A 121925-nucleotide genomic window follows, 5' to 3' on the forward strand; every position below is an offset into this window, starting at 1 on the left:
GAGATGGGAGGAGAAGTGGCTATGGCTGAGCACCCAAGAGAAGGCCTTCTCCTGCCTCCCAGCCAAAGCCATGGCGGGCACACAAGGTCCAATTGCATGTTTCTGGTATACCCGGCTCGGCTCCCATGCCCTGATCTTGCATGCAGCACAGTGGAGGGACCAGGAGCAGGACCACGCTATGTCGCCATGCTGCTAACCTGTAATGCAATGCCCACCGTGACCTATTTATTTATTTTGCACTTTCTTATGTTCCGCTTCATTGCCAAAAAATTGCTCGAAGCAGGCGTATGGAAGAAGAGGAACATGGAGAGCGTGGAGAAAAGGGAGAGAACGGAACCCGTGATGCGAGAGATGGAAGTATAGAAGGGAAAAGGAGAAACAAAAGAGGAACGAGTGAAGATAGTTGGAGACTGAAAGGGGCTGCCAAAAAGGAGGGGGTGAGAGGCTGGAAGACCCGACGGCAGGAATGTACAGCCTGCATACTGTAATAAGAAAGGTGGACCAGATCGAATACAAAGTAGGGATTCACAACTCTTCAAAGCAGCAAGTCCGAAGGCTAGCACCAGAGGACATAGTAAGATAGTAAGTGACGGCAGATAAAAGCAAAAGGAAATGGGAGTTTATGCAAGCAGCAGCAGCAGCCTCTCTCCCTGGGCAGCACTGCTCCTGCTCTGGTTCTGACAGTAAGGCCGGCTGCCAAGTTGGCTCCATTGCTCTGAAGAAAATAAGGAGGGAAGAGCTGAGCTGTCAGCAGAGAGGCGGAGCAGACTGCAGAAATAAAGCTTGACTTTCTCACCCATGCAGGGATGAAGAGCTTTCTGTTATTCACATAAATCTGTGCCACACTTTTTCCTAAAGCCCCGGTAGCATCCAGACCTGGAAACATTTGGAATGTGATTTTTTTGTGTGTGTGTGTGTGGTTTTTCTGCTGCATTTGGACTGCACCCTGGAGATGAAATCTCTGGCACTAGTAATGCTGCTGACAGTGGTGATGCCAGGTTTCCAGTGTTTCCCAATCTTTTCGCACCAAGGCTGGCTGAGGTTACTGAGGGAAGGGGACAGCTGTGGGCCGTGCCGGACAGATCTCTGTCCCAGTTTGTCCCACTGTCCTGCTGGCACAGTGCTGGATGAATGTGGCTGCTGTGCGGAGTGTGGCAATGTGGAAGGGCAGATCTGTGACCTGGATGCCAGCACTCACTTCTATGGAAAGTGCGGTGATGAGTTGGAGTGCCAGGTGCAGGTAGGGGACATCCCTGAGCCCCAGTGTGTATGCCGCTCCCAGCACAGCATCTGCGCCTCGGATGGCCATACGTATGGCAACATCTGCCGCTTACAGGAGACCCAGGCACGGAGGAGAGCCGACCTGAAGCTTAGCCACATGGGACCTTGCAATGCAGGTATGAAATCCTTTCACCTGCCCCTTGGCAGCTCTACTGCTGGTGTGGGAACATAGGGAGCTGGTGTGGGAACATAGGGAGCTTTGTCTTTGTCATTCCCTGCCTACTGACTGGAGACTGAAGCGTGGTATGGTTGCACCAGGAAAGTAGCTACAGCTCTGGAAAATCTAGAAAGCTGGACTCTTACTTCTACCTTTAATTAGACTAACTGAAAGCTCTATTTGAAGACTTATTTTTATTGTATTAACGTACTGAGCAGAAAAAGAGCACAAGTATGTGATTCTGTGAGACCAGAGAGAGATCGTTTTCAGTAGCTGCCCCTGAACTATGGAACTCCTTGCCGGAGGCTGTACTTTTAACATCCTCTTTAAAGTCAGTTATGAAAATGCTGCCGACTTTTTTTTTTTTCAGCTGGCATTCGCAGATACCGTTTGAAATATGGGAGGTGTGACGAGACATTGATAGCTAATTTTGTGTTTGTTGTTTATCTGCCTTCGGTAATGTTTGTTTTGTGTGAATTTTATTATGATTGTTTTAAATAAATAATGGAAATGTCAGTGAACAATATAAAAAATAATTACATGTTTAGTTGCCCAGATAGAAAATGAAAGGAGTTGTCTGAATTGTTGATCTGAAAAGCTCTCAGTTAAAGCCATTTGTTATATTTATGGTGTTTTCCCATCATAGTGGGTTATTCCTGAAGAAGTTGCATTTGACACTGATAGCGAGACTCTTCCTGATTTATTGGGAAAGACAGGCACCCCATGGACCAGATGTCCTGTGAAGCAAACTCCTATGGTCAGAGCCACAGGAGCCACTGCAGTTAAAATAAGGAAGAACGTACTAACAGAGAGGCTTTCCATCCATGTGGCATCGTTTCTAAAAGGAAGGAAATAAATTGCTCATTTCTGGCTGTCCAGGAGGTACTGAATTGCGTTCTTTATAACAGTTTCCACAATTTTTCCCAGCACTGAAGTTAGGCTCACCGGTCTATAGTTTCCTGGATCACCCCTGGATTCCTTTTTAAATATTGGAGTTGGTCATCTTCCAGTCTTCAAGTACATCAGATGATTTTTATGATAGGTTACAAACTTTTACTAATAGGTTTGTAACCAGGCAGGGATCCCTCCCTTTGCGGGTCCTATAGGCCCATTTCACCAATTAATTTGGATCTGAAGATACTGGCTAGAGTATTTAGCATTGCGGCTGAATAGATTCCTACCAGCGCTTGTTCATTCTGACCAGGTGACCAGCGTATGGCTACAGACAATGTACGTAAATTATTGATCTTATGTGGTGGGTTGATTGAGAGCACATCCCCTTTGTTTTGTTATCCATTGATATGGAGAAAGCCTTTGACCTGGTCCATTTGTCCTTCCTATTTAAAACTTTACAGCAAATGAACTTTGGCCCCTTCTTTCTTCAATGAGTAAACTACATGAGCTCCCTAAGGCAAAAATTAAAATAAATTGAGGTTATGGGAATGGTTTTTACATATGCAGAAGGACTAGACAATGATGCCCCCTTTCTCCATTGCTATTTGTGTTGTTTTTGGAGCCCTTTGCCATAAGATTACAAGCATCACCTCATATTAAGGGGATTAGTGTTATGATTAATGGTGTTTGGGATGGATCCTTGGACACTGTGGCAGCTGACCACGCCCACGGGGGCAGTCCCTTGAAGGACTACGGTGTCAGGCTAGACTCCAGACAGACAAACACAGATTTGAATCTTTTATTAGACAGTTTAATTGACCACCAGAGATGGCAGTAGTGAGTAGTGGTTGTAGAGCCCGGATGGGCGCGTCTCTCACAGAACGCTGGAACAGCGGATCCTCTGCAAGGCAGTGCTGTAGTGGAAAGAGGCAGAGTTATGAGCATTATATAAAGCAGTCAGATTTCCAATGTAGAAATAGGAGAAGCTCCGATACAGGGAAAGCAGGCCCTCGAGGAGCGAGTACCTGATCCCTTAGAGCAGAGAGACTCAATAGCATTGTACTCACTTAGCAGTAACAGAGATTCCACTAGACGAGAGGTCTGGCACCGGAGCAGAGAGCAGGCCCTCGAGGAGCAAGGAGCTGTTTCTAGTGAAGCAGTACTGTGGAGAGAGATGGTATCTGTACTCACTGATGGTAACTGTAAGTTAGTTCTTCCAAGTAGAAGGGTAGAGGTTGCAGGCAGCGACACAGGGAACATGGGTCCTCTAGGTGCAAGTACCGGTTTCCTGATAGCACCTGAAAGAAGCAGAGAGGCCCCCAAGGAGTGGGTACCCTGTTAGAGACCCCGAAGGGTAGTAAGAGTTCCAAATAGCGCTGGAGTGGCAGAGTAGCTTAGGAACGGAGAGCGAATCCCATCCGTACAAATCCTGTTGCAAATACTGTAGGCAGGTTTACCCAGAAGGCGTGACGCCAGAACAGGGGGACGCCCCTGAGGTTCGCGCCAACATGGAGTTAAAGATGAGGGCGACATGCGCGTGCGCACCCTAGAGGTACCTTGAAGGAGAATGGTGGGAGGCAGCACCAAAGCCAGTCCGGGGACGCCGGCGAGAATGGCAAGCAGATGCCACGGCGGCCATCAGTCCAAGGTGAGCGGGAGGAGCCGAGAGTAGAAAGAGGTAGGCGGCGCGAAGCCGTAGAAGACCGATGGATGCAACAGTACCTCCCTTCAAAGGGCGGCCTCCAACCCTACTACCAGGTTTTGGTTTGTGTGGATGCATCTGATGAAACTAAAGAAGCATCTTCTTATCCAGGATATTTGCCATCGGCTCCCAAGAATTTTCCTCGGGGCCGTAACCTTCCCAAGACAGAAGGTATTCCCAAGTTTTGCCACGTCTTCTTACATCCAGAATAGCTTCAACCTTATATTCAAAGTCGTCTTCTGTGGTAATAGAAGTTGGTTCTGGAGACTTGGATGAGAACTCACTGAGAATGAGTGGTTTCAAAAGTGAAACGTGGAATGCGTTGTGGATTTTCAATCCAGGAGGTAGCTTCAGACTGGCTTCAGACTTGCTTCCGATTAGCATGGAGCAAATCGAGTAGAAGGTAATTTTAGTCTCAAGTGCTTAGTTGACAACCAGACTTTGTCACCAGGTTGAAATACAGGCACTTTAGAATGATGAGCGTCATTTGATTTCTTTGCTCATTCACCCGCTTTGATTAGCATGTCTTTAGTCTGAGTCCATAATTGATGGATATCATCAGCAGTGGATTGAGCTGCTAGGAATGACACTGAGAGAGTCAGTGGAAGTGGCGGTGAAGGTAGTCGTCCATAAACCACTGCGAATGGTGTTGATCCAGTGGATGACGCTGGATGTGAGTTAATGGCGAATTCTGCCCATGGTAACAGTTCGGCCCAGTTATTCTGATGGTAACTCACATAGGCATGAATGAACTGTTTTAGGGTCCTAGTCATCCTCTCAGTTTGGTCATTAGATTGAAGATGATAGGCAGATGTATAATCCAGAGAGATGTCAAATAGCTTGCACAAAGCCTTCCAGAATTTTGCCGTGAATTGAGATCTTCTATCAGAGACAAAGTGCTTCAGTAGGCCATTTAGGTGAAAGATGTGTACGATGAAGAACTTAGCAAGCTCCAAGGCTAAGCCCGACAGCCCCACGAAATGGGCCATCTTACTGAAACAGTCAACTGTCACCCAGATAGTATTCATTCCTCCAGAAAGAGGCAGATCAACTACAAAGTCTGTAGCTATGTGAGTCCATGGCTCCTCTGGAACTGGCAGTGGTTGCAGCAATCCCCAGGGCTGACCAGAAGTAGGCTTATATTTAGCACAGTTGGAGCATGACGCTACATAGGAGTACATGTCTTCCTTGATTGTAGGCCACCAATAGTACTTCTGTAATTTCAGCAGGGTACGGCGTTGACCAGGATAGCCAGCCAGCTTAAAATCATGAGCCCAGTGTAGTAGTTTCTTTCTGCGGTTCTTCGGTACAATCATTTTACTGGCAGGCACAGAATGGGTAGCCGCCAAGATGACTTTCTTCGGGTCGATGATATGCTGAGGTTCTTCAGGAACATCCTCAGAGAGGAAAGAGCAAGATAGGGCATCAGCTCTGGTATTCTGGGATGGTATTTGAGCACGAAGTCAAAGCGATTAAAACCATCTGGCTTGTCTGTGGTTAAGACGTTGCACATGACGGAGATACTCTAGATTCTTGTGGTCTGAGAATATGGTAATTTGATGTTGTGCGCCTTTGAGCCAAGGCTGCCATTCCTCGAATGCCATCTTAATAGCCAGGAGCTCTTTATCTCTGATCCCATAGTTCTTCTCTGCAGGAGAAATGCGCCGCGAGAAAAAGAAGCAGGGATGTAAGGCTTTAGAATCTCCAGTTTGGCTCAACATGGCCCCTACTCCAACATCTGAAGCGTAAACCTCCTTGAGGAAGGGTGTGTTGGGGTCCGGGTGACACAGACATGGCTCAGTGGAAAAGGCAGTCTTTAATTTCTTGAATGCGGAAATGGCCTCTGCAGACCACTTTGAAGCGTTAGCCCCTTTCCGTGTCATAGCAGTTAAGGGCACTGTCAAAGAAGAATAGTTCTTTATGAAGCTTCTATAGTAGTTTGTAAACCCCAAAAATCGTCTCAGGGCCTTCAGACTGGTAGGTTGAGACCAATTCTTGATACTCTCTAATTTTTGGGGATCCATCTGGAAGCCTTGTTTTGATATGATATAGCCAAGAAAAGGCACAGATTCTTTGTGAAACTCGCACTTCGACAATTTGGCATAGAGACGGTGTTCTCGAAGTCTCAGTAATACTTGTTTGACATCTGCTAGATGAGTAGACATATCTTGTGAAAAGATCACGATGTCATCTAGGTAGACAACGACATATTTGTACAGAAGGTCCCGCAGAATATGTCGTTCATCATGTTCTGAAACACGGCGAGGGCGTTGCACAGGCCAAAGGGCATCACCAAATATTAGAAATGGCCGTCTCGAGTGTTGAAAGCTGTTTTCCACTCGTCGCCTTCGCAAATGCAAACCAAGTTATAGGCTCCCTTCAGGTCAAGTTTTGAGAATATCTTAGCTCCTTGAAGTCGATCAGAAAGCTCTGAGATCAGAGGTAAGGGGGATCGGTCTTTAATCGTGATCTTGTTCAGACCTCGATAGTCAATACAAGGACGCAGTGTGCCGTCCTTCTTCTCCACGAAGAAGAAGCCTGTGCCCGCAGGAGACTTAGATGGTCTAATGAAACCCTTTTGTAAATTTTCCTCAATGTACTCGGACATGGCTTTGTTCTCCACCACCGGCAATGGGTAGACACGTCCCTTAGGAGGTTCAGCATTAGGTTTCAGTCTTATTGCACAGTCATAAGTTCTATGTGGCGGAAGGATGTCAGCAGCTTCTTTGGAGAAAACATCATGGAATGAAGCATACTGAGGCGGCAGTCCTGGCATCACTGGAGTTGTAGGCATACAGAGAATAGGAGTGACCTCCTTTAGGCATTTGCCATGGCATTCTGGGTCCCAACAGGAGAGTTCCAACGTGGCCCAATTAAATTGCGGCATATGCAGCTGCAACCAGGGTAACCCCAGAATGATAGGGTGCATGACCTTCTCCAAAACAAAGAAGGAAATTAATTCAGTATGGAGAGTTCCGGTGCGGAGGGATACTAGTTCGATACAACAGGTAACATTACCCGGTAAAGGCTCCCCGTGTATAGATGATAAGAGTAGTGGAGTCTTCAGAGTGGTGGGGGGAATCCTCAAGTGTTCCAATAGACGTTGAAGAATAAAATTACCTCCTGCCCCTGAGTCCACCAGGGCAAGGGTCTGAAATTCCAGAAGTCCACAGATCAGAGAGACAGGGAAAGAGAGCAGAGGAGAGGGCATAGTGAGGCCTAAGAAGAGTCCTCCTGCAGGACTTAGGCCCGTCCATTTCCCATACATATCGGGCATGTTTGGACTGCATGACCAGCTTGTCCACAGTACATGCACAATCCATTCCTCTTCCGAAGTCTTCTCTCTTTGGATGTCAAGTGACTGCGACCAAGTTGCATCGGTTCTTCCCCACTGGCAACAGGAGTCAAAGGAACCATCCTGAGGGCAGGTTTAGCACGAACTTCCTTCTGAACAGGTCCTATACAAGGCTTGAGTTCTTGCACCTTATCACGAAGCCAGTGATCAATTCTAGTAGCTAAGGCCACAGCTCATCCAGCGAGTCAGGTGTTTCATGAGCAGCCAGCTCGTCCTTCAAGCGGGAATCCAAACCTTTGAAGAAGAGAGTTTTCAGGCATCTAGGGTCCCAATGTAATTCAGTCGCAAGAGTCTTGAACTCTATAGCAAAATCAGCCAGGGGTCGGTTGCCTTGCTTCAGGTCCACCAATGTAGAACCAGCAACAGTATACTGGGCAGGATCATCAAAAACGGATTTAAACAAGTCCATAAATCCGTCAATATCCTGAAGTATGGGGTCTTTGCATTCCTACAGCACGGAAGCCCAATTCAAAGCCCTTCCATCCAGGTAGGATAGAATATCTTGGCGTAGGCTGCGGGGAAATGAGTGTATTGTAATGCAAAATGCATACAACACTGGTTTAAGAAGCCTCTAGTTCTCTGAATCTCCCCAGAGAAATGTACTGGAGTAGCAAGAAGGACAACACTCTTTATAGTTACCTCAGGTAACTGACCTTCATTACTAGATGCAGAACCTTGATTCTTCTGTGCGTGCAGCTGATGAAACGCAGTAGTCAATTTCTCCAATGAGTCTTGTTGTTCAGCAACGTGCAAGGCCAGGCCTGAAATGGCCTGCAAAGCGTTGAGCTGAGCCGGATCCATGGAGTTAGCAATCTGTTATGGTTAATGGTGTTTGGGTGGATCCTTGGACACTGTGGCAGTTGACCACACCCAGGGGGGGGCAGTCCTGAGACTGCCCCCCGTGGGCGTGCCAGGCTAGACTCCGGACAGACAAACACAGATTTGAATCTTTTATTAGACTAAGTGACCACCAGAGGTGGCAGTAGTGAGTAGTGGTTGTAGAGCCCGGCTGGGCGCGTCTCACACAGAATACTGGAACAGTGGATCCTCTGCAAGGCAGTGTTGTAGTGGAAAGAGCGCAAAATAAAATAAATATTCAGAGTCCCAATGTAGAAATAGGAGAAGCTCTAAGGGATCAGAGAGATGGTATCTGTACTCACTGATGGTAACTGTAAGTTAGTTCTTCCAAGTAGAAGGGTAGAGGTTGCAGGCAGCGACACAGGGAACATGGGCCCTCAAGGAGCGAGTACCGGTTTCCTGATAGCACCTGAAAGAAGCAGAGAGGCCCCCGAGGAGTGGGTACCCCATTAGAGACCCCGAAGGGTAGTAAGGGTTCCAGATAGTGCTGGAGTGGCAGAGTAGCTTAGGAATGGAGAGCGAATCCCATCCGTATGAATCCTGTTGCTAACTCAACGAGCTAGCAAATACTGTAGGCAGATATATCCGGAAGATGTGACGTCAGAACAGGGGGACACCCCTGAGGTTCGCGCCAACGTGGAGTTAAAGATGAGGGCGGTACCTTGAAGGAAAATGGCGGGAGGCAGCACCAAAGCCGGTCCAGGGACGCCAGAGAGAACAGCAAGCAGACGCTGCTGTGGCCATCAGTCCAAGGTGAGTGGGAGGAGCCGAGAGTAGAGAGAAGTAGGCGGAGCGAAGCCGTCAAAGACCGACGGATGCAACAATTAGTCTGGGTGAGTCCCAATTTAAGTTATCATTATTTGCAGATGATGTTATGTTTACCCTGACGGACCCATGCTCTTCACTAGAGGGTTTTGAAATCGAAATAGAGTGGTTTAGCAATGTTTCTTGCTTCAAGGTGAACTTTGATAAATCTGAATTGTTAAATATTAACTTACCGGTTATGGAGGTGTCTTCTGTTAAAAAGCACTTCCCATTTTGGTGGGCTAAAACATCCCTTAAGTACTTGGGAGTCTTTTTAGGTGCCAGTACTGCAGATCTATTTAGCCTCAGCTATATTCCTTTATTGAAAGCCATAGATAAAGACCTAGAGAAGTGGCAGAATGGACCTTTCTCTTGGCTCGGTCACATTCCTATAGTCAAACTGAACGTGCTGCCATGGCTATTTGTTTTCTACCCTACCAATTTTTTTGTCTGCTGTACTCCTCTGTCTATGGCAGAAAAAAATCTTTGATTTCATTTGGCAGCGACACCCTCTGAGGGTTGTACATTAGATTCTTTTTCAACTCAAAGTACAGGGTGGCCTTGGAGTCCCTAATTTGTCCTGGTATTTCGCTGCTTCGCAACTTAGAGCACTCATAGACTTAAACAGATCTGGAAAGCAGTGGGAGGCTATAGAGCAGGAGACTCTTGAACCTATGTCTTCAGCTGCTTTCACCATGGCAACCTCGTTCGTCAAGGCGCCCATTGCAATGTATACCTTTTGCCCTCCGCGGTTTGGGCGCAGTGGAAAGCTAAATTGGTAGGTGACTCTATTTCTACCAGTTGTCCCTTTTCCATAATACCCGCTTTCCAGCAGGATTTCAGACTAACTCGTATAATAATGGAAAGCTGCTGGGATCATCACTATTGCTCATTTATTCAGGCAGGGTAGTTTATTAGCCAAGGAATCCCTTGAGGAAACCTGTCATCTCGGGTATGTAGATTTCTTGGCCTTTGCTCAGGTTCAGCATTTTATAGGCTCCCTGCAGTGATCAAACATTTTGAGCGTTAAGTCTATGTTTGAAAATTTCTGTGCTCAAGCTGACACTGTTCAGAGCACTGTGTCCAAAATGTATATGTTACTTAATGGACCGGAGCTGGAATCTTTTCTGCACTCCAGGAAATGGGATATGGATCTTGGGCAACCTTTAGCTCAAGGGATTGGGGAATTGTTTATATCAATGCTAGTAAGTGCTCTATTTTGGCCCAGATGCCAGAGAATTGGTTTAAGCAATTATATCGAAGGTACCTCACCCCAGTTAGGTTACACAGATTATAATCCCAATCAGTCAGAATTGTGCTGGCATAAATGTGGATTAGTGTGGACTTTTTATTTTCACATCTGGTGATAAAAAAGGAACTTTCAGTTACTTCTGGAAGCAAAAGTAACTATTTGGCCAGGTCTGTTTTACTAAATTTGGCAATCCCTGGGTTGAATAAACACAAGCAATGTTTCTGTTTTCAGGTTTTTATTGCAGCATGCAGTTTGGTTGCTATTGGCTGGGAGCAAGAAGGAATGCCTTCCTTTCAAAAGGTTTTGGACAGATTACATGCTCACTGTCGGCTGGCTTCCATTACTGCTGCACGGGACTATCAGATGGTTTCCGTTCTTGCTGTATGGAATCCACATAAGATTAAATCATTGACTTTTTGATGGGACAGACCCTCCCTCTTTAGTTGTAACTCTCTCAAGCTCTGCTCGCCTGTGGCTATGTTATCTAATTCCCCATTATCTTTATTCTCAGTATTTCGATTTTGATCTTGATATTCAGACGCTCTATCTATTGATTCCATGTTCAGAGGCTTCTCTGATCTTGTATATTAACTTGTTACGGACTCCTTCATGAGGGTGGGGAGTTGAGTGGGTTACAGTGATAGTTCCTTTGTATTTTGATCACTATTCCTTTTAAGGAAGTGATCATATCACTGTTCTGGTTTTCCTTGTATTAATCAAAAATTCTTAATTTAAAAAAAAAAAAAAAAATCCTGGAAACTAATAATATGAATTATTAGACATGGATTGCACAGGACCTGTAACCTAATGAGTGACAATTTGCTAGATATCTTTTATTGATACAAAAAGTTTTTGTTACTTTTAGGATGAAAATCCCAGCCTTTAAACTGTATTTAATTTCAATAACTGTATTTTATATTGATTAGCAGTTCTAAAAGCAATTTATTTATTATTATTTATTAAAACAATTAAATTCTGCCTATAGTGAAAATGCATGCTAGGTGGCTTACAGCAAAATTCTCAAAATAACTGGTTACAAAACAGAATCAAAACAATAAATATTAATCAGTACATCCTTAAAATGAAATTAATTTTGCACAGATATGTTTTCAGTTGTTTACAGAACATTAAGATGTCATTGCAATTCCTTAATTCATCAGGAAGAGAGTTCCACAAAACCGAACTGGCTACAAGAAAGGCACATTTCCGGGTTTCCATTAACCTCACTTGCTTAACTGTATGTACCTGTAGTAGTTGCTTGCCTTGAGAACGTAAATTCCGAGCTTGAGTTTTTCGTTTTAAAAGAGCTAATAGGAAGGGCTGTCGACCTTTGGAACTTTAAAAACCAACATCATCAATTTAAATACAATGCACCTAGCTAATTGAAAGCTAATGAATATTTAATAATGAAGAACATGGTCCCAACTATGAGCTACTGAAATCAGACAGGCCACATATTTCTGCAAAAGTTGAAGCAGACAGTGAAAAAAGGAAGGCCAACAAACAAAACTTTGCAATAATCAATAACACTAATCATGAAGGATTGAATTATTGTACAAAAATCATCTGTCTAAAACAAATCTCAAAAGACGAAGTAATCATAATTTATAAAAGCCTGTATGTAGTCCTTGTTGAATTTGAGGCCGAAATGATAATTGTGCATCGAAAAGAAAATTCAAATTTTGTATGACTGGTTTGAAGGACAGATTTTTGTTTAGAATCATATGAGTAAATATTTTGATCTTGTAAAAACTGAGAATTTTTTGAAAAACAGATGAGCTCAGTTTTGTCAACATTCAATTTAAGATGGTTATCTTCTCAACATTATCAGCATTTGGATGTCTATCTGCCACCAGATGTAAGGCAGCATGCAATTAATCAGTAACTGGAAAATACATCTGTATGTCATCGGCATTACATTCTAAACAATAGAGTGCTGATCTAATACTTGACATAATGGGAGCAAATATATATTGTATAAAGCTGCTGACAATACTGATCCCTGGGGACTTCTGTGGACACTGTAAACTATGACAAAGGAAGATCACCAATCACAACATGTTGTTCTCTCAAAGACAAATATGATTCAAACCATTTAAGTCCTTTTCCTCCTACTCCTAATCCCCTCAATCGCTGTAATAAAATGTTATGAGAAATTGTATCAAAGGCAGATGACACATCAAGATATACTCCAATTACTGCCTTGCCTTGGTCAAATTTGAACAACAAATAATTTGTGACCGAAGCCAACACTGGTTTGCCTGGAAGATAATATTTCCCTTCAAAAAGTCAGCAAATTGAAAGTAAATTATTTTTCTAAAATTTTTTCTAAAGACTCAAATTAGATATTGGGCAATAACTGGAGAGGGAGACCATTTCCTGATTTCCCCATTTAGGCACAGACCAGACAATAGCCATTTTTTAATATGGCAGGAACATGACCTTCACATAACGAGCGATTATATGAATTAATCAAAGTGTCTAATACATGGATGCAAAGCACAAGAGAATTTTTAAATTGTGTGGTTTATTTTATTAATTCTCTATTCCCAACTTCTTCAAAAGTGTCCCATAAAATAGGACTTTCCATGGCAATATTTTGATCTATTTCAGTTTGAAAATTCAATGTTAAGGCCTTAGACCTATTGGTCATAAAAGTTGCAAATTCATCAGAGGAATCTTTTATAGAACAATTTGAATCTGCTGGACCATCAACAATTCTCATTATCATATTAAATAATTCCTGTGGCTGATTCAAAGATTTCTGAAGCTGAGAACTAAAATAAGTTTTCTTAGTTAATACAAATAATCGCCTATATTCATTCTTTGCTTGATGGTACTGGGGTTGAATAATCTCCAACCGAGGTCTTCGCCACTTTCTCTCATTTTTCTTTTAGATGACAGTAATATCTTTTATCAAACCATGGAACTCTAGGATGAACACACTGAAGGGCCTTACTAATTAAAAGGGCGACCTTGTTGGTGATGGTACTCAAGCTGCATCAAATGATTCAACAAGACGGTCACTTGTACAATGATCTAGATTATTTTTTGCTAATAACCATTCTGTCTGAAATAAGTTTTCATCCACTGGGGTACGAACTTTCCGAACAGAATTTTCTGGCAAATTTCTGACAGGACCCCCAGGGTAAGAGAATCTAAAAGAAATTTAAAAAATGATCTGACCATATGACCGATTCAATTCTCAAGTCAGTAATCACAATGGGATTTATTAAATCCTCAATGTTAGTACCTAACCTAAAATGGGTGCACCAGGATGCATGGCTGAAGTAATGCACTGTTTCAAATGGAAGGAGGCTCAAAGATCTTCATATTCTTTAAAAATTCTATGAGGTTTAGAATCAGAATGTATATTCAAGTCCCCTATCAGTAAAACTTTGTGGGAGATTAATGGTAAACTCATATAAAAATTAGAAATAAACAAAGGTCCTTGCAAAGAACTTCTGGAGGACAATATAACAATGCACAGCCCCAACTATGGATCAGGATCTTAAAAACAATGTTTTCACAATTGTGTCCAATTGAAATTGGAAGCCTATGAAGTAATAAGGTGGATTTATAGAATAATAACCCCCATCTCCATCCCATTTTTCTTCCCTCTTTTGTTGAAAGAATGAATAGCCTGGCGGGCAAATTAAGTGCAACAACGGTAAATCAATGGGAGAAAGCCAGGTCTCCAACAAAGTAAATCAAATGAACCATCAGATAAATGGGAAGAAATTGCATCACATTTTTGTATCCAGATAATCTGGTTAAAGCTGGGTTTGTCTGAGAGATGCTACCAGAACATTCAAGATGTTTTACATTCCTAACGCTTGGGAAAGACTTAGGATGGGACACACAAAAAAGGGCTGTATATCCCTTTCCCCGTACAAATGGCAGTCGGATTAGCTGCCATTAAAAAAAAGAAGGGCAGGCTGCGCAAACATCAAAAATATTGCAAGTAATGAAAAGAAGGCCAGCGAAGGAATCAGCCAGCAGGCAGTACTCATGGCCGCGGCCCTGCGCCGGCAGCTCGCCAGTGGCAGGCTAGCCTGTAAACCCAAGGCTTTCTCAGGTGTCATGGGCCAGAGAAAACCAAATAGCAAAAATAAAAAATGAAGCTGCCAAACCCCTCGTCTATCCCAGTGTAGTCAGCCCTAAAACGAACTGCTGACTTGCCACACTGTTAAAACAAATAACATTTAAGTTTTATGACAAGTCAAGAAGGAACAGCTAGGCCCGGATACAAATGAAAGAAATAGAATCCTAGTTTACAGCAATGATGATAAAGGCTCCTGTTTTACCACAAGTCCTATTCTCGAGCATCCGGCGCTATCCACGCACGAAGGAGCAGGCAGCACGGGGAGATGAGGAAAACCAGAGAGCAAGACCAACCTGAGAAAGTCCAAGGATACAAAGTGCAGGCAGAGCAGCAGGGAACAATCCTGGGGGCTCACGTCAACAAAAGATCTCTATTTCCTCACAAGTCATTGTTTAAAGTTTCTGAATGATCCTCCTATTTAGCCTTATGAACTTAAGTAAACTGGGGTGCTGCAGTGCTCATCAATACAGCCATTCATGAGTATGACATGGGGCGAGCATGAAGGAGGTACCAAAACTGAAGAATGTGTGCTAGGAAGGAGGTTTTAAAACAGGGTACATGGCTATAGCTATAATAAACAGTGCAAGAATATAAAACCTATAAAATACTAGGATAGAAAGGAAAGGAGAACAAAGAAGAAGCACTAGAGCTCACAATAGTCGAGGATATTTTGAAGAATCTGAGACTAGTAGTGTTATTTTAAAAGAGAATTATCTATAGTTTCTACCTACTCAGTACAACCCTTCACTCCCCAACACACACACTTCAACAGTAAAAGCATAGTTTAGTACTGGAAGTAGTATTAAACATTACGGCACAGAGGGAGCATGCATCAGAAGAGAGTCAGCGCTAGGGGCAATCTGGAAGCCCACTCAGGACAAATATTAATTCCTCATTTTCGTGAGCCCTACTTAGAAATCTCCCATCTCTACTATTTTCCTGGTTTTCCTTTAGCTGAGTTTAATCTTGGCAGGTTAGAATAGCGCTTTTTTTCTACTTTCTGCAATGTAGCCGTTTCCAAAAATGTAAGAAAAACATCTGATTTTGTCCCCATGTTGACTATTGCCTCCTGTGTCTCTCATCAAGAATGTAAGGGAGGGGATTTGAATTTTCATATTCCCAAAAGCTGGCATCTTAAAATATTCATTAGGCTGCTAATGATAAGGCTTTATTCATCTACTTTGCCAAATGCATTTCATGAAGATGATGCTCTTTGTTCCTGCTAGGATATGACCATTGCCTCTAGAGGCAATTTGCAGGAAACAAACACCCTCGGGAAGTAACTTCCTTCAGAAGGCAATAAATTGTCATTCAGTAAAAGACAGTGCAAATCCAGGTGTGCTATAAACATCACATCTGAAAACCCCTTGGCACGCCCTCTACCCTTTCTAGGCTGCATCCTGCTCAGGTTCTCTGGGGGTTACTGCAGTGAAAGTCCAGAAGAGCAGCAAAGGAGCCCCTACTGCCTGTGACATCTGCCTCTAGTGTGGAGGTGTTAAGCCTAGAGGCTCTCACGGGTTCATAGCCCAGTATGATTACTACTGCCTATCACTTCTATACTGCTGTGAGGCTATACCTGAATGCAATCCGCCTTGAACTAGTAATGAAAAGGTCTGAGCTAAATCCAAAGGAGTGAGAGACAGTGCCTGCTTATGGGCAAGACAATTTAGATATTACAGTAAAGATGGTTAACATTAGTAAGTCTGTTATCAGGCAGATACAGGGCTTAATCTCAAAAAGTGGGGTTTTAAATAACTTCCATTTCCAGCCAAACTTTGCAATAGATCAAAACAAAAGTTACAGCAAAAGAAGGTATTTTGTAGCTGATGTAATCTTCCCATAACATGCAGATTGGCTGATGAATGCATTTTGCTACAAACACTGTCTTTTAAAATCAAGTTTATTTGTAATCTGCTTTTCCATAACAAATGTTCTAAGTGAGAGTAACAACATATGTAAAAATCATTTAAAGCATATAAATATATTAATATAGCAAAAGTGCAATTTATATCTAAAGTGTAAATAATAAAACAGAGTTACAAGACAATCATCAATGAGTGAGTCAAGATTCACAGAGAGTAACTCTGGCCACCAAAATTAGTAAGAGCTACTAACAATTGTTAAAATTCTAGCAATAACCTAAGCAGCAGGTAAACCCTGTATCCACAATGAAAAAGAGAGCAGTAAAGGCAGGGTCAATATAAAAACACTCCTAGCTGTACATCTTTAAAAAAGCAACGGTGGCTAATGTACATATTGGAAAGATCTGCTGATAACGCCCTATTTTAATTATTCCCTAAATTCCGACGAGTACTTGCTGTGAAGTGCATGTTAAGGAGCAGAGTTCCAGAGTTGGAGAGGAATTGTTAATAAAGCTCTAACTCTTGGTCTAACTAGCCTGAACTTCCTAAGAGCATCATTTGGTGATCGGAGACACCAGTTTAGGATATAGGGAAAAGGACAATTTGTAATGTATCACGGCTCTAAATCATTTAAAAAACATAGCTATGATTTTGAATTCTCTATGAAATTTAACGAGTAGCCAATGGAGGCTCTTATTCGGTAAGAATGTTTGTGTTAGATATTAATCTAGCTGCTGGGTTCTGGACTAGCTGAATTTACAAATAATCCTTTGAGGGAGACTAATATACACAGAACCATCAATAATGCAGGAGGGAAAGAACACAAGTTCTGTCTGACTGTCATCAATGCTGGTTTCTCCAAAATAGGGTGAAGATGCAGAACTTTGAGTAAACTGATACTGCCTGGACCTGGGTCTCCACAGATACGGGCCAATTCTGTAAAGTGCACTGTTCAAGGGTAGGCGTTGGTTTATAAGCAGCCAAGAAAAGTGTACGGAAAAATAGAAAATACTGCTTTTCTGAACACCCTCCGCCTTAATATCCTAGTGATATTAAGACGGAGGGTGTACAGAATAATATCACTAATATTATAACAAAGTATAACTACGGTTATACTTTGCTTTCTCCCTAGTTATGTTTATCCAAGTTTTTTCCACCTTGTTCCACCTTTTTCCACCTTGTTCAATGTAAGACAAGACTCTGTCACTGTTGTTGTTTGCTGGTTGTAATGTAAACCGAAGTGATAATTAATTCTGTTAATTGAACTTCGGTATATAAAAAGTTCTAAATAAATAAATAATATCCTAGTGATATTAAGACAGAGGAACAAAAAATGTAAAAAAAATATAATTTAAAAAATTTTAAAAAATGTGCCAGCCGGTCCAGTTAGGAGAACGGACGCTCAGTTTTACCGGCGTCCATTTCCCTAACCGATCACTGTCTCGCTTAGAGCGTCGGCTTTCCGAACCCGCTGACAGAGCCATCTCTCCTGGGCCAAGGAGGAGCTAGGAGTGCGTAATCGTCCCTACCGCCTCCTTTTAGCACGACCCCTCATTTAAATATAGGATCGCGTGCCCAGGAGAGCTGGCTGGGCGCGTGTCGGGAGAGCGGGTGCTCAACACGGAGCACCTGTTCTCCCGCGATCTTTACTGAATCGACCTGATAGTTTGGAGTTAGGCGTGGATACTGACAGACAGATTCACCCCGTCAACCAAACACCAGTCAATAGCATTATGATGTCAATGTAGTAAGTGCAGCTTGCAATGCCAATTTTAGTGCAAGTTTTTTCTGTGCTAACCTAACCTCTATATGTAATAGGGGGCTTTAGCACTGAAAAATACTGAATCCTGGGTAAAACCTCTGCTAGAATTAGCAAGTCTTCATGCAAATTGCAGAGATACAAGCTTATTAGCCCTTACTTTTCAATGCAAGGAGGCATGCCCTAGTGGCTCTTTTTTACCATAAGAATTTTAACTCTGGGGTCAGAGCAGAAGTTAAACCCTGTGATAGAAAGAAAGGACCAGCATTCTCCTGCGAATGCCAATAAACATACTGCATATTCAGGAAAGGTTTCTACCTTAATTGGGAGGGTTTTCTCTATGGCAGGGCTTCCCAAACCTGTCGTGAGAACCCCACAGCCAGCTGGGTTTTCAGGATATCCATAATGAATATGCATGAAGCAAATTTGCATATCATGGAGTGTGCACTTGTGAGCACCAGGCCCAGTATGGCTCCTCCCCACATAGGAACCACACCAGTGTAAATGGAAGCGCCATCCTATTTCTCAGGTAGCCCACAGCACTTCTTCCTTCCCCCACATCCCCTGCTTCACTCACTAGGAGATCGGTTTTGTCATTAAAAAATCCCTGCTCCTCCTCCTCCTATTTTTGCCCTTTCTATCTTTCCTCAACAGGATGGCTGAGACTCACCCAAGGCTTGGCGATCACAGGTGCTAACCTTTTTATACATTCCAGTCACATTGGTAGGGAGAATGGTAAAAGCAGGCACACGACACCTTTTTTTCCTTCTTGTAGATTTTTTTTCCCCTTTTGCCTTAATAAGAAGAAGTGTTTACATGATGGAGTTATCCTCACCCCTCGTACTGAGGCTGTTTTCCTTCAGCCTCACCGAGGTGCGAGTCATTTCTGAAGCATCAGCATGGGCACAGAGGAAGGGTGAAGATTAGTTGCTGAGTGAGGAAAAGCTGAAGTTAGTGCTCGCTGTGGTGGAGCAGAGAAGGAAGGTGTCCTTACTAACATCTGGGACACAGTGTGTGTTAGCAGACCCCCCCCCGCCCTTTGTTGGTGAATTAGGGCTGCATTGGTGGTGTTTCACTCTGTGTGCTAAAGTAATAACGTGCTATGGACATGAGAAAATGTCTCCTAGAGAAATAACATGGAATGGGCTCCTCGGTTTCAGTTAGTCAGCGGACTAGGGGCTGAAACATTTCCTGTGAAATGCTGACCCGTCCCCTCTCTAATACAATTTCAGGCAACAATCTTTTGCAGTTCCAACTGATCTGGTTTTATTTACAAAGTCCAAGCTGTGGGGAATTTCATAGTAAATGTACCTTACATTGGTGCTGCGAGAAAACTGTAGAAACATCAACTCATTATTCCTTAGTTTTGGGGAAAAGTTATTGTAGCTTAAAGTCCCAAACCTACAAGTACATCAGGGATATTTACAGCAGTGGACTGAGTCCCTTCTTCCATTAACTGACTGCTATGTTCAAATCCCTTGGGCATCCCAGAAATTCCCTTTCAGTATCCAGTATTTCAAAAAGTGATTATTCATATGCAGCAGAAGTCAGTATCAGAAGTGGCTCTTGATGTGGTTCTGATGATTGTACCACATTAACCTTTTAGGGGCATTAAACAAACCCAACCTAAGAGCTGAGATTTTCCATGCTGGTTGTGAAGCTAGCCTGGTCAGCTGTTCACTCTTCACTTTATTCCCTGGAGGTGCTTGATCGCACTATACAGTTACATTAGAGGCCTCTAAACACAAACAGGTGCTCCTGATCTAGTTTACAGGAGCTATTATGCATGGGCTTATGGCACAGTCCTCTACAATATTACGGCCCACCTGATTCTATTGATAGGGACTCCACATGGTACAAACGAAAGACCTTTGTTGAGTGGTCAGTCCTTAGAAAGGAGTCCAGGAGGTCATGCTGATGCATTGTAGCTCATTGCCTGACTGAAGTTCTCTACTCATTCTGCCCATTTCATCTGTCCCTTCTTCCATAGACGCACACACCACTGCCACCCCCACAGGAACCTGTGGCACCCTGGTGCCTATGGCAGCATGGGTAGCTCTCACAGATATCAGTGGAATGGTTATTGTATCATTTTAGCACTTAGGGGGGTGTAAATAATATTATCCATACTCCCTGATGTACGAGAAGTCTTCATTGTTAACATGTAAGTAGTGAGCCATGCGTGTTGCACAGCTGAAGCCATCGCACTGTGCTGAATCTGCCTCTGCACACTTTGGCAGCCTCAGCTAAACAGTGGCTTACTTTTTAGAGCAGAGCTGGGGTTTCATGATACTTATTACTTTTTTAAAAATGAAAATATGCTTTCTCCAGCTGTGAGTACACATCAATGTCTGAAAGTTTGTTCAAGAGAATTTCCAGTCTAGTAGTAGTTGAATTAGTCTAATAGTAGTTGGATTAGTCCTGGAGAGATGGAGAAGGTACAGAGAAGGGCTACCAAAATGATAAGGGGAATGGAACAACTCCCCTATGAGGAAAGACTAAAGAGGTTAGGACTTTTCAGCTTGGAGAAGAGATGACTGAGGGGGGATATGATAGAGGTGTTTAAAATCATGAGAGGTCTAGAACGGGTAGATGTGAATCGGTTATTTACTCTTTCAGATAGTAGAAAGACTAGGGGGCACTCCATGAAGTTAGCATGGGGCACATTTAAAACTAATCGGAGAAAGTTCTTTTTTACTCAACACTCAATTAAACTCTGGAATTTGTTGCCAGAGGATGTGGTTAGTGCAGTTAGTATAGCTGTGTTTAAAAAAGGATTGGATAGGTTCTTGGAGGAGAAGTCCATTACCTGCTATTAAGTTCACTTACAGAATAGCCACTGCCATTAGCAATGGTTACATGGAATAGACTTAGTTTTTGGGTACTTGCCAGGTTCTTGTGGCCTGGATTGGCCACTGTTGGAAGCAGGATGCTGGGCTTGATGGACCCTTGGTCTGACCCAGTATGGCATTTTCTTATGTTCTTATGTTTTTATTTATTTAGAAGTCACTTTCCAAAGCAAACTAGAATTTGCCCAAAGCGGAATTATCCCCAAATGATGCTACCTGGATTTTCAAAGCAGTCCCTTCTGCTGATGTCTGAGGTAGAGATGTCTTAATTCTGTATTGATAGGTATCAAAGTCAGGAAATACCAGGTGAACAACCCTTTGGTTTGTCACTAGATGGCCCTAGGTTCCTCACCCTCTGGACTAGTAAGAACATGGGATTTCCATTCTCTTTCAGTCTCTCCACTTAGCTAACCGTGATTGGCTATCCCAGGGGCATAAGGCAGAGTTACAGAAGTATAGAGTGAGGTCAGTTTGAATTAAAGGTTAAGGAGTAAGGAACTGTTTTTGTTTTCTCCCCATTCAGTTGGGCCCGCTATCCCAGCTTGGTTTAGAGGAGATCCCTTCTCAGTACCAGGGGTGGATTAGCCTATTGGGGGATCGAGCATCCCCTAGCGGGCCGGTCACACTGGCCACGTGGTCTTTACTTCAGCTCCTACTGAGATGAAGCCACAAAACAAGGTCTTTGGTAGAGCCACGACAGGGCCGCAATGGATACCAACCAGACACAGCCCAAGAGAAGTCTCGGCAGGGCCGCAACGGAGTCCAACCTGATGTGGCCCGAGGGAAGTTTCAGCAGGGCCGTGACAGAGCCCAGTCCAAACGGGCCAAAGGAAGTCTCAGTGGAGCCACGATGGAGCTCAACCCAATTGTTCAGTTTGGAGTTAACAGTCTGCTGGGAAGTAGCAATCAGTTCTGTTATTTAGGAGAGTTGTGAGTGGATCCTTGGACCGGTGGCAGATGACCATGCTCCCGAGGGAAGATCCCGAGAGGGACCACCGGTCAGGCTCAGAGTATGAAGACAGACACACACTAGTTCTTTTATTAGACAGTATACTAAACCACCAGAGGTGGCAGTAGTGAGCTGGAATGCCCGGTTGGGCAGTAGTCCCTCAGATCCTGGAACAGCGATCCCTGGAGGCTGAGCTGAAGAGAAACTGAAATATAGTGAGTAGGCAGGGTATGCAGAGTTCATGTACTGAACCAGATGGTAACACTCACACAATGTCTCATAGAAGCCCAGGAGCAGGAATGTATAGGCCCTTGAGGAGCGAGAACCTGGTTCCAGGGAAAGCTCTGAGAGAGCAATGGTAACTCACAGATGTAGTAGACAGCGATGGTGTTACGCTTGGGCTCCGGTCAGGAGGCGTGAACACCACCCAGCAGGGTGGCTCCAGGTGGAGAGAGACAGGAAGCTAAAAACAGTGTCTGGTTCCAGGCTGGGTCAAGGCAGGCAGCAATAAGCAGTGTCTAGTTCAGGCTGGGTCAGAGCAGGCGGCAAGGAGCAGAGTCTAAGTTCAGGCTGGGTCAGGGCAGGCGGCAATGAGCAGAGTCTAAGTTCAGGCTGGGTCAGGGCAGGCGGCAATGAGCAGAGTCTAAGTTCAGGCTGGGTCAGGGCACAGTAAGCAGGGCAAGGCAGGTCAGAAGGCCCGTAGGCCACACACACACAGAAGGCCCGTAGGCCACACACCATAAGCGGGGCAAGGCAGGTCAGAAGGCCCGTAGGCCACACACACACAGACAGAAGGCCCGTAGGCCAAACACCATAAGCAGAGCAGGGCAGGTCAGAAGGCCCGTAGGCCACACACACACAGAAGGCCCGTAGGCCACACACCATAAGCGGGGCAAGGCAGGTCAGAAGGCCCGTAGGCTCCACACACACAGACAGAAGGCCCGTAGGCCACACACCATCAGCAGAGCAGGGCAGGTCAGAAGGCCCGTAGGCCACACACACACACAGAAGGCCCGTAGGCCACACACCATAAGCAGAGCAGGGCAGGTCAGAAGGCCCGTAGGCCACACACCGTAAGCAGAGCAAGCAGGTCAGAAGGCCCGTAGGCCAGGTGAGAACAACGAGGAAGGAGGCCTGAAGGCCGCGCAGGGCAAGGCAAGGAAAGGCCCGAAGGCCGCGCAAGGCTAGAGCAGGGAGCCCAGGTGAGCTCGATGCCGAAGCCCCGAGGCAACTGTCAGACAGGGTTATAAGGACACACCCAGAGCACAGAGTGGACAGATAAGATGGACTGGGCCTGTCCGGAAAGCCAGCACTAGAGGGACCCCTGGTGGTGAGGCGGTTGCACTGCAGCCAAAACTGTAACAGATGGCTTCCAGGTAGAAGTGAATTCTGAAGAAATCCAGGAACGAAGGCCCTCGAGGAGCGAGTACCGGTTCCAGACTGCAATCTACAAAATAAGAGAGAGCGAGGCCCCCGAGGAGCGGGTATCCCTGGTAAGTCCGAGGAGGCAGAGTAGTGTAGATAGAACAAATCCTTATCCTTGCTAACTTGATGTGTTAGCAAATTCTAAGACCTTATATATCCGTCGTGGGTGACGTCATCTTTAGGGAACGCCCCCGAGGTTCGCAACATCGCCGGTACTTCAGTCAGGGCCGCGCGCGCGCCCCTAGGCCTCCAGAAAACATGGCGGTTTACAGCATTCAGCCGGTCTGGGGATGCTGGAGGACTTCAGCAGAAGAACGCTGCAGCAGCCTCCCTCTTCCGGCGGACGAAGAGGGAGGCGCCAAAGAGGTAAGGAGGGCGAAGAGAGGGTGTCAGGAACCTACGGACACAACACCAATGCAGCCTGAGGGAAGTCTTAGCAGGGCCATGACAGCCCAATCTACCGCAGCCAGAAGAAAGACCTACAGCCCTGAGTTGGCAGAAAGATGCATCTGACAGTATCAGGGCCACCGCTTCCCACTTCCCCTCCTGCACTAAATAAGAGGCATCGTGGGCATGGCCAAGGCACAGAAGAAAGGAGAACACCTGAGAGGGGTATATATGTGTTTGTGTGTGTATGTGTATGTGTTATGAGAGTGTTAAGAGAGTGTGTTATGAGTGTGTTAAGAGAGTGTTATGTTTTTAAGGTTTGGGTGGACTCTTGGACACTGTGGCAGCTGACCAAGCCCAAGGGGGGAAGTCCCTTGAAGGACCACAGGTCAGGCTCAGTTCTAGACACACAAACACAGATTATATCTTTATTTAGACAGTTTGTGAAGCCACTAGAGGCAGCGGTAGTGAGTAGAAGATGGAGCCCGGCTGGACTAGTATTCCCCATGGTGCTGGAACAGCAGTTCCTCCGGTAGCAGTGCTGTAGTGAAAAGAAGTGAGAGAATGAGTTCAATAAGACATTCACAGAGTCCCCAGTATGGAGAAGCCTCGAGATAGGAAGAGCTGGCCTTCGAGGAGCGAGTACCAGATCCCTGGGAGCAGAGACTTGTTGGCAAAGTACTCATGCAGCAGTCCCAAGTAGGAGATGGCACTGGCGCTGGAACGGAGGCAGGCCCTCGAGGAGCACCTGGTTCCAGAGAAACAGCTCTGAGGAGTAGATGGTAGTAGTACTCACAGATGGTGTCTGTAGCAAATTCTTCCAAGTAGAAGAGGAGATAGATGCAGGCAGTGAGTCAGGGAACATGGGCCCTTGAGGGAGCGAGTACCGTTTCCTGATAGCGACCTGAAAGAAGCAGAGAGGCCCCCGAGGAACGGGTACCCCATTAGCAGAAAAGAGTCCAATAGAAGTTGGAGGCAGTGTAGCTGGGTACGGAGAACGAATCCCATCCGTAGGAAATCCCGTCCTAACTCAGTGGCTAGCAATAAACAATAGGCTTAAATATCCGGGCAGCATGACATCATCACAGGGGGACGCCCCTGAGGTTCGCGCCCTAGAGGAAATAAGAATAAGGCCGCGCGGCGCATGCGCCCTAAGGTACCTGAGGAGCATGGAGGGAGTCAGTGCCCAAGCCGGTCCGGGAACGCCAGAGAGGACGGCGGGCAGACACCGCGGCAGCCAGACGTCCACGGGGAGCAGGAGGAGTCGCAGAAAAAGAAAGGTAGGTGGAGTGAAGCCATCGGGCAGCGACGGTTGTGTAATAAATCTGCTGTTAGACTGCGGAGTTAGCCATCTGTTATGAATGAGCTTAATAGACAAGCTAGGAGTAGCAATCTGTTATTATTGGCTCCTAAAGAAGGAGGAGTCAGCAATCTTGTAGTGTCTCAGATATCATCTTGCTAAGGAGTAGAAATCTGTAATGAATCTGATATAGTTGTGGGTGGATCCCTGGGCCGTGGCAGATGACCATGCCCCCTGAGAGGATATCCCGAGAGGGGCCACCGGCTAGGCTTGAGTATGGAGACAGACACACATTAGTTCTTTTATTAAACAGGTTTTTGAAACCACCAGAGGTGGCAGTAGTGAGCTGATATGCCTGGCAGGACTGTAGTCCCTCAGGTACTGGAACAGCGATCCAGGATGGCTGAGCTGTTGAGAAACTGTAGAAAGTGAGTAGGCAGAGTTCATGAGCAGAACTAGATGACAAAAACTCACATAAGGTCTCAAGGAAGCTCAGGAGCTGGAAAGGTTTAGGCCCTCGATGAGCGAGTACCTGGTTCCAGGGAAAGCTCTGAGAGAGCGATGTAATATTTTCAGTGTTGCCTTTTCATAGGTAGGGTTGTTACTGTTTAAGTGCTGGTTGTTAATGCTGTTTTTGTATAGGAGGTTTAGTATATTACAAATCAGTTTACTCAAAGCTTTCTGAAGGCTGAGCCCATACCCAACACCCATTATAATAAGCTGAAATACCATATGGCTGCAGATGGCTTTTTTGCAGAATTTTCTGGTTCATGCCATAGTAGTGTATGTAATGTACATGTTGTTTGTGATATTTTTTTCCTTAGAAGACTGTACTTTGAATGCTCTTTTTCATGTAAAATCTGTTCTTATAAATTACCCTTGCACCAGGCCTGGCTGCACTGGTTCCACAAGAGAAAGCAGGATTCCCACCTGGAGCTGGATTAGTGGCTCTCCCTCTTCTCGGCCAGGGCTTGAGTTTTTCTTTTTATAAGCCCAGGGAAAAGTATGGATCACTTCTGGTCCCCTAACTCCTGGAGTAGGTAGGCAGAGTCAAGCCTGGGGAACCATAAAAGCAGCAGACTGTGTGGCCTGCAGTCAATAGGAATGCACTGGAGTGGTGGGAGGGTGGTGGAGACGTGAAGGCAAGCTACAGGCACAGGAAGGGAGAGAGTGAGCCAGGAGGAAGTACCAGTGGGGTGTTAGGGAGGCTTCTGTCCGAGGTGACTGGACTGAGCTGTGAGAGGAGCAGTTAGCTATGGAACCAGCAAGTCTCAGAGTGGGATTGGAAAAGGAGGAGGCTGCTGCAGAATGAGGAAGGGCTGGCAGCAAGCAAGAACTTTAAACTATGATGCGTTAGTGCTGGGGTGGGGGCACGCACTGTATGAGCACATAAGCAGCAAAACAGTAGCATGTTAGAGAGAGTGTATGTCTGTGTCACACAGAGAGCGACTCATACCTATACATACACCTTGTGTCAGAGGGAGAGTGCGTGTGTGTGGGTGTCTCTCTCTGACACACACATATATACACACACACGCACTAAATGTATGGATAGGTATGAATTGCTCTCTGTGCGACAGAGTAAGTGTGTCAGTGTATATAAAGTCTCTGCAATCTATAAATCTGTTTGTGTCACTGAGCTCAGACGCTGGCTGGCAGTGTGGTTGTCTCATTACTTTCACTAGTTCAAGAGCTGCTTGCTTGACTAGACCAGGATATTCGTGTGTGTATGTTAACCAATTTGAATGGATGGAATGGGGTCTATAGCTTTGTTTACTCACTGCTGGTCTAGAGTATGCGCTATTTCTTAGTTATTTAGGGAAAATGTGAAATTTATTTTGGAGATATTTAGGCTTAATTCTGCCAGGTTCCAGAGTCAACTTGGTATGCTTTAGGGAGCTGTTGACACAGGTGCTGTAGAGAAAGGGCACGAGGGACTCAGATACCCCATAGGACGGTTTTGAAAAAATTCCCCAAGCTGATATTTTCCTGCAATCCGCCCCTGCTCAGTACCCTTCCTGTCTGAGAAGGCCTGCCGCCCTTTTGTAGAGAGTGAAGGTTTTTGCAGTTTTTAATGTTTTTCTTATTCTGGGGAACGCCCTGTGCCTTGGAAAGGAGGAACCCCCCCTCCAAGTCTGAGAGCAGGGGCTGGAGGTCTGTGATCAACCCCTCTAGTCCCTAGAGGAAGCAAGACCAGTGACAGCACTATCCAGTGTGAGACTTTTTGGACAGAGACTTTTGGATTTTTTCCCCTTTTTGTTCATGTGGAGGTTTTTTTTCCCACTCTTCTGCACAACCTGGTGAAGGAGATAGAGAGCTGTGAGCTGAACTGAACATTTGGCCTCGCTCCCCGAGAGGTCCGTCAAGGTTGTACCATCAAGCCTTGGGAGACTCACAATTGGATCTCCACCCCAAAGAGATCAGGTCACAGGCTGTGGGCGTCAGACTGAACTTAGGACTCATGTAGGACCGTTTCATGGTGTGGGGCCCCCACTAGGATTCTCCCTTTACTGGACCGTTGCACAGATGAGTAGGCAGTGGCAGGCTCCCTTCCAGGAGCTGGAGCGATGTCACTAGCATCCCAGCAGAGACCCTGGGTAAATAGTTCAACTGTACAGTTTAATTTGCTAAATGACCTTTTAGAGATGATCCGTAAATATGAACACTCAGTCTGAGTCCAGCCTGCCTGTCCTTGAGGAGGACACCACACCAGGAAGATACGCACACGTCAGGAGGGACACTTTGTCACCTGGGCCACAGAGGATTTCCTCTCTCCCCACAGAAAGAGCCCACTCCCTGGGAAATTCTGGACGGAGGGGCAAGATGGCAAGAGCAGGCCTGACTTATAAATACTTTTATGGCCCGAGGAGAACCAGCACAACCCCAGCAAAGGGTTACACCAGAAAGTCAGCAACATTTCCATCTCAAAAGAAAGTGTCTCTCACTTAAAATGAAACACAGGAGAGGAATCAGAAATCTAATGAAAGAATAAAGCGGTCATTCTCCTTCTGTTTATCTCAGCAAGCTGGAACTTGAAGTCCAGCCATTATTTTTCGAGAAGAGGTAACAGGATTAGCACTGCATTCATTTTCTGCTCCTGCAGTTCTGCAGAAACCAAAATGTGCCAAGACATTAGTCCAGTACAAATATTACTCCAGGACTGAGAATCCCAAATGGAACTGAACCAAAACCTCACCTCCAACAAGGTTGGGGAAATCAGCTCTGTCTGCTGGATGAAAGGCAGGAAAGGACCTCGATGACTCCTCCTCAGAAACTGCGGCTCACTGCAAGGGCTCGGCATCAAAATATGTGAACAAGTGCAAGTCGGTAGAGTGGAAAAACTCCAGAGTGACCACCTTGATAACAAAATTAACCTGACTGTGGACGAGGCATCCTCATGGCAGCCAGGCCAGGACATTACATCTTTTACCTGCCCTTTCACCTACATCATAACCCTCACACCAAAGACAAAATGACTTTGACTTCCCGATTCCTGCTCACCAGAAGCAGACTGCTTTAGCCCCATTGCATCTATGAACCTGTAGTTCTGCTTTGCTTTAAAAAACTGTGCATGCCGAGATGCAATGGGATAAAAGGGGAAGACTGGCTCAGCCTGTCTCTGATGCCCTGGTCTCAGGCCTATGGGACAAGCTGAGCATGTCCCTGTTTTCAAGAAACAGATTTAAAAATTAAACAGCCACATGGTGGCACCATAGCATAAAAAATGAAAGTAAGGCCACTGTGGTTCTATCTGCAATAGAGAAAAAAAAAGCTTTCAAGAAAGTATTTATTATGGAAATAAAAACAAAATCAGTCTTTGCAAGAAGAATGCCAAAGCTTTCTCCTTACAAAATTCTTCTCATTATGAAGACAGATTTTGCAGGACCTTACAATCTGCAGCCTCACAATTTGTAGTAGAAAAATGTTCCCACTTTCCTTATTTCTCTTCCACTCACTTGTTCATCTGTTCCAAAAGATTAGACCGTGTAACTTCTGTCCTTCAAGTACTCCACTGGTCCCCTGTGTATTAGAAAGTCCAGTTTAACACTGTGCAACCCTGTAGCACTCTGGTCTCAATGTACATAAGAACATGCCATACTGGATCAGACCAAGGGTCCATCAAGCCCAGCATCCTGTTTCCAACAGTGGCCAATCCAGGCCATAAGAACCTGGCAAGTACCCAAAAACTAAGTCTATTCCATGTTACCATTGCTAATGGCAGTGGCTATTCTCTAAGGGAACTTAACAGTAGGTAATGGACTTCTCCTCCAAGAATTTATCCAATCCTTTTTTAAACACAGCTATACTAACTGCACTAACCACATCCTCTGGAAACAAATTCCAGAGTTTAATTGTGCGTTGAGTAAAAAAGAACTTTCTCCGATTAGTTTTAAATGTGCCACATGCTAACTTCATGGAGTGCCCCCTAGTCTTTCTATTATCCGAAAGAGTAAATAACCGATTCACATCTACCCGTTCTAGACCTCTCATGATTTTAAACACCTCTATCATATCCCCCCTCAGCCATCTCTTCTCCAAGCTGAAAAGTCCTAACCTCTTTAGTCTTTCCTCATAGGGAAGTTGTTCCATTCCCCTTATCATTTTGGTAGCCCTTCTCTGTACCTTCTCCATCGCAATTATATCTTTTTTGAGATGCAGCGACCAGAATTGTACACAGTATTCAAGGTGCGGTCTCACCATGGAGCGATACAGAGGCATTATGACATTTTCCGTTTTATTCACCATTCCCTTTCTGTTTGCTTTTTTGACTGCCGCAGCACACTGAACCGACAATTTCAATGTGTTATCCACTATGACACCTACAGTGTATTATACATTGCCAGCTCCTCCCCTTGGAGGAGCAACATCGAACAGATTGCTAACTCTGCCCTCCTGGCAGGGTGAGCGATTACAGATTGCTAACTCCTCCCTTCTTGAGGAGTAGATCTCCAACAGACTGCTAACTCCTTAGCAGATTCCTAACACCAATATAACGCCCATTTTTTCAAAAGGATCAAGAGGTGATCCAAGTAATTACAGACCAGTGAGTGACATCTGTGCCAGGCAAAACAACAGTAGAAACTATCATAAAGAACAAAATTGCTGAATATATAGATAAGCATAGTTTAATGGGACAAAGCCAACATGGATTTAGCCAAGGGAAGTCTTGCCTCACAAATCTGCTACTTTTTTTTTAGGGTGTAAATAAACATGCAGATAAGGAGAGCCAGTTGATGTAGTGTATCTGGATTTCCAGAAAGCATTTGACAAAGTCCCTCATGAGAGACTTCTTAGGAAATAAGAAAGTCATGGGATAGGTGGCAGTGTCCTGTTGAGGATTGCCAGCTGGTTAAAAGAAAACAGAGAGAATGGCTAAATGATAAATTTTTCCAATGGAAAAAGGTGAATAGTAAATTTTCCCAATGGAAAAAGGTGAATAGTGGAGTGTCCCAGGGATCTGTTCTAGGGCTGCTACTTTTTAATATATTTATAAATGACCTAGTAATGGGAAAAACAAGTGAGGTGTTCAAACGTGCCGTTGACACAAAATTATTCAAAGTTGTCAAATCATAGGAGGATTGTGATAAATTGCAAGAGGATATTGCAAAATTGGGAGATTGGGCATGCAAATGGCAAATGATATTTAATGTAGACAAGTGCAAAGTGATGCACTTAGGGAAGAGTAACCCTAATTATAGCTACAAAATGAAGGTTCCACATTTGGAGTCACCACTCAGGAAAAGGATCTAGGTGTCATAGTTGAAAATACATTGAAATGTTCTGCTTAGTTTGCAGTAGCAGCCAAGAAAGCAAATAGAATGCTAGGTATTATTAGGAAAGAAATGGAGAATAAAACAGAGACTATCATAATACCTCTGTATTGCCCCATGGTGTGACCTCATCTTGAGTACTGTGTGCAGTTCTGGTCACCACATCTCAAGAAAGATCTAGCAGAATTAGAAAAGGTACAGAGAAGGGCAACCAAGTTGATAAAGGGGCTGGAACAAGTCCCCTATGAAGAAAGGCTAAAGAGGTTAGGACTCTTCAGCTTGGAAAAGAAATGGCTGAGGGAAGATACGATAGAGGTGTTATGGAGAGAGTCAATAGTGGACTCTTGGGCCGGCTGATTAGAGACAAAGTCCAATAGTTGTTAATGAGCTGGGAGGCGGACCCTAGCTGGAGCGGATTGGTGAAGTTTTCACCCTGGAAACCCGAGACCCCCCCCCAGGAGAAGCCCGTAGGGGTCCGAGTCGCTGGGACTTAGGAGAATCGTGAAGAAGTCCGAGGGTCGTGGCTGGCTGAAGACAAGGAGAATCGTGAGGAAGTCCGAAGGTCATGGCTGGCTGAAGACAAGGAGAATCGTGAGGAAGTCCGAAGGTCGTGGCTGGCTGAAGACAAGGAGAACCTGGAACCGGAGCTGGAGTCAAGGCACGGTTGGGACAAGCAGGAACCAGAGCTGGAAGCAAAGCACGGCTGGAACAAGCTGGAACCCGAGCTGGAAGCAAGGCACGGCTGGAACAAGCAGGAACCAGAGCTGGAAGCAAGGCACGGCTGGAACAAGCAGGAACCAGAGCTGGAAGCAAGGCACGGCTGGATCAAGCAGGAAGCAACTAAGCACTCAAAGGAGCGACCTCGTTGCAAAGGCAAAGCAAGGGAGGCAGACACCGGTTTAAATAGCCAGCCGGCGTCTGACGTCAAAAACAGGGCGGTTCAGGACTTCCGGGTGCTGGACCTACAAAGGCAGTCTCTTTGCGCGCGCGCGCGTTCCCCAGCGGGGGGAGGAGTCAGGCACGGGCCTCAGTGGCGTCTCCACGTGGGGAGAGCTGCTGCCACGCGGTCGGGTCGGCCCTGGAAGCAGCGGGACGCGGCGGGCATGGGGGAGCCGGTGAAAAGGTAAGGACCCGGTCGCTAGCCTAGCGACCGGGACCGCAACAGTACCCCCCCTTTTACGCCCCCTCTTCAAGGGACTTGGTCTGTCAGGATGGTCCAGATGGAACTGCTGTAGGAGGGTCTTGTCCAAAATATTGCGGGCAGGCTCCCAGGTATTGTCCTCGTTCCCACAACCCTCCCAGGCCAGCATGTATTCCCAACGCCTGTTGGCAAATCGAGCATCAAGGACCTCTCGTACCTGAAATGTTGGATCCTCATCTGCGGTGGTGGAAGCATCTTCGAGTGGCCTGGGGTGAAATCTGGAAAGAATCACTGGTTTTAAGAGGGAGACGTGGAAGACATCATGGATGCGTAGAGTGGTGGGAAGTCGTAGGCGATAGGAGACCAGACCTACCCTTTCTGCTACGCGGAAAGGACCACAGAACTTGGGTGACAGTTTCTTGGAAGGTTGCCTCAAATGAATGTTTTTTGTACTAAGCCACACTCGATCACCTGGGAGAAAAGAGAATGCAGGTTTCCGGTGTTGATCATAGTAGCGCTTAGCAGTGCGTGCGACTTTCTGAAGCCGGTGTTGAGTGGAGGTCCAAAGTTTACTCAGTTGGTCAGCGGTTAACTGAGCGGCAGGTGAAGAGGTGGGTACAGGCAGGGGTAATGGTGGCTTAAGCTGTTTACCATACACAACTTGGAAGGGCGACTTCCCTGTCGCCGCATGTATTTGATTATTATAGGCAAACTCTGCCCAAGGGAGAAGCTCCACCCAATTATCTTGTCTGTGGTTGATAAATGCTCGTAAGAACAACTTTAACGAACGATTCATGCGTTCAGTTTGCCCGTTACTCTGCGGGTGAAAAGCGGTAGAGAAACTCAACTGGATCTTAAATTTTTTGCATAAGGCCCTCCAATATCTGGCTGTGAATTGGGGACCCCTGTCGGACACAATGTCTTGGGGCAGACCATGGATGCGAAACACATGGTGTGTGAACAGAGAAGCCAATTCAGTCGCGGAGGGTAGTTTGGGCAGGGGCACGAAGTGAGCCATTTTAGAGAACCGGTCCACAGTGACCCAAACCACCGTCTTGCCTTGAGAAGGTGGAAGTTCTACCACAAAATCCGTGGCTATATGTGTCCAGGGTTCCGTAGGCACCGGTAACGGTTGCAGTAAACCTCTCTGAGGACCATTTAGTGGTTTTTGCAGGGCGCAGGTGGGGCAGGAGTTAACGTAGAGCGAAACGTCACGTCGAAGTCCAGGCCACCAATAAAAACGATTTATGAGATCCAATGTTCTTTGTCTACCGGCGTGCCCCCCGGTCAAAGAGTCGTGTCCCCACGACAAAACTTTCCTCCGAAGTCTTTTTGGAACCGGAGTTTTACTCGTAGCATCAATTGAGGTGGTAGTTAGTTGAACATATGCAGGGTCCAGGATGGGTTGCAGAGAGTCCTCCTCTTCCTCCAGCTGGGTGGTACGAGACAGGGCATCGGCTCGAACATTCCTTTCTGCAGGTCGATACTTGAGGACAAAATTGAAGCGACTGAAGAAGAGTGACCATCTCGCTTGCCGTGGGTTCAGTCACTGAGCTTGAGCTAAGTACAATAAATTTTTATGGTCAGTGTATACAGTCACTGGATGGTTAGCCCCCTCCAGCCATTGCCTCCACTCTTCGAAGGCTAACTTGATGGCTAAAAGTTCTTTGTCTCTGATGCCGTAATTACATTCGGCGGGCGAAAATTTCTTTGAAAAGTAGGAACATGGCATTAACTTGCCGGAAGCATCGTGTTGACTGAGGACAGCGCCGACAGCCAGGTTCGAAGCATCGACCTCCAGGATGAAGGGGCATTGTGGATCCGGGTGACGTAAGCAAGACGCTGCTAGGAATGCTTGTTTTAACTCTTCAAAGGCATCGGAGGCGGTGGTAGGCCAATCGTGAGCGTTGACTCCTTTTCGAGTAAGCGCGGTGAGAGGAGCTACCTTCTGGGAATAATGAGGTATAAAATGCCTGTAAAAGTTGGCAAAACCAAGAAAACACTGTAGGGCTTTCAGGCCAGAGGGACGAGGCCAATTGATAATGGCTGCAACTTTTTCTGGGTCCATCTGTAAACCGGATGAGGAAACAATGTATCCTAAGAACGGGAGCGTCTCACATTCAAACTGGCATTTCTCAAACTTGGCGTATAAATGATTGTCTCTAAGGGCTTGTAGCACCCGTTTGACGTGTTGGCGATGAGTAGAGAGATCTTGGGAATAGATCAAGACGTCGTCGAGGTATACTATGACAAAAGAATGAAGCATCTCCCGGAGTACCTCATTCATAAGATTCTGAAAGACAGCAGGCGCATTACATAAGCCGAAAGGCATTACCAAATACTCGTAATGTCCATCACGAGTGTTGAATGCTGTCTTCCACTCGTCTCCCGGATGAATACGAACCAGGTTGTATGCCCCACGCAAATCCAGCTTTGTAAAGACCTTGGCCCCCTGAAGTCTATCGAGCAATTCCGGGATTAGAGGCAAGGGATAGCGATCCTTCTTAGTGATGGAGTTCAGCCCTCGATAGTCTATGCATGGCCTGAGGGAGCCATCTTTTTTGGCTACGAAAAAGAAGCCTGCTCCTGCAGGAGAGTGTGAAGGGCAAATGAAGCCCTTAGCAAGGTTTTCTGTAATGTAGTCCGACATTGCGCAGGTTTCTGGCAGCGAAAGAGGGTAGATCCTACCCCGCGGGGGAGTGGAGCCTGGCAGTAGATCAATGGCACAGTCAAAAGGCCGGTGGCATGGGAGGAGTTCTGCCTTTTGCTTAGAGAACACGTCAGAGAATTCTTGGTAAGGCAGAGGAAGTTCCAGAGCTGAGTGAGAGAGTAGTACTTCGGGCCTTGGAAGGGGGTCCAGACAGTTCCGGAAACAATAAGAACTCCACTGAGCAATTTGGAGTGAGTCCCCAATGGATCACAGGAGCTTGTTGCTGCAACCAGGGGAGTCCCAAGACCACAGGATGTACTGATTTCTCAAGTAGCAAAAAAGAGATTGTCTCAGTGTGGAGCGTGCCAGTTCGTAAGGTGAGAGGCATCGTGGTTTCAGAAATGTAACCAGGTAGGGGGGTTCCCCGGATGGAGGTAAGTCGTAATGGAGGTATCCGGTGCTTTGTAGGTAGTCCCAGTTGGCGTACTAGTTCCTCCAGGATAAAATTCCCACCGGCTCCGGAATCAATAAATGCTAGAGTCTGGAAGGAGCCTCCGGGATACTCTAAGGTTATAGGGACCGTACATTGAGGAGCAGCATTAATACAGCCTAGGGAAATCTCCTCATCTCTCCCTAGACTTGACCATTTCCCGGTCTCTCTGGACATTGACCCAAGAAATGACCCTTGGTACCGCAATACAGGCAGAGCCCCCGGGTGTGTCGTCGTCTCTTCTCTTCCTCGGTCAGAGGCGCCCGCCCAAGTTGCATGGGTTCTTCCGAGGAGTTGCTGGTAGCGGATTGTGTCTTGTGAGGTGCAGTCAGAGATCGGGAGAAGGAGGGTGCCAGCGAAACTAGCCGGCGAAGGACTCGGCCCTCCTTGGCCCGCTGTTGCAGACGTCAGTCAATCTTCCCTGCCAGATCTATTACCCCATTCAGGGTGGGCGGAACATCCCGGGCCATCAATTCGTCTTTGATACACCCTGCGAGTCCTTCCAGGAAAATACCTCGCAAGCAGTCATTCTGCCAGCCGAGTTCCATAGCCAGAGTGCGGAATTCAATGGCGTAATCCGCCAGAGAACGGGACCCTTGTCTTAGCTGCAGGATCTCAGTGGTAGCGGTAGTCATACGAGCTGGTTCATCAAAAGTTTGTTTAAAATGAGTCACAAAATCCTGCAAATTGTGAAGCATGGTGTCTTGATTCTCCCACATGGGTGAGGCCCAAAGCATGGCCTTCCCATCGAGCAGTGACAAAATATATGCCACCTTGACGGCATCAGAAGGGACTACCCCGGTAACAAGGTGAAGCGGATGAAGCATTGATTCAGAAACGCCCTACACGATTTGGCATCCCCGGAGTAACGTGTGGGCGCCGGAAGTTGAGTCTGCATGGGAGTCGGAGGCACAGGCGGAGGTGGGGGTTGTACCACCTCTGGAGGATTAGCGTCCAACCGGCTGGCTAGACGATCCACCGTAGCTGCCAAGACCTCCAGGCATTGCTGTTGTTGCTGGATTCTTTGGGCCATACCGGGAATGGCCTGCATGGGAGAGGAGTCCGCCGAGTCCATGGCATTTGCAAACTGTTATGGAGAGAGTCAATAGTGGACCCTTGGGCCGGCTGATTAGAGACAAAGTCCAATAGTTGTTAATGAGCCGGGAGGCGGACCCTAGCTGGAGCGGATTGGTGAAGTTTTCGCCCTGGAAACCCGAGACCCCCCCAGGAGAAGCCCGTAGGGGCCCGAGTCGCTGGGACTTAGGAGAATCGTGAAGAAGTCCGAGGGTCGTGGTTGGCTGAAGACAAGGAGAATCGTGAGGAAGTCCGAAGGTCGTGGCTGGCTGAAGACAAGGAGAATCGTGAGGAAGTCCGAAAGTCGTGGCTGGCTGAAGACAAGGAGAACCTGGAACCGGAGCTGGAGTCAAGGCACGGTTGGGACAAGCAGGAACCAGAGCTGGAAGCAAAGCACGGCTGGAACAAGCTGGAACCAGAGCTGGAAGCAAAGCACAGCTGGAACAAGCAGGAACCAGAGCTGGAAGCGAGGCACGGCTGGAACAAGCAGGAACAAGAGCTTGGAAGCAAGGCACGGCTGGAACAAGCAGGAACCAGAGCTGGAAGCGAGGCACGGCTGGAACAAGCAGGAACCAGAGCTGGAAGCGAGGCACGGCTGGAACAAGCAGGAACCAGAGCTGGAAGCGAGGCACGGCTGGATCAAGCAGGAAGCAACTAAGCACTCAAAGGAGCGACCTCGTTGCAAAGGCAAAGCAAGGGAGGCAGACACCGGTTTAAATAGCCTGCCGGCGTCTGACGTCAAAAACAGGGCGGTTCAGCACTTCCGGGTGCTGGACCTACAAAGGCAGTCTCTTCGCGCGCACGCGTTCCCCAGCGGGGGGAGGAGTCAGGCACGGGCCTCAGCGGCGTCTCCACGTGGGGAGAGCCGCTGCCACACGGTCGGGTCGGCCCTGGAAGCAGCGGGACGCGGCGGGCATGGGGGAGCCGGCGAAAAGGTAAGGACCCGGTCGCTAGCCTAGCAACTGGGACCGCAACAAGAGGTCTATAAAATAATGAGTGGAATGGAATGAGTAAACAAACATTAATCAGTTGTTTCTCTTTCGAAAAGTAAAAAGATCAGGGGACACACAATGAAGTTACTAGGTAATACATTTGCAACTAATGAGAGAAAATATTTTTTTTCTCAACGCATAATAAAGCTTTGGAATTCATTGACAGGATGTGGTGAAAGCTATTAGTATAGCTGCATTTAAAAAAAGGTTTGACCAAGTTCCTGGAGGAAAAGTCCATTAACCATTATTAAGGTATAGATGCAGAAATCCGCTGCTTATTCTTGGGATAAGCAGCTTAGAATCTCTCTACCCCGTAGGATCCTGCCAGGTACATGTGACCTGGCTTTGCTGCAATTGGAAACAGGATACTGGGCTTGATGGACCCTTAGTCTGACCCAGTATGGCAAGCCTTTTGTTCATGTTCTTATGCTATGCTTCTGATGGGGAGGGCGAGGAAGTGAGAGAGAATGTGGATGTGTGTTTGTGTCTGTGAGAGCCTGTGTATCTATGTACATGTTAGACCATGTCTGTGGTGTGTGATAGAGCAAGTCTATATGCATGTGATAGAGCAAGTCTATTTCTGTATGTCTGTGTCTGTGAGAGAAGTCTATATGCATGTGTCTATATATAAGAGCATTTCAGTGTGTATGTGTCTGTGTGTGCCCATTACATATGATTTTTGCAATACTGGGCTGGATTTTATTCTGTAAGCTAAAGTAAATTCTATTCATTGAACACCATCATCGACTCCTTGCTGTGTTTTGGGTGCCTGCCGTGCCAAGTGAACCCTGCTACAGTGAGTATTTTAATCAATGACTGAGAAGTGTATGAAATTGAGTGACAGTTTTGAAAACACCCACTACCGCACTAAGGGCCCTGGAGGTCTAGACCTCCTCTCCGCCAGTGAACCTTGGCACCCCAGGAGCTACTGGAGTAGAGTGATGGCAGAGAAAATCATAGATAGCATCCTGGAAACTATATGGCCCCTTCGTTCAGTCTATAGAATGCCATTCTGTATGCTGATTTCATCTCTGAATGAGTATTCTATTATGGTATCAGGTACTTCCTCTTTCTTCTTTGGTCAACAATTCAGAACTATAGGGGTAGATTTTTTTAAAAAGCGCGATCGCGTACTTTTGTTTGCCCAGCAGGCGCAAACAAAAGTACGCAGATTTTAAAAGATAAGCGCATAGCCGCGCGTATCTTATAAAATCCTGGATCAGCGCACGCAGGCTGCCCAAAATCGGCAGCCTTGCGCACGTCGAGCCGCGCAGCCTGCCTCCGTTCCCTCTGAGGCCGCTCCGAAATCGGAGCGGCCTCAGAGGGAACTTTCTTTCACCCTCCCCTCACCTTCCCCTCCCTTCCCCTACCTAACCCACCCCCCCCCTTACCTTTGTCCCTAGATTTACGCCTGCGAGAAGCAGACGTAAATCTACGCGTGCCAGCGGACTGCTGGCGCGCCGTCATCTGACCCGGGGGCTGGTCCGGAGGCCTTGACCACGCCCCCGGGCCGGCACCACGCCCCCAGTCCCGCTCCCGAAACGCCGCGTCATTCGGCCCCGCCCCCGACACGTCGTTCGGCCCCGCCCCCGACACGCCCCCCGACACACCCCCTTCAAAACCCCCAGGACATACGCGCGTCCCGGGGCTCTGCGCGCGCCCGTGGCCTATGCAAAATAGGTGCGCCGGCGCGAGGGCCCTGCTCGCGTAAATCCGGGCGGATTTACACGAGCAGGGCTTTTAGAATCCGCCCGACAGACTTTAATGATTGTGAGGCCTCATTTCCTGCAGAGGGCTGTATGATCTGATGCAGTCTCTGATCAGTGACATTCAAATGATCTGCTTGATTGATCTGTGCAATGTCCATCTATGCCTGTTCCACCCAGCAAAGCCTGAGATGTTCAGCCCCTGTATGGGACTGCTGATCCTGTTCTGCCTTAGCTCTGCTAAGTGTATCGCTGGTATGCATCTCAGGGTCTGGCTTATAAACAGCTCTGAAGACATTTGAGAGCACACAATAGGAGCTCCCTGAAGATTGCTATGAAAGGTTTATGGTCAGTTTCTATTATAATTCTATCACGGCCATAGAAATAATGACAAAATGGCTGGCAGGCAAACCCAATATTCAAATATTCCTTATCTGTTTGTGCATAATTCTGCTCAGCTGGGGTAAGCACCCTACAACCAAAGACCACCAGCTGACCCTTTTGTATCAAACATCATCCAAACCCATTTTTATTCACATCACTCTGAATTCCAGTAAGCCTGGTGTCATTGTAGAGCTTCAATACAGGTGCATCTCTATCCAAATGTTTTATTTTCTGCCCTACCTAATCATGCTTTCAAAACTAGTATCAAATAGCATCTTTATCCATAAGTCTTCCCAAGGGTTCCAACACCTCTTACCGACGCGGCATGAATTTTACTAAGAAAGTTACAAACCCAATGAATGACTGTGCAGATTTTACATTCGTAGGTTGTGGCATATTTTGTAAAAATCTAACGTTATCCAGGTCCTTTTTCAGGACAGGAAGTGCCAATAGAAGCAGATTTCCTTCACCCTGAATTGCAATTTCTTCACACTAAGCCTTAGCTTTATCTGCCTGCATCAATCCATTAAGACCAGAAGCCCTGGGAGACAAATCCTTGGTGTGAGAGGACAATGCACCACCTGGAGAGCAGGTCTTTGATACAGGATTATTTCCTGCTGCATCAGGTTGATGCTTTCCAATCGTGAGATCTTTCTCCTCCAGTCTGGTATCCCTGGTGCTGCCTTGGAGTGGGGCTTTTGTTGTGGTCCCGGGCTGTGCCCCGGACCCTCCTCCTACCTCGGGGATGGTCCGGGCTGCCGCGGCATTCCTCCGGCCTGTGCAGGCCTGCACGGCCTCTCTCCACGGCGCTCCCTGCGTGAGGGAGACACCACCGATGCTCCGGAGTTGGCCCCACCCCTTAGACGCGCGCGCTCAGGGGCTCTCTTCTTAAAGGGGCCAGCGCGGGAAAAGCCAGCACATCCCCAGGATGACTCATTCGCCTTCAGGGTATTTAAACCCTGCATCACCATTCAGTCCTTGCCTTGCAATGAGATTCACTCGCTCCTGAGTCTCTAGTTGCAGTTCTGATGCTGGCTTGTTCCTGGCTTCTGACTTCGGCTTGTTCCTGGCTTCTGACTCCAGCTTGATCCTTGGCTTCGTACTCCGGTCCGACCCTCTGTGTCCTGTGCTTCCATCCAGGAGGCCTCACCTAAGTCCAAGTGGTTCGGGTCCTCACGGGCTCCTCCCGTGAGGACCCGAACCACTTGGACTTAGGTTCGGGTCCTCACGGGCTCCTCCCGGAGGGATCTCGGGCTTCCAGTGCTGATGTTCTAGTTGGCCTCCTGGCATCTGCTTCCTCATCTACACTCCAGGACGTCTCTCCAGTTGCTGCCCACAGGAGACCTGTGTAAGTCCAAGCGGCTCGGATCCTCAAGGGCTTTTCCTAGGGGGATCTCGGGCTTCCAGTGGTGAAGATCCTGCTGGTCTCCTGCCTCGGGCCGCCTACCGGTTGCAACCTCCGCTGTGGCCTTCCCACAGTGCGTCACCATCTATTACAGCCGGCTCAAGGGTCCACGAATTCAACAACTTTGCTACTATGTCCATGAAGGTCTCATCTATATTTTATTTATGTATTTATTTAACACTTTTTTATACCGACCTTCATAGTAATAACCATATCGGATCGGTTTACATTTAACAAGGGTATAACTGTAGCGTAACTAAAGAAAATTAAACGAAAGAAATGAATAAGGCAAAGTTACATTCAACAAGGATAAGGAACTTGGAAGCTTATGTAGCTGGAAGGAAGTAAAGGTGGTAATAATTAAGAAATACAATAGAGGATACGGGTTAAAGCTTAAAAATGCTTTAACCTAGAGGTGCCATAGTCCATCGTTCATGAAGATCAAAGGCCATCGTCCAAGTAAGAGAAGGGCAACTAGTGATTGTATATACCTCTCTGTCTGCCTCAGCTTCTCCAGGTCTGCCACTGTAGCCTCTAGAGATTGGACTCGTTCTCTGAGAGACAGCTCTTTGCATCACATGCATATGTACAACTTCTCACTGGCAGGTAAAACAATCATACATGTAACACTCGATGCAAAAGACTGTGAGTCCCCCCTCTTGCTGCTGGACTGCTGCCTTCATCGTAAATTTGTTCAGGTCCTAGTTAAATTTTAGGTTGCTATGGGTGTAGGATGTGTACAGTTAGGGTCCTTTAAATGTATTAGTGTATTTACTATGTATCTGGAAGTAACCTACAAGGGAATGATCAAACTTTGGATAAGGTATAGAGAATTTCTGAGTTTCTTAAAAGGCTGATTTTCTATTTATTTTTATTTTAAGAGTGAAAGTGACACCTGCTTATAAATTAAAGGATGAGATAGGGGTGGAAGGGTTGGGAAATACAAACACACAGGCCAATATCGCCTGTTAACCCGCATTTGGACGCTTGTTTTCAACACGCTAGCTTTACCCGTTATTCAGTAAGGGGTAATAGTGAGTCGAAAATGCGCGTCCAACCCCCCTGAAACTAATAGCGCCCGCAACATGCAAATGCATGTTGATGGCCCTATTAGTTATTCCCACGTGATACAGAAAGTAAAATGTGCAGCCAAGCCTCACATTTTACTTTCAGAAATTAGCTCCTACTCAAAGGTAGGCATTCATTTCTGCCGGTACCGGGAAAGTGCACAGAAAAGCAGTAAAAACTGCTTTTCTGTACACCCTTCGACTTAATATCATGGCGATATTGTCGGAGGTCCCAAAAGTTAAAAATAATCAAAAATTTTAAAAAAAAAATTTAAAATCGGCCTGCGGCTCGCGGGTTTGAAAACTAGACGCTCAATTTTGCTGGCGTCCGGTTTCCGAACCCGTGGCTGTCAGTGGGTTTGAGAACCGACGCCAGCAAAATTGAGCATCAGCTGTCAAACCCGCTGACAGCTGCTGCTCCTGTCCAAAAAGAGGCGCTAGGGACACGCTAGTGTCCCTAGCGCCTCATTTTACCGCGGGCCCTAATTTGAATAAATTGTTTTTCTGAATTGCCCGCTCTCCCGCGATTTTTACTGTATTGGCCTGACACAAACTTCTGTTTGTTGCCTGACTTTCTGATTACCTATTTAAAAAAAAACAACACACAAACACATTAAATAATATACCCCAATAGTTTAGCTCTCCCCAATACTTTTAAGTTTTAAAAAATGTCTCCAAGCAATACCTATTGATTCTTTCCAGCTACCAGCAAGGTAATCCTCTCCTCTCAGTGCTCCCACTGTGGATGTGGTAAAACACATATCCACTGCCCTGAAACCCAAACAAGACCAGCGTCCTCCAGGTTCCCTCTCCACAGGATCTGCTACCCTGAAACACAAATGAAGCCAGTATCCTGCACACTCCCTTTTTGACTGGATCTGCTGCACAAAGCACGTCATGGTACACTTACACCCTGGCAGGATAAGCAGGGTTTTATTACTAATGCTAGGCTGTGCTCTAATGCTAGGCTGTGCTCCAGAAAGCACTGCAGCAAAGGAAATATACACATTAGCAAAGATGATAGTTGTAATGATGTAGCACAAATACTTTTCTTACAATTATTAGGAGGGCAACTGAAGGTTCAGGATACCCATCATCCTCCCATGTCTCTATTAATTACACCCTTTTCGCCTGCACATCTGAAGTATATTTTGAGAGATGCATCACAATGGTTTACAAAAACCGCATTCACATTACAGGTCAACACAACATCAGAACATGCAATATTCACATTATAAGTCAACACAAATTCAAAACATGTTAGCTAGATTGTTAAATAGTAATTCATGATAAATTAGATACTATTAAGTAACCTTCATGAGGTAGTGAGTTGTCTTAATACTCTTTAAGTCTCTTAATAATTGTCATTTGTTCATCAAACTATATCTATGTAATTTTCTACTAGTTGTTATTTTATGTTAGATCATAAGCTTTTTTTGAAGAGCCATGTTTTCAGTTCAAATTTGAAGCTCTTTCTTTCTGTTATCAGACGTAGCGACTCAAGTAGAGATTTCCATAATTTGGGGTCCGCCATAGAGAACATTCAGTATCTTATTTGCAATAGATGAGTGTTCCATGGTGTAGGTATTGTTTAGTCCTTTGTTTTGTGATCTAAGAGTTCTTTGTTATGTGTATGGTTGGAGAATCATGCCTAATAAGCAGGAGTTACTGTCATTGATTATGTTGAAGATGAGTGTTAGTACTTTATAGTGTATTCTTGATTATATTGGCAGCCAGTGTAGATCAATCAGTGAAGGAGTGATGGGGTCAAATTTCCCTTTCCTTATCAGTAGTTTTGCAGAGGCATTTTGTATTAGCTGTAATAGTTTTAATTGTCCTGAGGGAAGGCCTAGTAATAGTGAGTTGCAGTAATTTTGAGAATATTAGAATTTGTAAAACAGTTCGGAAGTCCTGGAATGTTAGTAGAGGCTTTAACCAATGTAAAATTTGCAGCTTAGTTTTAATTTATGTGCTTTTTCATTGTGATGTTCTTATCAATCTGTATTCCTAGATCCCGTACTTGCTCAGAGGGTGTGAAGTGAAAATTTCCCAGGTCTAGGAATGGCGGTTTGATTACAGATTGGTTTCTCCTTAGCCATACGATTTCAGATCTATTTTTGTTTCATGTTAGTTTAAGTTGAGATAGATTTTGCTGTATTGCCTTCATGTATGTTGAGAGTTTTGCTGCTGTATTTTCAATTGATTTGATGATAGGAATGTAGAACTGTATGTCATCAGCATATAGGAAGAAGATTCCTAGATCTGCTAGTAATTTACATAGAGGAAGCATATAGATGTTGAAAAGTGTAGCCAAGAGTGCGGAGCCTTGTGGGACACCTGTATCGATTGGGAATGTGTCATATAGGGGATTGCCCAGTTTGACTTAGAAAGTCTTATTAGTTTAGGAAGGAGGAGAACCATTTGAGTACACTTCCATCTATTCCAATTTTCTTCATCTGATAGCATAGCAGAGTGTGGTTGACTGTATCGAATGCTGCTGTTAAATCTAATAGTACCAAGATATAGGAATCATCATTGTCAAACCCCTGTAGCACAGGGTTGAATAAAGATATGAGTAGAGTTTCTGTTGAGTGATCTTTTCTGAATCCAAATTGCTTGGGTATAGAATATCATTGTCTTCTAAGTGATTTTCCAATTGCAATAACACTGCTTTTTCCAGAATTTTTGTGATAAATGGTAAGTTGGATATTGGTCTATAATTGTCCCAATCATCAATTTTGCCAGTTTTATTTTTCAGGATTGGTTTGATCACAGTTTGTTTCGCTATACATGGAACCAGCCCTTCTGAGAGCGAGTAGTTGATTATGGTTGTGATTGTTGGAGTGATTATTGTATGTACTATTTTCAGGGAGCTTGCCGGGATTGGGTCTAGAGGGTGGATAGCAGGTTTAATTTTGGAAATGATTTGATTTATTTCTAGTTTGGTTGCTATGTTGAAAGTGTTCCATGTTAGTAAGTAAGTGGGGAATTGAGTTTTTAATCCATTTATTTTATCTAACAAGGAGGTGGCATATGCACTGCAGTCCTTTTCTGAGAAGTTGTATATTCTCGAGTTGGAGGAAGATGGGTCCTTGATTAAGTCTTTGACGGATTCGAAGACTAATTTGGAAATAAATATTACTCCATGAATTTGTTTTGTATAGTACCTTTTTTTGCTTTATTAATTTGTTCATGGTATTTTTCTAAGATTACTGCTGATGGGAGTTTCTGCCATTGTTTCTCCGATTTTCTCAGTATCTGTTTAGTTTATCTCAGCTCTTCATTGTACCAAGGCTTCTTTTATTTTGAGGTATTCCATTCATTTTGGAATGTTTTTGTCTGTACTGGGCTTAGGTTATCTGCAATATCATTGATGATAAAAAAAAATCAGCAGAACCAGGGGTCACGATTTGAAGCTCCAGGGAGGAAGATTCAGAACCAATGTCAGGAAGTATTTCTTCACGGAGAGGGTGGTGGATGCCTGGAATGCCCTTCCGGAGGATGTGGTGAAGACCAGAACTGTGAAGGACTTCAAAGGGGCGTGGGATAAACACTGTGGATCCATAAAGTCAAGAGGCCGCCAATGAAGAGTGGGTGACTCGCCAGAATGATGGCTACTGCCTGGAGACAATACCCTTATTAAATAAACATACACATGCTTACTGTGACTCCAACATCGCTCTAAGCTTGAACAGCAAGAGGAAATGTGGAAAAAAGGATTCACACTCACAAAGAGGGGAGTAGCTGGCTTGTTACGGCGGTTACTACCCCAAATCAAATAAGCCTGATACTTCACTTTCAATGCATATACAGCATAGTTCTCTGCTTTAATGGCAGGGGAGAAGAAAAACTGATACTTCACACATCCAGGAGAGCTCTCTGCTTCAACGGCAGGGGAGAAGAAAAGAGGGTTCGCACTCACAAAGCGGGGAGTAGCTGGCTTGTTACGGCGGTTACTACCCCAAACCAAATGTGCCTGATACTTCACTTTCGATGCATATCCAGCATGGCTCTCTGCTTCAACAGCATGGGAGAAGACTGATACTTCACGCATATCCAGCATAGCTCTCTGCTTCAACGGCAGGGGAGAAGAAAAACAACCAATAAGGGCTGTATAACATAGTCTGGGTAAAACAAATAAGCATGGGTGTAGCTTGCTTATTGGCAGGGGAGAAGCTTGCTTATTGGCAGGGGAGAAGAAAAACAACCGATAAGGGCTGTATAACATAGTCTGGGTAAAACAAATCAAGCTAGATATTTCACTTGGATGCAGCTCCATCACTGCTCTCTACATTAAAGGTGGGGGTGGAAGGGAAAGAGAACCAAGAGCTAAGAGAAACAGATAAGTATGAGAGAAAAAATGTGTGAAGCTTGCTGGGCAGACTGGATGGGCCATTTGGTCTTCTTCTGCCGTCATTTCTATGTTTCTATATGATTATATCCCAGGAGTTAAAGGCTGAGGTAGCATTAGTTTGATTGAACTCAACTAGCTTATTTTTTAATGATTCTTCTAGAATGTCCAGCTTTATCTTTTTTATGAAGATGAAGTTTGGTTATTGTTTGAATTTGTTTGCTTAGTGTTGAGGAGTGTTATTTCTGCTTTTATTAGTTGGTGATCAGACCAGGGCCAAGGTATTGTGGGAGGTATTGATTAAACAATTATTGTCATTGGCAAATATTAGATCTAGGTTATGTCCAGCTTTATGAGTGGGGTTGGTTACAAATTGTGACCACCCTATTGCTTCCACTGTATCTAAAATGATTTCTATCTACATGTAGGTTAAAGTCTCCTACTATTATAGTGGAGTCCAGTGATGAAAATGCTTTAGTGAATAGTTTGATTAGGGGTGAGCAATCTTTTTGGAGAGTTCCAGGGGGGCAATATACAAATCCTATTTTTAGTTGTGATTTTAATATTGCCACCTCATAGGGTGGATTAATCTGTACTTTGTAAGGTATGAGTTTGAGATCTTTTTTACTGATTATTAGTAGGTCGCCACGTTTACGTTTAGGTCTGGGGAAGTGAAAGACATCATAGTTAGGATGATCGATTTGATTTAAAGAACATTGTTATTCAGCCAAGTTTCAGAAATGCAGTTGGATAGTTGGATTTATTTCTTCTAACAGATCATTTATCAGTGGGATTTTTTTGCAAGTGACTAAACATTCAATAGTATGAGTGTAAACATTAGGCAGAATGAGACTGTAGGAGAGTTATTACTCATCGTGTAGAAGATTTGTTTTGTATTCCTTTTTTTTTTTCTGTTTTTGTGTTTTGCTTTCTTAGGTCACTGTAGATGCCCTGTTCTAGTAAGGGTTCTATGAAGTTTATGTGCTCCATTGTTAGAAAGGTTTCAGTTAATATTAAAGGTTACAGTGAAAAATGTATAGCAATGTGTGGTATGTAGGCAAGGGAGCAGTCAGTGGTCAGGTGTAGACTGGTTGGTGCAGCCTTCCTTCCCTCACCTGTGGGGGGAGGGAGCACCCTGTCCTGCAGCCCCCCATCAGTGTCTCTCCTAAATTGGGGCTTGTATGGAGGTGAGCTTGCCCCTTTCTCCTTCAGCTCTTGCACTCTTGGTGGGTGGGCAGTGGTAGGGCTCAGTGTCATTGTTGCCAATGCCGCCTTCTAGCCTCCTTGCTTCCGGATGGGGAGGTGAAGGAGCACTTTTCCTATGCTGGTCCAGCTGGTGCCTTTCATCTCCATTAGAGGAGCTGGGGTTGGGTCCTGGTGTGCAGTGCATTTGGCTGTTTTCTCTCTCTGCCACAGCTTCGTGCTTCACTTCAGGTGCGCACAAAGGGGTGCACAAAGGGGCAGGTTCCTTTGTCACACTTCTTTGTGTGCATGCCCTATGGCGCAAATGCTTTCAGCATCACCACAGTGTTTCTGAGGAGTTGGTGGGCGAGCAGTGGGTGGGCTGGTCTCTGCGGCACCAGGGCTTGCGCCTCACCTCCTCATTTCATGGGGAGAGGGGTGGTCTTAGCATGTCCACCCCTTGTTGCCAGTGCTGGTGGAAGGGTGTGCAGCGAGGCCAGGTAGACCTTCCCGTTGCCTTTGGCGCCGTGGTATTTCTGAAGAGTTGGTGGGTGGGCGGGGCTCAGTGGTGCCGGAGCTCGCTCCTCACCTCCTCATTTCACAGGGGGGAGGGGCATCCTCAGTGCGTCCCTCTTTCCATCCCCTGATGCCGGTGCCGGTGGGAGGGTGTGCAGCGAGGCCAGGAAGGCCAATTTCCCAATCATGGTTCAGGGAGAGAAAACAATTGGTTTTATCTTGTGACTAACTCCCTCACCACAGAGCCTGTGCATCTAGGTGGCTAGGATTTGTGAATAGAAGCTCCAGAGGCAGAGGTGCAGTGGGATGTAGGGCAGGAAATAGTGGCCCAAAAAGTAGTGTGAGCATGAGCAGCACCCGTCTAGCTAGCACTACCTTCCCCACCTCAATACACCACAACCATGTTGCCCTCACAGAACCATTTTTCCTGACAATAGCCCATTGCTAGAGCAACTATCAGCAGAGACCCTCACACCAGCCCAGCAAAAGAAACTCCAGCAGAAATTTCTGTGGCACACTATCCAACAGAGCCCTTCCAGGACATGGCCACAGATTATCTAGCATATTGGGCACACAAGTCCACGGACCAGGCCAAAGTGGTTCAGCATTATTTTCCTATCCACCAACTAGCATGCCCAGTGAATGTGTCTTCTCAATGGCAGGGGACATAGTGAGCCCTCTTCATTCAAGGCTGGGAGCAGAGTTGATTGTCTTGAAAATCATTATGCTGTGCTGTTTCCAGAATCTCCATGCAAGTGGCAGGAAGAACTTGGGGGTCATTCTGCCACCCTGCCTTGTTTCCCTGCTTCTAATGCTACACCTTGATGGTGCTTCTGCCAATCTGCCTTGCCGCCCTACTCCTGACGCTACACCATGGGAGTCTTGCTGCCTCTCTCCCTTGCTGCAACGTGTTGCTCTGCATCTACTCACCGCTGCTGCTGCTGCTCTAAGCCATTATAGGTTCCTTTAGGTCAGTGGTTCTCAACCTTTCTAATGCCGTGACCCCGCAATACAGTTCCTCATGTTGCGGTGACCCCTCGCCCCGCCCTCGCCCCGTGAGGGTGGGGTGAGGGCGGGGCTTTGGTCATATGGGGGCGGGGTTATGGATGGGGTTGGATTTTAGTGCACACTTATCATTTAATTATGACATTTATAATGTGAATGTAACTCAACTCACCATAGGTTCTCACATGCATGGCACACTGACCCATGATCGTCACGGGGCTAGATGTAAAAGTACAGTTTGTATCCACAGGAACCCCCCTGACCCACAATAATGGATGTAAAGCAGAATTATGACATTGCCCATACAACTCACCCTACAAAAAAGATATTCTGGTTCTAGTGACATCTCAGTAACAGCAACTCAAACTCCTTCTATTTCCAGGCTCAATAGCCCTACTTATGAAAAGACAGCAGTTTACCACCAATGCATGTCCTCTGAGAAAACACAACAAATAAGACCAATACAAACGCTTACATGCTAGCAAAATATCTCATCTCGGTAACAGACACAGAACCGACCTAACATACTCCCAGGATCTGTAGTAATGCACATAAACTAATCCGCACACAGTTACACCTGTATTATGGAATACACTCAAACAGGAGCAACCCTATCTATGAAAAGGCAACACTACAAATATTAAATCAGGTCCTAAAAACCAATACACCTCTTATTAGGAAAACAGAACTAGCAAGCAGCTATAGATCCCCACACAGAAATAATTGTAAAACTATACTAATAAGCATAATAAATGTTTCAAAACAGCTATGAACATCCAACAATTAAAAACTCATAAAAACTATTAAACATTCTCCAAACACCAATAAAATATTTCAAAAAAGCAGACATCACACAATTAAAATGGCAGTCAAGAAAAATAAACTTAAAAAGCCACCTTTACTTACCCCCTCCAGCAGCTCTCCTACTCCCCTTCCCTGCAGGCCGTGGCACTCACCAGAAGCAGCAGTAGAAGCTAAGCTCTATACTTATGGTCCTCTTCCTTAGTGCCCATGTCTCTCACACACACACACCAAACCAGTCATGCCCCCATGACCAGTTTCTATCTCTCACACACCAATCATCTCCCAAACAGTCTTTGGCACACACACACCAGTCACCTTCCTGAACAGTTTCTCTCATGCCATACACACACACACACACACACACACAGGCTTCCCACTCCCGTGTTCTACTTACATATACGGGCTTCTCACTCTCATAATCACTTTCTCACACACACACACACCAGTCACCTTCCTGAACAGTTTCTCTCATGCCATACACACACACACACACAGGCTTCCCACTCCCGTGTTCTACTTACATATATGGGCTTCTCACTCTCATAATCACTTTCTCTGGCTCTCTCTCTCTCTCTCTCACACACACACACACACACACACACACTCACTCACCAGTCTCTCACTCCCATGCTTGTTCTCTCCACATGCACAGGCTTCTCATTCCCATAATCACTTTCTCTCTGTTACACACACACCAGTCTCTCTCATTTCCATGCTCACTCTCCACGTGCACAGGCTTCTCATTCCCTGAATCACATTCTCTCATATTCACACACACACACCAGTCTTTTTCTCTCACACACACCATCACCTTACCAAGCAGTCTCTCTCTCTCATGCATGCACACTCACCCAGGTTTCTCACTCCCACAACACCAGGCTTCTTACGCTCATGCTTTCTCACATACCCAGACTTCTCACTTCCATGCTTTTTCTCTCTCTCACACACACACATCAGTCACCTCCCTGACTAATGTCTCACACTCTCACATACACATCAGTCATCTCCCTGAGCAATCACTTTCATTGTCTCTCACATACACACACACACATCAGCTCTCTGACCAGTCAATCACACACAGGCTGGCTGGCTGCTTCTCTCTCTTTCTCTCACTCACTTCCTCTTCTCCCCCGAGCACAAATGGGAGCTGCAGCAGCCTCTGCTGGCCAAGAAAGAAGAATCCCATCAGCCGCGGGAGGCTCATGCTGCTGTCTCCTTTCTCCATTACCGGCTGCTTCTATTGCTCGGGGACCGATGCTGCAGCCGCTGCTGCTACTTTTTCGCGCGGCGCAGCTCTCTCTCCTTCCCGCGCACCGCGATTCACTTCCTGTTCCGGGTCACGGGAGGGGGGGGGGCAGGCGCAGGAAGAAGAAAAGGCCCAGCCGCGGGTGCAGAGCTCCTTCTAGCGCCGCTGCCGTTCCCGCTGGGCTTGAACGTGCTGACAGCCCGGCGGCAACAGCAGCGGGAGAGACCGGGAGCGCGCAACACACCTGCCGGTGCTTGGCGGCGCCGCGGACCGGCAAAAAACTCCCACTGCCCGGTCCCGGTCCGCGGACCGGTGGTTTGGGACCCCTGCTTTAGGCGACCCCTGTGTTTTGGGCGTTCGACCCCCGCCGGGGTCGCGACCCACAGGTTGAGAACCGCTGCTTTAGGTAGTTCTGTCTCTGCTCTGGCTGTCTTTCCAAATTCCCTCCCCTTATGATACTTGTTGACACTTGGTCTTATTTACTTATTTAAGGCTTTTTTTTATACCAATAGCTGTTTACACATCGTATCGGTTTACATGGAACAGAAGGAAAAGAGCAATTACATGGAACATAGTATAAGATAACTAAAAATTAACATGGGGGGAAAACATGGTCTTGCCATGGTAATCTGATGCTTTGCATGCTTGCTGCACCATTCATGGGCCTATAGGTGCTTCACACGACTCCTGATATCACTTTGCTCCTCTTGGTGTCATGGACCTTTGGTGCCATTTTTCTTCTGCCTCAGCCCTCGTTGCATATCTTGGGGCCTTGCTGCCACTCTTTTTGCTGTGATCAAAGCTCTGTACAAATTATTTTCCTTTACATGATTTGCTGACTCATGGTTTTGCCATGGCAAATTGAAGCTTTGCACCGACTTTACCCAGTTACCTTTAATGGCGTCATGCTTTCTTGAACTTTTCCTTCAAACTCCATTCCTTTCAATTCTTATTGACTGTCATCTGATATATAGCCTTCGATGGATTGTACCATAGCAAAAGATAAGGCAGCAGATGTACAGCACTCAATTCTAGAGCCACACTCTTCCATTATTACTGCTTGTCAGGTGATGGAGACAGTATTTCCATTTCCAAAAACTGATTCAGAAGAAGAATCATGCCCGGGATTCCCTGAATCACAGGATATTGAACAGCTAGTGGATGAAGAGAATTTAGGGCCTCTAGTCAATATCTTCCAGTAAAGAAGTGGAGGAGGCAGATAAGTACTGAGATTATACCCATAGCAAAGAGGAAGACCAACTAGAAGCCTGAACAGCCAGCCCCTTCCCCTAATGATGCCATACAGAAACAACATGAGGCCTCCTCCAGGGATTTCCTCTGGCTTCTCTCTGCCTTGGACTTTATACCATTTTGGAGTCTTGGGGTAAATTTTTAATGCGGTGCACGGGCATCCTTGTGCGCGAAGTTCCCGGCACGCACACATGGATGCACCAATTTTTTAACATGTGCGCGGTAATGTGTGCATGTTATAAAATCGGCTACCTGCGTGTGCAAGGGGGGGATTTTGTTAAAAATGTGCAGCGACGAGATCTGCCAAGTTCCCAATCCCCCTACCTATCCTTCCTCCCTTTTACCCTCTCCGACCTAACCCCTAATCCCTATTTATCCAGTTGGATTTTTTTGTTTTGTTACTTACTTCCACTCAGCAGCTGACATATGTTGTGCATGTCGGTCGGCTGCTGGCGTGCACTTCAATGGGACAGCGCAAAATGCTGCTGTCCCAGCCGGCAAACGCCCCTCAACACCCAAACCTTGCCCCAGCCCACCCCTTTTCAAAACCCTGGCTCTTCCACTCATACCGGGAGATATGCACATGGCCGGACCATTTTGAAAATGTGCTCGGCCTGGCCACATGCGTATCTCCCAGGATTTCCGCACTCCAGGTTTTGAAAATGTGCTTGTTTGTGTGTTCTTGCTACTCTTGGTGGCTGCTATATCTCTCATGGTGCTCTGGAATTTCCATGCCACTTTTTCTGCAGCTTGACTCTCTACCACTGCCTTGTGCTTTTCCTGCCACTTTTAGTGCTCTCTTCCCCTTTCATGGTGCCTTAAGCGGTTCATGCCTAACTCTTGTTGCCACCTTGTCCCTCTCGTGCTTCCTTGGGGGTTCATGCCATTGCTGTTCATTCCCTTTGCCCCTGTTGTGAAGTTCTTGGGGTGTTCTGCCCATGCTTGACGTTGGTTTGCTCCTCTCATGGTGCCTTGGAGAACTCCTGCCACTGCTGTAACATTTTGTCCCATTACAGTGCCTTGGGCTATTCATGCCATTTTTGGTGCCATGTTAACACAGTCTTGGTGCACTGGCGTGCCTGTCAACCTTATGATGATGCCTACTCACAAGTTTCATTAGAAATCCTCAATTTGGAACCCAAAATAGGCTGCATTGCTTCTCCCATTAATTTTAATGGGATCGAATGAATGAAAAAAATGAATAAAAAATATAATTTCAAACAAACCAAACAAATGCTTATGACCTAAAAAACAAATAAAGGAACCAAAACATTTTTCCTCTGCACAACCCTATCCCCCTCTCTTCTACTGCCTGTTTTCTTTCTTCTCTCTTCCTATATTCAAGGCCATCCTTAGTGTTTTTTGGGAGAAATAGAGGTGAGGGCACCCCTGTATCTACCATAGCTCCAACTCCTTCCACCATTGGGCCAGGAGTTGTGATGGCCAGTGCAGTAGCAATGGTACAGGAGATGGCATTTGACCTCTAGGAAGGACTCCCCTCCAACACTCATCTACTTCTAATAGAGGCCAGTCTGGCAGATTCTCCCCGGGCCTTGCACTGCCCTAGGTTCAGCCCTGCCTACACATAGCCTAAGATAGCTAATGGAAGATCTTATTCTGTCACCTTTCTTGTGTCTTTTTCACCTTATCAGCATTTTACTTCTTTTCAGACCCCACCTCGTCTCACCTTTCTCTCTTTATGAGTGCTATCCTTATCTTCTTAAAGCTTAGGCTTTTGTGACTTGTATAAAATACTGTATCCCATTACCATATTTATTTTCTCTACTCTTTAATAGTTCACGCTGCCTCCTGTCTGTATTAGATGTTATTTCATCCACACTGTACTTTAAAGCCATCCACCCTGTTCTACAGGATTAACACTGTGATATTTTTCTTTCCCCTAGCTCCTGTTATTTCTCTACCACCAAAAGATACCCAGAATTACACTGGAAATGACATTATTTTTGGATGTGAAGTGTCAGCATACCCGATGCCCCATCTGGAATGGAAGAAAAAGGGGAACAGTCTGTTCCTGCCAGGAGATGACGCTCACATCTCTGTCCAGGTACGGATTTTCGTACTGTGCTCCAGTCTATTATATTGTCAAAAATAGACTACTGTAATGCACTCCTCCTTGGCATCCCCACATCACACATCAAGCCGTTACAGCTGCTACAAAACGCCGCCGCCCGGATACTGTCAAATTCTAAAAAAAGAGACCATATTACTCCCACCCTCATCCAATTACACTGGCTCCCAATTCGCTCAAGAATACTTTATAAAGTACTCTCCCTCATACACAAAAGTCTGCTACACTCCAATCTCAATTGGATCAAACCCTCCCTCCTCCCACGTACCTCCAACAGACCCACCCGCCCTGCCCTGCAAGGAACCTTACGCACACAACCCATCAAATCTCTCAAACTATCCTCCACCATAAGCAGAGCCCTCTCCCTTGCCGGACCCACAATATGGAACTCATTGCCCTATGACATACGCATGGAGTCCTACACCCCCAAGTTCAAAAAAAAATTGAAAACCTGGCTTTTCCAGCAAGCCTACCCCCTGACTACATCCAATTCATAATTATTCAGCAACCTACGATTAAGTATGCTCCACGACCTCGACCAAGAATGCCCACGACCACCGATTTATGCCTTGACGTATTTGATGACGACTGATGCTTTGTATATAGTTTTATGTATGTTATATTTATAGTTTCTCCCTATTTATTGACCTATTAATTTGCATTGCCTCCTCCCCCGGTTATTTGTATTGTTATCTGTTATTTGTAAGGGCGCTGCCCATAAGTTTTTTGTTCTTTGTGAACCGATACGATGTGCGAACGGGTATCGGTATATAAGAGACGTTAAATAAATAAATAAATTATTATTTTTGGATGTGAAGTGTCAGCATACCCGATGCCCCATCTGGAATGGAAGAAAAAGGGGAACAGTCTGTTCCTGCCAGGAGATGACGCTCACATCTCTGTCCAGGTACACATGGGACTGACAGTTGTTCTGCACCTATGCTGTCCCTCACATTTTCTTCTAACTTGCAAAATTTGCAGCAGAGTGATACATTTCTTTCCAAGAGGTTTTGCTATTTTTTTTAAAATGTTCCCTCCTTCCAGGTCACGTGATGCAGTGCAGGGGAAAGCCGTGATTTTTCCCTCGCAGCGCCGACCCTCCTGCATCCAGCCCCATCCACTGCTATTTTGACTCAGGCACACTACGAGGCCATTGGGGAATCTGCCCTGCACGAAGCTAGGGCTTGGTGAGCGATATGGCAGCTCGTCTCAAACAAAAGGAAAAGGACAAGCCGCGCGGCTCGGAGGCACCCACCAATATGGCGCCGGCTACCCCACCCCCGCCGACAAAGACGGCAATTTCCGAAGTCAAGCCAGCGATTTCGGAAATGTTGGGTCCGGAACTGCAAAGTATCTCGACTAAACTCACTGAGCTTGCTTCGGCCTTCGCGGGGTGTGAGGCGCATTTTTCCACCCTTGAACAGCGAGTGTCCGATTTACAAGACGGGGCGCACACCGTGGAGGCGGAGGTGGCAGCGATTAAACTGGTGGTCGAGAAGCAGGCAGACCGTATTGAAGATTTAGAAAACCGGTCCCGCCGGTCGAATCTGCGTTTCCTGGGCCTCCCGGAATCTATCCCGGACCGGGAATTAGTGACTTTCTTAGAAGGCTGGCTGAATAAGGAACTGGGCCTTACACATGCGCATGGGCCCCTGCGCATAGAACGGGCACATCGTTTAGGCCAGAAGAAGCCCTCTGACCCGCGGCCTAGAATCATCATTGCAAAAATTTTCAATTTTGTGCATAAAGGGGAGATTGTACAGGCTACCAGGGCAGGTAAAGTACTGATGTACGAAAACAAGAAGATAATGGTGTTTCAGGACTTTTCGGCTGCCCTGTCTGCAAAGCGCCGTGTCTTAGCCCCGGTCTGCACCCAACTCATCAATTTAGGATATCGTGCCACCTTGATCTACCCGGCGCGACTGCGAGTGATCACCCGTGAGGGTGTTAAGTGGTTCACCGAGCTGGCAGCGGCACAGGAGTTTGCGCGTACATCTTCTAAAAGGAGCATTCAGAGTTCTCCCAGCACCAGTGTGGACCCGGATTGAAGACGCCGGAGTTGTTCAACCCTTGTTTGATGCCTTGAATGGCTGTGGTCTGGTCTGCAGTCTGCACCCCTTTGCCTGGGGGGTTTTTTTTTTCCCTTTCTTATATTGCAGATCTAGGTGACGGGCCTGCCTGAGGCTGGTTATTGTTTTTTTGCCCGGGACTCTGTTCCAGCGGTTCCTGTTGTTGGACTACCCTAACAGTGGCTCAGTTTTTTCTTTTTTTCTTTATGCATATTATTATTATCATTTGTGTTAATCCTTAAGTGTGCCTCTGTATGGACCTATTACGGTCCCAGATCTTATTTTATATTGAGTGGATGTGGCTGGAATGCATCGGGAAGGGGGGGGGGGGGGGTGTTTGTATGCATGGTGGTGGCTTCTCTTAGAGTAAGAGTGAGGGGGGAAAGGGAACGGGGGAATGGGGGGGGGGGATGGAGGACAGGGTGGGGGGCATGGGATTTTGCATGTAGGGCACGATGTGAGGTCCAGGCACGTAGATTTGGTGATCTCTTTCTTTTATGTCATGGGACTGATCTCACAGGGGGGTTTTAGCTGGGAGAACCTTCCTGCTCCTGCTTTATGTTTGTTATTCGCTATGTCTGTCACTCTTCTAGATCATGCCTGTTAGTGGACTTCGATTCATGTCCTGGAATGTCTGTGGCATAAATTCGCCCATTAAGAGGTCAAAAATATTGAACCATCTTAAGAAAAAACAGGTGGATGTCGCCTTTCTTCAAGAGACGCACCTAACCGATGGAGAACACGCCAAGCTTCGCAGGGGTTGGGTGGGGGATGTGTATTATGCCTCCGCCTCCTCTAAGTCGGCTGGGGTAGCCATATTAATTGGTAAACATGTACCGTTCACTATTATACAGGAGCTGAAAGACCCGCGGGGGCGCTATCTGGTCTTAGTGGTAAAAATTTCAAATGTCTCAATCATACTTTGTAATGCTTATGCTCCAAATAATGATACGGTGGAGTTTCTGCGTGCCTTACAGGGGTTGATGCTCCCCTATATAGATGATTTTATTATCATGGGGGGAGATTTTAATGCAGTCAGAGATTTACATTTAGATAAATCCTCTTTTAGCCCTAGAGATCGGGGTGTTAGCACTAGGTTGCTGCAGCTTGAACAGTCGGTTCATCTGCTTGATGCATGGAGGATCTTACATCCTAATGAGAGAGACTTCACTCATTTATCTCGAGCCCATGCGACTTGGTCCCCGCCTGGATTATTTCTTTATCAGTGATAAACACTTTACAAAGGTTACTGATGCTTGTATTGGTGATATTCTTATCTCCGATCATGCTCCCATCTGGCTAGATGTGCAGCTCTCCCCTTCTATACCCGTTAATCGGCTATGGCGGTACCCCTACTTTTTGGCTGAGGATATTCCCTTCCAAGAATACTTACGGTTACGTTGGCACGATTATGTGACTTTTAATGAAGAACACAGAGCCAACCCAGTACTTTTCTGGTACACCGCCAAGGCGGTGCTTCGTGGAGATATCATCTCCTACGTGGCACGGCGTAAAAAAATATTGGATAAGAGTCTCCTTACCTTAAGTACGCAATTGCGAACTCTTAAACGGCGCTTGGCTCATACTAATCTCCCGGGAGACAGGGAGGCCCACCGGGTAGTACAAGGGAAAATTAATACGATACTCCATCAGAGGGGGAAAAAGAGTCTACTCTATTACCAGTATCAAATGCATAAATATAGTAATAAGTCGGGCCGGTTGCTACATAACTTGGTGAAGGCATCTCGCGCCTCTAGGCACATCCCGGTAATCCGTACGGACACTGGGAAGCTGCATACCGATACTAAAGCCATTCTTGCACAGTTTCAGACTTTTTTTTCCCGCCTATACACTACGGAGGGCTGGCATCCGGGTATTTGTGCTAAGTTCTGTGAGAGGTTGGATTTGCCAGCTCTCACGGCAGAACAAAGGGACAAGTTGAACAGCCCCTTGGAACCGGAAGAAATTCAAAGGGTGATTCTGCAGTCCAAGCGTTTTAAAGCGCCAGGGCCCGATGGGTTCACTGTCGAGTTTTATAGAAGTCTGGTGGACTTAGTTAGTCCGGTACTGGCTCAGACCTTTACTGCGTTAATTGCTCAGGGACACTACCCACACCATGTTAATCAGGCTCATATCACGCTTATCGCTAAACCGGGCAAGGATGTTACCTCTCTGGCTTCATATAGGCCAATCTCACTCCTCAATGCTGATCAGAAGATATTGGCAAAAATCCTAGCAGATCGCCTGGCGGCTGTGCTTCCTACACTGATTGGGGAAAATCAGGTGGGCTTTGTGCGGCAACGCTATGCTTTAACTAATATTCGGAAGATCCTGGTGGCAATGGAAATGAGTCAGATGATGGAGGAGTCCTATCTTCTGATCAATTTTGATGCAGAAAAGGCCTTTGATCGTGTAGAGTGGGGTTATCTCTTTTTCATTTTGCGGGAGCTGGGGTTTGATGGCTGGTTCCTGGATGCAATTCATTTGTTGTATCATGAGCCCATTGCTGTTATTGTTGCCAATAATGCTCAATCTGAGGTGTTTCCTATTACACGTGGTACCAGACAGGGATGCCCCCTGACCCCACTGCTCTTTCTCTTACAGCTGGAACCTCTATTACTGTCCATTATCAATACGGCAGCGATACGGGGTATTCGAATGCAAAATGAAATTCTTAAATATGTGGCTTTCGCTGACGATGTGATGCTTTTTTTGTCTAGGCCCCAGCGTTCCTTACCTCCACTAATGCAGCTCTTTGTTGAATTTGGCAGCTTTGCCGGCCTTCGACTTAATCCTACTAAGTCTGAGGTCTTGGCCTATCCGGCTAACCTTAAAGACAGCTGGCCTGGTGACTTTCCATTAAAGTGGGCTGACGGATCCCTTCGATATTTGGGGGTGATCCTCCCGCCCTCCCCTGCTAGTCTCTATAAGGCCAATGTTCAGCCGTTACTTCAAGTGACCTTGGATAAGCTCCACACTTGGCATAATTTACCACTCTCTCTTTGTGGCCGTCTTAATTTATTCAAAATGGTGCTACTGCCAAAGTGGCTGTTTCTTTTGCAAAATCTACCTTTGTTACTTAGTCGTCAGGATCTTAGATCTCTTGACAAAGCCCTTCGCGTTTTCTTATGGAAGGGAGGAAAGGCGCGCATATCGTTGGTTGATCTTAAGGAACGCTGGGGTGAGGGGGGGATAGGAGTCCCAGACTTACAGCTTTACAATCTGGCATGCAATCTCCGTATTCTCAGGGATTGGATGTTAGATAAATCTTTCTATGTACATCTCTATGCGGAGTCGGCATTGGTGATACCCTATGCCCTTTCTTATGTTGTTCAGGCTCCCTCCCCAGAACTCCCTTCTGTGCTCCTTCATTCTCCATCCGTTAAACCAATAAGGGACACGTGGCGACTGGTTACAAAGTTGTTAAAACTGCCTAGGCTGTGTGTGCCGTTGTTGCCTATACAGGGGAATGGTGCCTTTCTCCCTGGCTCCCAGACTAAAGGGTTTCACAACTGGAAGGCGCTAGATATTACTCGCTTGGGCCAAGTAATTAACGATGATGGTCAGCTGCTCACTTTTCCTGAATTACGCTCTCAGTATAAGTTGGACAATTCCCATGTCTTTCCTTACCTCCAGCTTAAGCATTACTTTCAGTCCCTGCCGGTAGAACCTGGGCCCGTGGAGGTTCTTACCTCTTTGGATAAAGTACTGCGGTTTAACGACCAGAAAGTTCCCACGTTGTCCCAGTATTATAAACGGTTACACAGTGTCAAGAAACTTGAACCTTATGCCCTATTACTTGAACGCTGGAATAAAGATGGGATTTTTGCTCTCACAGTTTCTATCTTAAAAGCAAGCTTTGGGCGCATTAATTATATCACAGTAAATATGTACTACAGAGAGATGCAGTATAAATTTCTGAGAAGGGCTTTTGTTTCCCCCCAAGTGGCTCATCGTTCGGGGTTGATCCCGAGCGCTAACTGTGGTAAATGTCACGGAGCGATTGGGCATTTATCTCACTCCTTTTGGGCCTGTCCTAATGTCCGTCGATTCTGGGGACGTGTCGCCTCTTATTTAATGGACCTGCTGGGAGTTAAATTGCCGATAACGCCCTTGCTTTTTCTTTTTGGTCATTTCCCACGTATTTCCCTAAAGCACGGTCCACGCACTTTCATTCACAAAGCTTGTTTAGTGGGGAAAAAAGTTATATTATTGCATTGGCGGGACTCTACTACTCCCTCTTTTTGGACTTGGCGCAATCACCTACACCACTTGTTACGCATGGAGGAGCTGAGCTCACGAGCAGACCCTCGCTCTCGCAGACGCTTCTTGTTGATTTGGGATCCATACTTGCAATCTTTACCGCATCAATCCCGCAGCTTGGTCATCAATGATTGCTGAGGTCGACGTAGCGTCTACCTATTGAGGATATGGCTTGCTGATTGGACATTCCGAAAGAGGACATACGTGCATGGATTCTGCCCTTGGATTTTGTTTTGTTTTGTCTTTATTAGGGGAAGGAGGGCGGGGGGTGGGTGGGTGGTGGTTACTGTGTTCTGGGGATGTTGTTATTCCTGGGTCTGTGCAGAAGTCAGTGTACAACTTCTCCAGACCCCTATTTTGGCTGTATATTTTGCCAATGTTGATATAATACTAATAAAAATCATTTAAACTAAAATGTTCCCTCCTAGCACTTTCCACAGTAAACAAATAACTTACAAAACTTAGGATAGAATCTGGAAAAGGAATGTTCTAGTCATAGAGCCCCGATATTTCCTAAATATTTCCAAACAAATGACAAGTACAGTGTTCTGGGGCAGAAAAAAATGCCATACTGGCTCAGACCAAGGGTCCATCAAGCCCAGCATCCTGTTTCCAACAGTGGCCAATCCAGGCCATAAGAACCTGGCAAGTACCCAAAAACTAAGTCTATTCCATGTAACCATTGCTAATGGCAGTGGCTATTCTCTAAGTAAACTTAATAGCAGGTAATGGACTTCTCCTCCAAGAACTTATCCAATCCTTTCTGGTACTTTTGTAGAACTGAATTTGAACTAAGTTTTCCAACTTATTAAGAACATAAGAACAATCTACAATCCCATCTGCATTTCTTGCTTTGTGACCTTTACCAAATATTCAAGTTCCCTGCTCTCACACCCTGAGTGGAAGCATCTCATTAATCTTGTACACCAAAGGGGGGCCTGAACAGTTCTGAAGGGGGGCATGCTGGCAGTCCAATCAAAGATAAAAAAAAAATGGTTATGCTGTTGATGCTGTGGAGGCACTGCAAGCTCAGGAGGCAGAGAACTACCAGAATGTAGTGACATCATTGTAAGCAGGCCATGGCTTAGCCATGCACCTCTTTCAGTGGGTCAGGAAGAGAAGCTGCTTATGCTGTGTTGGGTCCAGGAAGGGAGCTGCTTACTCTGTGGCAGAACTGGACATGAGAGAGCCACTGCAGTATTTCACAACCCATGAAGAACTGCCACCCTCAGGCCTCAGCCCAGGAGGAGTTCCTGCTGCCGCCAGGTCTTGTGGGGCCCAACCAATTGCATGAATGGTATGGGGACCATGGCTCAAAACGTTTGCTCACCCCTTGTCTTATTTTATCCACAGGCTGACAAGGGAGGAAGGAGTGTGTGGGAGTGAAGTTACCATACTGTGTGGTTTTCATTTTCAATAAGCAGCAAATAGAGGTGCACACAGACAATATTTTAATTTGTTTTGTTGCCAGAGGATATGGTTAGTACAGTTAGTATAGCTGGGTTTAAAAAAGGTTTGGATAAGTTCTCGGAGAAGTCCATTAACTGCTATTAATCAAGTTGACTTAGGGAATTGTCTCTGCTATTACTGGCATCAGTAGCATGGGATCTACTTAGTGTTTGGGTACTTGCCATGTTCCTGTGGCCTGGATTGGCTACTGTTGGAAAAAGTGGGCTCAGGCAGGATAAGACCTGTGACCCACAGGCACCCATTCTTAACAGCTGTGCAACCCACTAGTCTAACCCCCCATTCACACAGGGCATTAAAGAACTCAATAAACAACAAGATCAAAGAGGGCTCTGGTAGAATTGAACCTCTGATGCAGAGACACACACTGTATCAAGTGCAACAAGTACAAAAAGCCTTCTCTGTATTAAACACTGAAGAAGCTCTAGAAAAAAAGATTGAAGTGTTATTTGAAAAGAGAGAAGAAACCCAATGCATACAGGAATTCCAGATCAGTAACCAAAAGAAAAAGCTAATTGTGCTGGATGAATCTGTCACCAAAGACACTAATCTTTCCTCTTGCTCAAATGCAAAGGGAAAGGTGGATAACAAAATGCAAATAAAGTCACAAAAGGAGTCCAGGAACAGCAGTAACCTGAACGTGGAAAGCTGGAAAGCTATGAGCACAAATGCTCATAGTTTGGGCAATAAAATCCCAGATCTGCAAGCCCTAATGGTGGAGGCGGACTTGGACATTGTTGCTGTCACGGAGACGTGGTTCACGGAATCTCACGATTGGGATACGGCAATACCGGGATATAACTTGTTAAGGAAGAACAGAGTGGATAGGAAAGGGGGAGGAGTGGCTCTTTATGTTAGAAACAATATCCAAGCATCTGAGCTGCAAGGAAGATGGGGCAATGAAGAAGCACTATGGGCCAACCTAAAAAAAGATGGGACATCCATTTTTATTGGAGTGGTTTACAGGCTTCCAAACCAAAAGGAAGAGCTGGACAGAGATCTGGTTGAAGACATCCAAAAGATGAGAAAGAAGGGAGAAGTGGTGATTGTTGGAGACTTTAAGACTGGAGAATCCCTTCTGCAGAATCTAATAATAGTAGAGAGATAGTGGATGCCCTGCAAGGGGCTTTGTTCAAACAAATGGTAATGGAACCCACAAGAGAGGGAGCTATACTCTATTTAGTGCTCACTAATGGAGATAATGTCTCTGATGTGCAGGGGGGCACCCACCTCAGCACCAGTGATCATCAAACTGTATGGTTTAATATCACAAAAAGGATATGGAAAAGAAACACACGGACTTTGATGAAATGGGGAAGTACCTGGAGGAAGAACTAGTAGGCTGGGAGAACGAGAGAGATGTGGAACAACAGTGGACCAAACTAAAAGGAGTAATTACCAAGGCAACTAATCTATATGTTAGAAAAGTAAAGAAAAGCAAAAGAAAAATGAAACCTATCTGGTTCTCCAAGGAGGTGGCTGACAAAATAAAGGCTAAAAGAACAGCATTCAAGAAATATAAAGGATCCCAAAGGGAGGAGCACAAAGAAGAATATCTGGTAGCACTGAGGGAGACAAAGAAAGTAATCAAGACAGCAAAAAGTCAAGCAGAAGAAAGGATTGCCAAAGAGATTAAGAGAGGTGACAAAACATTTTTCAGGTACATTAGTGAAAAGAGAAAAGTTCAAAGTGGTATAGTGAAACTGAAAGGTGAAAAGGATCAATGTGTGGATAGAGACGAAGAAATGGCAGAAATATTAAACAAATACTTCAGTTCTGTGTTCACTAAAGAAGACCCTGGAGAAGGACCATTGCTAGTTAACAAACTAGAGGGGAATGGAGTAGTTGTAACTCCATTTACAGTAGAGAATGTATGGGAAGAGCTGAGGAAACTGAAAGTGGACAAAGCCATGGGGCCTGATCAGGTTCATCCCAGGATACTGAGGGAGCTCAGAGATGTGCTGGCGGGTCCACTTTGTGATCTGTTCAAAAGATCCCTAGAAACGGGAGTGGTGCCGAGTGACTGGAGAAGAGCGGTGGTGATCCCACTTCACAAGAGCGGAAACAGAGAAGAGGCTGGTAATTACTAGAGATGTGAATCGTGTGATCGATCGTCTTAACGATCGATTTCAGCTGGGAGGGGGAGGGAATCGGATCGTCGCCGTTTGGGTTTTTAAAATATCGTGAAAATCGAAAACCGGCACACTAAAACATCGATTTAAAATATCGTCCGATATATTTTAAATCGTCAAAAATCGTTAGAGCCGCGATACAATAACAATTCCCCCGATTTATCGTCAAAAAATCGTAAATCGGGGGAAGGGGGAGGGGAAAGGGGAGGGCAGGAAAACCGGCACACTAAAAAAAACCCTAAAACCCACCCCGACCCTTTAAAATAAATCCCCCACCCTCCTGAACCCCCCCAAAATGCCTTAAATTACCTGGGGTCCAGAGGAAGGGTCCCGCTGTGATCTTCCACTCTCGGACCTCCGGTGCTTGTAGAAATGGCGCCGGCGCTACCTTTGGTTTTTCTGTACGGAAAAACGATTTGCGGCAAGAGATCGCTCCCAGACCCCCGCGGACTTTTGGCCAGCTTGGGGGGGCCTCCTGACCCCCACAAGACTTGCGCAAAATGGCGGCGCAAAATGGCGCCGGCCATAGACAACACGATTCGACTGCAGGAGGTCGTTCCGGACCCCCGCTGGACTTTTGGCAAGTCTTGTGGGGGTCAGGAGGCCCCCCCAAGCTGGCCAAAAGTCCGCGGGGGTCCGGGAGCAATCTCCCCTTTCCCCTCGCCCTTCCCCCTTCACCCCGATTTACGATTTTTTGACGATAAATCGGGGAATTGTTATTGTATCGCGGCTCTAACGATTTTTGACGATTTAAAATATATCGGACGATATTTTAAATCGTCAAAAAACGATTCACATCCCTAGTAATTACAGACCAGTTAGCCTCACCTCAGTGGTGGGAAAAGTAATGGAGTCGCTGATAAAAGAAGGAATAGTGAGCTATCTACAGTCGGAAGAATTGCTGGACCAGAGGCAGCATGGATTCACCAGGGGAAGATCCTGTCAGACAAATCTGATAGAATATCTCCTCAAAGCCTACTGCCCAGGAGGGAAGGGTTAGGTCGGCCGTCATAGTTGGTGATTCGATTATTAGGAATGTAGATAGCTGGGTGGCTGGTGGGCATGAGGATCGCCTGGTAACATGCCTACCTGGTGCGAAGATGGCGGACCTCAAGCGTCACCTAGATAGGATTTTAGACAGTGCTGGGGAGGAGCCGGCTGTCGTGGTACATGTGGGCACCAACGACATAGGAAAATGTGGGAGGGAGGTTCTGGAAGCCACATGTAGGCTCTTAGGTAGAAAGCTTAAATCCAGAACCTCCCGAGTAGCATTCTCTGAAATGCTCCCTGTTCCACGCGCAGGTCACCAGAGGCAGGCAGAGCTCCGGAGTCTCAAAGCGTGGATGAGACGATGTTGCAAGGAAGAGGGATTCAGTTTTGTTAGGAACTGGGGAACCTTTTGGGGAAGGGGGAGTCTCTTCCGAAGGGATGGGCTCCACCTTAACCAAGGTGGAACCAGACTGCTGGCGCTAACCTTTAAAAAGGAGATAGAGCAGCTTTTAAACTAGAACAAAGGGGAAAGCCGTCAGTCGCTCAGCAGCGCATGGTTCGGAGAGAGATATCTTTAAAGGATACTAATGATGCATTAGAATTAGGGCATCCCGACAGTGAGGTTCCAATAATTAGAAAAGTAGTCCAAGTGCCTGTAACTAAAAACTCACCTGAGCTAAAAAATTCTAACTTATCCCTATCAATTAAAAAGCAGAATGAAAATACAAACAAAAAATAAACTTTGAAATGTTTGTATGCTAATGCCAGAAGTCTAAGAAGTAAGATGGGAGAATGTATAGCAGTAAATGATGACATAGACTTAATTGGCATCTCAGCGACATGGTGGAAAGAGGATAACCAATGGGACAGTGCTATACCGGGGTACAAATTATATCGCAATGACAGAGAGGAGCACTCGGGAGGAGGTGTGGCACTTTATGTCCAGGATGGCATAGAGTCATAAGAACATAAGAAAATGCCATACTGGGTCAGACCAAGGGTCCATCAAGCCCAGCATCCTGTTTCCAACAGTGGCCAATCCAGGCCATAAGAACCTGGCAAGTACCCAAAAACTAAGTCTATTCCATGTTACCATGTTACCATTGCTAATGGCAGTGGCTATTCTCTAAGTGAACTTAATAGCAGGTAATGGACTTCTCCTCCAAGAACTTATCCAATCCTTTTTTAAACACAGCTATACTAACTGCACTAACCACATCCTCTGGCAACAAATTCCAGAGTTTAATTGTGCGTTGAGTAAAAAAGAACTTTCTCCGATTAGTTTTAAATGTGCCCCATGCTAACTTCATGGAGTGCCCCCTAGTCTTTCTACTATCCGAAAGAGTAAATAACCGATTCACATCTACCCGTTCTAGACCTCTCATGATTTTAAACACCTCTATCATATCCCCCCTCAGTCGTCTCTTCTCCAAGCTGAAAAGTCCTAACCTCTTTAGTCTTTCCTCATAGGGGAGCTGTTCCATTCCCCTTATCATTTTGGTAGCCCTTCTCTGTACCTTCTCCATCGCAATTATATCTTTTTTGAGATGCGGCAACCAGAATTGTACACAGTATTCAAGGTGCGGTCTCACCATGGAGCGATACAGAGGCATTATGACATTTTCCGTTTTATTCACCATTCCCTTTCTAATAATTCCCAACATTCTGTTTGCTTTTTTGACTGCTGCAGCACACTGTACTGACGATTTCAATGTGTTATCCACTATGACACCTAGATCTCTTTCTTGGGTTGTAGCACCTAATATGGAACCCAACATTATGTAATTATAGCATGGGTTATTTTTCCCTATATGCATCACCTTGCACTTATCCACATTAAATTTCATCTGCCATTTGGATGCACAATTTTCCAGTCTCACAAGGTCTTCCTGCAATTTATCACAATCTGCTTGTGATTTAACTACTCTGAAAAATTTTGTGTCATCTGCAAATTTGATTATCTCACTCGTCGTATTTCTTTCCAGATCATTTATAAATATATTGAAAAATAAGGGTCCCAATACAGATCCCTGAGGCACTCCACTGTCCGCTCCCTTCCACTGAGAAAATTGCCCATTTAATCCTACTCTCTGTTTCCTGTCTTTTAGCCAGTTTGCAATCCACGAAAGGACATTGCCACCTATCCCATGACTTTTTACTTTTCCTAGAAGCCTCTCATGAGGAACTTTATCAAACGCCTTCTGAAAATCCAAGTATACTATATCTACCGGTTCACCTTTATCCACATATTTATTAACTCCTTTAAAAAAGTGAAGCAGATTTGTGAGGCAAGACTTGCCTTGGGTAAAGCCATGCTGACTTTGTTCCATTAAACCATGTCTTTCTATATGTTCTGTGATTTTGATGTTTAGAACACTTTCCACTATTTTTCCTGGCACTGAGGTCAGGCTAACCGGTCTGTAGTTTCCCGGATCGCCCCTGGAGCCCTGGGGTTACATTTGCTATCCTCCAGTCTTCAGGTACAATGGATGATTTTAATGATAAGTTACAAATTTTTACTAATAGGTCTGAAATTTCATTTTTTAGTTCCTTCAGAGCTCTGGGGTGTATACCATCCGGTCCAGGTGATTTACTACTCTTCAGTTTGTCAATTAGGCCTACCACATCTTCTAGGTTCACCGTGATTTGATTCAGTCCATCTGATAAACATCCTGCATGAGACTAAATACAAAATTGAATCTTTATGGTAGAAATCCCTTGTGTGTCGGGGAAGACTATAGTGATAGGGGTATACTACCGTCCACCTGGTCAAGATGGTGAGACGGACAGTGAAATGCTAAGAGAAATTAGGGAAGCTAACCAAATTGGTAGTGCAGTAATAATGGGAGACTTCAATTACCCCAATATAGACTGGGTAAATGTATCATCGGGTCACGCTAGAGAGATAACATTCCTGGATGGAATAAATGATAGCTTTATGGAGCAATTGGTTCAGGAACTGACGAGAAAGGGAGCAATTTTAGATCTAATTCTCAGTGGAGCACAGGACTTGGTGAGAGAGGTAACGGTGGTGGGGCCGCTTGGCAATAGTGATCATAATATTATCTGAATTGTCCATGGCTGTGGCAATCTGTTATGCTGGTGGATCCTTGGACTAAAGGGAAGTTGATGCTACCTGTGGGGAGGATCCCCACAGGTCCCCACCATCTGTAGGTGAGGCTGATGGAGATTCATCACTACCAGCCCACATTCCCCTTAGGTTGAGCCCTTGAGTGCCGGGGTCAGCTGGACTTATGTGAGGCCTCTGCAAAGATGGAGGAAGAAGAGACTCAGAGACACAGGCCAAGGTCTGGCAAGGCAGTGAAGTTTGAGGTAGAGATCCAGGCACAGGTCAAGGCAGGTGGCATAGCTCACGGTCAAGTTCAAGGCAAGGGTCATGGCAGGTGGCATAGCTCGTGGTCAAGTTCCAGACAAGGGTCACGGCAGGCAGTGTGGTCATTCCAGGCAAAGGTCATGGCAGACAGCGTGGTTCATGGTCAAGGTCTAGTGCAAAGCAAAGATCAGTCTGCTGAACACAGGTTGGATACAAGGAACACGGGAGGAACTCAGGAATGGCAATCCATTTCTCAGAAGCAAGGAGACCTATTTCCAAGGGACTGGCTGAAGGCAGGAACCAGCCTTATATACTCCCTAGGCAGTGATGTCATCGGGGAGGGCCGTGGGCACTTTTCCATCACAGGCATTTTCCCGCTGCGGGCCCTTTAAATAAAGAAGAGAGTCAATGCACGTGCCTAGGAGGACACCAGGTGCAGAAGTCGTCAGCATTCCAGCTGCAAGGAAGAGTGGGGAATTGGTGGCATTCCAGCCACAAAGGGGAGGAATCCTCAGCATTGGGCTGATAGCTCAGGGCCGTAGAGTCAGCGGTGTTGGGTTGGCAGCTCGGAGCTGCGATGAAGAGCGGTAGAGGCTTCCTGCCACCATCAGGATGCCTGGGACTGGCCCAACTGCTGTGGTGTGGTGTCAGATGAGTGAGGATGGCCATGGGTTCCCGTGGCTGGAAAGGGTAACAGCTACCATGTAATCTGTGCAGTTTAGAAACTAAAGCCTAAATTTTAAAAGCCCAGCATGCGTAAAAACCAGGGGATATGTGCTTGGCCAGGCCATGAGCACACCGAGTGCATTTTAAAAATGACCAGACCATGCATGTATCCCTGGTGTGCGTGGAAGTGCCGGGCATCTTGAAAGAGGTGGGGTCTGGGAGGGGTGTGGTCGACCGGAACAGCATCCATTGGGCCCAGTCTCAGGGAAACACGCGCCGGCAACGCGCCGGCAATCAGCCGGTGCACGGAATTTATGTCATCTCTTCAGATGAAGTAAGTTTGAAAAAAAAAAAAAAAGGCAAGAGGGATTTTAGGGGTCAGAGAGGGGGGAAAAGGAAGGCAGAATAGGTTGGGGGATAGATACGTTCCTTCCCAGTCCCCTCCTTAATTGGAGAGGCCTGGGAGGGAACTGGGAACAGGCCAATTGCGTCTTTTTAAATCACGCTCTTACGCGCATGAATCATGACCTGCCTGCACATGCACGTGCAAATATAAAATCAGGCATACATGTGCGCGCAGGTATCATATTTTATAACATATGTGCAGCGACGCATGCATGTTATAAAATCGGCGCATGCTTGTATGTGTGCCGGGAACTGCATGCACATGGACGCGTGCGGGTTTTAAAACCCACCTTTAACTGTAATAAAGTATGACATAAACACATTTATAATAAAGATACTACGGGTTCAACTATATGTTGTGTCCTATTAGTCTGTGTAAGTGCTGCGGCAAAAAGGGAGTATGGGGGGCTGGAAATGGCATCACAGCCAAGCACACACTGGTCACTCATGCACAGTAAACATTATCGCAAAGCATTGGTGGGTAGCCATGTTTTATGATCTCACAGGAATGAGGTCATTGTTGGGCATGCTCAGTCAATGAATTTTTTTTTTTTGTTTTCCGAGATAGCATTACCTTGAAGCATGTGAAAACTGTCATGTTTAATGGTTTTACATCAGAGTCAGACATGCACAGTACAGACTGCCTGCCTATAAAAGAAAAAAATGTCAATATATTCAAACAGTCATTAGGTTTATTATTATCATCATCATAGATATTATTTTTTGGTGTTGCTTACTGTGCTTCTGTAAAACATTTTGCTCACAGTGCTTTCAAGGTTTATATCCCCTCTGCCTCATACCTGCTCCAAGAGACTTTCAGTGGGGAGAATGCACCCACACGGAAAAATTTTAATTGAGAGATATTAGAAACACAAAGCAACTTGTGCTCAACAACAGATAACAAAAGTTTTAAATGTGCGATATTTATCTATTTTGATATATTTATTTATTTAAAAACTTTTCTATACCGTCGCTAAGTTATATACCATCGCAACGGTTTACAAATAGGCACATAGACTAAGGTAAGTAAATGTAGGATATCGTACATTCTAATAGGTGCCAATAAAGTTCGGTTACAATTTCATAAATAAAGTCATTATTTGAATAATGTTGGTCAAGTCCAGGTGTATTATTGAGTTACTATCGCTTTGAAATATTACTTCTTAAATGTAGGATTGAGTAAATTCATTCTCATCTGCATTACCCTGTACTTTCATTCTCTACCGACATTCAATCTGAAATATCACATTGGTTTACAGAAAATAAATGGTGCTACTTACAACAGCATCTTCACATTATTTCTTACAATAAAACTTAAAATCAAAATTAACTGATATAATGATAAGATAGACTGGTTGAATGCTGCATTGCATTTTCATATTCCTCAAAGGAAATTACGCTCCACAAATACTGGGCTTTTCCCAATCCCTTTTCCGAAATTGGCACACCTGATTACAGTAAGGGATTGGCAGGTCCTGCCCTTTGGGACACCTTACCAACAGAGAAGGATGGAACCTACGATTCAAACTCTCAAGAAAATCTAAAGACATGGCTCTTTCAGAAAGCCTTTACATGAATGAAACATAGAAACATAGAAATGACGGCAGAAGAAGACCAAACGGCCCATCCAGTCTGCCCAGCAAGCCATGCACTTTTCTTTTTTCCTCTTCCTTGTTACGCTTGGCTCTTAATACCTTTCAGTCCCATTTCCCTTCCACCCCACCATTAATGTAGAGAGCAGTGCTGGAACTGCATCCAATTGAATACGTAGCTTAGTTAGGGGTAGTAACCGCCTCAATAAGCAAGCTACACTCAACTATGTAATTTAGTCCTTGTTGGTTGTTGTCTATATATATAGATACTCTTTTCTACATTGCCCCTGCCGTTGAAGCAGAGAGCTATGCTGGCTATGCGTTGAAAGTGAAGTATCAGACTTTCTCCCCTGCTGTTGAAGCAGAGAGCTATGCTGGCTATGCTTTGAAAGTGAAGTAACAGACTTTCTCTCCTGCCATTGAAGCAGAGAGCTATGTTGGCTATGCGTTGAAGGTGACATAACAGACTTTCTCCCCTGCAGTTGAAGCAGAGAGCTGTGCTGGCTATGCGTTGAAAGTGAAGTAACAGACTTTCTCCCCTGCCGTTGAAGCAGAGAGCTATGCTGGCTATGCTTTGAAAGTGAAGTAACAGACTTTCTCCCCTGCCGTTGAAGCAGAGAGCTATGCGTTGAAAGTGAAGTATCAGACTTTCTCCCCTGCTGTTGAAGCAGAGAGCTATGCTGGATATGCGTTGAAAGTGAAGTATCAGTATCAGACTTTCTCCCCTGCCGTTGAAGCAGAGAGCTATGCTGGCTATGCGTTGAAGTGAAGTATCAGACTTTCTCCCCTGCCATTGAAGCAGAGAGCTATGCGTTGGAAGTGAAGTATCAGACTTTCTCTCCTGCCATTGAAGCAGAGAGCTATGCTAGATATGCATTGAAAGTAAAGAATCAGGCTTATTTGGTTTGGGGTTAGTAACCACCGTAACAAGCAAGCTACACCCCGCTTTTTTGTGAATGCAAATCCTTTTTTTTTTTCCACATTTCCTCTTACCGTTGAAGCTTAGAGCAATGTTGGAGTCGCATTAACCGGGTGTATGTATATTGAATAAGGGTATTATCTCCAGGTAGTAGCCTTCATTCCCGCGAGCCACCCCCTCTTCATTCACATCCTCTAGACTTGATGGATCCACAGTGTTTATCCCACGCCCCTTTGAAGTCCTTCACAGTTCTGGTGTGGTGTTCTGATGCTTGACAGTTACTGAGAAGTAGTATATTGTTTACTTACAGAAAGACTATGAATGTATTCTAATGATACTTTATGATAATGTTTATAATGGCAAGTGATTTTACTTTTATGTTAATAAAGTGTTTTATGAATGAAAGTTAAAGATATTCGGCACATAAACAGGATGATACAGAAAAACGCGCAGGAGAGCTGGCGAGCGCCCGCTTTCCTGGCGCACACACAGGCTACACTCCTGGGCACGCGATTCAGGAGGCTGGCCTATGCAAATTAGGGCCTGCGGTAAAAGGAGGCATTAGGGACACTAGCCTGTCCCTAGTGTCTCCTTTTTGACAGGAGCGGCGGCTGTCAGCGGCTTTGTCAGTTTTGCTGGCGCCGGTTCTCAAACCCGCTGACAGCCACGGGTTCAGAAAATGGACGCCGGCATAATTGAGCATCCATCTTCTTACCTGTGGGCAGATTTTTAATTTTTTTTTTTTTTTACTTTTGGGCCTCCGACTTAATATCGCAGTTTTTTCAGCTTTTCTGTACACTTCCCCAGCGCCGGCAGAAATTAACGCCAGCCTTTGGGCAGGTGTTAATTTCTGAAAGTAAAATGTACGGCTTGGCTGCACATTTTACTTTCTGTATCACATGGGAATAACTAATAGGGCCATCAACATGCATTTGCAGGTTGCAGGCGCAATTAGTTTCGGGGGGGGCTGGACGTGTGTTTTCGATGCTCTATTACCCCTTACTGTATAAGGGGTAAAGCTAGCTCGTCGAAAACGCGCATCCAAACCGGGGCTAACAGGCCTGAAAGTAACTTGTGGCAGTAAGAAAACTGGGCCAGACAGGTCTCATTTTGTTATTATTTGTGATAATTATGTGTGGATCCTTGGGCCGTTGGCAGATGACCACGCCCCCAGGGGAAGATCCCGAGAGGGGCCACCAGTCAAGCTCAGAGTTGGGAGACAGACACACACTAGATCTTTTATTAAACTGTATAGTGAACCACCAGAGGTGGCAGTAGTGAGCTGGAAGAGCCCGGCTGGGCTGTAGTCCCTCAGGCACTGGAACAGCAATCCCAGGATGGCTGAGCTGTAGAGAAACTGAATATAGTGAGTAGGCAGAGTATGCAGAGTTCAGGAATAGAACCTTGATGGTAACACTCACACAATAGTCTCTTGAAGCAGCCCAGAGGCTGGAATGAAGTAGGCCCTTGAGGAGCGAGTACCTGGTTCCAGAGAAAGCTCTGAGAGAGAGATGGTAACTCACCGGTGTTGTAGGCAGCGGTGACTTCCTGGCAAAAGTAGTATACAGTAGCATGTCCAGGAACATGGGCCCTCGAGGAGCGAGTACCGGTTCCAGACTACGACCTGGAAAACAAGAGAGAGAGTGAGACCCCCGAGGAGCAGGTACCCCTGGTAAAGTCCGAGGAGGCAGAGTAGCAAGGTATGCAGAGAGCGAATCCCATCCGCAGCGATACCTGGAGGAAGCCCTTGCTAACTCGAATAGCTAGCAAAAACAAAGACCTTAAGTATCCAGTGAGGATGACATCATTTCAGGGGGATGCCCCTGAGGTTTGTGCCACAGCTGGTACTTGAGTCGGGGCCGCGCTGCGCGCCCGCGTGCCCTTGGGCTTCAGGAGAACATGGCGGAAGGCAGTGTCTAGCCGGTCCAGGGACGCCGGAGGAGGTCGGCAAGATGATGCCGCGGCAGCCAAATGTCCATCAACCAAAGAAGGAGTCACAAAAGAGGTAAGGTGGGCGGAGTGGAGACGTTGGGCAGCGACGGTCGCAACAGTACCCCCCTTCAAAGGGCAATCTCCACTTCAGGTACCAGGCTTGGGTTTGGAAGGATGCGCGATGTGGAACTGACGAAGCATCTCTTTGTCAAGGATATTGGTCTGAGGTTCCCAAGAGTTTTCTTCGAGGCCGAAACCTTCCCAGGAGAGAAGATATTCAAAAGTATTGCCTGTTTTTTGAACATCCAGAATCTCTTCGACTTTGAACTCTAAGTCGTCTTTTGCATTGATGACAGGTGGGTCCTGAGATTTGGAAGAAAATTCGCTGAGTATGAGCAGTTTCAGAAGTGAACCGTGGAAGGCATTATGGATGTTGATTCCAGGTGGTAGCTTCAGACGGTAGGTGACTTTGCCAATACTTTGAAGGACGGAATGGTCCCACATAGCGAGGAGCAAACCGAGCGGAGGATAGTGTAAGTCTGAGGTGCTTGGTTGGCAACCAGACCTTGTCTCCTGGCTTGAAGACTGGAGCTTGCGAATGGTGCGCATCTTAGTACTTCTTAGCATGGTCACTCACTTTGATTAGCATGTCCTTTGTCTGAACCCACAGATTATGGATATCATCAGCAGTGGATTGAGCTGCTGGGGACGTTACTGAGAGCTTCAGTGGAAGTGGCGGTGTTGGGGAACGTCCAAAAACCATTTCAAAAGGTGACAATCCAGTAGATGTTGCTGTATGAGAGTTGATGGTGAATTCAGCCCATGGAAGCAATTCAGCCCAGTTATTCTGTTGGGACGTGACATAAGCTCGAATAAACTGCTTCATTGTTCTTTTCATCTGTTCCGTCTGGCCATTCGACTGCAGATGATAGGCTTAGGTGTAGTCTAGAGAGATGTCAAACAGCTTGCACAAGGCCCTCCAGAATCGTGCCGTGAATTGGGACCCATGGTCAGATACGATGTGAGAAGGTAGTCCGTGGAGGCGGAATATGAAGAGCTTTGCAAGCTCCAAGGCTGAAGGTATGCCAGGGAGTGCCACAAAGTGTGCCATCTTGCTAAATCGATCCACTGTCACCCAGATGGTATTCATTAAGAACATAAGAACATAAGAAAATGCCATACTGGGTCAGACCAAGGGTCCATCAAGTCCAGCATCCTGTTTCCAACAGTGGCCAATCCAGGCCATAAGAACCTGGCAAGTACCCAAAAACTAAGTCTATTCCATGTTACCATTGCTAATGGCAGTGGCTATTCTCTAAGTATAGATTTCCTATAAACTAGTACGCAGTGATTCATATTGCTGTAAACCATATGATACATTTTTGAGAAACCTAGCTTTATTTTATTTTAAAATTCCGACTTTACTCTGTTTTTGTAAAACATAATATAGTTAATTATTTAATTTAAGAACATATTAGTTAGAATTAGGGCTTAAAGTATACATTGTATTTTTTTTCCTTAACTTTACTTTCTTTCATTTACTTTTTGTGTTTTTATTTTATTTTATTTTTATTTTATCTGACGTTATTCTAATATTTGTAAACCGTTTTGGTCAAATTATTATTTGTGAAAGACGGTATAGAAATCTTTTACAATAAGTAAATAAATAAGTGAACTTAATAGCAGGTAATGGACTTCTCCTCCAAGAACTTATCCAATCCTTTTTTAAACACAGCTATACTAACTGCACTAACCACATCCTCTGGCAACAAATTCCAGAGTTTAATTGTGCATTGAGTAAAAAAGAACTTTCTCCGATTAGTTTTAAATGTGCCCCATGCTAACTTCATGGAGTGCCCCCTAGTCTTTCTATTATCCAAAAGAGTAAATAACCGATTCACATCTACCCGTTCTAGACCTCTCATGATTTTAAACATCTCTATCATATCTCCCCTTAGCCGTCTCTTCTCCAAGCTGAAAAGTCCTAATCTCTTTAGTCTTTCCTCATAGGGGAGCTGTTCCATTCCCCTTATCATTTTGGTAGCCCTTCTCTGTACCTTCTCCATCGCAATTATATCTTTTTTGAGATGCGGCGACCAGAATTGTACACAGTATTTAAGGTGCGGTCTCACCATGGAGCGATACAGAGGCATTATGATATTTTCCGTTTTATTCACCATTCCCTTTCTAATAATTCCCAACATTCTGTTTGCTTTTTTGACTGCTGCAGCACACTGAACCGACGATTTCATTGAGTTATCCACTATGACGCCTAGATCTCTTTCTTGGGTTGTAGCACCTAATATGGAACCCAACATTGTGTAATTATAGCATGGGTTATTTTTCCCTATATGCATCACCTTATCCACATTCAATTTCATCTGCCATTTGGATGCCCAATTTTCCAGTCTCACAAGGTCTTCCTGCAATTTATCACAAACTGCTTGTGATTTAACTACTCTGAACAATTTTGTGTCATCTGCAAATTTGATTATCTCACTTGTCGTATTTCTTTCCAGATCATTTATAAATATATTGAAAAGTAAAGGTCCCAATACAGATCCCTGAGGCACTCCACTGTCCACTCCCTTCCACTGAGAAAATTGTTCATTTAATCCTACTCTCTGTTTCCTGTCTTTTAGCCAGTTTGCAATCCACGAAAGGACATCGCCACCTATCCCATTACTTTTTACTTTTCCTAGAAGCCTCTCATGAGGTTCTTTGTCAAACGCCTTCTGAAAATCCAAGTATACTACATCTACCAGTTTACCTTTATCCACATTTATTAACTCCTTCAAAAAAGTGAAGCAGATTTGTGAGGCAAGACTTGCCTTGGGTAAAGCCATGCTGATTTTGTTCCATTAAACCATGTCTTTCTATATGTTCTGTGATTTTGATGTTTAGAACACTTTCCACTATTTTTCCTGGCACTGAAGTCAGGCTAACCAGTCTGTAGTTTCCCAGATCGCCCCTGGAGCCCTTTTTAAATATTGGGGTTACATTTGCTATCCTCCAGTCTTCAGGTACAATGGATGATTTTACCCACTTCCGAAGGAAGTGGGTAAATCGACTACAAAGTCAGTAGCGAAGTGCGACCAGGGCCGTTCCGGAACTGGCAGTGGTTGCATCTGACCCTATGGTTGTCCAGAAGTGGGAATGTTCTTGGCACAATTGTTGCAGGATGCCACGTAGGAATAGGTATCCTTTTTTATAGTAGGCCTCCAATACAGCTTCTGTATCTTGAGCAGGGTACAGCATTGGCCAGTACTTTCTTCCTGAGTCTTTTAGGAACAATTGTTTTACCAGCGGGTACAGACTGGATGGATACCAAGAGGATCTTCTTCGGGTCAATTATGTGCTGTGGCTCATCAGGCACATCCTCCGAATGAAAAGAGCATGACAGAGCATCTGCTCTGGTGTTTCTATCTCCAGGGCGGAACTTCAGCACAAAATCGAAACGATTAAAAAATAAGGACCATCTGGCCTGTCTATAATTCAGACGTTGTGCATGGCGGAGATACTCTAGATTTTTATGATCCGTGAATACGGTTATTTGGTGTTGAGTGCCTTCGAGCCAAGGCCGCCATTCCTCGACTGCAAGCTTTATTGCCAAGAGCTCTTTATCGCCGATCCCATTGTTTTTCTTGGCTGGAGAAAATCTTCGTGAGAAGAAGGAACAGGGACCTAAGGCTTTCGAGTCTCCTGTTTGGCTCAACACAGCCCCTACACCCACATCTGAAGCATCAACTTCGACGATAAAGGGCTTGTTGGGGTCTGGATGCCGCAAGCTCGATTCTGTGGAGAAAGCAGTCTTTAATTTCTCGAACGCGGAAATGGCCTCTGCTGACCATTTTGAAGCGTGGGCACCCTTGCGAGTCATCGCAGTCAAGGGTACAGTTAAAGCTTCAATAATAGTTGGTGAACCCCAGAAATCTCCTTAAAGCCTTCAGGCTGGTAGGTTGGGACCAATTCTTGATACTTTCAAGTCTGTGAGGGTCCATTTGGAAGCCTTCTTTCAACACTATGTAGCCTAGAAAAGGCACTGAGTCTTTGTGAAATTCACACAGAGAGTTTGGCGTACAGCCAGTGTTCGTGAAGACAGTGGAGTACTTGCTTGACATCTGCAATGTGGGTGTCCAAATCCTGGGAGAAGATTAATATGTCATCCAGGTAGACCACAACATTGTTGTACAGCAGATCCCGCAAGATGTCATTCATCATATTTTGGAAAATGGTGGGTGCATTGCACAACCCGAATGGCATTACTAGATACTCGAAGTGGCAGTCTCGCATGTTGAAGGCCATTTTCTATTCATCGCCGCTCCAAATGCGAATGAGGTTGTAGGCCCCCTTCAGGTCGAGCTTTGAAAATATCTTGGCCCCTTGCAGCCGGTCAAACAGCTCCGAGATTAATGGCAAGGGGTAATGCTCTTTGATCGTGATTTCGTTTAGACCTTGGTAATCGATACATGGACATAGGGTACTGTCCTTCTTCCCACAAAGAAAATGCCTGCACCGGCTGGCGACTTTGATGGTCTGATAAAGCCCTTCTGGAGATTTTCTTCAATGTATTCCGACATTGCTTTATTCTCAATGGCTGAGAGAGGGTACACCTGTCTTTTCGGTGGCTCAGCATTGGGCTTCAGTCTTATGGCACAGTCATAGGGCCTATGTGGAGGAAGAATATCAGCTGCTTCTTTGGAAAATACATCCCCAAAGGAGGCATATTGGGGCGGCAGTCCTGGCATCACTGGAGTCGTAGGCATGCAAATGATAGGCGAGATTTCCTTAAGGCACCTCCCGTGACATTCTGGGCCCCAGCGGGAGAGATCCAAGGATACCCAGTCAAATTGGGGTTGGTGCACTTGCAACCAGGGTAACCCCAGGACGATAGGGTGCATGGCCTTTTCCAGTACAAAGAATGAGAGCGATTCCGTATGGAGAGCTCCGGTGCGGAGAGTAACTGGTACGGTTTGGCAAGTCACGTCGCCCGGTAAGGGCTCTCCATGAATGGAGGATAACAGTAGTGGATCTTTCAACTTGATGAGGGGAATCCTCGAGTATTCCACTAAACGTCTGAGAATGAATGTTGCTAAAAATTCAAAGGGATTTATAGCCATTGTCATGAAGACCCAATAGGCTGGGATGAGGAGGCAGGGCAAGATGAGGGGCTGGCAACAGTGTCCACCCGTGGTAACCTTGGGCCTCCCAAAAATGTGGTTCTGGCTGCTCCCCTAGCTAGAAGTCCATGCATGCAATAGCAATAACAGCAGAACTAGCTCAGCCTCTCCTACAGTATACACACAATTCTAATCTTTGGCGCTTGTCAAATGTACTTTTAAACCATAGATTTGTTTTGATCCTCTCACTACTACTGCCAAGTTATAACTGAACTGATAGAAAAACCTCAAATGTAATTTTTTTTTAAGTCAAAATTAACATTGATTGGGTTGCTAAGGATTTGCTTCACACTGTAACGTTTGGTTGGCTCAGTTAGGAACTTTTTTTCTTTTTACCTTTAGAGTTTGATAGGCATGTCAGCCAATCAGCTACAGGGTGGGTTCTATACAGTTATTACTGAAATGCAGAAAGCTTGTAAGCTTTCAAAAAATTAATGTAGAAAACCAGCACAGAATCCCCCTTCTGAGCAAGAGTGTATTGCATCAGAAATGTTTTCACATTACCCTGCTGACTAAAGAACACCTACACAAATGAACAAGGATCTTTTAAACATGACACTCAATGCTAAAAAATATTTTTATACAAATTGAAATCTACTAATTTGTGAAACAGGTGATTCCACTGTTTCTGAAATTTTAACATGTGGTCTGGTCGCCGAATCTCAAAAAAGATATAGTTGCGATGGAGAAGGTACATAGAAGGGCAACCAAAATGATAAGGGGAGTGGAACAGCTCCCCTATGAGGAAAGGCTGAAGAGGTTAGGGCTGTTCAGCTTGGAGAAGAGATGGCTGAGGGGGATATGATAAGAGGTCTTTAAGATCATGAGAGGTCTTGAACAAGTAGATTTGACTCGGTTATTTACACTTTTGAATAATAGAAGGAATAGGGGGTATTTCATGAAGTTAGCAAGTAGGACATTTAAAACTAATCAGAGAAAATTCTTTTTCAGTCAACGCACAATAAATCTCTGGAATTTGTTGCCAGAGGATGTGATTAGTGCAGTTAGTGTAGCTGGGTTCAAAAAAGGTTTGGATAAGTTCTTGGAGGAGAAGTCCATTAACGGCTATTAATCAAGTTTGCTTAGGGAATAGCCACTGCTATTAATTGCATCAGTAGCATGGGATCTTCTTAATGTTTGGGTAATTGCCAGGTTCTTGTGGCCTGATTTGGCCTCTGTTGGAAACAGGATGCTGGGCTTGATGGACCCTTGGTCTGACCCAGCATGGCAATTTCCTATGTTCTTATGTTCTTATGTCTTGCAATTGTGAATCACTGCTATTTAAATTTTCACAAAACAATATTTAGTAAGAAAGTATTGCAAGGAAAACATGTCCATCCATTCATACAGAAAAACAATATCTGCCAAATAAGAAAAATCAGCTAAAAAAGAAACATAACATATTAGAGTACATAGTCTATTCCAGAGAGTACATAATTCCATAGTCTAGTCCAGATCCAGTACAAGCATTACTTAAGGTAATTATGGTGACGTTGTCACTGTGAGTCTTTCAGTTTCATACCATATGGCTGCTCCAGTTCTCCCTGTATTCCACATCATACTGGCTCTGTACAGCACAACAGGATGTCAGATGTCATTTCCAATATGGCAGCCTTCATACTGAAAAACACATTCATCAGTGCAGAAGTGCTTTTCATATATTCACCTCAAATAGTAACGTGAATGCTGCTGCAGCTTATAGTGTTTTTTTCCTGATGCCATGGGTTTGCATGGACAACTTTCCAGAGGAGGTAAAGGGACAGCACCCTTACTGAGATCTGGTAAATGTAATAACTAGGGCAGCTGCCAGTTTCCTGTTCATACTGTGTAGATTGATGGAGAATATGAAGAGATATTAACCCCAACATTAATCCACACATGCAACCAACATTTTGAAAGCACTGTGTCATGCTAATGAATTGCCTTTAGATCTTGTGCATTTGTCTCAGATTTGCTTATTCTCTGTTATTTTAGGCAAGAGGTGGACCCCAGAAGCATGGTGTGACAGGGTGGCTCCAGATTCAGGGAATAAAGAAGTCAGATGAGGGAATCTACATCTGCCAAACCAAAAACAAATACGGCATGACCTCCGCCTCTGCCACCCTGAAAGTGATCGATCATGGTAAGTGACATCCCACTAGTAGCCAGACTTTGGCACTCCAGCCCTTAGATAGGACTGAGCAAAAACTCAGATCTACCAATTGAGTTCTTACTGGTGTGTACTGTTCTATGCAATAAACACTTTAAGGGTGTTTTAAAAGCCCTGCGCACGCCAAAACCAGGAGATACACGTTTCTTAGGCTGGCACGCACTGCTTGGATTTAAAATGCACAAATATATGTGTTTCTCCTGGTGCACGCACAAATCAAAAGGTTTTTAAAAGAGGCAAGGCGAGGTCTGGGCAGAGCATAGGTGGGACATGGGTATTCCAGGAAGTTACTTTGAAATGTGCGCATATTTACATGCACAAGCATGGGTGTCCTACCATGTAACTTTCCTTCTGCTATACACGGTGTGTTAGCAGGGTTGTAAGGGTCGGGGTTAAAAAGGTAAAAGGGAGGCTAAATAACGGGGGGTGGGAGGGGTGTTAGGAAATCCAATCCATTAACTGAGCGAACTGGGAAAAAGGGCTATTGTGTTGGCGCACGTATCTAATAAAATCCCCCACACTTACGCGGTAGAGCCGTTCGCGCGCACATGCGCATCCTTATAAAATTCCACGCACATGTACGTGTGTACAGCCGATATACCATATGCACATATACGTGCGTGTGTTATAAAATGGCCGTGTTTCTGGATGCGAGCTGGCATATACGCGTACGCTCACGCGGCTGTTTGAACGTTACTGTCTTAATTTTTTATTTATTTATAGATATTTCATATTCCACTTTCTACCATGGTGGACTGCAACAAATTTAAAAACAGACAATACCATTTGAATTAACTATTCAATTAGAATCTAATTCACAGTTGGCTCAGCATTAAGGATCCAATGGTTTAGTCAGATGACGGAAAGTTTCTGCAGGGAAGGCTTGGGTGAAAAGCCATGCCTCGGCTTGTTTTCTGAAAGTGAGGCAGCAGAGCTTAAGGCATAGGCAGGGTGGTATCTTGTTCCAAATTTTTGGTGTGTAGTAGCTGAAGGCTCGATGTCTGGTACAGGACTAGGGGAGGAAAGAAAGGCCAGTTTGGAGGATCAGAGATCTCATGTAGAAGTTTAAGAAAGAAGGTGAGATAGATATTCTGGGGCCTGTTTATTCACACATTTGAAGATGAAGCAGAGAGTTTTGAATTTTATCCTGCCTTCGACTGGGATCCAGTACAGTTTATGTAGAACAAGCCGTTAAGCCCGTTAAAACGGGCTACATTAAATTTTTTTTTCAGTCCATTTTCGAACACAGCACCCTTCTACACTTTTTCTCCCTCACTCCCCCTTTCCCTCGTTCACTCACCCCCTTCCCTCCACTCAGTCTAACTCACCCTCATCTCCCACTGCCTCCTTCCCCTCACTCTCACGTCCCTCCCCTTCCCTCAGTCACTCCCACCTCCCTCCCCTTCCCTCAGTCACTCCCCACCCTCTCTCAATCCCATCCCCTCAGCCCTCCTCCACTCCCTTTTTCTCTGCTCCACAACTTCTTACCCTTCCACTTACTCACATCCCTCTTTCTCTCACCTCCCCCTCATTCTCCCTCATTCTCTGTCTCCCCTCACTCTTCCCACCTCTCCCACCCCCTCCCTTCCTTCCTCCCACACACTCACCCACTCCTCCCTCCCTCCCACACATTCTCTCCTCCCTCCCTCCCTCTCACTCAGTCCCTCCCTCCCTCCCTCTCACTCAGTCCCTCCCTCCCTCTCACTCTCTCCTCCCTCCCTCTCACTCTCTCGACCCTCCCTCTCAACTCAGTCCCTCCCTCTCACTCTCTCCTACCTCCCTCTCACTCTCTCCTCCCTCACTACTGGCTGCTGCCGCCACTGCTCGACGCCACCGCTGTCGCTCGACGACAACGCCGCCACTGCTGCCACTCAACGATGACGCTGCTGCTCGACGACGTCGCTGCCGCTCGTTGCCGCCGCTGCTCCTCGTCGACGCTGCCACTCGACGCCGCCATATTGATATATTCAGCTGACGCTCGCTGAGACCGACGTGCTTGCCCGCACATGCGCAGTAGAGCTGCTCTCTACTGCGCATTTGCGGCAAGTCGGTCAAGCTTCATTTGGTTTCATGTGGTCCTCTGCTTTGGCTCTTAGCAGAATTCTCGCAGCTGCACTCTGTCCAAAATTTCTCCGGACAATATGGGTATTCAGGGGAATGTCTGGAAGCCAAAATGTCCAGTTATGTTCGGATTTTAGCCCTCCAGTCCAACTGCAGTCCCTGCCAGCTGATCTTCCCCCCACCCTATGGCCTGCCATCTTGGCTGTCTGTACCACCAATGCAAAGGCCTCTTCTGTCCCTCCTGCAGCAAATAGTTCAAATGATATCTGACATTTGAACTTGGTGCTGCAGGAGGAAAATGACCCCATCCCACACAGCCAAAAACAAAACTAGACAGGGTCCTGTGGATCCAACATGTAGCAGCTGATAACAATGCCCACAAGGCCACCATGGCTCCCCATCCTGTGGTGGCCAAAAACTAAACTCAATTTGGCCATGGCACACAATCCCACAGTGGAACTCTACTTTCTACCCTATACCAAGTAGAACTGGTAGCGTTAATCACTTCATTCTGCCAATCTACCACTTTCTGATAGTGGGACTGTCAAATAAACCTTTAGGCTGGAGACATAAGGCACACTGACTCCAGCCTTCCTGCTTAAAGAGTCCAGCTTTATTTATAGAAGGAACAATTCCAGATATACTAAAAGGAGCAATTATAAAACCAATCATAAAGAAAAAAAACAGTGACCCCCTGATCCTAAACAACTACCGTCCAGTCTCAAATCTACCCTTATTAGCCAAATTAATAGAAAAATGGTACAGAAACAACTAGCGGAACACCTTGATAACAATAACTTACTATCAGGCCGATACAGTAAGGAGCGGTAGGGAGAGCTGCGTTAGTGCCGGGCGCACCCGCGGTTGCCGCACGCACAGTCCAGCTCACCTACCGCTCGATACTGTATGTAAATAGCTTGCAAATGCAAGCTGCATCTAAGAAGTGTCCATGAAGCGTTAGGCCCACGCAACCCATTTTACTGTATAGAGCGCTATACAGTATCCTGGGTGCGCTGGCCTAACGCTTCACGGACACGCTGGTATCTGTCATTTCAAATGTCATTTCAAATGACATTTGAAATGACAGGTACCAGGAAGTGGACGGTTCTCCTACGCTCGGGATTGCCAGTCCTCTCTCCCCTCCTCCCGAAGCAAGGCGCGAAAAGCAGCCTTGCTTTTCGGGAGGAGGGGAGAGAGGACTGGCAGTGAAAAGCAACAAAGCGACTTACTTTTTTTGCAGCCCCCCTCCGGAGACGGACATCGGCGACGAGGGACCGCGGCTCCCCTGCCTCCAGCTGCCCGCGAAGATGGACGCATCGCACGGGCAAAAGCGGCCCCTGTGCGTGCAATTGGGCCGCTTTCACCCGTGCGATGCATCCATCTTCCGGTCTTGCAACTTTTTTTTTTTTCGCTTTTTCGCTTTTTCGCTTTTTTCCGCTTTTGTTGCTTCGGGAGGCTCAGTACCTGGGAGGAGATTGATAGCACAATCAAATGATCGATGAGGTGGAAGTATCTCGGCCCGTTGTTTCGAAAAAACATCTGCGCATGAGGCATAGGGAGCCGGCAGGCCTGGAAGGCTGATGGAGGCGATAGGGCAGGAAGCTGGAGTCACAGATTGGAGGCAATTGCTGTGGCAATTCGGCCCCCAGCGAGACAGCTGTAAGGTCTTCCAGTCAAACTGAGGTTCGTGCTCCTGGAGCCAGGGAAGACCTAGGACCGCCAGATGAATGGAATACTCCAGAACGTAGAATGGCTTCTGCTCTTGGTGGAGGACCCCAGCCCTCAGCTGGACAGGAATCATGGTGTGTGTCACCTGTTCTGGAAGGGGCTTCCCTTGGATCGAAGAGATGACCATGGGAACCGGGAGATGAACTTGTGGAATCTTTAAGTGTTCCACCAGGCCTTTCATTATAAAATTGCCTCCGGCGCCGGAGTCCACTAGGGCTAGCGTGTGGAACTCCCCATCCACCGAGGTTAACACCACTGGCAGCGTTAATGGAGGTGCGGGTGAAGTGCGGTCCAGGAAGAGACCTCCTTCAGGTCCTAGGCCCGGGAGTTTTCCAGTCGTGCTGGGCAGGTGGCTATTCGATGGCCTGCTGCACCACAATAAAAGCAAAGTCCTTCCTTCGTGCGCCGCCCATGACCCAACTCCATGGGCTCCTCGGCGGGTGCCCGAAGGGCTTCAGATGCACTCTTAGAAGGAGGTAAGGGCCTTCTCGCTGCCTTAACTACCGGAAGGCGAAACCTCATCCGACGATCCACTCGATTGGCCAATTCTGTCATGCCATTGAGGTCGTCTGGGAGTTCCTTCGCCGCTAGCTCATTCTGAAGGCGCGAGGCTAGCCCTCCCAAGAAGATTCCGTGCAGGCAATCTTCTCTCCAATTCAGCTCTGCGGCCAGGGTGCGGAATTCCGTAGTATACTCGGCCACTGTCCGAGTACCCTGTCACAATCGGAGCAATTCTGAGACCGCAGTGGGTTTGCGGATGGGTTCATCAAAAATCTGCCGGAAAGCAGACAAAAACTGACTCAAGTTTTCAAAGACAGGGTCCCTTCTCTCCCACAGATGAGAGGCCCAAATCAGAGGCTTCCCGTTGAGCAGGGACATAATGTAGCTGGTTTTGACCAGGTCGCTGGGAAACTGAGCAGGCAGCAAGGAAAAATGGACCTGGCACTGGCTGAGGAATCCTCGACACAACTTTGCATCTCCGGCGAATCGAGAGGGCGCCGGGAGTTGAGTGGGTGTTACTTGCCCCAGGTCGCTGCTGGAGGCCTGGACGGTGTGTGGCTGAGTAGCGCGGCTTCCTTGAGCCCCAGGAGGAGATGGCAGCGTAGGGTTCATGGGCCCTAATGCCTCGAGGTGTTGGGTCAGACCCTGTACTGCAGAGACCAGGGCATCGAGGGTCTGTTGCTGATCCTTCAGGCGATGGGCCATTCCGGGAATGGCCTGGCGGGCAGATACCTCCGCCGGGTCCAGGACTTGGCAATCTGTTATGCTCAGGCTTGTGAACCCTTGGGCCGACGGGAGGATGGCATAACTTGGAGGAAGATCCGTAGGTTCTCCCGTCGAGTGGCGAGGCAGGAACAGAAGATGTGACCAGCTGACCCGACACAGTAGACAGGCACAACTGTGAAGGCAGGCGAAGAGTCGTGACATCAAGGAACGGAGGTGTGTCTTCGCCACTGGAAGTCCGGGGTCCCCCCAGGAGGAGCCTGTAGGGACCCGGACCGCAGGGAATTAGGTGGACCTTTGAGAGGTCAAGGAACAGACGTATGGTGCAAGGGCTGACTGGAGCTTCGCCCAAGGGACCCGGGCCGCTGGGACTTAGGTGGGCCCTTGGAGACGATGGTCAGGGAGAAGTCCAAGGTCAAGTGCCAGAGGGTCGCTGCTTACCAGTCCGAGGTCACACGCTGAGGGATCACCACTTGCCAGTCTGAAGTCACACACCAGAGAATCACCTCTTGCCAGTCCGAAGTCAATACCAGTAATCACCGCTAGCCGATCCGAAGTCAGGAACCAGGAATACCAAGACGAAGCAGGAACAAGGAATCAAGACACTGGAACTCACCGAAGCAAGCAGACCTGACGAACAACGAAGTTGCCAAATCAAGGAATGGTCAGAGGAAGTCTCCTTTTATACTTCCTCTGGCCCTGTGAATAGGAATCAGCTGTGAGCGATTAAAGGGACGAGGTCCCTTTAAATCTGGTGAGGAGGCGCAACCTTGCGCCTAAGGTGGCGGCGGCCATCTTGGGTCCCGGACCACGAAGGAAAGCAGCAGCAGCCATGAGGGAGGAGCAGGGACGGCTTCAGACCTGTCAGCTAGCCCAGAGGCCCGCGCCAACGTGGGGCAGTCTGCCCTGATGCTGCCGCCAGCGGTCCGGTCAAGCAGACAAGGTAGGGGGTTGTGCCCATGGACAGCCGCGGGTGCGGAACACAACACTTACTCCAAACTTACTTATGTGCCTACATGTAAAGCATTGCGATGGTATATAACAGCGATGGTATAGAAAAGACTTTAAATAAATAAAGCATTCACAAAATATAATCTGCTTACCTCCAGCAGTATAACTCACACAGCATTCACTTCAGGACAGAGATGTGTCAGGAGCTCCCTTCTTCTAGAGACATGGGACCTATCTGTTCCCAGCTGGGCCCATATTCTTATTCTTGCTCACCAAAATCCTGCCCACAGAGCTTTCTGTTCCTAGCTTTGAAGATGGATGAGGCTAGATGCCTGCTCCACATAGGTTAAAGAGGGTTTTCGGGGACATTACCTCACATATATTTATTGGTTGATCTTTTCTATTTCAATTAATACGATTTTCTTTACAAGCTTTATGAGCAACATCTTAAAAATCCAGAGACATGATATCTACTCAAGAGCTTCCCCTCTGCTAATAACCTTGAGGAAATATGTTAGATCAGTTCCATATGTTTCAAATACATTACACATGTATATTTGTTATTCTCTAAAAAGGGAATTAGTCTGTTTTGTTTTAGTTTGTCCATTTTGGCCAACAAATTTGAAACATCATTAATGGTTGTGATAACTTTTTAAATAGTTTTCGGGACCAATATGATTACTTAAAACTTTTACACTACAAACATTAAGGCCAATAGTGAAACATCACTTAGCCAGATAAGTAGGACTTATCCAGCTAAATGGTGGCTATTGAATATCCAGCTACGTTTAGCGGCTGTCACTTAGCTAGATAAGTCACTCATCCAGCTAAGTAGATAGCCAGATAGTCAATGGGCAGGGAATGGGCGGATTGGGGTGGCACTATATCTGGTTAACTTAATCGGATAAATGCTGATATTCAGACTTATCCGGTTAAGTTAATCAGCTATGTTAGACCTGCTGTAGAGCAGGTGTAACCTAGCCGGATATAACTTTTCCAGCTAAGTAGAGACTTGTACATGAATATGCCATTTAATTTAACTGTATAAATGTTTAATTTTGAATATTATAGCCCATCATTACTAAGCTTTGTGTTTTGTTTTTCAAATTCTCATTTCTAAAACTTTTTCCTTTGGTTAGTATATATTTTAACTATAACTACTGACCTCAGACCAACTAAGCTTTTACTAGTCTGAACTCTTTCTCTGTTATATAAAGTTCTGGCACACTTACTTTCTTATGTCTATATCCAGAGGTTTCCTGTGAATAATATCCAAGGATTCAGGCATCATATTATTTATTTATTTAAGGTTAAATTTGTAACCCGCTTATTTGCAAAACCACCCTAAGCGAGGGACAGCAAATATGAAAACAGATAGTACAATAAATGACTTCAGCAACACCAGGCACCTTTTTAATGGTCATCCATGATAGATATTTTATTGCTTTGTTTGTGTTGATGTCTATCACAATAATTAGCAATAAGCAAGTAGCCCATTTAAGACTAATCAGAGAAAATTGTTTTTCACTCAACGCACAATAAAGCTCTGGAATTTGTTGCCAGAGGATGTGGTTAGTGCAGTTAGTGTAGCTGGGTTCAAAAAAGGTTTGGATAAGTTCTTGGAGGAGAAGTCCATTAACGGCTATTAATCAAGTTTACTTAGGGAATAGCAACTGCTATTAATTGCATCAGTAGCATGGGTTCTTCTTAGTGTTTGGGTAATTGCCAGGTTCTTGTGGTCTGGTTTGGCCTCTGTTGGAAACAGGATGCTGGGCTTGATTGATCCTTGGTCTGACCCAGCATGGCAATTTCTTATGTTCTTAAATTATCAGTAAATTCCATGGATTCTAAGTCCTTACCTTCTTCCTCATCTTTTATGAAAGGGAGTATAAAGTACTGCTTTAATGATTTACTCTTAAAGCTTCAGTATTGCTGTTTCATTCCATAATGATTCCTACCATCTATCTTATATTTCTTTTATTACCCTTCACGTACAGAATCCTCATCTTTCCTTCTCCAGCTAAGCCTTTATTCTAGCAATTGTGTTTTTTTATACTATTACATTCCATATGAACTTTATAGTTTTTCTAAGGGACTATTTAAGATTTTAAACCATTTCCTTTCTTTCATATTTTTCAACTCCTTTATCTGAACCAGGATGGTTTTGTTTTCTCTTTAGGATCCTGAAAGCAAAGCCTTGAACTCTTAGGGGCAGATTTTAAAACCTGCATGCGGGCGCAGATTTGTTCGCGCAACCCGGCGCTAACAAATATACGCCCGATTTTATAATATGCACGCACAGCCGCACGCATGTTATAAAATCCAGGGTCGGCGCGCGCAAGGGAGTGCACAATTGTGCAACTTGCACACACCGAGCCGCGCAGCCTTCCTCCGTTCCCTCTGAGGCCGCTCCGAAATCAGAGAAGCCTCGGAAGGAACTTTTCTTCCACCCCCCTCACCTTCCCCTCCCTTCCCCTACCTAACCCACCCTCTAGCCCTACCTAGAACTCCCCCCTTACCTTTGTTGAAGTTATGTACACCGGCCAACAGCCGGCCCGCAATCCCGGGCACAGCGGTAAATAGCCACTGTGCCTGGGGGCTCAGGCCACGCCCCGCCCCACCCCTTTTTGCAAGCCCCGGGACATAGGCTCGGCGCACGCAGGGGGAGGCAGGGGGAGGTTCTTGGGGGCTGCACGTGTATCTTACGCGCGCAACCCTTTGAAAATCTACCCCTTAGTGAGCTGCCTGAGTCCGTCTCCAGAAAAGGCAGCACGCATGCATGGACACGTGCAGCAGGTACTAACTGTGCTCTCCGCCTCTCTCTGCTTCCACAGAAGACAGAAAGGAGCAGGAGGGGTGGGGGTGGGGTGCACCTGCAGAATGATTCAAACTAGCCCTCCTCCTCATACCATAGCTCTGCTTTCCTCCATGCTCTCCTTCCTGAAAAGCAGCAAAGGAGATTTATTTATTTATTTATTTAAGGTTTTTCTATACCGAATTTCTTGATGCAGATCAAATCAACTCGGTTTACATCGAACAAAAGTTTTAACATTAACATAGCCAATAAACATATAAGATGACTTTGTGCATGCTACCAATTGAAATTCCACAGCACCACTCCCACAACTGTTGCTGTTCTGCTGACAAATCCTCCTCACCCTTCACTCATGCTGCTCCTCCACACTGCCCCCTTAGATATTTCTGCCCCATGACCCCCGGTGGCATTCCTCCTCCACACCCACAGTGGCAATCCATAGACACCATCTTCTGTGATCTAAATTCTTCTCAGTTTATAGGCCTCCTGTCTTGCCTTGTGACCTACACAGGCCTCCTTCTTTGTTCTATAGCCTACCTTGACTTTTTGCTTTGCTCTGTAGCCTTCTAGGCTCTTTTGAAAAGCTCAATGGCCTTCTGGGTCTACCTATCCTGCCCTGTGGCCTTCAAGCCTACTGGGATTTCCTAGCCCTGTCTTGTGCCGTAAGGCTTTCTTGTTTACTGTTGTGTATCCTAGTTCTGTCCTTGTCCAGTTCTTTCCTTGTCTTGATCAGTTCTTGTCCTGCCAGCTCAGTTCAGTCCCTTGCCTGTTTACCAGGCCTTGCCCTTTTTTTCTTGGTTCAGCCCTAACTACCTAGCCCTTGCCTGTCCTCTATACCAACCTTACTGCCAGTGACAGGATCTATCTCCCAGTTGGTACCTGGATCCAGCTCCCAGCCAGTGTCTGACTCCAGCCTGTGCCTGACTCTAGCTCCCAGCCTGTACACAGCTGCCAGCCCATGCCTGCTCCAGCCATGATGTTCTACAGGAGACAAATCCTACCAGCCCTCAGAACCCAAGGGCTCAATCTACAGGTGAGGGAGCTAGTTAGGCAGGTGCAGCTCCAGTCCTGCCCTGCAATCCTGTACTGCTTCTGTAGGGGTGCTCCCTGGCTCCAGCCGGCCAGACCATGACAGTTACTGTGTGCATGCTAAAATTCATATGTATATGCATGTTATATGCAAATGAGGCTTTAGTGAGTTCATGGAAATAGCATATGTTTTCTTCCACCACTATTTAGCTTCCATTCACTTCTTAACTTTTGGCATGTACACTATTAAAAGATCTCAGCAACTAGCAGGCAGTATGCACACCATAAGGTAGAAGGCACAGAACATAAGAAGTGCCAAGTTGGGTTAGACCAATGTCTCTGACAGTGTCCTCTCTGGGTCACCAGGAAGTATGTGTCAGAAACCAAATAAGAAAGCCATTTCATGTCACTCACTCCTAGAAGTGACTGACTAAATATTGTTTAATGGTCTCTAATAAAGGGCCACGTCACAAGTAACTATCAGATAACACCGTGAGCCCCCGCGCCGACCACGCGGGGAAACTAGATCGCTTCCTGCTGGTTCGTCTCGCCGCCGCCGCCCTCGCAAGCGCATCGAAAGGCCCCCCCACTGCGAGCCTTCCCACCGCGAGAGGCACGCCAGAGGCCTAACCCACGTCAGCAGGGCGCGCCGCCTACCTACCTCACTTCGACGCGACAAAACTAGATTTAAAAGGCCCTGAGCGCTCCCAGGCGTCGCACGCCGGGCGTCGCACGCCGAAGGAGCACGACAAAGGGGCCTGCCCCTTTGTGTGCCCCTTCGTGTGAACCGGAGCACAAGCAGAATCCACCCACACCAAAAGACTCTGTCACGCATCTCTGCCTACAACCGGAGCAAGGTACATAAGCGTCACCCTAGCATGCGACAAGTGATCCCATTCTCCAGATCTCATACACATACCTGCTTACTCAACACTCACTCAACCACTCCAGCATGCAACTAGCCTCACCAGCAATCAACCTGCCTCGACAGCACTCATCCAGCCTCACCAGCATTCAACCTGCCTCACCAGCATTCAATCTGCCTCACCAGCATTCCTCCAGCCTCACCAGCATTCCTCCAGCCTCACCAGCATTCAACCTGCCTCACCAGCATTCCTCCAGCCTCACCAGCATTCCTCCAGCCTCACCAGCATTCAACCTGCCTCACCAGCATTCAACCTGCCTCACCAGCATTCCTCCAGCCTCACCAGCATTCAACCTGCCTCACCAGCATTCAACCTGCCTCACCAGCATTCCTCCAGCCTCACCAGCATTCAATTCACCAGCATTCAACTCACCAGCTTTCAACTAGCCTCGACAGTATTCATCCAGCTTGTCTAAAACTTAGAACACCATTTTCAATATTGCATCATTATTCCCAACCAATTGAGCCACAATAATGCACCTCTACACTATACCTAAAATCTGGCACAATATCAGAAAGCACACAAAACCTGCAATTCAGCACATCGCACGACAACAAAGACTTTTACCAATAATGATCTCACAATTCCTAGGACTCTCTCTGTTTACCTTAACACTATTCAACGCTCAGTCTCTCTCCAAAAAAATGGACATCCTCAGTGACTACCTCATAGAAGTCAATCCAGATATCTGTGCAATTACAGAGACATGGCTAAAACACACAGATACTGTACTCACAAAGCAGCTGCCCATACAATCTTACGACTTATTCTCTGTCCCCAGACCCAAAAAAAGAGGTGGGGGACTCCTCCTTGCAGCAAAAAAAGGACTTAATATAACCCTACAACTTACCAACTCCTCCAATAAAATAGAATTCTCCCTCTTTAAATCCGAACAAATCCAAATAGCTTTAGTCTACGCACCACCAGGAACCTTAGAATTAGATCCCTCTCTACTGATTGAACTTATAGCCAAACACATAAACGCCGACAAACCTGCTATAATCCTCGGAGACTTTAATTTACACGTAGATGCTGCTCCACAATCCATCAACTGCCAAACACTCCTTTCCTCACTCAACCATTTGGGCTTTACTCAAATTATCAACAGTCCTACCCACAAGGCTGGCCACACTCTGGACCTCATCTTTATTAACGAACCCTTTAACATTCATACCAACCCCACTTGCTCACCAGTTCCATGGTCAGACCACAGAGTCATCCAAACAACCCTCAGGATCAACATCCCACCTCCTCAAACCACTACCAAATCCACCATCCACTTCAGGAAACCATGCTCCCCAGACATACTCAGCGAAAAGATGTCCGAAGCATTAAACCAACTAGATCTCACAGACGCAACAACTGCAACTACCTCATGGATCAATATTAACAACAATATTGCAGATCAAATCTGCCCAACCACAACCAAAACTATACAACCTACATTAGACAATAGAAAACCTTGGTTTACACCCGAACTTAAATCCCTAAAACAATCTCTTAGAAAAAAAGAACAATGCTGGAGAAAAAACCCAACCGCTTCAACACATGCCATCTACAAATCCCTCCTCAACACCTACAGGACTACCATCCTTAGAACAAAGAAAGAATTCTATGCAAAAAAAATACACCACTTCATTTTCGACTCAAAGGCTCTCTTCTCATACGTCTCCTCTTTAACTAAACCATCTCCTCCTACTATCCCAGACCACCAAGCTCTCAACAAAGCAAACGAACTAGCCAACTACTTCAAGACAAAAATCACCAACCTTACACAATCAATCACATCCAACAGCCTTACCCTTACACACCATCTCACAGCCTTGCCACAACTAAACACAAGCCTGGATTCATTCGAGCTCACTTCTTCACTGGAGATTGAAAACACACTCAAAAAACTCAAACCTTCCTCCCACCCATCAGACCCATTACCAACAAATCTCCTCATCGCCATACCAAACACCATCTCAAAACCAATTGCAGAAATTATCAACACATCCCTTTCTCAAGGTTTAGTTCCTAACCAGTTAAAATTAGCAATCCTGAAACCACTACTAAAGAAACCAAACGCTTCCCCATCAGACCCAGCTAATTTCAGACCCATCGCAAACTTACCACTCATCGCCAAACTGATGGAAAAAATTGTCAACAAGCAACTGTCAGATTTTTTGGAAGATCATAATATTCTATCCCCGGCTCAATATGGCTTCCGAAAACGCCTAAACACCGAATCGCTCCTACTATCTCTCACGGACACAATACTAGTTAATCTGGAGAAAAAACAATCCTACCTGCTGGTTCTTCTAGATCTTTCTGCTGCGTTTGATACGGTAAAACACTCTACTCTAATAGACCAACTAGCCAACATAGGGATCAAAGGCACAGCGCTCAGATGGTTTCATTCCTTCTTAAGCAACAGATTCTACAAAGTAAGGATAAACAACAAAGAATTGCATCCAATCCTTACTGAGCAAGGAGTCCCGCAAGGATCCTTACTTTCACCCACCCTCTTCAATATCTACCTCCTCCCTCTCTGCCATCTACTCTCAAACCTCAAGCTTACTCATTACCTTTATGCAGACGACATACAAATCCTTCTTCCGATTACAGAATCCCTTCAAAAAACGATCACTTACTGGAACGAATGCCTTCAGCCTATTAAAAATTTACTCTCAAGCCTCAACTTAGTATTGAATGCTAATAAAACCGAAATGCTCATTGTCTCCCAGGATCCACTCACAATCTCTTCCAGCCTCTCTCTACCAAACGCAAATATCACGTTCTCACCTGACGTCAGAGACCTTGGAGCATGGCTAGACAACCATCTAAACCTAAAAAAGTTTGTAAATAATACCACAAAGGACTGCTTTTACAAACTGCAAGTCCTCAAAAAACTTAAACCCCTCCTTTACTTCTCCGACTTCAGGCTAGTACTACAATCCATCATTCTTTCTAAGCTCGACTATTGCAACTCCCTGCTTCTAGGAATACCCACCAACTCTATCAAATCATTACAGATGGTTCAGAATTCAGCGGCTAGAATACTAACAAGCACTAACAAAAAAGATCATATCACCCCAATCCTTCGTAATCTACATTGGCTTCCCATTAAACAAAGGATACTCTATAAGGTACTCACTATCATCCACAAAGCGACAAACAAACTAGCTCCCATCACATTAACCTCTCAACTCCAACCGCACACGTCTTCCAGACCAATCAGAAGCGCATACAGAGGAACACTGCATGCTCCGCAAATAAAATCTTCATTGAGCAAACGAGCGATTTCTTCAGCAGGCCCCCACCAGTGGAACACGCTTCCCCCAGATCTAAGATTAGAAACTAGTCACCAAGAATTCAAAAAAAGACTTAAGACCTTTCTTTTCAAACAAGCCTTCCCAGACGCTTAATTCTACTCTGACGGACAGACATCCTATATATTAGGTACCTCCTAATCATGGACACCACACCAAGTCCTTTTTTAAGACTCTGCAACGGAACAACTATCTTTGAGTTCAAAAAATTCATTTCTATATATATATTTGGCACTGTTAATACGCCTTTATTCTACATTAAATAGTTATACTGCTTATATTAAATAATATAATTTTTATGTATTACCAGTTAAACTATAATTTATTTTATCACTATGTTAAATTGTCATCTAGTTAAATTGTCATCTAGTATTACCAGTTAAACTATAATATTTATTTATCACTATGTTAAATTGTCATCTAGTTATATTGTTCCATATGTTCTACTGTTCTATGTAAAGCTCCGCTCTCTGTTGGGCAGTTCATTGTTTTATGTAAACCGGAGTGATTTGTAGTCCCTACAAGAACTTCGGTATATAAAAATTAAAAATAAATAAATAAATAAATAAGTCATGAGAACTGCTGTGTTTGATGGCCTTTTGTCTAATAGTTGCTATTCTCTATGTAACATTTCTTTTATTTCGCTGTAGTCTATTTTGGAGTGGCTGCCCAGTCATGAAAGATGAAATATAAATCTTAAATTAAATACTCTCCTTTCATACAACATACTTAGCTCACAAACACATGGTATGAACTGTGAGCCAAAGATGGTTCCTTCTTAGCCTTTTGTCTGAATTAAAAAGATGTTGAGTACAAGGGAATCTGTACCAAACAAGATACATGAAAAAAAATATTAAACACATATAACATAATCTTCTATCATATAAACCATAAATCATAAAATTGTAAAATCTTTTAATCCAAAAATTAGAACAATATTACAAAAAGTCATACAATTTAAAGAAATATACGAAATACAAAACCCAAAACCACAGAAGGATCTACACAGACACATAACAACCCCTCATAAAACACTCAAACACCCTTCTAAAAAAAAGAACTTTGAAAAAGAACTTTGAACTACATGTATGTCCACAATTAGTAAATACAATACTGATGCCACATATTGTTCTTTCAAAACAATTCATAGTGTTAAAAAATATTCAGGTTGGCAAATGACCATAAACTATAAACCAATCACATTTATACAATATCTCAGACCACACATTGTATAATGGTTCAAGTTTAAAAAAAATCATAGAAAGATGTGAGTGCAAATCATGTCACTCTTAAAAATAATTTAACAGTCATCACATGAAAATTAGACAGCAGGAAAGACACTCTTATTCCTAGGACTCAAATATCAGTCATCATATGGAGAATTCAAAACAGCAGCACAGACACCTGACATGTTTTGCCAACAGCTTCTTCAGGAGTATATTCGCTATATCACAACTTCTGTATCTCCAAAGAGTGTCTTAATTCAGAGCATTACTGCCCTCCTCATTCTCCTCCTGTGTTCTCACTACAGACATACAAAAACACAAAATCCAACTCTAATCCAAATATAAAAACAAAACATTAAGACACTCTTTGGGGATACAGCAATTGTGATATAGTGATTACACCCCTGAGGAAGCTGTTGACAAAACATGTTGGGTGTCGGAGTTTGTATTCTCCATATGAAGATTAATATATGAGTCCTAAGAGTGAGGGTATCTAGCCTCTTGGTAAACATCTGAAGCACATGCCTTTGTCTGGTTTTGCCTCTTCTGGAAGTCTCTTTTCATTTTCTCTCCTAGAGTCCAGATGCTCTTCTGTTTCTGCTCCAGCACTGTTAGCCAGCCCCATATGCTAGGCTTACTTTTATACAAGTATGCAACAAGGGAACTGAGCTAGAAGGAAAAGAGAACTGTGCATGCTCAGTTTAGCATGTTCACATTAATTTAGCATGTATATGCTATTTAGCAATCAGGTGACTACAGCTCAGAAATGCTATAATTTTGGTTTACTGTGCACATAATATTGAGGCTATTTTTTAACATATGCACTAAAATATTTTGTACATTTATATTCTGCATATAGCAGGGGACCCGTGTGAAGCGGCTTACAGAAATAACATAGATCACTGGTTACAATTACAACATAGATTGAGAACAGTTAATTTTATACCCTTACAAAGTATAAAATAAATCTCATAAATCAGTGGGTATATGCTTGCTCAAATAAAAATGTTTTGAGCATTTTCCTGAACTGGAGAGAGTCTGTATATCCATGAATATTTTCAGGGAGCTCATTTCATTTCACTGGACCAATAATCAAAAATTCACATGATCGTGTTGTTTGCAACAGAGCATACTTCAACCAGGGCATCTGAGGTAATTTTTTACCTAATGAATGCAACTTTTCCGGAAGGAACTACAAACAAAGCAACTCAGCCAAATAAGCTGGACTGCCTTATATAATGGACTTAAATACCAGGGATACCAGGTATAAAACTTGGAACTGTATTCTGTATCTGACAGGTAGCCAATGCAGTGTTCTCCACATGGGGGTAAGGTGATCCCAAACAGAAGCCCCTGTAGCCAGCAAAGCTGCTACATTCTGTAGCAACTGAAGCATTTCCAGCTGGCAGCTTGGCAAATCCATGTATAAGGAGTTACAATAATCAACTGAAGACAAAATGAAGGCTTGAATTACCGGCCAAAAATCGTCTCCTGAAATTATATATTTAAATCGTCACAGTAATCTTAATTTATAAAACTCAGTCTTCAAGACTGCCCGGACCTGGAAACCTAAATCCTTGACTGACTTGGAAAATACTACCAGAACCCTTCATATGGTTAATTGTAAGCACTCAGTCGGGATAGGCCAACGGCCGACCCAGAGAGCCTCAGATTTCCCCGGGTTCAAAAACAACTGATTGGCTACTAATGAAGAAGAAATTACATTTAAAGATTGCATGTTAATGTGACACCTTTATGTGCATATTTACACTTTTATTGAGTGCATGCTGAAAACTGTTAGTGTGAGTTTTAGCACATAAGTTCCTTAGTGAGTAAGCCACGTGGCCTTGTGCAGCGAAGATCACCTGCCGCACTTGGTGATATACTTTGCAATGGAACGGTTCAGTCATTGTTTACATTTCAAATTTCTCCTTCCATCTAACAATGAAATCTCTAACCTCTGGATATTTTCCTTCTGTTTCACCCTCTAGGTTCATCCTCTTTATTTAAGGGGATTACAGGCAGCAGAATCACAAGCTACAACATGGATTATAAAGATTATTCTGATCCAACAGATGATGAGGACGAGGCTGAAGAATATGAATCTGAGAACTCAGAAGACTAAAAATGGTTAATTTAGAAAGCAGAATGCACAATATCAGTTTTACTAAGCTTAGCTATAGTGTCTCAGCGTGCTCCTATCCAAACTCCCAAAGCATTATCAACGTTTCTAGAGTTTGACTGGAGTATTATCTTCGGTCAATTAAATTCATCAGAAACAAGCTATTCAGGTACAATTTGGCCAACTGGACAGTACAATCTGTAGTAATAATGAGGTCATTTTCTAGCAGTAAATTTTGTGATTGGCGGAGAAGCAGGCTAAAGGCAAAATCAAAGACCCTTAATGTTTCAAGAGGTAACAAAGTGCTTGACCCTGAAAGACATTATTGCCATTATAATCATTCCATTAGATATGTTACATTAAAACAAATATTTGTTTAGCTTTATTTTAATTTAGAGTTTTAAAAGTTTCATGTGAAAACTTTCTTAAAATAGGATGATAGTGAACCAAACAAAATATTGGATGCCAGCCAATTAGAATGGTCAATTCTGATACTAGTATGGAGGCTTGGGCACTGCCCTGAGATTTTTATTATATGGTATGACTTAATTAATTTTCCTTTCTACTGCTCAACATTCTAACCACATTTTCATCTGCCTTCCTTCCACAGTCTATCGGTAAGACCTAGCTCCCTTCCTCAGTATTTTTCTCCCCTTCTCTGAATATGAAGGATCTGATTCAAGGTCTTTTCCCTTAGACACAAACGGACGGATTTTAAAAGACCTGTGTGTGGTAAAACCGGGTGTTATGCATGTTGGCAGGCCGAGCGCATTTTTGAAAGGGCCCGGACATGCGTGTAACCCTCAGTATGCACAGAAGTGCCTGGTGATTGAAAAGGGGCGGAAGAGGGGAAGGGGGAGGAAGGATAGGGTTAGGCGTAGGGAACTTGAGAAGCCTTACTCACATCGCCCATGTAATTTAAAAAATCAACCCCTCCTGCAGGTGGAGGAGGCCACACAGCTGTACATGCATGCGCAGATGTTCCTATTTTATAACATGCGCGCGCACCGGGACGCACATGTGCTGGTTTAAAATCCACCCCGAAATTGGAGAAAAGCATTAGTGAATCAGTTCCTAAGTATTTTTGGAAGGTTGATCTTCATATTGTTCCAAAAGTGAATGGGAAAGCGGAGACAAAAGAGGCTGTTCCGTTGCAGAGGGAGGGTACGGACAGGAAAATTCAGCTTTCTTAATCTATGGAATGTTTAAGAATTTGCTATAAAAAATGAGTGGCTAGAACACTGACTAAGGACACTGATAGTGCTGTCTGGTTTGGAATGAATAACTATACATGCCCACACTTTATACTATCAGGCATTAACACTTTATGCAATTAGCAGTGTTGTATGGTAAATAAGTTAACGGAAGCAGTAAAAAAAAAAAAAAAGAGTTTAAAATAAAAATATATAGAACATGTGGTCTGCTTGGTACAAATACAAGGAGGGATGAACATATTCTATCATTATCAACTACACTGCCAAGGGATTCAGTTTATTTGTATTTTTATTTTAATATTATGTAAAAACAGTGTAATAAAATAGTGCATCATGTTTTAGAGAAGGAATCACATGAAATAATTGTGCTTTTGTCCTTAAGTGAGTTTTCCAAAAACAGGTAAAGCATCACCTCTCACTTTGTAAGAATACTTTTATGGGAGGGGGTTATTGTGTTTTTCACACAGATTATGTACATGCCAATGTTCTAGGTCTAGGGAAAGAGAAAGAGGAAATAAACTCCTTGTCTTCATCTACTTGTTTGCTGGGTGTTTGTCCAGGCTCTTTATTGGATCTTAAATGTTCGTGTTAAGTGGTGTTAGCCCAGCCCATGTGCTTGCAAATCCTCTGGGGAGAGGGAATATCAGTTTTAAAGTCCCACCATCCCTGCCCTCATCTACCTACCCCATTTCCTAGTTTTTCATATCTAAACTTTTTAAAAGATTATTTGTAGCTTTACTCAGTTATATAAAGTGGTCCATATCCTCAGTTTTGGGAGATTACAAGAGGCAGTACGAAAGGAAAGATGGGAAAAACTGTAAAAAAATAAATAAATAAATATATATCTATCTATCTATGCAGAAATAATAGTATCATGGGTGTGATACAATGTGATAATTGGGGCTTTTTTCTTCAATCAAATCTTGTGGAGGCTTCAGGCTTACCCTATTTACAATATATGCAGCTTGTTTGCACTGAGGAGGGATGATGTGGCTAAATGCTAAATAGTAGAATTAAAGGCATTTTCCTCCTTATCCAGAGTCCAGAAGATCTACACCCATTCCCACAAAAATCCAAATGATGGTTGGTTCTGGTAGGATAACACCTGTGAATGAGAGACATGATCCCCAAGTGATACCAATACAGATATGTTCATGGATTGAAAAGGCAGCTGAGTGGTGAAAGAGTTCAAGAAAGTCATTCACTATATAAAGGAATCCAAGCATAGTTTCAAGGGATTGTGAAAGAGAAGAAATCTCCTGGTGGGGCAGTCATCAGAGTTTTTGACTTGGGGGGCACAATTAGAGGGAAATAATACAGTGAAATGCCTACCAGGATCCTTAGCTGGCAAGGATATTATAAATTAGGGGTGCGCTATCATTCTGTTTTCGAAATGAAAGAAAAAATGACCCAAATGTTGGGGAGACACAGGGGGGACCTGCACCGAGCCAGGGAGCTTTTTAAAACTTTGACGATAGGGAAGTGGAATCTTTTTGTTGTTGTTTTAAAGAAACAAACAAAACAACAAATGAAAAATAAAAAAATAAAAAATATTCTTACACCACCCTCTTCTGTAAGTGGGATGAGGGAGTTCTGTAACCTGTCTGATACGGTGCACCTTGTTTCTCCTTCCCCACACACCTATCGGGACCGGTCAGACTACAGCCAATTACCTCTATACCTATACAATCTGAAGAGTTCAGAAAAGACCATGTGTTTTATCCATAGAATCTGACTTTTATTTGCAGGGTTAGCAGTTAGAAGAAAATAAACTAGGTCCATATTCAAAAGCCATTTAGACACATAACATAATACTTGTCCATCTAAATGGCTTACCTGGCTATATTTCTCCTTTATCCAGCCAAATTCTAGCCAGCTAATATGTCAGAAAGCTAGAATTTAGCTGGATAAGTTAGGGGTGGTCCAGAGGTTTAACTGGGAGGAGCTGAGTTAGCCAGCTAACTCCAGTATTCAGAGTTAGCTGGCTAAGTTTAGTTGAGTCAACAAGCTGTTCTAAGGTTAGCTGGCTATATTTAACCCGCTAATAAATGAAGACATCCTGGAATTTGTTGCCAGGGGATGTGGTTAGTGCAGTTAGTGTAGCTGGGTTTAAAAAAGGTTTGCATAAGTTCTTGGTGGAGAAGTCCATTACCTGCTATTAATCAAGTTGACTTAGAAAATAGCCACTGCTATTACTAGCATCAGTAGCATGGGATAGACTTAGTTTTTGGGTACTTGCCAGGTACTTATGGCCTGGATTGGCCACTGTTGGAAACAGGATGCTGGGCTTGATGGACCCTTGGTCTGACCCAGTATGGCATATTCTTATGTTCTAATATTCAATAGTGTGGCTGCACTACTGAATATGGCTCCAAAGTTAGTCGGATAAGTTTATCTGCTAACTTTGCTATCCGGACTGTGTCTGAATATAGACCTCTACATGTCTCTAAAGTCCTTGCTGCTTAACATAGGTTTTTTAAAGGAATAAAGCTCTGCATTACTAGTGGATTGAAACATGCCAGAAACCTTAACCTGCTTAGAGTAGTCTCTGGCTTTGTGATGGGCAGATATCAGGCAGGGCTTTCCTCTCTACAGTCTCACTGGACACCCCCAATAATCTAACTCTTCAGCACAAGGAGAGGCAAGGTTGAGGCCTTGGTGTCATTATTAGCTGTTAATCGTCTTTCTTTTGCCAGTCCTCCTTCTGAGCTCGCAATGCTGTGACACGAGCAACCAGAAACAGACAGGAACTTTATTTTCAGGTGTCTCGGGGGTCATCAGATGTTGATTATCTTTGCCTTGTTGGCCCTCCTCCTCCTGTTTCACTTTTCTGCTGCTTATAACAGTCAGGAGATGAATATGCAGAAAGCTCATGCATAGTCAAGCAGCAGGCAGAGGGTGTCGTCACTTCATTTCAGATTGCTGACCTCCCCATTTTCCATGAGGAAGATTCATCACTCCTGCTGGTGGCCCTTGGTTCAGGGTCTGGTCCTGTCACCTCTTGACCAGTGCTACCCTGCCATCAGTGATTTTCTTCTTTTCAGATTGTTGCCCCCTCTTATATTGGTGGTAGTGGGGGGGTCACTGATCCTGTCTGATAAACTGTCTTTATGTTAGGATCTGCTATGCTGATGGGAGGAGCAAGCAGATGGTAGTTAGTGACGACTCCTAAGGAAGGGAGGAGTTAGCAATCTGTTAGGAAAGCTCTATGTTAGAGCTAGGAGTTAGCAATCTGTTATGAATCTGCTTCCGTGGTAGGAGGAGTTAGCAATCTTGTTATGCCTTGACTCCTGTAGAAGGGAGGAGTTAACAGTCTGTTAGAGGCTCCCTGAGGAGTTAGCAATCTGTTACCAGCGGAGTGCTTAGAGACAGCACTCGGCTGTAAAGGGAAGTAGATAGGTGGGTCCTTGGATGAATGGCAGATGGCAGCACCCCCAGGAGGATATCCTGAGAGGAACCACTGGCTCTGCTTGGGTATGGAGACAGACACAGATAGTTCTTTTATTAGACAGGTTACTAGAACCACCAGAGGTGGCAGTAGTGAGCTGATATGCCCGGCAGGGCTGAAGTCTCTCAGGAACTGGAACAGCGATCCTAAGGTTGCTGAGCTGTAGAGAAACTATAGATAGTGAGTAGACAGGGTATGCTGTGTTCATAGCCAGAAATAGATGACAAAACTCACATAAGGTCTTAAAGAAGCTCAGTAGCTGGAAAGGGTTAGGCCCTCGAGGAGCGAGTACCTGGTTCCAGGGAAAGCTCTAAGAGAACGATGGTAATTCACAATTATCTGTACCTGCGATAGCTTCCAGGCAGTAGAGAATCTTCAGTGTGTTCAGGAACATGGGCCCTCGAGGAGCGAGTACCAGTTCCTATCTGCAATATCAAATAGTAACAAATGTCTGTATCTGCGATAGCTTCCAGACAGTAGAGTATCTTCAGTGTTTAGGAACATGGGCCCTCGAGGAGCGAGTACCGGTTCCTATCTGCAATCTGAAATAGCAACTCACAATGTCTATAACTGCGATCGCTTCCAGGCAGTAGAGAATCTTCAGAGGGTTTAGGAACATGGGCCCTTGAGGAGTGAGTACCGGTTCCTATCTGCAATCTGAAATAGAGAAAAGAGAGCGAGGCCCCCGAGGAGCGGGTACCCCTGGTAAGTCCGAGGAGGCAGAGTAGCTTGGACGAATCCGAAGAGAATCCTTGTCCTTGTCCTTGCTAACTCGATTTGTTAGCAAATACTTTTATATTGGAAGCGGATGACGTCATTCAGGGGATGACCCCGAGGTTTGCGCCCTTGATGGTACATCAATCGGAGCGCGCAATCCCTCCAGGAGGAGCCTGTGGGGACCCGGACCGCTGGGACTTAGGTGTCTTCGCCCTGGAAGCTGACCTCCCCCTGGGAGGAGCCCATGAGGAGTCAGCCGCTGGGACTTAGGAAAGTGACAAAAGGCGTAGGCGGAAGAATGGACCAGGATCGAGGCAGGCAGCAGAAGGCAAGACCGGGAGACAGACCGAGATCAGAACCAGAAGGCAATCCAAGGAATCTCCAGAACCTGGGCTGGAACAGCTGTGGCAGGCAGCCAAGTCTGGATGGCAGGAACAAGTAGGCAGGAGCAGGCAAGCAGATGGACAGGCAGGAACAGGCAGGGCAGGAACAGGAACGCAACTCACCACTCCGAAGAGTCGACCATGTTGCAAGGCGAGGATCCAGGATCAGATGCCGGGTTTAAATCCCCCCCCGGCGTCTGACATCAGCGCCGGAGGCCAGTTCTGCTTTTGCGCCAGAGGCCCTTTAAAAGGGGTCCCTCTGCGCGTGCGCGAGCCTAAGAGGCGGGGCCAGTGCAGCATTCGGCGGCGTTTCCCTCGTGGAGACGCCGCTGTGTAGGCCTAAGCAGGCCCGGAGGATTCGCGGGTCCTGCCGGCGTTCCCCTGGCCCGGAAAGGTAAGGATCCGGTTGCGAGGGTCACGACTGGAACCACAACAATAAGAGGAGTTAAAGAGATTGGGAGGGACAGGTAGAAGGTAAGGACTATAATATTTTCTGAGGGAAAGACAGGCTATGTCGCATCAACAGTTTCAATACATGGTTCAACTGCTGTATAGAAGAGGGTTTGGGGTATATTAGGGACTGCAGCCATACATGGAATTATAAAAGGATATCACGAGAAAGCACAGGTTCCACAAAATTGTATCAAAATCATTTTAAATGTTATCAAAAATAACTATTGAAATGAACACAGCATCAGATATAATTCAAGGTCCAAGATTCAATCTACTGTCTCTTGCCTCGCAATGGGCTGCAAACGGTATCAGACAAAAGGCACAACAGGCTCTCACTCTGCTGGTTCACATCCCCCATAACATATGAAATATACAAACCCTCAAAAATCAAAAAAGGTGAAAAATACTTAGCTCTGTACATGTCACTGTATAACCATAGCGGAAACTGTGTTCAATGCAAAATACCCAACCAACATGGACCCATGTTTCGGCATGTAAACATCTGCATCAGGAAATCAGGTTACATAACTCATCGTAGCATATCCACAAGACATTTAAAAATGTGGAACCTGTGCTTTTTTGTGATATTCACATTTGAGCATCCTGCTCATTGTTGTGTTGATTATAAAAGGATATACAAGATAGATTGGGATTAAGGAGTCATGACCAAATGCTTTTCACCGAGAGGAGGATCAGAGATGGATACTGGGACTAGTGGAAGCTGTGGCAAACTTCTGGGAACCGTGGAGGACAGGTGCTCCTGACTATAGCGTTGATGGCTCATCTAGAGAATTCCTGGAGGTCACCAACGCTGATGAAGCAGATGACCCCGCTGATATCAATAGCTCTACGGCCATTGGTGCGGCACCAAGGTCCCTCAAAGTTGATGCCTCCAATGTTGATGCCAATGAATCGGTCTTACAGAGCCTGAATAGTTTACCATCTTCTCCAAATGGACCTGGCGACCTTTTGGGGTAATCTGGGCACATTTGCAGCAACCACAGACATCACAAGACGTCTCCAGGCAGAGGACACATCTATCATGGGGATCCGTGATAGCCTTAGCTCTCCCACCCTGAGGGCATTGCTGGAACCTCGAAAATGACATGGTATTGCGAAACATTTGACTGCAGTGAAAGGTGAGGTGTATTGGTGGGAGACTTTAATCTGCTGGATGTGGATTGAAGTATACCATCTGTGGAATCAGTTACAGTTATCAAATTGTAACAAAACCCATAAGGAAGGAAGCAATACTAGATTACAAATGGTGAAAGTGTTTCTAATGTACAGACAAGTGGTCACCAGAGCTCCAGTGATCATCAAACTGTATGGTTTAACACAGTGATTCTGAACCCAGTCCTTGGGGGCACACCTAGCTATCAGATTTTCAGGATATCCACAATGAATCTGCGTTTGAGAGATCTGCATACACTGCTTTCATTGAATGCAAATTTATTTCATGCATATTCATTGTGAACATCCTGAAAACAAGATAGGTAAGTGTGCCCAGAGGACTGGATTGAGAACTCCTGGTTTAATAAAAGAACAAAGGCAGAGAGGTGTCACACAAAAGTTTGGCTCTGGGCATCAAAAATACCAACATTGCTGAAATGGAGGTGTACTTTATAAGGGTGCTGGGAGGGGGGAAGTTATCTGTGAAGAAGGACCTCAGTGAGCTAAACTAAATTAAGCTATAGAAAAGGCTACAAATCTTTGTTAGGAAAGTATGTAATAGCAAGAAGAAAAGGAGATCAGTATGATTTTCAAAAAAAGTAGCTGAAAAAGTAAGTGTTACGAATTCAGAAGGTGGACCCCTGTTCCGAGGTAGAGTTGGTGCTACCCAAACGGACAGAGGACCCATTAGGTCTCTACCGTCGGAGGGCAAGGCTCGGTGAGATGAGTGTAGAAAGAGGACTTCACCCTGGAAGCTCGTGATCCCCCCCAGAAGGAGCCTGTAGAGATCCGGCCGTTGGGACTTACGGAACTCCCTGATGACTACTGAAGGTCTGGACGCAGGCGCCTCCTGCAGGTCGTGGATTCCAGATGGCTGGCACCTCCAGCTGGTCGTAGGTAGTCCGAGAGTAGAAGTCAAAGAAGAATCCAAAGCCGGTCCAGGGGTCGAAGTCCAGAGAGCGGTCCAAAGCCAGTCCAGGAACAACACAGGAGAAAGGTCCAAAGCCAATCCGAAGTCAATGCCAAGAAATCACCACAGCCGGTCCGAGGTCAGGCGTCCGAAAGAGTCAATCCAACGAGGAGGGAGGAGCAGAAGTGGGACGAAGAACCAAAGGAGACCAGGAACGCAGGAACAGGAAACCAGGCACAAGCCTCAATACCAAGGCAAGGTCTGAGGAGCAGACTTGCCTTAAATACCTAGACCTGGAGGAGGAGTTTCAAGAGGGAGCCACGACACTTCCTGTCGTGGCCCCTTTAAATCCAGTCTTCAGCCATGTGCGCGGCTCTAGGAGGCCCAGCGGGGGCGGAGTCATCAAGACGGTGGCCATCTTAGACACGGCACCGCCGCGAAGAAACATTCAGGCAGCGGCTGCCAGCTCCTGCGGGTGTCTCTGGAAGAACCCGACGCCGCGGGTAGGTGACCGGCCCCGGTCGCGGACCACCGCGGCCAGCGGCCGTAACAGTAAGGGCAAAAAGATTAGATACAAGGTTTCCTAGAAAAGATGAGAGAAATAGAGAAGGTAGTTACGGTGGCAAATGTGCAAGTGAAAAGAAAGAAAGCTAAGGTTATAGAGCAAGCTGAGAAGACTTTCAGGTATATCAAATTGAAAAGATGAAGCTAAAAGGTGGGATTGTAAAACTGAGGAGAGAAAGAGGAAAATGTGGACAAGGAAAAAGAAACATTGAGCAAATACAATTGTTTGTTCACTGAAGAAGGGACTGGTGAAGGACCACATAGAGTAGGAAATTATACCTACAGTATGTTGGTAGTATATATGCCATACCAGTCACAGAACTTAAAAAATCAGTAGAACCAGGGGTCACAATTTAAAACTCCAGGGAGGAAGACTCAGAACCAATGTCAGGAAGTATTTCTTCACGGAGAGGGTGGTGGATGCCTGGAACGCCCTTCCGGAGGAAGTGGTGAAGACCAAAACTGTGAAGGATTTGAAAGGGGCGTGGGATAAATACTGTGGATCCATAAAGTCTAGAGGATGTGAATGAAAAGAAGAGGCATGGGGGTGGCTTGTGGGAACGACGGCTACTACCTAGATTAATATCCTTATTCAATAAACATCCACACGGTTAATGCGATTCCAACATTGCTCTAAGCTTCAACGGCAAGAGGAAATGTGGAAAAAAGGATTTGCAACCACATAAAAGCAGGGGAGTAGCTTGCTTGTTACGGCGGTTACTACCCCAAACCAAAAATGCCTGATACTTCACTTTCAATGCATATCCAGCATAGCTCTCTGCTTCAACGGAATGAAGAAAAGATGATTTATATTCAGACAACTACCAACAAGGTCTGAATTACATAGTCTGGGTAAAACAAATAAGCATGGGTGTAGCTTGCTTGTTACGGCAGTTACTACCCCGAATCAAGCCTGATACTTCCATTAGAATACATATCCAGCACAGCTCACTGCTTCAACAGCAGGGGAATGAAGAAAAGAGGATTTGTATTCAAACAACAACAAGGACTGAATTGCACAGGCTGGGTAAACAAGCGTGGGAGTAGCTTGCTTATTACGGCGGTTACTACCCCAAACCAATTAGCTAGATACTTCACTTAGATGCAGCTCCAGCACTGCTATCTACGATGGCAGGGGTGGAAGGGAAATAGAATCAAAAAAGTTATTTAAAGGGACAAGTGTAACAGAAAAGTATGAAAAACAAAGTGTAAAAGCTTGCTGGGCAGACTGGATGGACCGTTTGGTCTTCTTCTACTGTCATTTCTATGTTTCATTTCTATAAAGCATCATCTCATTTTGTGTTGCCTCTAGGCTGCATCTCAGCCCCCAGCAGCCATTCTATTTGCATGGAAGTAACAAAACTAAAAGCAGATATAACTATGGGGCCAGATGGAATACATCGTCAGATATTAAGGGAGCTCAGAGAAGTTTAAATGGGTCTGCTGATAGATATATTCAATAGGCAGGCTTGAAAGAACTTAGCAAAGGATCCTCTTGATTATACAAATGTCATTAAGCTTTATAAGCTTTCTCTTATATCTCTAAATGGGATTTCTTAACATATTTTTTAACCGTTTTTTTAAATAAACCAAAACAATTATCCCAAATTGCTAGAGGTTTTTGCATGTTATTTGTTGTTATTAAGTCACTTGCAAAATGTGTCCAATTTGCTCAATATTTTGATTAAATTTTTGGCATTGCACAATTCTTGATAAAGCAAGATATGATAATTCTGCCTCTATGTGCACTGCTTATGAATCTCAAGATTCATCTCAACTTTCATCATCAGCTTCTCCTTTAGAGGGGTTATCTGTCTTTCCCTCTGCCTATAATTTTGAATTGGTAAATTACTTTTACAGTTCTGGCCGCGAGCGCCGCGACCAGACCCTTACCTCCATGCTCCTGGACCTGTTCCCGCTTCTGGAGGCCTGGTTTGTGGCCTGTTCGGCGGCGTCCCCGCGGGGGTCGCACCACCAGGAAGCCTCCCATGGACACACCACCAGGAAGCCTCCCTGCTTCTACGCGTGCACCACTTGGGCGCTTTTCTAGACCGTTTCCCACCAGTGGTGACTCCGCCCAGTTCCTGACGTCAGACGCCGCGGCCTTGATAAGCCGGCCGCGGACACTCAGTCTTTGCCTTGCAATGGGTTTACCTCCTGGTTCCCTGTTGCTTCGTGCCCCGGAGTGAGTTGCCTTGGTACTCGCTCCGTTCCTGCTTGCCTGCTACAGTACCTGCTTGGTTCCTGCTTGCCTGCTACAGTTCCTGCCTGGTTCCAGTACCCGAGTCCTGCTACAGTTCCTGCCTGCCTGCCTGGTTCCAGTACCTGAGCCCTGCTACAGTTCCTGCCTGGAAACTCACTCCATGATGAGATTTGTGCAGTGTTCTAACCTAGCTTGATGGACTCTCTACCTGGGTAACATCAAGCTAGATGGAGAGAATATTGCCCAAATCTCATCTTGGAGTGAGTTTCCTCACTCTGAAGGCCATCAGATCTTCACAAGAGACCACTGTTCTGTTCGTAGGTGTCACATAGAATGTCAAAGTGGCCCCTAACCCCCTACACTCATACCTAAACCCCACCTCGAGTGTTACTAGGTGGGCCTACCATAGGGATACAAATACCTACCTCTGGGGATGACATTATGGTCAGTCTCTCTCTCGCTCTCACTCTCTCTCTCACAGCCCTTCAATTCTCCTCAAATAGGCCTTACAGGAGACATCACAAAAGGCAATGAAACCTTATCACACGGTCACGGCAGCTATCACACAGCCTAACGCAATTAAAATCAGCGTTATGGCTGTGCAATAGCTCTTCGCAGACAGGCTAACCCAGCCCACTCTCTGCCCCCAACTCCTCCTATTTTCTGAATTTGCATCGCACCATATGATATGGTGCTATCGCATGCGTTAAACACGTTTTTGCATGCGTTAACGGGGCTTTTTGCATGTGATAAGCCCTTAACGCATGAGAAAACGCCTTATCGCATTTTGATAAATGACCCCCTAAGTTTGTACCTGAGGCTATGTGTTGGTTTAAATGGTTGCTTAAAAAGGTTCTGTGACTGAGAGACCACACCCAAATATTCACAGAGTCTTGCCAGAGGGTCCAAGAGAGGACCCTGTGCCCCTTCTTTGTTCATGTAGAACACTGCCACATGATTGTCGGAATGGATCAAGATTCTCTTTCCCTGAAGGAGATACAAGAAATCTCTTAATGCTTGTTAAATAGCTTGCAGTTCTAAGAGTTTTATCTAAAACAGATGTCCCACAGTTGACCAATTCCTCTGTGTTATGCATGCTGGCCACAGCTACCGGTGGCCGGCCCCCCTCTCCTCCGTCACTGTCGCCGGGCACTCTTCCGGGACCCATGCGGCCGTGGGGAGACCTCCCCGTCGCACTAACCAGGTCCCAGCTGCTTTTGTGGCTTCCCCCACCGGACCTGCACCACCTCCTGCGGCGGGCGAGACGACCGCCGACTTCCTCTTCACAGCACAGGGCCACAGATCGACACCACCGGCAGCTCTCTCTAGGCCAGGCCCTCCCTAGGCGCGCAGCCACGCCTCCTGTGGAAATTTAAAGGGCCAGCCTCATTAACTACAGTCCAGCCCACAGATGATGTCTGGAGCCTGGGGACTATTTCAAGGGTCCTCCTTTTCCGGTTCTTTGACTTGGCAATGAGTCTTCTTCACTTTGGTGAGGTCTTCTGCACTTCCTTGGCACCTGGTTCCTGTCCTTGCCCTCTGAGTCCTGTCCCTGCCTTCCAAGTCCTGTCCCTTCCTCCCAAGTCCTGCTCTAGTTCCTTCGGATGGATCTTATGGCTTCTGACCTCGGACTGGTTGTGACTCTCAGGCTTCGGACTCCGGACTGGCTATCAGCGACTCTCTGGCATCCGACCTCGGGCTGCCCATCTTGACTTCCTTCAGCTGCGATTCCACCATCTTCACAGGGGTCCACCTAAGACCAGCCGGCCCCACGCACCCAAGGACTCAACCCGCGGGGAACGGGGTTGGTACTGGTGAAGCTCCAGTCGGCCCCTGCATCAGTTCAGCCTCGCCTCCCAACGGTAGGGACCTGTGGGCATTTACCTCCACAGGTAGTGCCAACTCCTCCTCGGGCAAAGGGTCCACATTCTCCTCCATGATCATAACACTCTGAGTTGGGACGGAACCTGTGTTTATGGCCCACCCCCTGATGGAAGCATCCCTTGCCAGCATTAGCTGATGAGATGGAACTCAAAGAAGGCATCTATCTCTTGGACCACTGGATCTAGCCACCACTGGAGGGGAGGTTTAATCTCCTTAATAACTCATATGAGATGTGACAGGGACTGATATAGTTGATCCCACTGAGAGCTAGGGCCCCAGTGGAGAACTCTCATATTGAGGTGCATCATAGTTAGCACATCCATCTCTGCTAACATGTGTCCGAGGATAACCAGGACTATTTAGGCCAGTACTTGATCTTATTTCAGCAAGTTCTTGACCAGAACTTGAAGACAAAAAGCCCAATTTGATGGAAGGAATGCATTTTCCTTTGATGAGCCTATCCATGCCCCTCTGAACTTTATTCTCTGGGTGGGGACGAGGTTCAACTTGCAAAAAGTTGACTATAAAATCTAGTGACAAAAAGAGCTGGATTATCTTCTGTAAGTAGACCTTCAGTACCCCTGCTTGAGAAGGTCCCATCACCAGCCAGTCATCCAGATAATGAAAAATACAAATCCCCCAATGACAATAGCTCTTAGTTTGTGGTAAAGCACTATGAAAGTGGTTAAAACTGTAATGTGGATTTGGTGGTAAATAATAGATCAATAGAGGTCATTCATTGATGAAACAGCTTGTAGCCTATCACATGGCAAAACATTGCAGATTCAATTTGTGGCACTAGTAATTTGTTTGATACCACTCATCAGAAAATTATAAAGTTTCTATAGGAGAAAACCGTGTATGAGGTTTTGAATTCCTTCTTCTAGTTGTATTGATTTGTTACATTGTTAAGGTATTCTGGTTCACCTCTTGTTCAGTCTTCATAAATCCAGAATTGATCTCAATCCCTTTGACTTCTTGGGGATAAGAATATAGCGGGAATAGAAACCCTTGCCATGGTCTTTGGGAGGACAAGTTCTATTGTCCGCTGGTTGAGAAGTCACCTGTCATCTTCAAGTTAGACAGATCCAGATGAGGTGGCACTCATACTCCTCCGCATCCAGAAGAGTCTGCTGATAACCTTCTTGGTTCCTGTCTACAGACTCTACGAGAGGCTTCAGCTTAAGTATTGCACCATATACAGTTGATAAGCCACAGTGCAGGTGTTGAGCATTAAACTCTGTAAGACTTTCTTCCCAATTTTGTCCAACAATTTGGTTTCCTTACCTTGGGATGGTGGGGGTTTGGAAAAAATTCTGGTCTTTTTAGCTCTTTTAAAGCTGACTCCACTACCAATAGCTGCTGTGGTATTAACTACCCCAACCCCATGAGACTGTTGAACTCTGAATTTTAAGGTCCAATTTCCTGGCTACCAGGGGGCAAAAGGCTGGGTTCTCCCACATTCTCATTTGTAAATCCTGCAGGATTTGATGGATCAGGATTGCTGCTAGTTTGGAAGGCATTTCCAAAATCTGAAGTAGTCCAAACACTTTGGTGTGGGGATATTGGATCCCAGTAGCCTTATCTAGCTGTCCAAGAATTTCAGGTAAGGGGTCTGAAGGGATCCCCATAGAGGTATAGGGATATTAACCCATGACCTCAATAAAAATGATGGTGTACTAGGCAGGGTCCTCTGTCATCTCAGAGGGGAATATTCCCAGGGTATGCTCCAGACGATGGTGTCCTGTACTCCATCCTTGGATTGCTGGCTAGATTCCTCCCAACAGATGGATGATCACTAGTTCCCATCACTGGAACCTCTGATGGGAGCATCTAAGGTGTGAAGGTGAGAAAAAAGCCTCCTTGAGGGAACAAATCTGACATCATAGACAGGAGAGAAAATTAGTTAGGAAAAAAACTAAAAGGAGCAATTCACAAGGTTAAAAACCTGAAGGAGGTGTGGACACTGTTTAAAATTACCATCCTTGAGGCCCAGACAAAATGTATTCCATGCATTATAAAAGGTCAAAGGAAAACGAGATTGCCAGCATGGTTTAATAGTCACATGAAAGAGACAATTAAAGCCAAAAGGACATCTAACCCAAATTCCTTTTTGTATTATGTTTTTTAATTACCTTCTGCCTCTACCTTTCTTCCAGCTTTTAAGCTTCCCAAGTTTTTTACTCCTTGTTAAATGTAACTTTGCCTTATTCACTTCTCTTGTTAATTACTTTTATTTATTGCTTCAGTTATACCCTTGTTTTATGTAAACCGATCCGATATGGTTATTACTATGAAGGTCGGTATAAAAAAGTGTTAAATAAATAAAAAATCATTTAAAAAATGGTAAGCATACTGAAATGAGGAAAATAGAGAACAACATAAGCACTGTCAAGTTAGATGCAAAAAAGTAATGAAGCAGGCCAAGAAAGAATTTGAAAAGAAGTTTGCTGTAGAGGTAAAAATAAGTAATAAAAACTTTTTCAAGTACATTTGAAGCAAATGGGCTATTAGATGACCGAGAGATAAAAGGGGTGGCCAGAGAGGACAAGGAAATAGCACAAAAATTAAAATAATTCTTTGCTTCTGTCTTTACTGAAGATGATGTTTGGTCCATACCCACACTGTAAACATTTTTTGATCGTGATGACTCTGAGCAACTAGACGGAATCACTGTGAAACTGGAGGACGTAATGACTCAATACTGATAGACTAACAAATCACAAGGAGCAGATAGCATTTACCCCAGAGTTCTAAAGGAACTAAAAAATGAAAATGCAGATCTATTTCTGGTGATTTGCAACCTATCATTTAAAACAGCCATTATACCCAAAGGGGCGGATTTTCAGAGCCCTGCTCACCTAAATCCGCCTAAATCCGGGCGGATTTAGGCGAGCAGGGCCCTGCGCGCCGGTGCGCCTATGTTCAATAGGCCTACCGGCGCGCGCAGACCCCGGGACTCGCGTAAGTCCCGGGGTTTGGCGAGGGGGGGGCGTGTCGGGGGCGGGCCCGGTCGGCACAGCGTTTTGGGGGCGTGTCGGCAGCGTTTTGGGGGCGGGCCCGGGGGTGTGGTTACGGCCCGGGGCGGTCCGGGGGCGTGGCCGCGCCCTCCATACCCGCCCCCCAGGTTGCGTCCCGGTGCGCTAGCGGCCCGCTGGCGCGCGGGGATTTACGTCTCCCTCCGGGAGGCGTAAATCCCCCGACAAAGGTAAGGGGGGGTTTAGACAGGGCCGGGCGGGTGGGTTAGGTAGGGGAAGGGAGGGGAAGGTGAGGGGAGGGCAAAAGAAAGTTCCCTCCGAGGCCGCTCCGATTTCGGAGCGGCCTCGGAGGGAACGGGGGTAGGCTGCGTGGCTCGGCGCGCGCCGGCTATACAGAATCGATAGCCTTGCGCGCGCCGATCCAGGATTTTAGCGGATACGCGCGTATCTACTAAAATCCCGCGTACTTTTGCTTGCGCCTGATGCGCCAGCAAAAGTACGCCAATTCGCGCGGTTTGAAAATCTACCCCAAAGTCTGGATGGGTGCGAATGTAACCAATTTTTACAAAATGCTCTGGGGTGACCCAGGAAACTAGACTGGTGAATCTGATGTCAGTGGCAGGTAAAATGGTAGAAGCTATTCTTTAACATAATTACTGAACACATAGACAGACATAGTTTAATGAAGAAGAGATAGCATGGTTTTGCAAAGCGAAGTCTTGACTCACCAATGTACTAGATATTTTAAAGGTGTAAATAAACAGGAAATAAAGATGAGTCAGTTGATATAGCACACTTGGATTTTCAGAAGGCATTTGCAAAGTCCCTTATGAAATTGGGAGGTCATGGGATCAGAGTCAGTGTCCTATTGTGGAATGGTAACTGGGTAAAGGGCAGGAAACAGAGGGTAGGGCTAAATGATCAGTTTTCTAAATGGTGAAAGGTCATTTTTTGAGTACCTCAGGGGTCTCTACTGGGAACCTGTGCTTAGAATTTTCACATCTGGAAAAAGGAACAGTGAGTGAGGTGACCTAATCTGCAGATGATACAAAATTGTTTTGAGTCATTAAAACAGCAGCAGACTTATGAAGAACTGCAGAAGGTCCTTGTCAGACTAAGAGACTGGACTTAGAATGGCAGATGCAATTTAATGTGGACAAGTGCAAAGTAACGACGCTGGGTTCCATCTTGAGTCAAGGATCTTGGAGTTTTTGTGGACAATACCTTGAAATCTTCCACTGAGTTTGTGACAGCAGTCAAAAAGGCAAATAGAATATTACAAATTATTTGGAAAGGATTAGAGAACAAAACTGAGAATATCCTAATGCCTTTGTATAGCTCTATGGTGTGACTGCAGTTTTGGTCATTTTATATCAAAAAAAGACATAGCAGACATAGAAAAGGTAGAGAAGGGTGACATAAAAGATAAAGGAGTTGAAAAAGCTCCTTTATGGAGAAAGGCTAAACAGATCAAGGCTCTTTAGCTTTGAAAAGAAATGACCGAGAGAGGATATGATTGAAATATACAAAACCATGAGTGGGATGGAATAGGAAATAGGGAACAGTTATTTACCCTTTCAAACAACACTAGGATTAGGGGACACTCCATGAAACTAGCAACTGGCAGATTTAATGCAAATCGTAGGAAGTAGTTTTTTTACTCAGTGAACAATCAAGCTATGGAATCTGTAGCCAGAGGACATAGTCAAGGCAACTAACATAGTGGGACTCAAAGGAGGTTTGGACAAGTTCAGAAATAGTTACTGGCCAGGTAGACTTGGGAAAGCCAGCGCTTATCCCTGAGTGTGAGATACAAGTTATAGATCAACAATTGGAGATCTCCAGGTGATTGAGACTGGCTACTGTCGGAGACGGAATGCTGGGCTTGATGGATCTTGGTCTCATTCAGCATGGCACTTCTGATGTGCCTCCTTGTCACTAGCCACCAGTGAGGTAAAGAAAGTCTTAACCAGTTCAGTCACCTGGTCTATGGACTGTTGTGTCCTTTGACTCAGAGTTGGAGAAGTGACATTGTCCTCTGGAACTGGCACAGGCTCATTCTCTTGAAAAGCATGTACTGGACTCCAGGAAGAGAGTCTCTCCTGTGCTAGATACGCTGATGGCTGCATAGAAATGAGACAGCAGATAGGATCCAATGTCTCCAAACTAAGCCCATGGGTAGATGACAGAGAAGAGGCCCTGGAAATTCTGGGGTCTGAAAAGATAGAGATAAAGACACCATTACAAAGGAAGGTAACTCCAAGGAGTCTCTTCTGGGTTCCCGATGCCTGTTCCTGTGCTGAGTGTGCCAATATCACTGAGGACCAGTGTGTTGATAGTGCCGCCGGCTTTGTGCATCAACAGTAACAAGGCCAGATGATCAGTGTGAATTGCGCTGCTTCTTCTGCACCAACGATCCCAACGTAGAAGAGGATGTGGCCCATGAGCGTGCCAAGCAGTTCACCAGCTTGAACTGTGGCGAATTTGGAGCCCGGTGCCTCACCTGGGGAAGCTTTGCCCTGAATTCTCTCTATAGGTCTTTCACCTGCCTGAATTTTCTCTGAAGCAGGAAGCTTTGTAAATTAAATTGCCTGCTTCTCTTCAGAAGCAACCCCCATTTTCCAACTTCAAGAAACAAAGCAAACTTATTTAAAATTGATTTCTGGAGGCTTTTCCCCCCATTGTGTTGAAAGAAAAAAAGGTTAGTAAACCGAGCTCTAGGAATTAGGGATGGAGCCAAGTACACAGTTGTCCTCTTTAGCAGGGAAGAAATCTATTATGTGCTTGGGAACTCTGGATAAACTGGCTGACGATTTGGGGAAAGCAGGTAAATATTGCACCCTGTCTCTTTTTCATAAGAGGCAAACCCATCAATGTGTCCCTAGGCAACCTTCATTTCTCCTCTGGCAGCTGACTTAATTTAAGGCAACTCTACCTATTCTTCCTTCAATATTAGTGCTCCTGACTAGAGACTGCTGGCTCCCTTGCAGAAAGCATAGCTCTTGCAACTATGATCTGGAAAGATTTAGCTCTGGCCCTGCATTCATGTATACTCTCCATTACAACTATAATTTAGAAATATTGGCTTATCAATCAGGGTAAAGTTTACTTTTCAGCTCAAAGTAGTATCTGAGAAGAGTTTAATTTATAGACAAAAAGGAAGTGGAACAGATAGGGGGGAAATGGGGCAGGGGCCAGGTGTGACCTATGTGAGGGGAAAGGCCAGGTGTGAACTCATTCCTACACACACGTGTGTATATATATATAAAAACACCCAGTAGCAGCAGCAGTGAGGCTGACAGGCATTCACCTTCTGGTTCTTTGCCATTTCCCATCCTCTCTTATGATCTGCATTTGTGCCAGGAAACTGCACAAAATTCATGGCCTTGTGGTTGCTCTCATCTCAGGGCAAGCAGCTCCAGCACTTGCTGATTTGCTTCCTCTGGGGCCTGGAAAGCCAGAAATTATCCTGCCACCACCAGATCTGCTCCATTTCTGTAGGGAGGTAGAACTAATTTACCCCACCAGCTCTTGTCTGTTTCCATGGGAGTGTCAGAACTATTTACACCACTGACTGTCTCCTTGTGGCCTGGAAAAGAGGTGGCAGACCGCCATTCTGGGTTGTCCTGGGTAACAGACACAAACTTGTGAGCTGCAGTCATCAAGGCCAGGATTGAAGCCTTGATGACTATCACACATAAATTTAAAACGTTTGCTATTTCAACCACTTTTTGGGTCTGTTTATTTCTCTGTAACTGCTTCAATATCACGCCTTCTCCTCCTGTTCCTTGCAGGAGGGAAGGGGGAACAGGGGGGAAAAGGCTGGATTAGGGAATAAGATCGGCTATTCTCTGCTCTTTCTGTTCCAGGCTCACCCTCTCTCCACTTCCCTGCAGGCTGCCTGAAGAGGACTGGAGCAGAATAGCCCTGCTGCTCTACTTCTTAACTCTGAAAAGAAGTGGCAAACTGCATTCCAGTCCATTCCCCCACAAATTAAGCTCTGTGAGTGACTCTATAGAGCAAGCTATACCTTCAATGACACTGTAACACACTGGAGATTACTAGATAGCCATGTATCTCAGGAAATAATTGATTGCCGTTTATAAGACCTCATAACATTTCAGGTAGTGAAAATCACTTATCGTATTTGTGATTTTTTGAAACAAAATGAGTATCACTACAATTGAATTAAGTACCGGTGATGTTTTCTAATCATTGGTCTTTTTGCAAAATGTTTTTCCTTTTGTAAATCTTTCTTTTTCCTATTATAGATCTTTTTCTTTTAAAGATCTGCTTTTCTTATTTTTTTACATATTAATATTTTCAAAAGACAAAAAAGACATCTTCATTTTGCAATGGACACCGAATTGTCAGACCACACAGAACATCAGTTTTGAGATGTCCTGCCTTTGCTTGACACGGCTCGTGTTTCGAAGAGGATCTTCTTCCTCAGGGGCACATCATCGGCAAATCACATTCACTAGTATAATGATTGCAGTCAAACAAACATGTTCATGTTAACAAGAATAAGTATTCGATATTGAACTTTAATGACATTCACTGAAGTGTAATAATTTCCATAAGACAAACATGTCCATATTAAACAGGATAAATATTCAATACTGAACCTTAATAGCATATGTATCTTAAATAAAAAATCTTTCTCTATATGCAAAATCGAAAAAGGATAGCTTTGGTGTTTTTCCTGTGAGATCCTCCATTTTGTTGTGTCTATTTAAAGCCTTTATTTGAATAGAACCCGATCAATCAGAAATAGAATAGTTTGGAGTCAACCAATCAGTATACTGCAAAGAAAAAATGAGTAATGTATTTTAAAGAAGGGATATTCATTCAATATTATTATTCATGCCTCAGGGAAAACTGGACTAGAGCTGAATAATCCAGCGCTGTTCCTTATAATTCAACAGGGTTTTAAAGTCACCTCCTCAATCCGAGGGGGTGACAATGTTAACTATAGTCCAACGTAACTGTGCGAACGAGTTTGTATTGTAGACAATGCTTGACTATAGGTGCTTCCAAATTACTTGTATTTAGTCTATTTTGATGCTCACGCAGGCGTATTTTAACAGGTCTTGCCGTGCGACCTTACTCATTTTTTCAAATTTAGAGGGGATTTTTACATTCAGACACACGGCATTGCCATGGGCTCCTCAGCAGCTCTGTCCATAACCAATCTTATAATGGATTTTTTTGAACATGAATTTTTTTCCCATGTTCCCTTTTGGGTGAGATATTGTTGATTTATTTTTTTCTTTGGGAATCAACACAAGATTCTCAGATTTCATTCCTAGATGTGTTGATTTTTTTTTTAATTTTTAATTTTCCAACTTTTATAACAACATTATGTATATATACTGAATATGATTATAAAGTAACATTGATAATATTTATATTCTTATTCAGAATAATAAACCCCCATACAATTCATATATCAGTATTTGTTCTTCAAGGAAAACTGAAAGAGATTAGCTATTAATTTGAGCGATTCAAGGTATTAAGAGAGTATACAACACTCTTACTTTCAACATAATCAGAGTGAGCAACAAAATCTCATTATTGCTCTCATCCATTTGCTGCATTTGGCGGGTGGCTATCAAGGAATGCCCAACTCTGGCCAAGTTTCGCACAAGGCTGCTTCAGGGGCTTTCGGGGAGGTAATGTTATGTGTGATTTTCCAAGATGTAATTATGGAAGATTGTGCTGAATGGAATCACGGTGGATTAAACTTCAACCGTACGTTGTGTACATCAGTATTTCAGTTCAAATACTAAGATTGTGCAGATTAGCAATCTACTCCACCATTGTTAGCTGCTTTTAGTAAGCTTACTAAACTCGGCCAGAGTTGGGCTCTTTTATCAAGATAATTGTGTGAATAAATAATCTCTACCTAAGGCAACTGATCTGTCTTGCTTTATCTTTGCCTTCTGACAGAGAGCGCCTACATGTGTATGAGAGAGTGCCTGCATGTTTGTATGAGAAGCCTACATGTGTGAGAGAACGCCTGCATGTGTATGAGAGAATGCCTGTGTGTGTGAAGGGGAGAGACAGAGGATAAAGAGGCCCTCCTTCCCCAAAATCCACAACAATCTCTGGGTGAGTGGAAAGCAAAAGATCCCTAGTATTTCTTTCTTTATTTTATGGTATGGGGAGCAGGAGATTTTTTAATCCTATTATTTTGAGAGAGATTTTTTAATCCTATTATTTGAGAGTCCCTGACTCTCTCAAACTGGCCATCCTCAAACCACTACTGAAAAAACCAAATCTATCACCAGACGACCCGGCTAACTTCCGCCCATAGCAAACCTGCCGTTCATTTCCAAAATTTTGGAAAGAATAGTAAACAAGCAACTCTCGGAATTCCTGGACAACAACAAATTGCTCTCCCCATCGCAATTCGGTTTCCGTAAAGCTAGAAATACCGAATCCCTATTAATCTCATTAACAGACTCCATCCTCCTGAATCTCGACAAAAAACAACCATGCCTGCTCATTCTCCTAGACCTATCGGCGGCATTTGATACGGTGAACCACGCCATTCTCATAGATCAACTTTCGGAAATCAGCATCAAAGGCACCGCTCTCAACTGGTTCAATTCCTTCCTTCAAAATAGATATTACAAGGTCAAAATCAACAACAGTGAATCACACCCCATCAGTGCCACCTTGGGAGTCCCACAAGGATCCTCTCTATCCCCAACCCTGTTCAACATCTACCTGTTACCGCTTTGCCAACTCCTCACCAAACTAAATCTAACTCATTACATATACGCAGATGATGTTCAGATCTTATTACCGATCACTGAATCCCTCTCTAAAACCTTGGAATACTGGAACACCTGTCTTCAATCCATAAACAACCTTCTAACAGCCCTTCACCTGATCCTAAATACCAAGAAGACGGAGATCCTCCTCATCACCCAAGAAGGAAATTACTCATTGTCCAACACACTCCTGCTAATCAACCCCCCCAAGTCAGAAACCTAGGAGTCATCATGGACAACCAACTGAACTGCAAAAATTTCATCAACACCACCACCAAGGACTGCTTTTTTAAACTTCAAGTCTTAAAACAATTGAGACCTCTCCTCCATTTCCATGACTTTCGAACAGTGCTCCAAGCTATCATTTTCTCAAAATTAGACTATTGCAACTCCCTACTCTTCGGCCTCCCAGCTAATACCATCAAACCCTTACAGATGCTACAAAACGCTTCAGCAAGGATTCTGACCAAGACCAATAAAAGAGACCATATAACACCCATCCTGCGGAACCTGCACTGGCTCCCAATCAAATTCAGAATCTTATACAAAGTTCTAACGATCATCCATAAAGCCAATCACAATATCACCCCCCTGGATCTTAAGTTCCCACTTCCACTTCACATGCCCTCCAGACCGGTGAGGTCAGCGTATAGAGACAC

General features: G+C 45.2%; 1 protein-coding gene across 1 annotated transcript; it reads left to right on the forward strand.

Annotated features, from left to right (window-relative positions):
* The first annotated feature begins 856 nt into the window (after positions 1-856).
* On the forward strand, positions 857-99997 carry LOC115080045 (kazal-type serine protease inhibitor domain-containing protein 1-like). The gene is made up of 5 exons (XM_029584076.1): positions 857-1397; positions 53879-54039; positions 54869-54970; positions 80987-81134; positions 98427-99997. The coding sequence occupies exons 1-5, from the start codon at positions 953-955 to the stop codon at positions 98558-98560; spliced, it is 990 nt and encodes a 329-aa protein (XP_029439936.1). The 5' UTR covers positions 857-952; the 3' UTR covers positions 98561-99997.
* The last annotated feature ends 21928 nt before the right edge of the window (positions 99998-121925 follow it).

This window comes from Rhinatrema bivittatum, chromosome 18, assembly GCF_901001135.1.
Source record: "Rhinatrema bivittatum chromosome 18, aRhiBiv1.1, whole genome shotgun sequence".
NCBI lineage: Eukaryota > Metazoa > Chordata > Amphibia > Gymnophiona > Rhinatrematidae > Rhinatrema > Rhinatrema bivittatum.

Bases quoted from the DNA above. Each gene is read 5' to 3' on its own strand.
- LOC115080045 (XM_029584076.1), top strand. From the start codon at position 953: ATGAAATCTCTGGCACTAGTAATGCTGCTGACAGTGGTGATGCCAGGT. The intron at 54,971-80,986 runs GTACACATGGGA...CTGTTATTTTAG, and splicing joins ACGCTCACATCTCTGTCCAG to GCAAGAGGTGGACCCCAGAA. The intron at 81,135-98,426 runs GTAAGTGACATC...TTCACCCTCTAG, and splicing joins CCTGAAAGTGATCGATCATG to GTTCATCCTCTTTATTTAAG.